The following is a 131,628-nucleotide window of genomic DNA, read 5'->3' as shown; positions in this document are numbered from 1 at the left end:
CTCCCGGGTTTACACCATTCTCCTGCCTCAGCCTCCCGAGTAGCTGGGACTACAGGCGCCCGCCACCTCGCCTGGCTAGTTTTTTTTGTATTTTTAGTAGGGACGGGGTTTCACCGTGTTAGCCAGGATGGTCTCGATCTTCTGACCTCGTGATCCACCCGTCTCGGCCTCCCAAAGTGCTGGGATTACAGGCTTGAGCCACCACGCCCGGCCTAAGACTCTGTCTCTTAAAAGAATTTTTTTTGTTTTGTTTTTTTGAGACAGAGGCTCACTCTTGCCCAGGCTGGAGTACAGTGGCGCGATCTCGGTTAACTGCAGTCTCGGCTCACTGCAACTTCCGTCTCCCAGGTTCAAGCAATTCTGCCTCAGCCTCCCAAGTAACTGGGACTACAGGCACACACCGCCATGCCCAACTAAGTTTTTCGTGTTTTAGTAGAGATGGGGCTTCATCATGTTACCCAGGCTGGTTTCGAACTCCTAGGCTCAGGCAGTCCGCGTGCTTCGGCCTCCCAAAGTGCTAGGAATACACACGTGAGCCACCGTGCCTGACCAAAAAGTTTATTTTAAATAGCTGGGCATGGTGGCGCATGCCTGTAGTCCCAGCTATTTAGGAGGCTGAGGTTGGCAAATCCCAAGCCCAGGAAGTCAAGGCTACATTGAGCTGTGATCACGCCACTGCACTCCAGCCTGGGTGACAGACCCTGTCTCAAAAAGGAAAATATAAGCCATTGTTAATTTCAGGCTCAGAAGTGTTGGTCACCAAGGTTGCAAGCTAGTCCTCAGTACTATTCCGTAAGGAGAGACTGCATGAGAAAATGAGTATATGTATTTTTTCCTCTCAAGGTGTCATAGGTAGACAGCTCCTTCAGCCACACCATTCTTCCCACGTCCCAGCCCGCTCCCCTGGTTAGTGTTACCTGAAGGAGACCTGACTCACCTCACATGTTCATTCCCATCTTACCTGAGGAATTTGGGGCACTCGCAGTGGCCCTTAGGCAGTGCTTTTCCCCTCTGAGCATATTGCCTGGAGGGGCGGGGGGTTGGGGGAATGCAGAAATTAAAAAGACCATGTAGAGGCTGGTTTATGCCTGTAATTCCAGCACTTTGAGAGGCTAAGGGAGGAGGATGGCTGGAAATCCCCTCTCTGCAAAAGTAAAAATTAGCTCAGGTTGGGCACGGCAGTCCATGCATATAATTACAACAGTGGCAGGAGTGCAGCAGGAGGATTGCTGAAAGCCAGGAGTTCGCGACCAGGGCAACAAAGCGAGACCCTGTTCCTAGAAAAGTTTTAAAATTAACTGGGGCTGGTCAGGCACGGTGGCTCACGCCTGTAATCCCAACACTTTGGGAGGCCAAGGCAGATGGATGGCTTGACCTCAGGAGTTCCAGGCGAACCTGGACAACATGGTGAAACCCCATGTAAACTACAAAAAAATTAGCCGGCCATGGTGGCACACACCTGTAATCCCAGCTACTCTAGAGGCTAAGGTGGGAGGATCACTTAAGCCTGGGAGGTAGAGGTTGCAGTGAGCCAAGAGACCCTGTCTTAAAAATAAGTAGCCGGGCATGGTGGCTCATGCCTGTAATCCCAGCACTTTGGGAGGCCGAGGCAGGCAGATCACCTGAGGTCAGGAGTTTGAGACCAGCCTGGCTAACATAGTGAAACTCCGTTTCTACTAAAAATACAAAAAACTAGCCAGACGTGGAGGCGCATGCCTATAATCCCAGTTACTGCGGAGGCTGAGGCGGGAGAATCGCTTGAACCCAGGAGCCGGAGGGTGCAGTGAGCCGAGATCACGCCATTGCACTCCAGCTTGGGCAACAAGAGCAGAACTCCATCTCAAAAAAAAAAAGCAAAAAATAAATAAATAAGTAAAAATTAGCCAGGCACAGTGGTATGTGCCTGTAGTCCCAGCTACCCAGGAGTTTGAGGCTGTAATGAGCTATGATTGCACCACTGCACACCAGCCCAGGGGACAGCAAGACCCTGTCTCCAAAAAAGGAAAAGAAATGCCCCAATAGATGTTCACTGCTTAGAGTAGACTGGCGGCTGCCCCTCGGTGATTCATCCTGGATGCTGGTGTGCAGAAACATTGCTGTGGAGAGGGCAGCTGTGGTACCCAAGCTGCCAGCCGGCCCGACCTCCCTGTCTGCACTCACACCCAGCATTCCTCAGAAGGCCCTGCCTTGGGGAGCCAGTGGGAGCAGACACCCCTTGCCCTGGGGCCCAGACCTCAACAGGTCCCAGTAGCCAGGAAGTGCCCAAATCCTGGGGACTGAACGAAAGGTTGCTTCTGCAGTTCACTGGGATAAAAAGGACTGGGAGGCCTAGCTCAGTGGCTCATGCCTATAATCCCAGCACTTTGGGAGGCTGAGGCAGGCAGATCACCTGAGGTCAGGAGTTTGAGACCAGCCTGACCAACATGGTGAAACCCCGACTCTACTGAAAATACAAAATTAGCTGGGTGTGGTGGCACATGCCTGTAATCCCAGCTACTTGTGGGGGTGAGGCAGGAGAATCGCTTGAACCCGGGAGGCAGAGGTTGCAGTGAGCCAAGATCATGCCACTGCACTCCAGCCTAGGCAACAGTGAGACTCTGTCTCAAAAGTAATAATAATAAATTAAATAAATAAATATAAATAAATAAATAATAGCCAGGCGCAGTGGCTCATGTCTGTAATCCCAGCACTTTGGGAGGCCGAGGCAGGCAGATCACCTGAGGTCAGGAGTTTGAGACCAGCCTGACCAACATGGAGAAACCCCCATCTCTACTAAAAATACAAAATTAGCCAGGCGTGGTGGCGCATGCCTGTAATCCAGCTACTTGGGAGGCTGAGGCAGGAGAATCACTTGAGCCTAGGAGGTGGAGGTTGCGGTGAGCCAAGATCGCACCATTGCACTCCAGCCAGTGCAACAAGGGCGAAACTGTCTTTAAAAACAACAACAACGCCGGGCGCGGTGGCTCAAGCCTGTAATCCCAGCACTTTGGGAGGCCAAGACGGGCGGATCACGAGGTCAGGAGATCGAGACCATCCTGGCTAACACGGTGAAACCCCGTCTCTACTAAAGAATACAAAAAACTAGCCGGGCGACGTGGCGGCGCCTGTAGTCCCAGCTACCCGGGAGGCTGAGACAGGAGAATGGCGTGAACCCGGGAGGCGGAGCTTGCAGTGAGCTGAGATCCGGCCACAGCACTCCAGCCTGGGTGACAGAGCGAGACTCCGTCTCAAAAAAAAAATAAATAAATAAATAAAAAATAAAAACAACAACAACAAAAAATAGCCAGGCGTGGTGGCGTGTGCCTATAATTCCAGCTACTCAAGAGACTTGAGGTGGGAGAATCACTTGAACCCTGAAAGCGGAGGTTGCAGTGACCCAAGATTGTGCCACTGCACTCCAGCCTGAGTGACAGAACAAGACTCCATCTCTAAATAAATAAATAGAAAATAAACTCAAATTGATTCTGTCTTCAAATTCCATCCTGGTGGGTACCTGTCATGCTCATTTGGGGTTCAGGGCTGCTGCTGTAGCTGCTTCCTGAGACATCTCTAGACCCTGCAGTATTTGTTCATGTCCCCACCCTGTGAGGACACACCCTCTCTAATCGCCTTCCCCCAAGTAGTGTTAACAATGGGATACAGCATTTAATACATTCTGACTGAGGTCTCACGGTTCTGAGGAGTGACGGTGCAGAAATGGTAAACCTAAAAACGCCTGTAGGGTCCACTGGCCATACCCCTTCTCTCAGAGCCCCTCCTGTCCCTTGAACATCAATAGACACATCAGCTATTATTACTACACTGCCCATAGATGGCTGCCAGGAAGTAGTCTCAAGGCTGACAATTAAAAGGAGCCTTTAATTTAAACTTCAGTGGCTGGGGCTGTCGCCTCCATCTGGGAGCACTTGGTCTGGACGGTTTCTCAGAGTCCACCAGGAGCTGCCGTGAGGGGCCGATGGCCCATCCCCTGAAGACTTTTTCCCACCAGGCCAGACCAAGCATAAGGGTCCTGAGCTAGTTCTTCAAGTCAGGCTGGAGGAGGCCGCCCTGCCCGGCCTCACTCCAGCCCAGCTCTGGAAACAGTCAACATGCCTGGAAGTCTTTGGTCAGGTCCTGGCATCTCCTAGGAAACTGGGCTGCTGCCTGGGCCTTGTCCTCTTCCTCTGCTGTCACTGGATCCCTTCGTGTGCCTTTGGTAGAGGCAGAGAAGCAGAGAAGGATCCTTTCAGCTCCCATAGCTGGAGAAACCATAAACCATGGTGGGGTTTTTTTTTTCGTTTTTTTGTTTTTTTTTTTTTTTAGCCAGAGTCGCACTCTGTTGCGCAAGCTGGAGTGCAGTGGTGCCATCTTGGATCACTACAACCTCTGCCTCCCAGGTTCAAGCGATTCTCATGCCTCAGCCTCCTGAGTAGCTGGGATTACGCCACCACGCCCAGCTAATGTTTTGTATTTTCAGTAGAGAGGGGGTTTCGCTCTGTTGGCCAGGCTGGTCTCAAACTCTTCAGCTCCTGTGATTCCTCCCACCTCGGCCTCAGAGTTCTGGGATTACAGGCGTGAGCCACCACGCCTGGCAGAGAAACCACGTCTTCTTATTCCCACCTGAGTCAGATCACAGCCCTCCCCTGCTTCAAATCCTACCTTAACTTCCAGTGTATTTAGAATAAAACTCACACTTCTCACCAGGGTTTTAAGCCCATTCATTCATTCACCTAGGATTTATTAAGTGTCTACTCTGTACCAGACACTGCTTCAGAGACTAGGAATACAATGGTGACCAAGAACAGATTGCCCCCCTCATGGGCTATTATTAATGGGGAGACCAAGACACTGCACATAAACAGATCAGACAGTATGTTAAATGGCAATTAGTGCTACCGACAAAAGGTAAGCAAGGAAGGTGGGGGAATTTTTTTTTTTTTGAGACAGAGTCTCCCTCTGTTGCCCAGGGTGGAGTGCAGTGCTGCGATCTCAGCTCACCGCAACCTCTGCCCCCTGAGTTCAAGAGATTCTCCTGCCTCAGCCTCCCGAGTAACTGGGACTACAGGTGCACGCCACCACACCTGACTAATTTTTTGTATTTTTAGTAGAAACAGGGTTTCATCGTGTTAGGATGGTCTCGAGCTCCTGACCTCGTGATCCACCTGCCTCGGCCTCCCAAAGTGTTGGGATTACAGGTGTGAGCCAACGCGCCCAGCAATATTTTATTTTATTTTTGAGACGGGGTCTCACTTTGTCACCCAGGGTAGAGTGCAGTGGTGCGATCTCAACTCACTGCAACCTCTACCTCCTGGGCTCAAGTGATTCTCCTGCCTCAGCCCTCCAGGTAGCTGGGAATGCTGGCATGCACCACCACACTTGGCTAAATTTTTGTATTTTTTGTAGAGACGGGGTTTCACCATGTTGGCTAGGCTGGCCTCGAACATCCGCGCCCAGTGGGATATTTTAAATAAGGTGGTCCGGGAAAGTCTCACTGAGGATGCCGTATTCCCCTGAGACCTACAGGAGATGGGGCTGTGAGCCCCGGGGACTCAGTGTCTGGGGAAAGTGTTTCCGGGGAGTGGTGACTGCCTCACAAGCACAAAGGCCTCATCAGAGGTTGAGTTTGGCGCCTGGTGTGCTTGAGGGACAGCAAGGAGGCCAGCAAGGTAGTACTCTAAGGGGTACTCTAAGCCTAAGCCTTTTTTTTTTTTTTTTTTTTTTTTGAGGCAGTCTCGCTCTGTCACCCAGGCTGGAGTGCAGTGCCATGATCTCAGCTCACTGTAACCTCTACCTCCTGGGTTCAAGCAATTCTCCTGCCTCAACCACCTGAGTAGTTGGGATTATAGGTATGCACCTCCATGCCTGGCTAATTTTTGTATTTTTAGTACAGACGGGATTTCATTATGTTGCCCAGGCTCGTCTCAAACTCCTGGTGTCAGGTGATCTGCCCGCCTCAGCCTCCCAAAGTGCTGGGATTACAGGTGTGAGCCACCATGCCAGCTGACTCTAAACTCTTTCAAAAACTAGGTTGAGGCAGGGCTTGGGTGGTTCACACTTGTAATCCCAGCATATAATCCCAGCATTCCCTGAGGTAGGAGGATCACTTGAGGCCAGGAGTTCGAGGCCAGCCTGAGCAACCTAGCAAGACCCCCGCCCTCCACTCCCCTCGCCCCCACCACTTGTCGCTACAAAAAATTTAGAAAGTAGCCAGGCGTGGGCCGGGCATGGTGGCCACACCTGTAATCCCAACACTTTGAGAGGCCGAGACGGGCGGATCATGAGGTCAGGAGATCAAGACCATCCTGGCTAACGCAGTGAAACCCGTTTCTACTAAAAATACAAAAAATTAGCTGGGAATGGTAGCCGATGCCTGTAGTCCCAGCTACTCGGGAGGCTGAGGCAGGAGAATGGCATGAATTCAGGAAGCAGGGCTTGCGGTGAGCCGAGATTGTGTCACTGCACTCCAGCCTGGGCAACATAGCGCGGGTCATCTCAAAAAAAAAAAAAAAGAAAGAAATTAGCCAGCCGTGGTGGGGTGCACATGCAGTCCCAGCTACTTGGGAGGCTAAAGCAGGAGGATCACTTGGGCCCAGGAATTTGAGGCTGCAGTGAACTGGAACCATGTCACTGTACTCCAGCCTGGGTGACATAGCGAGTTGCTGTGTCAAACACCACCACCACCACTAGCAGCACCAACAACAATACCAACAAAACTTGGCTGAGCTGGATGTGATGGTACGTGTTCACAGTCGCAGCTACTCAGAAGGCTGAGGCAGGAGAATCAAGAGTCTGAGCTCAACTTGGGCAAAATATTGAGACCCCTATCTCCAAAACCAAAAAACTAAAACCCTGGGCTGGCCAGGTAGAGTGGCTCATGCCTGTAATCCCTGCACTTTGGGAGGCCAAGGCAGGCAGATCACCTGAGCTCAGGAGTTCGAGACCAGCCTGGTCAACATGGCAAAACCCCTCTCTACTAAAAATACAAAAATTAGTCAGGCATGGTGGTGTATGCCTGTAATCCCAGCTACTCTGGAGGCTGACACAGGAGAATCGCTCGAACCCAGGAGGCGGAGATTGCAGTGAGCCGAGATCATGCCACTACACTCTGGTCTGGGTAACAGGGCGAGAGTCCATCTCCAAAAAAAAAACCAAACCAAAACAAACAAACAAAAAAAACAGAAAAAAACACTGGGCTGGACTGGGTAGGGCAAGGCAGGGCAGGGCAGACTCCTCTGCAGCCTTTCTTCCTTTCCTTGACTTTGACTGTTAGCCTGAGCGTGGAGCCACAGGAGGGTTTGAACAGAGGAGAGAGGAACGTGATCTGACTCAGTCATTCTTTCACAGACTCCCTCCAGCTTCTCCTGGGAAAGAGAAGGGGGTGGGAGGGGAAGCTAGGAGACAGTTTGGGAACTGCTGCAATGGCTGGAGGGAAGGTGAGGCGAGGGTAGAAAGAACCTGGGTGGTGCAGTGGGGCAGGGGGAAGTGGGTGGGTTCTGTGTATTCTTTCAAGATGGAATGACAGAATTTCCTGAAGAACTGGATGGGGTTGTGAAGAAAAAGAGGCGTTAAGGATGACCGCAGGGACTGTAGCCTCAGCACCTGCAAGGCTGGAGGTGCACGAATTGAAGAGGGATGACTGTGGAATGGGATGACCATGCTTGGGGGGAAGATCAGGAACTCTGTTTTGGATATTTATTATTATTATTATTTGAGATGGAGTTTCACTGTTGTTGCCCAGGCTGGAGTGCAATGGTGCGATCTCAGCTCACCGCAACCTCCACCTCCCAGGTTCAAGCGATTCTCCTGCCTCAGCCTCCCCAGTAGCTGGGATTACAGGCATGTGCCACTAAGCCCGGCTAATTTTGTATTTTTAGTAGAGACAGGGTTGTTGGCCCGGCTGGTCTGGAACTCCTGAGCTCAGGTGATCCTCCCACTTCGCCCTCCCAAAGTGCTAAGATTACAGGTGTGAGCCACCACGCCTGGCCGGATATCTATTTTTTTATTTTAATTTTAATTTTTTTTTAGGCAGAGTCTTGCTCTGTCACCCAGGCTGGAGTACAGTGGTGCGATCTCAGCTCACTGCAGCCTCTGCCTCCCAAGTTCCAGCCATTCCCCTACCTCAGCCTCCTGGGTAGCTGGGATAACAGATGCACATCACCACGCCTGTCTAATTTTTGTATTTTTAGTAGAGATGGGGTTTTGCCATATTGGCCAGGCTGGTCTCTAACTCCTGACCTTGTGATCTGCCTGCCTCGGCCTCCCAAAGTGCTGGGATTACAGGCATGAGCCACTGCGCCCGGCCATTTATTTTTAATGTAAATATTTTTTTTTTTTTTTTTTTTTTTTTTTGAGGCGGAGTCTCGTTCTGTCGCCCGGTCTGGAGTGCAGTGGCCAGATCTCAGCTCACTGCAAGCTCCGCCTCCCGGGTTTACGCCATTCTCCTGCCTCAGCCTCCCGAGTAGCTGGGACTACAGGCGCCCGCCACCTCGCCCGGCTAGTTTTTGTATTTTTAGTAGAGACGGGGTTTCACCATGTTAGCCAGGATGGTCTCGATCTCCTGACCTCGTGATCCGCCCGTCTCGGCCTCCCAAAGTGCTGGGATTACAGGCTTGAGCCACCGCGCCCGGCCAATATTTTTTTGTAGATATGGGATCTGGTTATGTTACCCAGTCTGGCCTCAAACTCCTGGGCTCGAGCACTCTTCCAGCCTTGACTCCCTAAAGTGCTGGGATTACATGAGTAAGCCACCAGTGCCTAGCTGAACATTTAAATTTAAGATGCTACCTGATGCAGTGGCTCGCACCTTTGTTCAAATGTCTGCCCTCTCCATGAAGCCTACCTGAGTACTTTATTTGCATTTCAGCCGATGCTTGATGTTTTCTTCAAATACTCATCACCTTGGAATATACAATACTACCTATTTTTTACTTTTTTTTTTTGAGACGGAGTCTTACTCTGTCGCCCACCTGAGGTCGGGAGTTCAAGACCAGCCTGACCTACATGGAGAAATCCCGTCTCTACTACAAATACAAAATTAGCCGGGTGTGGTGGCACACGCCTGTAATCCCAGCTACTCCGGAGGCTGAGGCAGGAAAATCACTTGAACCTGGGAGGTGGAGGTTGCAGTGAGCCAAGATCGCGCCATTGCACTCCAGCCTGGGCAACAAGAGCAAAACTCCGTCTCAAAAAAAAAAAAAAAAAAAAAAAAAAAAAAAAAATTGTGTGTTGGCTGTGCGCGGTGACTCACGCCTGTAATTCCAGCACTTTGGGAGGCTGAGGCTGGAGGATCGCTTGAGCTCAAGAGTTCAAGACCAACCTGGCCAACATGGTGAAACTGTCTCTACCAAAAAAATACAAAAATTAGCCGGGCGTGGTGGAGCATGCCTGTGTTCCCAGCTACTCGGGAGGTTGAGGCAGGAGAATTGCTTGAACCCGGGAGGCAGAGGTTGCAGTAAGCCGAGATCGCGCCACTGCACTCCAGCCTGGGAGACAGAGCAAGACTCCGTCTCAAAAAATAATAAAAATAAAAATAGATTTGTGTGCATGTGGCTCCCTTCACTAGAAGGTAGTTTTATGAAGGTCGGGATTTTTTTCTGTTTTTAGTGCCTGCGTAAAACATAGTCTGGTACAAGTAGGTGTTCGATAAATATTTGTTGAATTTGTGTCGCTGAATGGGAACCCGGTGCAGTGCATTCCAAGCCTGAGCTAGTTCAGGTCCGATGGCGGGGCCTGCCCTTATGAATCATTCAATACTCTGGCCCCGCCCACACGCGAACGACGCGCGCGTTCTCGCGGGAGAGGGGGCGTGGCTCGCACCCGCGCTGAGTCGGGTGGCGGGGAAGGGGGACTCTGCGCAGGCGCCAAGCTCCCAAGCGCGGCCTTGGTGCCTTTTCAGGTTTGGCAGGCGGGCGCGCGCGGGAGGGCGGCAACCGTGGCGCTGTGCGCAGGCGCGGCGGGCAATGCGCAAGCGCGGGCGGAGGGCGGGCTGAAGCGGCTGAAGCGGCGGCGGCGGCGGCGGCTCGGCCAGAGGGGCGGGAGCTGAGGCGGGAGCAGACCGGCTGGTGGGCGAGCGAGAGGCGGCGGAATGGTGGACTACCACGCGGCGAACCAGTCGTACCAGTACGGCCCCAGCAGCGCGGGCAATGGCGCTGGCGGCGGGGGCAGCATGGGCGACTACATGGCCCAGGAGGACGACTGGGACCGGGACCTGCTGCTGGACCCGGCCTGGGAGAAGCAGCAGCGCAAGGTGCGCGGCCCGCGGGCCGGACTGGCTGGAGGGGCTTTTCCGAGGGGGGCCGGGGAGGGTTAGGAGGTCCTGAAAGGTAACTGGATCGTCTGTGATGGGAACGGGGGAGTCCCGAGAAGAAATAGGCGGGTCCAGGAAGGGAATTGGAGTCCTGAGAAGGAATCGCCGAGCTCGAGGAAGGAATTGGGAATCTGAAAAGAGAATTAAAGAGAATTGGCGTCCGGGTGGGGAATATGGGAGTAAAAAAAGAAAAAAAAAGGAATCAGGAAGCCCGATGAAGGATTTGGAGGGTCTGAGCGTGCCATTAGGGGAAACCGAGGAGATGACTGGGCAGGCTGAAATGGAACTGGGATCCGAGGCGGGCTTGAAGGGTCCGAGCATGGGTTGGAGGTGCTGGGAGGAGAATCGGGAGGCTAGGAAGGGAATTTCTGGGTCTGGGAAGTGTGAGGAGGAGCTCGAGTGTGGAGGGGTTGGTTATTTTGGAGAGCAGAAAGATCTGAAGGAGACTGGAATTGGGGGAGCCTCAGGTTGGGGGAGTTCTAAAGGGGATGAAGAATCAAGTGTGAGGATGGAATGGAGATTGTGGGGTCTGAAGACGGGTGGGAGACTAGGGAGGCTGGGAAGGTGAAAACAGAGGGGCTAAGGGTAGAACTGGGCATGAAAAGACGTGGGCTTAGGGTGTGAGGAAGGTAGAGGTGCCAGGACGGGGTCTGAGGAGGGTGGGGTGCGGAAGGAAGAAGTTAAGGGGCCCGTGACTGAGACGTTTTTGAAGGGGGTGAGATTTATTTGGGGTGCCCTGTTCCAAAGGGAAGAGAAGATTGAGAGATAGGAGGAATAAGAGGAATTGATGAGGGATGGAGAAGCCGAAGTGGGGGGTATACGGAGAGTGTTTGGGGATAATTTGGGGAGGGGTTTCTGAAGAATTGATGGGAAGCTGAAAAGCTAGAGCGTTAGAGAGAGTGAGGAAGTGTAGAGGGAGAAGGTGAGATCGATGGGAGGGAGTGTGAGCTGGAATGGTGGATAATGGGAGGGAGGTTCGTTTAGGAAAATGAAAGTCTCATTAGAAAGGGAATGAGTAATGGATAGACTGAGAAAGGAATGTGGGGAGGGGGCGCTGGCTCCTGGAGGTGCAGTCCCGGGACTGGAGAGCGTGTGTGTGTCGTGCAGGGAGAATAAGGAGTTTGGGGAGGAAGCGGTGAGAGTGTCCAGAAAGAATTGTGTCTTTTTCGGAAGAAAGCGCAGGCAGGTGAAGGGATCCTGAAGCAGAGACTGTTTTCAGGTGGCACTGTTTTTGGGGTGGGGGGAGAGCAACTCGGGAGGGCCCCAGAGCAGTGAAAAGGTGATCAGAAGTGGAGTGGGATCCCCGAGCGAGGTGTCAGTGTCTGTGTGTGTGTGGGGTAGTCCAGTGTGGTTGAGGGGGGAGCTCTGAGTGTGCAGAAAGAGCTAAAGGAAGGAGCGTGGTGAGTGGGTGTGTGGGGGGAAGGGGTTGTTCAGAAGTTTTGTGTGTGAAATGGGTGGGAGGTACTTAAAGCTGGAAGCATTTCGTGGGATCTGGAGATCTGGATTTTCTTTCCAGATTTGTTACTGATTAGCTCTGTGGCCTTGGACAAGACCCTTGAACTCTCCTCCATGCAGTTTTGTTACCTGCAAAATGCGAAGGGATCCGAGGGGTCCCTGCGATGATTCTGTTAATAAAGAGGGATGTGTGTAGAGGTGGGACTTTGGACAGGGCTCTGAAAGTTTGGGAGAGTGGGTTTGGTGGAGATTTTTCAGGAACAGACTACAGGGCTTTGAGTGGTGAGCTGGCAGAGTGGGGAGTGACTGGAAGCTTCTCGAGGGCATGAGTTGGTGGCCAGGAGCTCGGCACAGGCAGCCTAGCCCAGGCTGGAGGGGAAAGGGTGGGAAGGGTGGAAGGAGCAACTGTTCCAAGGCAGCCTGAGGTGGGGCCAGGGATAACCTTGGGTCCATTACCAGCGTTGCTTGAATTTCCTCATCCGTAGTAACTGAGGGGGTGTCAGTGGCTTGGTGGGAGTGGTGTCCTTATCCGTGGCCCCACCTACTGCAGAGTGGATATGTTGTGATAGTTGGCATAAACTCGCTTTTTGAGGGGAAGGCGAGATCTGTTCTGGAGTCTCAACAATAATTTATTGCCCGAGGCAGTGCCAGGTTGGAAAAGGTTAAGAGTTGCCAAGAGACCTGGAAAGTTGGGAGGGAGCAGGGTCTACAGTGGTGGTTTTGAGAACGTCTGGGCTTTGTCTTCTGCAGCTGAAGGTGCTGGAGAAAATGAACCCCTCACCCTTTTTTCTCAGGTGATAGGGGTGGGAGACCTTCCTTTTCTCTCCCTTCCTGTCTTCTGCCACTCCCAAAGTGACTCCTTTTGTGAGCCGCTTCCACTCCCTCCCAAGAGTTAGGGTGTGGGCTTTGTTCGTGGTTATAGTGTCCCTTGCTCACAGGGTGAGGCTGGGGCACCATTCAGGCCCTGGGCGGAAACCAGGACTCCCCGGAACCTCCAAGCCTTGCTGCCATGTGTCATTCTCTTACCTCCCAGCTTCCTTCCTCCGGGGCTGGGCAGGGTTGAGGGAAGAGGGTGGCTCACAGCATCCCCTAATACCATCTGCTTTTGTGTCTCAACCAGGGCCAGATTCTAGTAACTTCTGCTTTACACCTCCTCCAGCAAATATTTACCCTTAGCTGCTCTGTGGGGGAAACTACTGCTTCACCTCTGTGCCCTTTCCCGTTATGGGGTAGGGATCCTTTATGAAATGGGGCAAGGAGTAATGGAAAGGAGTACCCCAATCTGTGTGGCTCTCTACCTTCCTGCTAAGAAACATCCTGCGCTCCCAGGCTGGCGGGGTTTTTTTTTTTTTTTTTTTTTTTTTGAGACGGAGTCTCGGAGTCTCGCTGTGTCACCCAGGCTGGAGTGCTGTGGCCGGATCTCAGCTCACTGCAAGCTCCGCCTCCCGGGTTCACGCCATTCTCCTGCCTCAGCCTCCCGAGTAGCTGGGACTACAGGTGCCGCCACCTCGCCCGGCTAGTTTTTTGTATTTTTTAGTAGAGACGGGGTTTCACTGTGTTAGCCAGGATGGTCTCGATCTCCTGACCTCGTGATCCGCCCGTCTCGGCCTCCCAAAGTGCTGGGATTACAGGCTTGAGCCACTGCGCCCTGCGTTTTTTTTTTTTTTTTTTTTTTTTTTTGGAGATGGAGTTTTGCTCTTGTTGCCCAGGCATGATCTTGGCTCACAGCAACCTCTGCCTCCCGGGTTCAAGCGATTCTCCTGCCTCAGTCTCCTGAGTAGCTGGGATTGCAGGCATGAGCCACTGCACCTGGACTGGCTGGGTTTTTTCTATGTTGCAGCGTTGCTTTAGTGAATGACAGATTGCCCTTCTTGCCTCTCCAAGGCTGAACCACTGGGCACAGGAGGAGTGACAGTCCTGGGAGTTCTGTACATGCATACTCCAAAAAAATATGTATCTGGAACAGCTGTAGGCCCTCAAAGTGGGTAGAATGGAATTCTTCTAGGAATTAAGCAAGAGTTGGCCCAAATCAGAGGGGACGTGTGTCTCACTTCTGCTTGGAAGCCCTTTGCTCTGACTTCTAGGGACCCCGTAACCCATAAGTAGGTCATGCAACAGTTTTTACACGAGAGGGCTGTGAACGTGCTCCTGGCAGGATGGAGAAGTGTTGTTCTGGTCTTTGAGCAAATTCTTAAACAACTACAGTTCTGGGCCACAGTTCCCTCTCCCAGTTTCTAAAAGTGGCCTGGGTAACCTTATCACCCTCTGTTGTCCTGGAAGGGTGAGATCTCTTGAAGGTTATGCCAAATCTCATTACAGCAAGAAGAAATGCCTCACTTGCTGAGTTTCCGTGTTCGTTGAAACATCACTATTTCAGGGGCCTCAGTGTTTCAACCTTGACCTTTGGCTTTTTTTTTTTGGAGACTGAATTTTGCTCTTGTTGTTCAGGGGGCTGTATTAGGTATGAGTTAATTATTTGAAAGGTTTTTCTTTCTTTTTTTTTTTTTTTTGAGACAGAGCCTCACTCTGTTGCTCAGGCTGGAGTACAATGGTGTGTGATCTTGGCTCACTGCAACCTTTGCCTTCCAGGTTCAAGCAATTTTCCTGCCTCAGCCTCCCAAGTAGCTGGGACTACAGGCGTGTGCCACCATGCCTGGCTAATTTTTGTATTTTTAGTAGAGACAGAGTTTCACCATGTTGGCCAGGCTGATCTCGAACTCCTGACCTCAAGTGATCCACCTGCCTCGGCCTCCCAAAGTGCGGGGATTACAGGTGTGAGCCATTGCGCCCTGTCTTGTTTTTCTTTTCTTTTCTTTTTTTTTTTTTTTTTTGAGACGGAGTCTTGCTCTGTCGCCCAGGCTGGAGTGCAGTGGCCGGATCTCAGCTCACTGCAAGCTCCGCCTCCCGGGTTTACACCATTCTCCTGCTTCAGCCTCCCGAGTAGCTGCGACTACAGGCGCCCGCCACCTCGCCTGGCTAGTTTTTTGTATTTTTTACTAGAGACGGGGTTTCACTGTGTTAGCCAGGATGGTCTCGATCTCCTGACCTCGTGATCTGCCGGTCTCGGCCTCCCAAAGTGCTGGGATTACAGTCTTGAGCCACCGCACCCGGCCTTGTTTTTCTTAAAGTAGATTTTTTTTTTTTCTTTTTAAAGGCTGATAATGGAGGCCCCCAAGTAGCCATCTGTTATTTTGTTCCATTACTCTAATTGCTTGCCTCTTAGGATCTGGCTAAGACTAACAGTTTTCAAAATTGAATAACACACTTACCAAAAAAAAAAAAGGAACCAAACTTAAACTCAACTGTTATCTAGAAAAAAGACTGTGTAAATATGTGTGAGAGGCAAGTATACTCTGTTTGTCCTCTTGTAAGAGGGGTAGGGGAAGCCACCAGCTGCTAGCACTCTGTTCTCTCCCCTCATCCTCTCCAGAATGTATTTTAGAACTTGACTCTTCTAATCACTGAAGAAAAGGTGGGGTATGGGAAGATGGCCTGGGACTGCAGGGTCATTCACACTCACCTGGCTAAGAGTTGAGATCTGGCTGGTGCCCTGGAGTGGTGGTGCCTGCCACTCACCTAATCCTAGGCAGTTCAGGGTGTGGGCCCAGGATTGCCCTCTGCCTTTTGAAACACCCTTGCTGGTTCCGGCTTCTGAGACCAACAGGGAGGCTACTTTGGCGGCAGGGAGCTGACTCACCCTCCAGTTGGAACTGGTGCTAAAAGCTTCCATTTAATGGCAGCTGACTGCTTGGCCCCAAGTGGGCTGTCTTGTGGGGGAAGTGTTGGAGGAGGCAGGGTGGTGTGTGAATATCCAGGTAGTGCTGGTGCTATTAAGCTCTGACACAGTCAGGGAGGTCAGTTAAAATGGAATCTTATGGCCGGGCACACGCCTGTAATCCCAGCACTTTGGGAGGCTGAGGTGGGCATGGGCAGATCACCTGAGGTCAGGAATTCAAGACCAGCCTGGCCAACATGGTGAAACCCCGTCTCTACCAGAAATACAAAAATTAACTGGGCAAGGTGGCAGACGCCTGTAATCCCAGCTACTCAGGAGGCTGAGGCAGGAGAATCGCTTGAACCCGGGAGGCAGAGGTTGCAGTGAGCCAAGATCGCGCTACTGCACTCTAGCCTGGGTGACAGAGCAAGCCTCCATCTCAAAAAAAATAAAAAAAAAAAGTGGTCGTGTACTCTCAAAACGTCTTTTTCATCAGATGACAGAGGGGAGCAGGGACAAGTTTAAGTCTAAGCCTCTGGGGTGGGGAGTTCTGCCGTTTCAGCATATGCTTCAGTCATGGCAGACTTTGGCTAGACAGCGCCCTTTTTCAGAGTGAACTGAGTGTGTAGCACAAGTTATCTGCCAGTGCTATTTAGCAGATAGAATAGAGCCAAAAAAGAATTGATTTGGGAAGACCCAAGGAATTTGAAACTGTTGAGATGAACACTTTCAGCTTTTGCTGCACTGATTTATGTTGTGCTGGGAATTGTACAAGCCTTTAACCAGATCTTAGGGTTGTTCTTTTAAAAAAGAATGATTTCCTTGCTGCTGCTTTTACTTTTTTGAAGGGCAGAAGGGAAGGGCAAATATAATTAGTGAACAGCTGTTTGCTCTATTATCACTTGCTCATTCAGGTTTTCTGAATAGCTGAAATATCAACATGTTTATCTCTTCCCTGGCCTTAGTGTATCCTAGAGCAGTATTTCTCCCGGCTCTATCTTTATTCCTTCATTTAGTGAACTTCGTGTTCTCATGATTCACATTTTGTTCCCTTCCCTCTGTTTCCTTCCTTTGCCTTCATTTATGTATTTAGTTTACAGAATAACAAAAGCACTCGTGTTACCTTTAAACAAGGTAAAACTTAAACAGTTTTTTCCTCCTTTTCTTTTTTCATGGAAATAAGAGGCAAGTGATAGCAAGTGGGTAATTCAATGGCAGTGGGAACTGAAGCACTGACCTGTTGCAAGAGAGACGGAAGCTTCTACTTGAGCAGATACAAATACTGTCATCTGTGGAGATCTGAAAGAAGTCTTTCTATCACTGGGTAGTTTGAGAGCTCATTAGTCTTCTTTAGGATGGGTTTAAACTTGGAAACATCAAAGCAAGTTACAAGGAAACTTAGTTTTACAGTGTTGGCAGGGTAGGCGCTAGAATTTGTTATAAAGTATCTGAAAGTGGCACAAGTATCACTTAACTTTTCTTCAAGAAGGTCTATGAGTTACATTTTAGTCAGTATCCCAGGTATCAAGGAGTGTAACTTTCAATGAATCAAAGAGAAATAGAATCATTTTAAATTCCACCCTCTGTTTAAAGAAGGATCTTATGAAGGGGAGAAATTAACCACCTGACCCAGAGAAGGATCCCGCCTCCTCCAGAAAGTGAAATTGGCCGGGCGTGGTGGCTCACACCTGTAATCCCAGTACTTTGAGAGGTCGAGGTGGGTGGATCACATGAGGTCAGGCATTCAAGACCAGCCTGGCCAACATGGTGAAACCCCATCTCTACTAAAATACAAAATTAGCCTGGCATGGTGGTGCACCCCTGTAATCCCAGCTACTCGGAAGGCTGAAGCAGGATAATCACTTAAACCCGGAAGGCGGAGGTTGCAGTGAGCTGAGATCGCGCCACTACACTCCAGCCTGGACGACAGAGTGAGACTCCGTCTCAAAAAAAAAAAAAAAAAAGGAAAAGAGGAGTGAAATCTTTGCATATATTCAACTGGCAAGAGCATCCTTACATCAGTGCTTGGGAAGTTTTATCCAAGTAGCGGTCTCCCTGCGATTATAAAAATCCCGAGACATTTGCCTTGGTGTTGTGCCTTTTTTGGTTGTGTTTTTTCACTTCCCTCCCCTCCCCATTCTCCATAAACAACAGAGGCATTAACTTGGAATGTCCATGGAAAGTCTTTTTTTTTTTTTTTTTTGAGACGGAGTCTTGCTCTGTCACCCAGGCTGGAGTGCAGTGGCCGGATCTCAGCTCACTGCAAGCTCCGCCTCCCGGGTTCACGCCATTCTCCTGCCTCAGCCTCCCGAGTAGCTGGGACTACAGGCACCCGCCACCTTGCCCGGCTAGTTTTTTGTATTTTTTAGTAGAGACGGGGTTTCACCGTGTTAGCCAGGATGGTCTCGATCTCCTGACCTCGTGATCTGCCCGTCTCAGCCTCCCAAAGTGCTGGGATTACAGGCTTGAGCCACCGCGCCCGGCCATGGAAAGTCTTAGAAGCTGATTGGTGTAACTTGCTTGCCTTCCCTTTAGTTTGAACAGCATTTACTCTGGAAGAGGTCAGTGGCCTTTTTCTTGGTTGTGATTTATGCAAGGTTATCTGAAGGCGAGTGGAGTGAGTTTATGTGGGATTTGCTGTTTGCCACCTGTTGTTGTGCTGGCTCCTGCCTTCCTGGGATGAGTTCCATTCTCTCCCCCTCTCCCAGGAGTGAGGGACCGTCCTGTGGCACCCCAGCCAGAGTAGTCCCCCTGTGCTTATCCCCTTCTTTCCTAAACTGCAGCCATTTGTGATTTTCCGTAACCACTTTTATAGACGCATAATAATTTCCTTTGAATCAGTTTGCACTTTAAGTTTGAAAAGGAAGACTGACAAGAGTATGGCAACTGGAAAACCCAGCTTCCCTGGCCATAAATATAATAGAAGGAAACTGCAAAAATAAACACATTGAAAACAAAACAGTGTTGTTTCCAGGTGGTTACTAAAGGCCCCAGGCCTGAGGCCTTCTCCCTTTGTTAGAAAGGGATTGGCAAGTGTTGGTGAGGTGTTAAAGACCCGCCAGCACTAAGCAGAGACTTTCTCTTTGAAGTCATCAGGTTTATAAGAGAATCAAAGGAAATACCTTTCTTAATGTGATTCAAGGTTTAGGGTAAGGTATAGATAATCCTTAAAATTTTCCATGTGTGCATGTCACACTTACAAAAAAAAAAACTTGATCTCCTCTGGTCAAGGAGGGCAGAGCAGCGCCTTGTCCAGGAACACACAGCCCCTGTTGGCTGTGTGTGTCATCCCACCATACTAGACTGGAACATATGGCTCATGATTGGATGATGCTTGATTCATCTTCAGTTTCAAGTGTTAGTGCTTTTGGGGTTTTGTAAGAAACCAGGACACATTGAAAATATAGTCATTTCTCAGTATCTGTGGGGGATTGGTTCCAGGAACCCCCTTATATACCAAAATCCACAGATGCTCAAGTTCCTTATGTAAGATAAAACGATAGTGTTATTTGCATTTTAACTATGCACATCCTCCTGAATACTTTAAATCATCTCTAGATTACTTATAACCTAATGGTAAATGCTACGTAAATGGTTGTTACACTGTACTGTTTAGGGAATAATAACAAGAAAAATACGTACGTGTTCAGTGCAGATGCAACTGTTCGTTTTTTTCTTCCAGTATTTTTGACCCATCGTTGGTTGAATTCATAGATACAGAACCCATGGATACAGAGGGCTAACTATAAGAAATGTGGGTTTATCATTTGTTCCTTACACAACTTTTTTCTTTCTTTTTCTGTCTTTCATTCCTTTTTTTTTGAGACAGGGTGTCACTCTTTTTACCGAGGCTGGAGTGCAGTGGGACAGTCTTGGCTCACTGCAGCTTTGACCTCTGGGTCTCAAGCCATCCTCCCACCTTAGCCTCCCAAGTAGCTGGGATTAGAGGCGCACGCCACCATGCCTGACTAATTTTTGTATTTTTGTAGACATGGGGTTTTGCTATGTTGCCCAGTCTGGTCTCAGCTCCCAAAGTCTTGGGATTACAGGTGTAAGCCACTGCGCCCAGCCAACTTTTTCTTCTTTTTCTTCTTCTTTTTTTTTTTTTTTTTTTGAGACGGAGTCTCGCTCTGTCGCCTGGAGTGCAGTGGCCGGATCTCAGCTCACTGCAAGCTCCGCCTCCCAGGTTCACGCCATTCTCCCGCCTCAGCCTCCCAAGTAGCTGGGACTACAGGCGCCCGCCACCTCGCCTGGCTAGTTTTTTGTATTTTTTAGTAGAGACGGGGTTTCACCATGTTAGCCAGGATGGTCTTGAACTCCTGACCTTGTGATCCGCCTGTCTCAGCCTCCCAAAGTGCTGGGATTACAGGCTTGAGCCACCGCACCCGGCCCAACTTTTTCTTCTTAAGGCTTCAGTTTTCTTCTTAGAGTTGGGCCCCTCCCACGAAGAAAGCACACTGCCACCCCATCGGATTTGAACCCTCCATTCTGAAAGGAAAGCAGTGCTCTCCTGCTGAGTTAACAAGGCTTATTTAAATGTTTTTCTTCCAAATATCAGAGCAGAACAGATTCTTTGTCTTCCAGTGGAACTATCCACATGGGGCAGAAGTAGTTGGAAAAGGCAGTTACTACCCTGCAGAACACAATGAAGTCATCTTGGGAAATATCGTGGATGGTGTTGCAGTGATTGAATGCTGTATAGAACACCAGCAATACAATAGCATTTGTGTCTTCAGCTTCAGGCAGGAATAAAGAAGACTTTGTGGTTTGTTTTATGTTTTTTAAAGTTCCCCCCCAAAAGGTGTGGGGCTGAGTGATGTCTGTCACCAGCTTTCTAGTGGGTTTTTCTTTTCATCTTTTCCCCTCCCTGATGTCTTTTGAGAGTGGGTGGAAGCCACAGTCTAGGTGGATCAGAGGAAGCACAGAAGGCAGGCAGTATACCCCACTTTATGTTCTCCATGTTTAAAGGGAACACATTTGGTTTTTGTTTTGTTTTGATTTTTTAGAGACAAGGTCTCACTGTCACCCAGGCTGGAGTGCAGTGGCCTGATCATAGCTCACTGCAGCCTTGAACTCCTGGGCTCGAGGGATCTTTCAGCCTCAGTCTCCCTAGTAGCTGGGATTACGTGTGCACCACCATGGCTGGCTAATTTTAATTTTTTTTTTTTTTTTTTGAGATGGAGTTTCGCTCAGTCACCCAGGCTGGAGTGCAGTGGCACGATCTCAGCTCACTGCAACCTCTGCCTCCCAGGTTCAAGCGATTCTCCTGCCTCAGCTTCCTGAGTAGCTGGGATTACAGGCACGCACCATGACGCCCAGCTAATTTTTGTATTTTTAGTAGAGACAGGGTTTCACCATGTTGGCCAGGCTGGTCCCGAGCTCCTGACCTTAAGCAATCCACCCACCTTGGCCCCACAAAGTGCTGGGGTTACAGGCATGAGCCACCGCGCCCAAACTAATTTTTAAATTTTTTGTAGAGACTGGGTTTTATTATGTTGCCCACACTTTCAATCTGCAAAAAACCCAAGATAAAGAGTTTTAATATCTTACCTCCTGAGTAGTAATGACTGATTCCAGTTCTAAGAATGTCTTAATTATAGCCATCCAGATTGAGGGGACTGCAGGAAGTGAAACAGATGCATTTCTTTTTTCTTTCTTTTCCTTTTTTAAATACACATTTCATTTTGTGTATTTCACAAAATGAAATTTTTGTGTACTTCACTGGTGGTGAAGGCCAGTTTGAGGTTAGGAGAGGCATTATAGAAGGAAGCTTGCAAAGCTTGCAGGTGATTAGGCATCTGGGCATGCTGGGAAGTTGCCTGAGGGGGACGTCACAATAAGACGACTGTGGGTCTATAGCCTGCCTTAGCAAAATGACAGGCCTTCTTTTACCAAGGCCAAGGGCAGTGCTGGAAGCTGACTTCAGTCAGTGTCATCAAGGCCTCCATTAACAAATTACTATTCTATGATCACTCTCCATCTGGGTGTGAGTAAAAGGTATTTAGTTGCTATCACCATGGAAACTGAGTTGCTTACTTACTGTTTTGGGGAGTGCCCTCATACCAGAGGCAGTGCTAGTGGTGGAGTGTTAGGCCCCTGGGCAGAAAAATAGGTCCTTCCACTTGGTATCACAGGAAAATACCTACATGCACAGCAGCCTTGCCAGGTAGGGGATGAAGGGCATCTGTCCTCAGGGCAGGAGATGGGCCAGTTGATTTTATTGATGAGGAGTGTGCATTTGTGCAGAGAGAGGGACAAGAAAAAGGAGAGCACTCCATGAAAGCCGCTGCTGGCTTTGTAGCCTAGAAGAGTGCTTTTTTCTCTAGGAGTTTAGAGTTGGAATCTCAGCTATGTGACTTCTTAATAGTAGGGGAAAATATGCCTGTATCTTTTGCCTACTTCCACAAACACTGATAAATTAAAAAGAACTCTAAAGTTTCCCACAAATCCCAAGCACAAGTAACTTTTTAAAAAAATCCACATCCTCCCTACTCCAAATCTAACAGCAAATCCTTTTCTCCCTGTCACTCTCTGCTTTTCTTCAAGAAAATACCTTGCCTTAAACTATTTATTGGATGAAAATATTAAACGTTTTCACAAAGTGCTTCTTTGGCTGTTACTGGTATACCTTGCATTTGGAAGGGTCAGAGATTTGAAGACTTCTGTGGTCTTCCAGTTCTGGCCTATGAAATACAGTCAGTTTCAGAATTCAAAATGTCTGGAAGAGCCAACTTGCCAGGCTGGTTCAAGGGCAATCAGATGAATCGACTCTTCTTACAGGCTGTCTGCGAACCAGTCATGATTCAGATTTTCAAGTCCTGGAAGGTATCCAGACGGTAAACATCACCAGGATTGTGAAGCAGTTACTTTTTTGTTGTTGTTGTTGGATCATTTGAGCTACACTGCCAAGACTGTGGTAGGACTTGTCTGTGTAAACAGAAAGGGCTGTCTCTAGATGTCTTTTTCAAGGATGTTTGCTGTAGTCACCCAACACTGTGTCTTGTGGTGGGGTGAGATGAAATACCTAGAGCAGTTAGGGGAGGGCCCTCTTGGGCATTTTTTGAACTAATTTTCCCTTTCCATCTGTACCTTTTTTTTTTTTTTTTCTGAGACAGAGTCTCACTCTGTCACCCAGGCTGGAGTGCAGTGGTGCGATCTTGGCTCATTGCAACCTCCACATCCTGGGTTCAAGTGATTCTCCTGCCTTAGGCTCCCGAGTGGCTGGGACTACAGGCGTGCACCACTACGCCCAGCTAGGTTTTGTATTTTTTAGTAGAGATGGGGTTTCACCATGTCGGCCAGGCTGGTCTCAAACTCTTGACTTCGTGATGCTCACCTAGGCCTCCCAAAGTGCTGGGATTACAGGCATGAGCCACTGCGCCCAGCCCCTTTGTAACTTTCATTAACACTGATGAGGCACAAGCCATGGGATAGAATCGACTCCATTGAGAGCTGTGAGCCAATTGAGGGATGATTGGTTAATAGATTGTGGCTTAAAGCCGTGGAAGGTAAGGGGTGACACTTGACTCCTACCAGCCTTATAGAAACACCTCAGAGATTCACAGGAAACAAACTTTGACCATAGAAACAGAAGACCCACAGCGCACTGAGTTCTCTTAGCAGCTACCTCAGGGTTGAGAAAGTTTTGGGCCTCTTTAATAAACCAGCACAGAGAAGTTCTTGCCAAATACGGCCTGCTCTCGGGCCACAGGGTTAGCTTAGGAGACAGCTTTCTTGCCTAAAAATAAATGCATGTTCCTATCAGACATTCCAAGCATAGTTTAAACATGAGACTTCTGAGCAGCAGCTCAGACTCTGTGGGTTCAATTATGTCAGAGTGTGGGCAGTGAGGGCTTTTGGGGAGCGTGCCCCGCGATTTGGGATTGGTTGTGGCCACCAAGGAAATCAGAAGACCAAATGCAAAACTTCCTCTATCTTATTTCTATAAGATTTTTTTTTTTTTTTTTTTTTTTTTTTTTGAGTTGGAGTCTTGTTCTGTTGTCCAGGCTGGAATGCAGTGGCGCGATCTCGGCTCACTGCAGCCTCTGTCTCCCAGGTTCAAGCTGTTATTTTCCTGCCTCAGCCTTCCAAGTACCTGGTACTACAGGCGTAGCCATCATGTCCAGCTAATTTTTGTATTTTTAATAGAGACGGGGTTTTGCCATGTTGGCCAGGCTGGTCTTGAACTCCTGACCTCAGGTGATCCGTCCACCTCTGCCTCCCAAAGTGCTGGGATTACAGGCCTGGGCCACCGCCCCCAGCCTTATTTCTATATGTTCCTGATTTATCACGGGCTGGCGGGGGAGACAGCATGCATATAAATAATGAACCAGGTAACTTCAGATAGGATTGCGTGCTATAAATTAAATAACAGCTAGCATTTTACCTTGTCATAGACACTATTCTAAGTGCTTCCCATGGACTGACTTGTATAATCTTGTGAGGCAGGTGTTGTTACCCTTACATGCAGAAATGGATCCATGGGCCTTTAAGCCACTTGCCCATGTGACTGTGCCAGGATTTGAATGTAGAATTTGAGGCTTTCAAGTTTATGCTGTTATTTCTACACTACACTGAAGTCTAGTTATTGGGAATGGCTTTGTGAGAGGGTGGTGAGGGGAGGAGTGTGCAGCGCAGGTACTTTAGATGGAGACGAATGTCTCAAAGAGGTGGCATTTCAGCTGTTCCTTAACAGATAAGAAAGAGGGAACCAAGAGAGCACCAGAGGAACACGCTTCCAACAGAGGAAACCAGGCGAGGGGGCGCCTGAGGAGCAGAAAGGCCCGAGTGGTCAGAGCAGGGCCTGTGGAAGAGATGAGCACAGCCAGATTGCTTAGAGCTGTGTTGTCAGAAGTGCTGATGAGTCTACATTCAACTTGCGCCTGCAAACTCAGTCCCTCTTAGATGCCAGTAGGTCAGGAACCTCATGCTTCCAGGACTCTGGCACTCCCACCCTTTCCTCCCAGGCCTCCTGGACAGGCCAAACCAGAACTGACTTCTAAAGTGGAAACTCCAAGATGGCAGAACATGAAGCCAAACAAAAGTTGCAGTTATCTCTGTGATGATTTCAGCAGTCGGCACCTGTATTTGATTAAAGCGTTGGTAATTTTGAATCTGGAGTTTTATGGCACTGTGTGTACTCATAATGGCTTTGTAGTGTGACTGTCTTAGGGAGCTTAACTTTTACAACGCGAACAAGTTCCAGCCCCCGTTGGTCCCATGAAGAGGCCATTTCTACCTGGTGGGTTGCCACTTGCTTTACAAAGCATCTTTTGTAAAATGTTGAGTCTCCTTCTTTGAAGATGGAAGCCAGGAAGCCTGATTTTTTTCCCTACAATAAATATTGTAGAAGATGGCAGCCTGATTTTTAAACTGGCTTTTCTCCTAGGTCCTTTCCTTCTCTATAAATGCCTCTTTCACTTAGTGTTTCCTCCCTGTTTCCTTTGGTCAGGTGGAGTGAGGGTGGTTCTAGTTCAGAGAAAGAGACAGGCATGCAGCTGAGGTGCTCAGCGTTCTGTACCTCACTGGAAACCAGTCCAGGAACACTAGGTTTCACTAGGTTTCATTGCACCCACAACTCCCCATTTGAAGGCAGAGCTTGTCAAACGAGTTATGTGGCTTTTACTCAAGGAGGGAGGAGCAGCAACAGAGAGCTCGGGGCTATTGATAGACACTGCTGCCTCTGTACACAGAGCACCCGGCAAGAAGTTACCTTCATGGGTTGTCTAGAGTGAACGTGGGCTGGGAATTCTCTCCGCCTTACCACTGATGATTCGACAGCAAAAATCACCCCTGTGGGTAGAGTATAAGGGAGTAAATGAGTATGGTGGCCTGTGATGGTGCAGCCAGCCCAGCTGCTTCAGCTGGAAAGAAGATGGTGAGGTTTCCATTCTCCTGGCAGCATACCCAAGTGAACTTGTTAAATCTTTTAAGTAGTTGTATAGGAGGGGAGATAAGTGTGTGTGTATGTTTATTCTTATCCCCTTAAATACAAAAACAAAACTTCCCCTTTATAAAATCAAATCAGGGCGGGAAGAGGTGCATGGCACATGGAAAATGTGTCGGATTAGATTGAGTCCTACCCCACGTTTGGCACACAGCTGTAAGTTTCCATGGTGGGTGGCTTACGCATTTATGCTGAGCTGAACCTGCTCCAAGCTGCTGCAGTATAGGAAAGTCTGTCTTGGAGGGGAAGCTGCCTCTATCACACTGTAAAGACATGGAAGGTCTTTTGAAAGGCTCCAGCAGTCACCACTTGGGTAACAGGATTAGGGGCTGTTGAGCAAAGTGGGTCTGCATTTTTTTTGTTTGTTTTGGAGACAGAGTTTCTCTTTTGTCCAGGAGTGGAGTGCAATGTCACAATCTCGGCTCACTGCAACCTCCGCCTCCTGAATTCAAGCAATTCTCCTGCTTCAGCCTCCCAAGTAGCTGGGATTACAGGTGCCTGCCACCATGCCCAGCTATTTTCTTTTTTTTTTTTTATTTTTTTGAGGCGGAGTCTGGCTCTGTCGCCCAGGCTGGAGTGCAGTGGCCGGATCGCAGCTCACTGCAAGCTCCGCCTCCCAGGTTCACGCCATTCTCCTGCCTCAGCCTCCCGAGTAGCTGGGACTACAGGCGCCCACCACCTCGCCCGGCTAGTTTTTTGTATTTTTTACTAGAGACGGGGTTTCACCGTGTTAGCCAGGATGGTCTCGATCTCCTGACCTCGTGATCCGCCCGTCTCGGCCTCCCAAAGTGCTGGGATTACAGGCTTGAGCCACCACGCCCAGCCTATTTTCTTGTATTTTTAGTAGAGGCAGGATTTCATCATGTTGGCCAGGCTTATCGCGAACTCCTGACCTCAGGTGATCCACCTGTCTCGGCCTCCCAAAGTGCTGGGATTACAGGCGTGAGCCACCGCGCCTGCCGGCCACATTTTATAGCCAACCAGCTTCTTGTGTAACTTGAGTTGGGGCTTCTTGGGCCCCAGAGTCCAGCACTCAGGTAGAAATATGACCGCCAGGGCCAGACAGCAGCCCTCGCTGGGCCCCTCTGCAGAGCAGAGCTCTGTGCCGAGCCTTTAGGGGTATGAGAGAAACCGGAGACCCGGCCTGTGCTCTCAAGGAGCTCACGGTGTAGCTGGGGAGAGAGCAAGGCCACATGAGACCTCAGAAGGACACTAAACGGCACACCGACAAGCCCACAGCACTCTAGCCGTGTCCTGGGAGAGGAAAGGGGTGAATCAGGGCAGGTGGGGTCAGTCATGGAAACTTTCATAAAGGAGGTGAGTGTGCAGGAGGGGCGGGCCTTTGCCCCCGCTACGGGCAGGTTGCCGGGGGCAAGTGTATTAGGGGGTCCCGTGTGCAATCGAACATTTCTTAGCTGCCTCTTTCGAGTAGCCCTACCAGTTCCTGTCCCCATAAGCATCATCTTCGGGGAGCTGCTGGTTTGAAGGATGAGGTACCACGCTCATCTTGGCCATGTCTTAGAACCTGGGGTTCTGGGTCCATATCCATTCATGCGTCCTGTCACTGTCACAGATATCGTGGGTGGGCCGGACTTTTCCCCCCAGGTGGGAGGGGTTGCCTTCTGAGGCATATGTTTTCAGCCAGCTGATGGCCTCTTCAGAATTAGCACCGGTTTCGACAAAAAGAATGGAGAGAGATTCCCTTCTCATGTCCAAGGGTCTGCCCAAGCTCTGTGTCTCAGCCCCTCAGTGCGTGTGTTGCTGCACGCCGCCGCCCAGATGACCTCGCACAGCTGGAATGGCAGCCCCTGTATTGAGAAGTGGGATCGGCTGCCAGTCGGCTGGCGGGGCTGGGTTGCCACAGCTCCTCTGTTGCTCTGCAACGCGGGTGGCCTAGGAGTGTGCTGCCTTCAGTTTATTCCTGCCTGCCAAGCTATGCTTCCAGGTGCTATTCTTTTCTTTAAATAACTGCCTTAGTGCTGGCTTGTGGAACTTAGCGTTCCCATCCCAGGAAATACTCCAGTGTTGTTTTTTTTTTTTATTTTAAACTCATTCAGATGCTCATAGCCAAATGTTTGACTTAAATACCACAGTGCCCTTGATATTGCCTTCCCCACACCGACAAACCGAGTTGCATTCTGGTCCCACTGTGGGCTAAGGTTAGGGTAGTGGCACTTGCCTCTTTGTGTGGTTTTGGATGTGTTTCTCCCCACTTCAGATAACGCTTGACAGTTGTAATATAGCTCAGCTCGTGCAAGTCAAGTAGGGGCAGAAATCAACCAGGAGAACTCAGCCTCCGTCCTGAAGGATTAGACTGTCTGGGATCAGTAGGTTTGCCATAGAAGGATTCAGTGAAGATGGCGAGGGTGGCGGCTGTTGCTGGATTGAGCTCCTCCCTGCAGGCTGGGCACGGGAGCACTGCAGTGCCATGAAGTGGGGGATGTTAGCACAGCTGGTTCCTATTTCTTTTTCCACCTGGTTAGGACTTCCGGGGAGGCCCTGCCCAGCAGTACTTGTGAGATGCTGCCTTCCTCTTTTTTGAAAGGCATAGGTAATAAGGAGGTGAACGTGTTTTGAGAAGAGAACCTGGAGCTCATTACTTGTAGTTGGGGCATATATTGCTTCACTCCCACTTTGGGAGAGTTTTTTTCTGGGGAAGTTCAGGATCAGAGAGTTTCCTGCATGGTTCCAGGGGCTGGGAGGAGCTGCCTGCTCAGCTGGTGGTTAGCTGATAGCACCCAGCCTACCCACCTAGATAAGAGGCGGTTCAGATGTCACTGGGATTCGCAGTGCCACAGGTTGTCTCTGGGCCCAAGCAGCTAGCTAGCTGCAGCCCGGGAGGGGGTGTTGAGAGCACTGAAGCTCCTGTGGGAGAGTGCCTTTGACATCCCCAACTCCCCAGAACGAGGAGGTAGTGAAAGGTGTCAGTGGGAAGAAGGCTGGGCCAGAGCATAGAGGGAGGCCGACCTGGGCTCCACACCAACTCCTCCACCACGGGCTGGCAGTGCGACCCTGGGCAGGTGGCAGGGGTTAAGCCTCAGTGTCCTCCTTTGAAAAGGGGCATCATCCTACCCTCAGGATTCTGAGGATTAGACATGATAGTGCGTAGGAAGCACTCCGGTGCCTGGTACACTGCAAGTGCTCAATAAATGCAGCTTCTCAAAATGATTTCAATGGCACATGGTCCTGCATCCAGGTGGGGTCTGCTACTTGAGTCTCCTCCTCAAAGGGGCCTGCTGAAATAGGAAACTCAGTGGGAAACCAAAACACACCCCCTTCCTCCAGTGCTCCCCAGGAAGCGCCAACTCCTGAGCCCAGCCAGCAGCTTCAAAGAAGCACCATCCAACAAGTGGCAGTGGGCACTTGAGCAAGTGACTTAACGCAGCCCTCTCCCCAGCCCCGCATCCATCTGGGCCTCACTGTCTGGGAGGTGGCTTCTTGTTTCAGAGTTACAGGCCCTGAACAATTTTGTGTTGGGATGTGCCATAGGCAGTGCCAGGAAGGTTCTTTCATGAGTAATTTAACTTGTTACCAAGTTTGCTATCAGCCGGGGGGCTCTTTCCCTGGGTCCCCTTCTTTCCCTGGGTCCCCTTCCCCCCAAAGCAAACTCTAACTCAAGTTAGAAACATCCCACAGCCTGGAGTCAGGCCGCCCTCTCTTCAGTTGGTGTGTGATGTAGAAGCAGGAAGGGCTTCCCACTGATAACCCTAAAAATAACTGCCCAGAAATACTGTCAGATGGGGCCAAGAGGTGCGCAGGAGCCTGTGCCCAGCTGCCGACCTGGAACGTGGGACTTTCTAAAGGGTTTGAAGGAGCCCTGCCCCTTCCAGGCCTCTTCCCCACAGTGCTTCTCACGGCTGCCGCTCCATCCCCTTTCCTCCTTCCTCCCGCGCCCCCCCCTTTCCTGGGGTCACTTCCTGATGCCATTCTTCAACTTCGCCCCTGTTCCCCCCCAAAAGCAATCAAATCCACAACCTAATAAGGCAAAAGAATGAGGAGAATGTCCGCCTCCCAGCCTCTCCCCTACCAGGGTGCAGGCCCGAAGCAAATTTGGAAAATGTTACAACGGAGTGACAAGCGACGGGGTCTGGGGGTGGGGCGGTGCTGCCCATTGTTGGCCTGGGGCAGGATCCTGAGGGAGGGCCACCCGGTTTGCGCTTTCCAGATCAGGCTGTTGACACCCTTCTAGCACAAAAAAATGTATGGAAAGTAACTGCCTGAGTCAGCTGCGTCTCCAGTTGTGGGATCCACGTGCCAGGAGAACACGAAGTACAAACACACAGGTCCGCGGTGGGAGCCTGCTCGGAGACACCTCCCCACCGTCAAGGCTGGGCCTGTGCAAATTCAAACACTTCTTGCCTCTGAGATGAGCAGTTTTCTTCCCCTTGACTGTGCCAGGGTTAAATTAGCCTGGGCATTAATTAAAACTTGTCAACACTTAGAGTGGGGCTCCCAGAAATTTGTCACCCCTCCTAGATCATTATCCCAGGCTAATCAACCCTCTCTAAAGCAGTTTCCATTCTTGACCTAGTGGGAGGGAGGAACAAGCCCCTCAGTGCTGGGGAGCCCTGGGGGAGGTAGGGACTGACTGGGCCCAACCCACTTTGTTTTGGAAGGTCAAGCTTAGTAATTAACCTGAATGCCCGGAGGAGGGGGTGAAGAAGAAAGAACTGGGTCTAGGGATGTGCCAGGTCTTTCAAATTGCTAATTATCAGCGAGCATGAGGTCATCCGTAAATATATCTAATTCTTTAGCTTGTAATTAAGGTGCTCATTAAAAGTGCAGGGAAGTCTTGTTTTCCTAAAAGGGGAAAAAAAACAACAACACAAAAAGCCTTTGTTTTGACCTGACAGGATGGCTCAGAACAGGGGGAGGACTCAAGGCACAGGACTAGTTTCCTGCCTTAAAGAGCCTTTACAGGAAATTCACTGCAAACGGTGTTGGTGACCCTGCCAAGGAGGCAAACCTAGGGTGATGTCATTGTTCGAAGCTGTCACCACCAAGCCTCTGACCTTGGGGCGAGGAGAGTTGGTGGGATTAAAAAATGAGTGTGAGTGTGTGTGTGAGTGTGTGTGTGTGTGTGTGTGTTTAGCAGTCTCCAAAGAGGCAAGTCAACAGAAAAGCCTAGAGGGAGAAAAATCGCAAGGCGGGGGGTCTCAGAAATATTCTTAGCTGGGTTCAACTTTCCTCGTTTTTCTAAGTTTAAAAAAATCCTCTCTTACTATTTTTGCTCCTCAAAATGCTGCTGCTTTTTCAGAGACAGCCTTTTTTGAGCCATTCCCTATTTAGTGTTTTGGGTAATTGGCTGTTACAGTATGGAATTTGTGGCCCAAAGGCAGCGTGGTTAGACACTAGGTGCACGGTGCCCCATCGTTATGAAGTGTGGAAACTGAGATGCTGGGCTAGTCTGATGTATCTGTTTCTTCCACCAAAAAAAAAAAAAATTGGAGAACTACCCAATGCCAGTGACTTGGCATCTCTAAGTCGCTAATCTTCCATGTGCCTCCAGGAACCGTCTGGAGCGTCCCTGAAAAAAGGACAAGCTTTGTATCTTGTCATTTTTCCTCTGGCTGGAAGTCTGAGAGGCATAAACACAGTCTTAAAATGAAAGCAACAAAAATAAACTCAAAGCAGCCCTGCGTGAAGACATTAATGCAAAATATGCAAGCTGGCTTCCTATTTAATACGGCAGAAGGCAGTCAGAAGAGCCAGGCCTGGTTAAGGAAGGAGTTATGTCTCTGGAGGTGCCTGTTCCTCAGAATTACAAATAAACCCTGGGCGATTACTCAGATGAGGTTGTAATGTGGTGTCTCATTTCATGCTTTGCACAGTCCAGTTTCTTGATGGAACCAACGGCCTCTGAAATGCTAATGCAGGATCAGGATACAGTTAGAGTGCCCCCCTTCCTGTGCCCCTCCTAACATCCTAACAGCTTTAGAAGGAAGTTTGAAGATTAAACAGGAGAGCCATGTAAGTTTCCTGTGATCCTGGATCCTGTGATTGGTTAATATTCTTTCTTTTCAATCCACTTGACATTTACCCAGATACCATGTTAGGCTTGGAAATACAAGAAAGAAAACCAACCCAGCCCTGTCCTCATAGAAAAGATAGACAATGAAGGGCCGGGCGTGGTGGCTCACGCCTATAATCTCAGCACTTTGGGAGGCTGAGGCGCGCAGATCACGAGGTCAGGAGTTTGAGACCATCCTGACCAACATGGTGAAACCCCGTCTCTACTAAAATACAAAACATTAGCTGGACGTGGTGGTGCGCGCCTATAGTCCCAGCTACTCGGGAGGCTGAGGCAGGGGTATTGCTTGAACCTGAGAGGCGGAGGTTGCAGTGAGCCGAGATTGTGCCACTGCACTCCAGCCTGGCAACAGAGTGAGACTGTCCCAAAAAAAAAAAAAAAATTGGCTGGGTGCGATGGCTCACACCTGTAATCCCAGCACTTTGGCAGGCCGAGGTGGGCAGGTCACGAGGTCAGGAAATCGAGACCATCCTGGCTAACATGGTGAAACCCTGTCTCTACTAAAAATGCAAAAAATTAGCCGGGCATTTTGGCGGGCCCCTGTAGTCCCAGCTACTCGGGAGGCTGAGGTGGGAGAATGGCGTGAACCCGGGAGGCGGAGTTTGCAGTGAGCCGAGATCGCACCACTGCACTCCAGCCTGGGCGACAGAGCAAGACCTCGCCCCCGCTACCAAAAAAAAAAGAGAACTAAGATGGAAATGAATTGCATGATGGAAGTGAGCAGACTGTTAGGGCGATAATGCAGATGTGAATGTGATCTTGTTTTACTGCTCACTGACTCACTGAAGTAGACCCATTGACTTCGCCTTTGTGGATTTGGAAAGGGTCTTTCCAATGTGCTCTGTGTGTCTGGGAGCTCAAGTGTTCAGAGCTGCCTCCCTTATAAATCGACCTCCAGGTGAGTCGTGTGTTTGGTTCTTGGCGTGTGGTATAGGCTCCCCAGGGCTGAGGAGTCACCTTGGGATCTAGCTTTTTCTTTTTCTTTTCTTTTTTTGAGACAGTCTCTCCCTGTCACCCAGGCTGAAGTACCATGGTACGCACTTGGCTCACTGCAACCTCCATCTCCTGGATTCAAGCGATTCTCCTGCCTCAGCCTCCCAAGTAGCTGGGATTACAAGCGTTGTATTTTTAGTAGAGACGGGGTTTCACTATGTTGGCCAGATTGGTCTCGAATTCCTGACCTCAGGCAGTCCACTGCCTTGGCCTCCCAAAGTGCTGGCATTACAGGCCTGAGTCACCACGCCCAGCCAAAATCCAGCTTTTTCTTAGTTCCTGGCTTGGGACATGTTGCTGGAAAGGAATGAGCAAGAAGACAAGAAGGATGCATCTCCTGGACAAGGAAACTAGAGTTTGGAGGTGTCACCTGTCAGTGGCATCTCTAGAATTTCTACATGGGAAAGGCATAGGTGACCCAGTCTGGTTTGGAGTAGATGGGACTGGATAGGGGACTAGTCTTGAAGCTGCAAGCACGCTCTTTTTACTTAGAGCACAGGCAGCTGGGGAGGAGATCACTGTGGTGTGGGTGGCAGAAGCCATCCCTAGGCATCCCCTAGGAAGACGGTGGCCCTTGGCCTGCCTGAGCTGCTGCTTGTTTTACTAGCTGCATTCGGTGCCACATTTTTGTGGTAACTGCCAGGAAGTGGAGCCCAGCGTGGCCTCCGGAAGTTGGTAAGGTTTGCACCACATTTTAACAGGCTGGTAACAGTGCCGGAGCTGATACCCTCATGATTGCAGCCCTGGGATTTTGTTCTTTGGGGACACTTTGGAATGTGTCACTCAGAAGTCTGGCTCACTAGCTCCACAAGCGAAAGACTCCTTGGGTAGCTGGAAGCAAGCGTTGGGGGAAGGAGGGAGAGGCAATTGCAGCCTAGCCAAGAATCTCAAGGCTCAGTCTTCAATGTATGGAAACTTCAGTCCTTTTCTGATCTTTAGTGGAAATAGCTGTTCACTCTTAGCGCCACTTGGAAAGTGTTGGCAGCTGAAGGGGGTCGTTCCTCAGGGGCCCCCAGAGCCAGTGTATCTGGTGTTTCTAACATTTTCCTAGCCACCCCTTTCTCCTCCATTTGCCCCATCCCAGCCCCCAGACTCCCAGCCCCACCATTCAGATAGGGTGGCTGGAAAGAGCATCTCCTAGGTCCTCTAGGAAACTCGGTGTTTCCACTCAAGGGAGTTGAGGATCACACAACACCCTCCTCTTCCACCTGGGATTTCAGGCCGTCTGTGGGAGCACAGGAGCATAGTGGGGTAGAGATCAAAGGAGGCTGGAAGCCAAGCCAGGGCAGCTCCACCTGGAGCCCCCTTTCAGGAACAGCAAGGACAGGCTGGTGTGTATCTTGTTGCTCAGAGCAGGTGATCCGGTCATTTGGACCATCGTGAGGAGAGTGGATGTGAGTGTGCACCTGGTTCTCTTCTGGGGCTGAGGGACTGTGGTCTTGGATTATTACATGGTAGGTGAGGTGACAAAATGGAAGGAAGTAGTCTGGGTGGGGACTGGGGCGGCCACTGCAGAGCTCCAGCTGATGGTGGGCCAGGTGGGAATGGGGGCCTGGGACTTCACGAAGCTGGAAATGGAGAGTTTTATGGGGCACTTCATTCAACTTAAAACAAAAACCTGCTGCGGTGTGGTGGCTCATGCCTGTAATCCCAGCTCCTCGGGAGGCTGAAGCAGGAGAATCCCTTGAACCAGGGCATCGGAGGTTGCAGTGAGCTGAGATGGCGCCATTGCACTCCAGCCTGGCAACAGAGCGAGACTCGATCTAAAAACAAAAACAAAAACAAAAAACCTGCAGGCCATACAAAATAGGGCCTATTGGGTGTCAAGAGCTACCCATTTGTGACCCCTGACCTTGACCCTATCTCTGCCTCTCCTCTAGTCTCCCCTTTCCTCTTGTCTGAATTGCTACTGCTTAATCCTCTCCCTAGGAGCAAGAAAACTATATTTTGCCCCTTAGTGACAGCTCTGATAAAAGGTGGTTGAAGTGGATGGTAGTAAAAAGGGTTTGCCTTAGCTGTGGTTTTCCAGCCTCCGGACTCTTCCCCCTTTCCCATCACCATAGATAATTAAGAGTTGACTCCTCAAAATTCCTCCCACCATATTGCATATTTTTAGGCTTCAGGTTTCTGTGAACCAAAATAGTGGAAAGTTTTTTTGTTTGTTTTGGGTAAACAAAGCGACACTTTTCTACAGAGGCAGCCATTCTGCACACACAATAACCTGGTGAACAATACCAGCTTTCTGTTAATAAATGAACTGCCAGTTCAGAATTTGTACCCAAGTGGCAGATGGACAGAAATAGTTTCTTTAGGATTGATCCCTTAAATTTGACTTCTGGAAGATATTGGCCGTCCAGGTTTTGTGACAGAGATCCAGCCCGAGATCTTTGTAAACAGAAAAGCCTGAATACAGCATTTCCTATTGCTAGGAGAGTTGATGGATTTCAGGAAAATGGAATATAGTAGATGTGCAATGAATTTGTTGACTTGAAAACAAATTTGGATACTTATCCCTGAAAAATTCAGTCAATTTTTTCCTAAACTGTAATTGAGTCCCTGTTGATTGCATTACTAGCCCCGCAGTCCTTATCAAACTTCGCATTTGGAGCAGGCAGGCTGTCTGGGAAAAGCCAGGAAGCTCGCCGTGAAGCCATCGCCCTCTGCTTTTAACTTTTTTAGGCTCTGTTGCCTCTGCGCTGGTTTGAGTATTTCCTGGCTCAATTGTTTTCTCAGGCTGGCCGTGAGTCCTTAGATGTTATTTGTGTGCCTAGAAATAGCTGGAAGAAAAATGGTTGTAATGCTTTGCATTACTCACTGCTCTCCATGGATGGAAATTCTGTGAGGGAAAGAGAACTTTCCATCCAGAAAAAGAGCTGGGCAGCGTAGACTTCATTGTCCTGCTGGCCTGTCATGTTATTCTACTATACTACAGCAATTAGGATGAGAGAGTTTCTCGCCCTCCCTGGGTGTGCTACCTAAGGTACTCTAGGGTAGGGACCAAAGTGGCGGGAGTTCTCATAGTGGGCTTTCCTGCCCACTATGAGACGTATGGGCCACAAAGCAGTATTTCTTACATGTGGTTGTTTTCTTTTTTTGAGACAGTCTTGCTCTATTACCCAGGCTGGAGTGCAGTAGCATGATACCAGCTCACTGCAACCCCCACCTCCCAGGTTCAAGCGATTCTCCTGCCTCAGCCTCCCGAGTAGCTGGGACCACAGATGCACACCACCACACCTGGCTAATTTTTGTATTTTTAGTAGAGACGGGGTTTCTCCATGTTGGCCAGGCTGGTCTCGAACTCCTGACCTCAAGTAATCCACTCGCCTCGGCCTCCCAAAGTGTTGGGATTACAGGCGTGAGCTACCACGCCTGCCAAGGTTCTATGATTTGATCTATGTTCTTTGTTTGTTTGTTTGTTTTTTCAGACATAGTTTCGCTCTTGCTGTCCAGGTTGGAGTGCAATGGCGCAATCTCGGCTCACCGCAACCTCTGCTTCCCGGGTTCAAGCAATTCTCCTGCCTCAGCCTCCCGAGTAGCCAGGATAACAGGCATGCGCCACCATGCCCTGCTAATTTTGTATTTTTAGTAGAGATGGGGTTTCTCCATGTTGGTCAGGCTGGTTTCAAACTCCTGACCTCAAGTGATCCACCTGCCTCGGCTTCCCAAAGTGTTGGAATCACAGGTGTGAGCCACCGCGCCCAGCCCCTGTAACCATTTTTAAGTGATTGATCTCAGCGTGATTGATGGAGATGATGGGGTTAGCCATTCACTCTTTTTTTTTTTTTTTTTTTTTTGAGACAATTTTACTCTGTCGCCAAGGCTGAAGTGCAGTGGCACAATCTTGGCCCACTGCAACCTCTGCCTCCTGGGTTCAAGCGATTCTCCTGCCTCAGCTTCCCAAATAGCTGAGATTACATGCATGTGCCACCATGCCTGGCCAGTGTTTGTATTTTTAGTAGAGATGGGGTTTTGTCAATGTTGGCCAGTCTGGTCTCAAGCCCCTGACCTCAGGTGATCCCTGTGCCTCAGCCTCCCAAAGTGCTAGGATTACAGGCATGAGCGACCGCGCCCGGCCTATTTATCATTTATTAAGCATTTATTTATACCCACTATGTGCCGTAAACAAGGTGCTGGGTAATGACATATGAACAGAATAGTCCTTCTTCTCATCCTTATGGAGCTTACAGGCTAGTCGGGGACAACAGGCATTAAAAAATAACAACAGTGAAAACCCAAGACATACATAGAGTGTTCCAAATTGTGATTTTTTTTTTTTTTTTTTTTTGAGACAGAGTCTTGCTCTGTCGCCCAGGCTGGAGTGCAGTGCCCGGATCTCAGCTCACTGCAAGCTCCGCCTCCCGGGTTTAAGCCATTCTCCTGCCTCAGCCTCCCGAGTAGCTGGGACTACAGGCGCCTGCCACCTCGCCCAGCTAGTTTTTTGTATTTTTTAGTAGAGACGAGGTTTCACTGTGTTAGCCGGGAGGGTCTCGATCTCCTGACCTCGTGATCCGCCCGTCTCGGCCTCCCAAAGTGCTGGGATTATAGGCTTGAGCCACCGCGCCCGGCCAATGTGATTTTATTTTTTATACACACACACACACGCTCATATATATATATATATATATATATATATTTTTTTTTTTTTTTTTTTTTTTTGAGGTGGCGTCTCTGTCGCCCAGGCTGGAGTGTAGTAACATGATGTCAGCTCACTGCAACCTCCGCGTCCCAGGTTCAAGCAGTTCTCTGCCTCAGCCTCCTGAGTGGCTGGGATTACAGGTGCCTGCCACCATGCCCGGCTAATTTTTGTATTTTTAGTAGAGACGGGATTTCACCATCTTGGCCAGGGTGGTCTTGAACTCCTGACCTTGTGATCTACCCGCTTCGGCCTGGCCAAAGTGTTGGGATTACAGGCGTGAACCACCGTGCCCGGTGTGATTATTTTTATGAAGGAAAAGACCAGAGTCCTTTAAGAGGGGAGAGTGGGGGACTTGTAATTGATTGGGTGGGAGCTGTCAGGGGAGACTTTCTGAGATGGTGACAGTGAAGTGAGACCTGGAGGGAGAGTTGGAGCCAACCTCCGAGAAGGGAACACTGTTCTAGGCAGGAAGACCCAGGGTTGTGGGAAGAGAGAAATAAAATGAGACCAAGACAGTGGGGAGAGCAGTGTGAGTTGAGGTCAGAGGGTTGACAGCAGCCAGAATGTGCCGGTAGCAAGGATCTTGGATTTTATTCTGGTTGCAATGAGAGCTTTGGTTCTATAAATATTTATTGCATGCTAGTCACTGTTTTAGGTACTGGGTGTACAACAGTGAAAAAATAACTTCCCTGCCCTCAGGGGGCTCCCAGCCAAGTGGAATGCTGTGGAGCATATCTGTTTTGATGCTGGGACAGATGCCTAACACAACCCATTAAAGCAGATAGCACCATTCCATCTCTTTCTTCAGCTTCACTTTACATCAGTCCCAGCATTTTTATCCCTACCTTACAGATGAGGGAACTAAAGTTCAGAGAGATGACGTGACTTGCCCCAGGCCCCTCTGTCAGTAAAGGACAGAACCAAGAATCCAACCAGACTCTTCCCTTTTTAGGTTATTTCTCTCACCTTAGGGCTGAGTATCGATTCTTTTTCCCTCTGACTTCGTGTCCCTGGTATTAAGACTCAGGGCTCACAGTGCCTCTTGGAATTCAGGCATATGGTGACATCAGGACGCCTACCATTCAGGTCTTGGAGGATAGGGTATGGCGAAAGGAGAGAACTCGTGATATCGCTGATTCAGTAGCCCAGAGTTGTATGAGTCCTTGGGTGTTTCACCTTCACCCAGGCATCTGAGATTGGAGACAAGCATGTGGCTGAATGACGTATCTGAGGGAAGCTGTCTAAACAGCTGTGTGGGGTTGGAGAGTTGAATTAGCTCTGTGGCCAAACCTCTGGGTTCAGTCTGCCTGTATATGGCTTGATCTCAAAGAACAGGTGATAGCAGTAGGAGTTGTTTTCTGTGTTGCTGGTGGGAGGTGCCCAGGCACATTCCTTTGTAGACAAGCACAAACTAGATATTTTTGAAATCGAAGGTCTGAAACCGCCAAAGAATTAATCCTGGCCTGGAAAGCATATGGGAGAGTACAGCCGACATGGCTTGGGTGTTGCCTTCTTGGTTTTATTGCATTTTTGAGGCAGTGTCTTGCTCTGTCACCCAAGTGGGATCGCAGTGGTGCAGTTATGGCTCATTGCAGCCTTGACCTCCTGGGCTCAAGTGATCCTCCTGCCTTATTTTTTGATTTTTTTGCAGAGATGAGGTCTCACCATGTTGCCCAGACTGGGCTCAAGTGATCCTCCTGCCTTGGTCTCCCAAAGTGTTAGGATTACAGGCATGAGTCACTGCCCATGGTGACTTTGTTGCTTTTTATTTTTTATTTTTTATTTTTATTTTTATTTTTTTTTGAGACGGAGTCTTGCTTTGTCGCCGGGGCTGGAGTGCAGTGGCCAGATCTCAGCTCACTGCAAGCTCCGCCTCCCGGGTTTACGCCATTCTCCTGCCTCAGCCTCCCGAGTAGCTAGGACTACAGGCGCCCGCCACCTCGCCCGGCTAGTTTTTTGTATTTTTAGTAGAGACGGAGTTTCACCGTGTTAGCCAGGATGGTCTCAATCTCCTGACCTCGTGATCCGCCCGTCTCGGCCTCCCAAAGTGCTGGGATTACAGGTTTGAGCCACTGCGCCCGGCCGACTGTTGCTTTTTAATAAGCCCAGAAATTTCTTTCAAGAGGGAAGATCTTTGTGAACATCTTGAGCCATGTTCTTGATCGCTGGCCGCAGAGGCCTCCACCTGTCAGGCTCAAGTCCACGTTGCTATCTTGTGCACTTTGGCTGGTGAGGTGCTGAGCAGAGATTTCAGCCTGTACCACAAGGTTTCCTGATGAAAGGTCAGCTGGGTGGGCCCAGCTTCTCCTTACCCAACCAAGAGGCCTCATAGAGCACAAGGCCTGGGTACGGGGATCCTGGGACTCCTGCCATACACAGTCAGGCCAAGCAGAGGGCCCCAGTGTGTTGTTGGGTGCTGAGAGGCTGCCCACAGCTCTCGCCTGTGTTGGAAGGCTGTAGACTTGGCTTCTCCCGAACACAGGCTGTGAAGCCGCAGACTCAGATTCTCAGCCTGGCCCTGCTACTTACTGTAGGACCTTGGGTGAGGAAGTCTCCATTTTCTGTTCTACAAAATGGGGCCAATAATGTGACTACCACAGGGCTGTCAAGATGCAGCGGGGTGGAGCCTTTGTAGGGTCTTGTTCTGTGGGATCTGGAGTCCCATATAGGAGTTATTACTTGAGGGACAAGGCATCTGGGAATCTTTATTCAACTAGGAAACTTCAGCCAAAGAACTAAGACAATAGAGATGTCTTATGGTGTCTGTATTTGAAGCCAGCTGTTCTTTGAAGATTTATCCTGAGTTCCAGAAAGCCAACTGCTAGATAAGTAAGCACTGAGCATTTAAGGGGTCCTGGAAGTAAGATTCCTGGAAAGAAGCAGCGATCTCTTACTCATCCCCGATTATCTCAGACACAGAGTGGTGGATGGAGCCTTTGTGGTTTAGGGGCTGACTCTTGGTATTGCTGGACAAGGAACATGAGCCAGTAGAGACGAGTGTGTTGTATAGCAGTGTCCTGCCAGTGGACTGGAGACATGGCTGAGGGAGGCCAGGGGGCCCCGCGGTGCATGGGAGGAGGCTCACGGAGGTCTTTTGCATCCTGCAGAACGCCACATGTGTCCTTCCCTCTGGGAAACCTTCCACCCGGGCAGGGCCTCTGGGGCCGGATGTGGAAGGTAAACAGGCTGCCTTTCTGCTCTCTACCACAGACCGGCCCGGAAAGGCCTGAGTAAGAGCTTTTCATCTCAGGAAGCCCTGAGGTCCCACCGCTTCTCCTGAAGCAGCCTCATTGTCTCCCTTTGCAAGAGCGTGACCAGGTGCTCTAGCTCCTGGGGCACCAGTGGAGAACTAGAGTGGCCCAGGTGCTGATACCAAGTTGGAGCAACAGCTCCTGGTGGGTTTCCCTGCATCCCCCCACCCACTCCAGTCTATTCTCCACATAGGGGCCAAACCGCATCCTGCTTGACATCTTGATCCGTATCCCTTGCCCTCAGGATCAAACCCGCAAGTCCCCGAGGCCCTGCAGGATCTGTTTTCTCCTCTCTGTGCTCCCAGCACATGCCAGCTGCCTCTCTGCTCCATGCTCATTCCTGCCTCCTGAGGGCCTTCACACGGGGCCCTTACCTCTGCCCCTTTCCCTTAAGCTCCCCACCTACCTCCTCCTCATTCTTCAGATGGCAGTTTATGCTTCGCTATTTGTAGGGCCGTCGCACCTGACGCCTCCAGCCTAGGTTAGAAGCATGTCCATCACCTCTACTTCTCCTTTTAACTCCAACCATCCTTGGCTCTCCCTGTCGAGGGTCACAAGAGCAGAGAGAGGATCTATTTTGTTCACCGCTGTGTCCCTACCATGTGGGACATTGTCAAGGCAAATGTAAGTGTGCACTAAAGAAATATGTATTGAATGAATAGATAGCCAAGCAGACAGAATGGATCTGCCACAACACAAACAGGATGCTTTTCAAGTGGGCAGAAGAGGGAGACATCACTTGTGGAGACAAACAAGTGACTAGATGGAAGAGTGGCAGATCCGTTCTGTCTTTCTGCTTGGCTTTAGGAGTAGAGGGATCATCCAGGGTCTGTCCTCTGAGGACGAGGGTGTCATGACCATCCAGGCTCGACTCACCCCTACCAGGCTCTTTGCATCCCATCTAAAAGCTGGTCCTACACTAAGCTGTGTGCTCTGGAAGGTCATAAGAAGTCCTCACCTGGGACACTTCTAGGCCCAGTGTTCAGCCAGCTGTCCTGAGTTCTGCATTAGTCCCTGCGAGATATGAAACACAAACAGGATGCGATGCTTTTCTTTTCTTTTTTTTCTTTTTCTTTTTTGTTTTTGAGATGGAATCTCGCTCTGTCGCCCAGGCTGGAGTGCAGTGGGTGCAACCCCTACTTTCCAAGTTGAAGTGATTCTCCTGCCTCAGCCTCCCAAGTAGCTGGGATTACAGGTGCACACCACCACATCTGGCTAATTTTTATATTTTTGGTAGAGACAAGGTTTCACCATGTTGGCCAGGCTGGTGTCAAACTCCTGGCCTCAAGTCATCTGCCTGCCTCAGCCTCCCGAAGTGCTGGGAGGATGCTTTTCAGGTGGGCAGAAGAGAAAGACATCACTGTCCCCTGGAGAGGTGGGAAAATCATCGTTAGTACAGGATAGTTCATCCTATTTTGTGCTCATGTTTACTGAGCTAGGATTGACTTGTGTCCGGGCAGCAGGGACACAGAGGTGAGCAAGACAAAGAGAAGGCCCCTGCCCTTAAAAATTATGTGTGTGGCTAAAACGCTGTAGACCTTTTGTTTTTTTCCTTTTTGAGACTTCCTTTTTATACAGAAATTGCTACCTGCAGGTAAAATTAACTTACATTGTGAAAGCGACAGTAAAGTGTTTTGTTTCTAGGGATAGCTAAACACCTAAGAACACACCCCTGTGGTTTGGCTGGCTGGCCACCTTCCTGCAGCTGGGCTTACTATGGTGCCGTGTTCTGGGACAGTCCACTAATCTCCATTTATTGCGCTGAGCCTCAAGACCTGCAATACCGGAGAAGGAAGGGTAGTCCGGGCTGTCTTTGGTGGCCATTGTTATTTATGGGGCATTGGCAGAGAAGTCAGTATCATGGAAAATCTAGAGAAAGACAGAGGATATGTGGTGTGGTTGAGCAGAATCTGATAGCTCCCTGGCTCACTCTGGGCCATGGGACCCAGGGCGACACAGCCGCCCTTTTTCTCTCTGCTGTCTGGCTTGGGCTTGGGCTTTGTCTCCTGTGTCCCTCCACACCTTCTTCGCTGTCAGTGGTGACCAATCCCGTGGAATCAGCCACTCTGTGTTCCCCCAAGTCCTTGCCCCTGGGACCTTTGCTCTGTTCGGAGACAAAACCCTGGACTGTTTTTCCTTTTAAATGCAACCTTGTTCCGCAGGAGAGGAGAAAAGCCAGAAAGAGGTGGACTGTTTATCTGATGGTAGTGGGGTGTGCCCTGATATGCCTTTGAAAAGGGCCCAGCTTTGCTTTGCCCAGCGGCCTTTGCAGGATAATGAGAGAAGGAAAACACGGGGAACTTGGAATTTGAAACTGGAGTCTGGGAATGAGAAAGTTCAGCTTTTACCTTGGAGCAATCAAGTCTCTCTCCTGTAGGAAAATGGAATGGTGCTGTATGTCCCCCAAGCTGGGTTATATCCTGGGAAGAAGACACGTGCTTGGCTATTGGCCTGGGCGCAGGTTATGTGTAAGCCTTCCCTTGCGGATTCCATTTTCTCATTTCCTGAATACTTTTCAGCCCACAAGTCCACTGAGTCTTCTCTGTCTCCAGAGACTGCCTGGTTTCCATCCCCGAGGGCATCTGCGCAGCATCACTTACCGTAGTGTACCATGCACCTCGGGTCAGGAGCTGGGGATACAGGTGCTGGTCCCCACTTCACTCCTCTCAGCCTCTGCAGTACATGATACTTAACCCACACACACAGACTGTATGCAACAGTGGTGGGACTCTTGTGCCTGTCACCTACATCAGTGATAATCAGCATTTTGCCAGACTTGTTTCATCAGTGTCTCCCAGCACACTCCCCTAGACATCACCCAGATATGCTCAAATAGATGTGTGTGTGTGTCTCTCTCTCTCTGTGTGTGTGTGTGTGTGTGTGTGTGTGTGTGTGTGTGTGTGTGTCGCCTAGGCTGGAGTACCATGGCGAGATCATAGCTCACTGCAGCCTCCGAATTCCCGGACTCAAGTGATGCCCCCACCTCAGCCTTCCGAGTAGCTGGGACCATAGGCTCATGCGTCCACACCCGGATAATTTTCTTAAAATTTTTTTGTAGAGACAGGGTCTTGCTTTGTTGCCCAGGCTGGTCTCAAAACTCCTGGCCTCAAGCGATTCTGCCACCTTGGCCTCCGAAAATGCTGGGATTACAAGCGTGAACCACGGCACCCGGCCAGTGTATGTATTTTTAAACATAACCACATACTGTTATATTTAATACTTCTGACCATGTCTTAAGAAAAAAACAGGCCGGGCGCGGTGGCTCAAGCCTGTAATCCCAGCACTTTGGGAGGCCGAGGCGGGCGGATCACAAGGTCAGGAGATTGAGACCATCCTGGCTAACATGGTGAAACCCCGTCTCTACTAAAAAATATAAAAAACTAGCCGGGCGAGGTGGCGGGCGCCTGTAGTCCTAGCTACTCGGGAGGCTGAGGCAGGAGAATGGCGTGAACCCGGGAGGCGGAGCTTGCAGTGAGCTGAGATCCGGCCACTGCACTCCAGCCTGGGCGACAGAGCGAGACTCCGTCTCAAAAAAAAAAAAAAAAAGAAAAAAACAAAAACTCCTCCCTTTGGCTTCCTTGACATATCACAGTCTGTTTCTCTGACTCTTCCTCCTCATCTCCTATGGCTAAATTCTGTCCCTCTGTCCACTGCTTACACATGAGCATTTCACAATGCCCTTTTTCCCTAAAGGAACTTACCTTCTCCCCTCGGCCCTAAGTGCCCCATCTGTGGGGATGATGCCCATGCCTGTAGTCCTGGCTCACTCACCACACTCTATCGCAGTTATTTACTGATGCATCTCTCTCCCCTATCAGACGTTGAGGTCTTTGATGGAGCAACCTTGTCTCATTTGTCCCTGTATCCCCAGCACCATGCCTGTCCATAATTGGAGCTCAGGAAGTTTTGTTTTGTTTTGTTTTTGTTTTTTAAAGACAGAGTCTCACTCAGTCGCCCAGGCTAGAGTGCAGTGGCACAATCTTGGCTCACTGCAACCTCCGCCTCCTGGGTTCAAGCAAGTCTGGGTAATTTTTGTGTTTTTAGTAGAGATGGGATTTCACCATGTTGGCCAGGCTGGTCTCAAAGTCCTGACTGCAAGTGATCTGACTGCCTCGGGCTCCCAAAGTGGTGGGATTACAGACAGGTGTGAGCCACTGCGCCCGGCCTTAGGAAGTATTTGAATGAGTGACTGAATGAATGCCCACATGAACAAATGATCTCTTTGCTGAACTTTAGACTGACATTGCCTGATGCCCACCGGTTGTGCAGTATGTACTTCAGTCTCGGCATGTCTGAGACCAAACTCATTCTCTAGTCCCACTTCCTGGGCTTGGCATTGCCTATTCATAAGCCATCCGTGTCAGAAACCTTGGAGTCAGCTTTTGACTTCTCATCCTGTAACAGGCACCAAGTTTGATTTCTTTCTCTTGAATATCTCTTAGAACCCTTACCTTCCTGCTTCTCTTTATTCCTACCATTGTCCTTCCTCAGGACTACATCGTGAGGGTTTAAAAGTGCAGAGTCTTGGCCGGCAAGGTGGCTCACGCCTGTAATCCCAGCACTTTGGGAGGCAAGGCGGGTGGATCATTTGAGGTCAGGAGTTTGAGACCAGCCTGGCCAACACGGTGAAACCCTGTCTCTACTAAAATTACAAAACTTAGCTGGATGTGGTGGTACGTGCCTGTAATCAATCCCAGCTACTCAGGAGGCTGAGGCAGGAGAATCATTTGAACCCAGGAGGCGTAGGTTGCAGTGAGCTGAGATTGCGCCACTGCCCTCCAGCCTGGGCAACAGAGTGAGACTCCGTCTCTTTAAAAAAAAAAAAAAAAAAAAAGCAGATTCTGAACTCGCAGAGCTGCTGCTGGCTGCCTGAACTGTGTGACTTTGGACAGATAACCACTCTGTGAAGATGGTATCTGATGCACAGGAAATGCTCCAATGTTGGCTCTCGTCATCATCTATGCTTGTGTCTCCCTCAGCAGCCTCCTTACTGGCCTTCTCCAGTCTCCTGGTTTGGATTGTGGCTCCCTAGACCCCATCTTTCTGAGACTGGTATCTAGTCAGGTCACTCTGGGAGATCTCTACCCCTCACTGCCCAGAGAGCAGGTTCTGAGCTCTTCAGTCTTTCCACCTTCTGTCCCCAGCTTACACCATCCCTGCCACTTCTCCTGGGGTCCCCAAACGTCTGTGGTACTTTTGTCTTTCCTGCCCTTGGTGTTCCCACTCTGCGGAACGACCTTCTCTCCAGGTCACCACTGATCGCAATCTTGCTCTCCTTTCAAGGCCCAGATCAGGTGTCACCTGACCTCTGCTGTCCTCAGATCACATCTCCCTCCTCCTACTGGCTCCCCATTGTCCCTCTCTGACCGAGCTGTGCATTCCTCCAGGGCAGCACTGTCAGGGTCTCCCCCAGACCCTTGGTTGTGGTTCTCTCTCCTTGTCCTGAATCTCAATTCTTCTGATAGATGGGATGCTACCTGAAGGCAGGTTTCAACTTTCAATCTTTTTTTTTTTTTTTTTTTTTGATGAGATGGAGTCTTGCTCTGTTGTTCAGGCTGGAGTGCAGTAGCGCCATCTCGGCTTACTGCAGCCTTCACCTCCCAGGTTCAAGGGATTCTTGTGCTTCAGCCTCCTGAGTACCTGGGACCACAGGGGCCCACCACCACACCTGGCTAATTTTTGTATTTTTAGTAGAGACAGGGTTTCGCCATGTTGACCAGGCTGGTATCGAACTCCTGGCCTCAAGTGATCCGCCCACCTCAGCCTCCCAAAGTGTTGGGATTACAGGCGTGAGCCACTGCTCCTGGCCTGGAGGATTTAAGATTTAAAGCAAAGAGGATATTTTCCAACAAAGCAACTGCTTTTCTTTTTTCTTTTTAAATTTTATTATTTTTAATAAAGATGGGATCTTGCATGTTGGCCAGGCTGGTCTCAAACTTCTGGCCTCGTGATCCGCCTGCCTTAGCCTCCCAAAGTGCTGGGATTACAGGCCTAAGCTACCATGTCCTGTCTCTCTTTTTTGTTTGTTTTTTCCCAAATTGAAACAGGGTCTCACTATGTTGTCCAGGCTGGATTGAACTCTTGGCCTCAAGCAGTCCTCTCGCCTTGACCTCCCAAAGTGTTGAGATTACAGGTGTGAGCCACTGTGCCTGACCCTGTAGAGGGGAGGCATTGATGAAGGTCAAGAAGTCCTGTTAGCTCTGCCTTCAGAATCTACCCCAGGTCCTTCAAGTTCTCTCCAGCCTCACTGCTGGAACCCTTGTCCAAGCCACCACCTTGCAGTCCACACGGCCACCAGTGTCCCCACAAAATCTGGCTATGCTCCTCCCCCATGAGGCCCTCCAAAGGCTTCCTGTTCTTGGGATGAAACCCACACTGCCAGCTGAAGCTCCTCAGGCTCCCACCCTCTATAGGCTCCTTCTGCTCCAGCCACACCCACCAGGCCTGAGTTCCCACCTAGCGCCTTCCCTGGGAATGATCTCCCCCTGGTTGGCTCTTTCTACTTATTCAGGCTCAAATGTCACCTCCACTGAGAGGCCTTCCCTGACCTGAGCTTGATTCCCTCCCCTCACTGCTTACTCCCCTCCCCAGTCACAGTACTCCATATTATGGTACCCATCCCTGTCTCCCTAGCTTGTTTTTGTCTGTATTGGCTCTTCCACTAGACTGTAAGTTGCATGAGGGCAGGGATGTCTGTTTAATCCCAGTGCTCAGGATAGTGTATGGCTCCTGATAGACGCCGAATACATTTTAAAATGAGAATGAATGAAGTTTGGGAGAGGCTCAGAGCAGTGAGTTTCCCCCTTGTGGGGGGACTGGGGAGTGCCTGGGAGGGGCTGTCTGGTGCCAGCAGTTTGGAGTGGCTGTGATGACTCTGGAATCCTGTGAGGCCCAGTCCGTTTCTTTGATTCTCATGCAGTGCAGTTCCCTCGGACCTAATAATTTTGTTCCGTGCTGGCTTGAAAGCTTCTGCCTCCCTCCCGGTGCAGTCCCTGCCTCTCCTCTTTCTCACCACCCTCCCCCAGTAACCCGCCCCGGGAAGAAAGCAGGTGGTGACGGCTCTCTAACCCAGACAGGACTTGCTGTTCAGCCCCAGCTTGAAATTGATTTCCTCCAGCCCTCCTTGATTCAGGCCCGGTGAACAGAGGGAGAGGTCTAGCCAGGCCTCCTAGGCCACTGGTGGGAGGGAGAATGAGACAGCCGTTTGGCCCACAGGCCACCAACTTCCCCCCCCCCTTCTCTAAAAGATACACAATGGCAGTTGGGCTACACCTTTGTGAGTCACCAGTGATAGCCCTTCATAAATTGTTATTTCCTATACTTCCAGAGCAGCTTTATCGGGCGTTGTCTGTGCAGTCCGGGAACCGATTTGATACAGGGTCAGTTAACTCGCTGTCTTGTTGAAATCTGTCATCATGCCCATATAAGGCAAACTCTTTGGGTTACTTTTTACCTTGGCAGAATCACAGGAATGTCAAGGTAACCAGGCTACCTCAGCAGAGCTCTGATTCTCACCCGGTCACCTGACTCGCCTACCCTCCCCCATGACTCACCCAGTGGCTCAGCGTGGGGCCTGCAGCACTGTGGCTGCTGGACTCTGCCAAGGGCCTCCTGGGACTGCCCTTGGTTTTGTGTCTTCCTTAGAGTAGATCAAATGAGAGGAACCATGTGAAGTAACTCACACAGGGCCTAACAGCAAACAGAAGAAGTGGAAAGCAGCCTTGGTGAGGCTTGAGGTTAGTTTGGGGGTCGCGGGGTCCCAGCTCTTCTGCTTAACAGCCATGTGGCTGTGGGTATATCCCCCAGCATTCAGATCCTTATCTGTAAAATTAGAGCATGCGCAACAAACCCTGGTACACACTAAGTGCTCAGTAAATGTGAGTCATTTGTGTAATTATAGTAGGGTAGGCCTTATGCCCTACCCAATCATAAAAATCCCTCTTGCTGTCATTGGTTCAGGCTCAGCCCCTTAGTAGCTTTCATGGGGCAGGTTGACATGGTACGCAGAGTTCTCCTCGGTCCTCTTCCCACAGTGTAGTGAGAGCACTCAGGACCAGCTGGGCCTTTCCTGGAAAACTGAACCCACACCTTCCTGGTGCTGCCCCACCCTGGTCCCCCACCCCCTGCAGGACAAACCACTCCTCCCTTGTTCTGGGGCCAAGAATCAGATCTACCCATGAGAGCAGCAGGGGCCCCTTTGTCCTTTGACGTCACACCCGCTCCTGGAGACAGCCACCCCTTCATGCCAGCCCCAGGAAGGCTTGTAGGTGGGGCGAGCCAGGGTGAGAGTGTAGCCCTGTTCCTCGGCCAGGGCAGATGTTTCACCATTTTTAATGGAGCAATTATGAGTCAGAGGTTTCAGTCTCTACTGGTTCCTCCCAATCCTATAATTACTCTTTGGCTATAGAATCCTATTTTGGTCTTTCTTTCTTTTCTGTAGACCTTCTCTGTGGTCATGGTCAGGTTTTTCTTTCTTTAAATCCTCCCAAGACACTGTTAGTGTTGTCTGTCTCATGCATCCCAGGAATCTGAGATGGACTGAATATTGTCAAGGAAAAAAAAAAAAAAGACCCCAAATCCAGAGTGATTTCTTAACCCACCCAAATTGATTTTTTTTTTTTTTTTTTAAACAGAGTCTCATTCTGTAGCCAGGGTGGAGGGCAGTGGCATGATCTCGGCTCACTGCAACCTTTGCCTTCTGGGTTCAAGCAATTCTCCTGCCTCAGACTCCCAAGTAGCTGGGATTACAGGTGCGTGCCACTGTGCCCAGCTAATTTTTGCATTTTTAGTAGAGACAGGGTTTCACCATGTTGGCCAGGATGGTCTCGAACTCCTGACCTTGTGATCCACCCGCCTCGGCCTCCCAAAGTGCTAGGATTACAGGCATGAGCCACCATGCCCAGCCAACCCACCAGAATTGTGTATCCCACACCATGCTAGTGCCTGGGAGCCAACACCAACTCACAGGAGGCTAAGGGCAAGTTTAGATAACTCTTAATACCAGCACTTGCCTTCTGGCAAACTCCAAACTCCAAGCCTGGAATTTCTGGCTGGAGTCATCTCCCAGATGGACTCAGGGGTTCATTCACCCCCTCATCCAGTGCTCACAGAGCCTCTGTGAGGTGCAGGCCTGGAGAGGTGCCCTGTGGCCTCAGCAAAGGGCAGGCAGGCTGGTGAGCACCCAACGCCTCCGTGGGTTGGGCTCCTGCCAGTGCCATTCCACTCAGGAGCGAGGGGACTCAATTATGCAGATAAAGACCCCGAATCCTCTCAGTGCTCCAAACTCACACTGCTTCTGAAAGGGAACTTCTTACCCTGGGGACCGAGTATGCATGAAACAAGCCCAAGTCTGTGGGGCTGTACTTGGTCAAGATCACAGATTTCCAGACCAAGCAGGCTCCACCCTAGCCGGGATGCCCACCCCAAGACACCCCTCTCTGCTTTCGCTGGAATAGGAGAATGGCCCTGACTTGGCCGGGTGGACTGTTGAATCAGAGGCTCTCAAAACAGGAAAAGGAAAAGGATCACCAAGTAGGAGTTTCAGTTGTCAAAGACAAAACCCTTACCACGGGTCCTGGCATATTCACCCTTCCACCAGCAGGGCCCAGTTTGAATACCAGCAAAAAAACAAGCCACCTGCTGGAGAGATGAACAGAGGGAGAAACAGGAGTGTTTGCCCTGCTTCCAGACACCCCTTTCCTTTCCTGTGGCACTTCCTGCACCTGGCAAGATCTACTGGGGAATTCTTGGGGTCCCACTAGCTCAGGATGGGTGTGTAGCACTTGCCTAAATAACAATCCCATCAGTGCCCTGTCTGACCTTTTCTCCCCAAATGCCAAAGGCCTCCTGTCTGGATGAACAAATCCCTGGGCGGATTTGTCCAGACTAAAGCATTAATTCTAAAGATTGGGCCCCTCAGGCACTCGCCAGGATTCCAGGCCTCACCCTCTCAAGGCCAAGGCCAAACTGGCTCACTTAGCTATCTTTTTGAAAGATCAAAGTTTAACCAGACGATCTTTAGTCCCCCACCCCCACCCTGAAACCTGAGCTCAGCTGTAAGCATTGAAAGTAAATGGGGTGTTTGTAGCTTACACTCCCTGTTCTCCAGGTGAAGGGCCCCATGTGCCTGATCATTTCATAGCAAAATGCCAGATGGGGCCAGAGGAGGCGGAGGGCAAGTCCCTAGCCTCTGCTGCTGCCCTAATTTTGAAACTGTCTTTTGGGAGTGGAAGTTTCCTCTGTTAAAGGTAGTTATTTCAAGGTAGGCCTCACCATCTCCTCCTCCTGGTGAGAAGGTCTGCCTGGAGGGCTGAGCACTGCCTCCCCCTCTGCTCTGTGGGCCCCACCTGCCTTGGGTTTAGACCTATCTCTTCCTGTGCAAGTGGACTCTGCGTGGGGAGCTCAGGCTCTTCCCCTTGGGGAGAACCCAGTTCTTTGACGTATAATCTAAGTGGTTTGGGTTGGTTGGTTGGTTTCCCGTGTGTGGGATGGCTCCGGAAGTCTGAGAACAGAGGCAGGCTCAGACGGGGCAGTTCCTACTCTGGGCTGCCTATCCCCCTTTCCCCTGGGGTTTCTTTTAGCTCCAAGGGTCCATTCCAGTCTAGCAAATCTAGGGGCAGAGTCTCTTTTTTTTTTTTTTTTTTTTTTTTTTGAGACGGAGTCTCACTCTGTTGCCCAGGCTGGAGTACAGTGGCACAATCTTGGCTCACTGCAGCCTCCGCCTCCCAGGCTCAAGCGATTCTCTTGCCTCAGCTTCCTCAGTAGCTGGGATTACAGGCGTGCGCTACCATGTCTGGCTAATTTTTTTGTGTTATTAGTAGAGACGGGGTTTCGCCATGTTGGCCAGGCTGGTCTTGAGCTCCTGACCTCAAATGATCCACCTGCCTTCGCCCCCCAAAGTGCCGGGATTGCAGGGGTGAGTCCCTACACCCAGCCCCGCTGGTTCTACTGAGACCTCAGATCTTTCGTATATGGAACAAAGGGGTTGGATTAGATTGGTGGCTCTCAGCCCTCACTTCATGTTAGACTCACTAGGTGGACTTTTTCAAATGTCATTGCCCAGGGGCCACCTTGAGGGAATCTGTCTCATTTTGCCTGTGGTGAAATTCAGGTATTTTTAAAAAGCTCCCAGGTCCCATACATCTATTGTCAATGGATTTGCAACAAGGGTACAAGACAATTCAGTGGGGGAAAGAATAGTGTTTTCAACAAATAGTGCAAGAACAACTATTGGCCGGGCGTGGTGGTTCAAGCCTGTAATCCCAGCACTTTGGGAGGCCGAGACGGGCGGATCACGAGGTCAGGAGATCGAGACCATCCTGGCTAACACGGTGAAACCCCGTCTCTACTAAAAATACAAAAAATTAGCTGGGCGAAGTGGCGGGCGCCTGTGGTCCCAGCTACTCAGGAGGCTGAGGCGGGAGAATGGCGAGAACCCGGGAGGCGGAGGTTGCAGTGAGCTGAGATCCGGCTACTGCACTCCAGCCTGGGCGAGAGAGCAAGACTCCGTCTCAAAAAAAAAAAAAAAAAAAAAAAAAAAAAAAAAAAAAAAAAAACAACTATTAATAGATACCCATCTGCAAAGAATGAAGTTGGACCTTTACCTCACACCGTATACAAAAATTAACTCCAAATGGATCAGATACTTAAATATGAGAGCTAAAACTGTAAAACTCTTAGAAGAAAACACAAGTGTAAATCTCATGACCTTGGGTTAGGCAATGGTTATTAGATATGACAGCAGAAATATAACTGAAGAAAAATAGATAAATTAGACTGTTTCAAAACTGGCAACGTTTTGCTTCAAAGGACACTATTAAAGTAAAAGGACAATCCACAGAATATTTACAAATTGTATATCTGATAAAGGTCTACTGTCTAGAATGTATAAAGGACTCTTAAACTCAACAGTAAAAAGACAAGCCAGTTAAAAATGGACAAAGGATTCAAGTAGACACTTCTCCAAGGAAGATCTACAAATGGTCAATAAGCACATGAAAAGGTGTTCAATGTCATTACTAATTAGGGCAAATCAAAACCATCAACGTGGTTGGGCCTGGTGGCTCACGCCCGTTAATTCCAGCATTTTTGGAGGTAGAAGTGGAAGGATGGCTTGAGGCCAGGAATTGGAGACCAGCCTAGGCAACATAGTGAGACCCTGTCTCTACAGATAAAATAAAAAATTAGGCCCAGCAGGCAACATAGTGAGACCCTGTCTCTACAGATAAAATAAAAAATTAGGCCCAGCACGGTGGCTCATGCCTGTAATCCCAGTACTTTGGGAGGCTGAGGTGAGTGGATCACCTGAGGTCAGGAGTTTGAGACCAGCCTGGCAAACATGGTGAAACCCTGTCTCTACCAAAGAAAAAAAAACAAAAAACAAAAAAAACACCACAAAAATTAGCCGGACATGGTGGCAGGTGCCTGTTGTCCTAGCTAGTGGGGAGGCTGAGGTGGGAGAATCGCTTGAACCTGGGAGGAAGAGGTTACAGTGAGCCGAGATCATGCCATTACACTCCAGCCTGGGCAACGGAGTGAGACCCTGTCTCAAAATAATAATAATAAAAATAAGAAATTGGCCATGTGTAGTAGCATACTCCTGGGAAGCTGAGGTGGGCGGATTGCTTGAGCCCAGGAGTTCAAGGCTGCAGTGAGCTATGATGACACCACTGTACTCCAGCCTGGGCAACAGAGTGAGACCCCAACCCTAAAACAAAAAACCAAAAAACCACAATGAGATACCACTGCACGCCCACCATGATGGCTATAATCAGAAAGTCAGATAATAAGTATTGACTAGGATGGGAGAAATCAGAACCCTCACATTGTGGGTCGAAGTATAACGTGGTGCAGCTTCTTGGGAAAACAGTCTGGCAGTGCCTCAAATTTTAAACAGCTGTTTTGTATTTTTAGTAGAGACGGGGTTTCACCATGTCACCCAAGCTGGTTTTGTCTAAGCCTCCCGAGTGTTGGGATTACAGGCATGAGCCACCAGGCCCAGCCAAGTTCCTCAAATTTTTAAATATAAGAGGTATCATATGACTCAGCAATTTTACTCATAGGTATATGCCCAAGGCAATTGAAAACATGTCCACATAAAACTTACACATGTGAATATTCATGGTGGCGCTAATATCCAAAAGATAGAAGCAACCCAGAGGCCCATCAGCCAATGAATGGATAAATAAACTGTGGTATATCCATAAAATGGAATGTTATTTAGGCAGGAATGAAGTACTGATACGTGCTACAACATGGCTGAACCTTGAAAACATGCTAAGGAGAAGCCAAACTCAAAGATCATATACCATATGGTTCCACTTGTATGAAATGCCCAAAATAGGCAAATTGCAAGAGAAAGAAAGTAGGTTAGTGGTTGTCAGGGGCTGGGGGCTGGGTAGGACGGAAGTGGGGTTGGGGAGTGACTGTACCAGTTTTGCGGTGGTAGACATGTTCCTTGTGTTATTGGTTTTTTGTTTTGAGGTAAGGTCTCACTGTTGCCCAGGCTAGAGTGCAAGTGGCACTGTCATAGCTCACTGTGGCCTCGAATTCCCAGGCCTAAGTGTTCCTCACACCTCAGCCTTCTGAGTAACTGGGACTACAGGCAAGAGTCACCATACCCAGTTAATTTTTACTTTTATTTTTTTTCTTTTTCTTTGAGACGGAGTCTCGCTCTGTTGCCCAGGCTGGAGTGCAGTGGTGCAATCTCGGCTCATTGCAACCTTTGCCTCCTGAGTTCAAGTGATTCTCCTGCCTCAGTCTCCCGAGTAGCTGGAACTACAGGTGTACGCCACCACGCCCAGCTACTTTTTGTATTATTAGTTAGAGACGAGGTTTCACCATGTTGGCCATGAGAGACAGGACTAGCTGGATTTCCCAGGCCGACAAAGAATTCCTAAGCCTCGCTGGGGAAGGTGACCTCACCCACCTGTAAACACGGGGCTTGTAACTCAGCTCACACCTGACCAATCAAGTAGTAAAAGGGCTCACTAAAATACCAATTAGGCTAAAAGCAGGAGGTAAAGAAATAGTCAAATCATCTATCATCTGAGAGCACAGGAAGAGGGACAATGATTGGGATATAAACCCCAGGCATTTAAGCCGGGAGTGGGCAACCCCCTTTGGGTCCCCTCCCGCTGTATGGGAGCTCTGTTTTCACTCTATTAAATCTTGCAACCACACACTCTTCTGGTCCACATTTGTTCCAGCTCAAGCTGAGCTTTCGCTCACCGTCCTCCACTGCTGTTCGCTGCCATGACAGACCCACCATTGACTTCCACCCCTCCGGATCTGGCAGGATCCAGCGAGGCACCCATTGCCGCTCCCATTCAGGCTAGAGGCTTGCCATTGTTCCTGCGCGACTAAGTGCCCGGGTTCGTCCTAATTGAGCTAAACACTAGTCGCTGGGTTCCATGGTTCTGTTCCGTGTCCCATGGCTTCTAATAGAGCTATAACACTCACCACATGGCTCAAGGTTCAATTCCTTGGAATCGTGAGGACAAGAGCATCAGGTCAGAGAATAAAAGGCTTGCTGCCATCTTGGGAGCAGCCACCACCGTCTTGGGAGCTCTAAGAACAAAGACCCACCGGTAACGGCCAGGCTGGTGTTGAACTCCTGACCTCCTGATCTGCCCACCTTGGCTTCCCAAACTGCTGGGATTACAGGCGTGAGCCACCATGCCTAGCCTTGTTCTGGAATTAGATAGTGGTGATTGTTGCACAGTCTCGTGAATATACTAAAACTCCCTGAATTTTACGTAAAAGGGTGAATTTTTTGGTATATTGTGTGAATTACATTTCAATTTTTAAAAATTGATTCTCCAAACTGTGTACATATTTAAAAAGTACATGAAAGAGAGGGAAAGAAAGAAAAGCTGGATGTGAGATGCCGCAACCTGATTCTACTCACTCCTAGATTTATAGAGTACCTACTATGTGAAAGGCACCACTCCAGGCAGTGGGTTCCCACAGCAAACAGAACCCTCCTCTGGGGAGCTTATGCTGCACTTGAGGGGGAGAGTGGCTATGAACAAAGAACATAGTTTCCGATGGTAGTAGGTGCAGTGAGTAAAACAATGCAGTGTGAGGCCGGGTGCGGTGGCTCACACCTGTAATCCCAGCACTTTGGGAGGCCGAGGCGGGCGGATCACCTGAGGCTGGGAGTCCGAGACCAGCCTGACCAACGTGGAGAAACTCCGTCTCTACTAAAAATACAAAATTAGTCAGGCCTGTAATCCCAGCTACTTGGGAGACTGAGGCCGGAGAATAGCGTGAACTCGGGAGGCAGAGGTTGCATTGAGCCGAGATCATGCCATTGCACTCCGGCCTGGGCAACAAGAATGAAACTCTGTCTCGAAAACAAAAACAAAAAAACACGAAAAACCAAAACAACAACAACGCAGAGTGGAGTGATAGCCTAGAGGAGACGGCAGAGTGTGGAAAGGCCTCCTGGGATGCTGACATTTGAGGCAAGTTCTGAGTGATGAGACAAAACCAACCCTATAAAGAGCTAGAGGAAAGTCTTAGACCGGTATTTCCCATGAGGAGACAGCACTCCAAGATCCATCCTTTGGCCTGGAGCAGTGGCTCATGCCTGTAATCCCAGCACTTTGGGAGGCCTAGGTGGATGGACCACCTGAGATCAGGAGTTCGAGACCAGCCTGGCCAACATGGCGGAAACCCGTCTCTACTGAAAATATACAAATTAGCCGGGTGTGATGGTGGGTGCCTGTAATCCCAGCTACTCGGGAGACTGAGGCAGGAGAATCCCTTGAATCCAGGAGGTGGAGGCTGCAGTGAGCCGAGATCATGCCACTGCACTCTAACCTGGCGACAGAGCGAGACTCTGTCTCAAAAAAACAAAAACAAAATCTGTCCTTTGCAGCAGCAACACACACGCTTTCTGGCACCTCAGAGGGGATTGGTCAAGACTGGAACACTGGCTGCAGGGAGGGGGCCGGGTGTAAAGAGCTGGTTTCTGGGTGGACACGCAGGACCTTTGGAATGCTTGCTACCCCAGTCAGCGGTATTTATACCTCTCCTCCAACTGCGAAGTCAGAGCTTTTTCATGTAGACTGAGAAAACTCCGAATAAGGCAACTTCAGGCCAGGACATAAGATGCATTCCATATTTCACTGTAATTGCTTTCAAATTAGGTTATGTCGTCATGTAACAGGCACACACAGTGCACTTGCTTTGCCCCCGGCTGGGGTTGGGTCCTGGACGGGCAGCCCCGTGTGTTGCTGAACTGTGGCAGCACCAACCCTGATCGCCTGGCCAGGTGGGGCTGTCTGCGTCCCATGCATTAGTTGCTGCACCCATCTAATTTGTGGCCATGTTATCGTGACCTGCTCGTTTTCTGTTCTTTCAACCTGCTCCCTGGCTTTTATCTCCTTCAGAATCTGGTGGCAGTGGGTCTTCAAAAAGTGCTCAGGTGTGCACTCTCATAGACAGGTCAGAGGCTCCACAGGCCCCCTTGCCAGGGTGAGCACCTCTGCCTGTGCAGCTCGTAACCCAGATTCCAGAAGGCTTAGCCGTCTGGCCCTGAAAGCGCCTTTATAGTTGGTGATGAAGCCCGTGGGCCAGGGAGCCGTTTCTGCTTTCAGGAACTGAAAAGATGCCCCAGTGGGGCTAGGCCTTGCCTGAAGTCTGGCAATAGCCTGCCAGATGGGTGATAAGAAGGCTGGGTGCCTACCCAGGAATAAATAGCTGTCCCTCCCCTGTGTCCAAGCCCCGGACACCCTTCCCGAGGACCCGTGGAAGCAGGAACCATGGGCAGCGTCAGAGGCCACAGCAGGCAAGGTGGGAGTTCAGGAGGTGGGACGGCGCCCTCCCCCTCAAAGCAACTGATGCCCCAGCGGAGCGACAAACCCTACACGGTATTTCAGAGCCAAGGTTTGAAAACTCCCAGGGTGCTAGGGAGCTCCGTCTGGCCTCCAGGTACCTGGGGGTGGGGCTGGCTGTGGCCAGTTGCCGTCAACCCCGAGCCTAGGGAAAATGCATGCAGGTTGGTCCTCGTAGGTCAGCCTGTTGGCCTGTGATACCCTGCTAGGCGGGTGGGCGGTGTACACGGCAGAATAGTGTTGTGGTGTGAGGCAGCAAATGGTTTTTTCTAAAATCTTGTCAACTGCAGGGTCCGTGGGATCCACATGTGAGCATCAACCTGGTGGGTGGGGAGAGTGAAGCCTGCGATCCGGTCTGGATCCTGTGCTACACAGTGCAGAGCCGGCATGCTCGCCCCTCCCGAGGGATCTCTCGAGCCTGTTTCTAGGCTCAGAGCGACTTTGCAAGAGACTCTTTTTATTCTGGGCTTAGTGGAATTCCAGCTTCCAACAGCCATTTCCCTCCACCCCCTTCAGCTCTGAGAACATGTTTTGTAACAGGAAGGCAGGAAGAATAGAGAAGGCGAGTTTGTTCAGCTGGGTCGGCCTCATCCCACCAGGGCCCTTTCTTCCCTCCAGTTCACCATCGCTCTGCCTACTGGAACCACTCGGTTGCCCTGTGTCTGCCGAATGTTTGTTTCTTAATCAGTGCCCCAGAGTAGAGAGGGCTTTGCCTCTTTGGGTTGAGGGAGGGATTCATTGATGAATGGCTCATTAAAGCCCACTGCTGCCACATTCCTGGGTGCTTAGGTCACCTCCTGAACAATATCCATCATTCATTCACCTACCGCCCCACATCCTGGCGACTGGGAGGGGTCCCTATGACGCAGGAAGGACTTTATGACCAGAGATGCTGGGTCTCCATCTCCCTCCTGCAGCCCACAGTGACAAAGCAGAAACTGCTCTTGGGGCTCCCTGAAGCCCGCCTTAGCTGGGTCACCATGGGCCTTGGCACACGGAGGGGTGACCGTGGAGCCCAACTCAACTGACAAGCTTGCCTTTCTCTGTTCTTCCACCCCCCTTTCCCCCAGTCACACCCTGTGCTATTTTAGCAACCAGAGAAGCCTCTTTAATAGGGTGCCCACATGCAGGGGCAAGCTCTGAAGCCTCCTCTCTGTGGTTTGGTTCACATGTGTTCTCAAAGACAGATGAGTCCACATCCTTCCTTCCTCCCTAGATAGGTCAAGGGCTGGATGCAGACTCCCTTTACAGGAGGGCCAGGGACAGACTGGGAGCAGCGGGGCCACCTTTTGAGAAGCAGGCGAGCTGCTCGGGTGTCGCTCTGCCTGCCTGCCTGCCTGCCTCCCTGCCTCCCTGCCTCCCTGCCTGCCTTGCTCTCTGAGTTCACCTCTAGCTCTGGGACCAAGGCTGGGCTGGGTGGGGACTTTTTTTTTGTTTTGAAACGGAGTCTTACTCTGTCTCTCAGGCTGGAGTGCAGTGGCGCGATCTCTGCTCACTGCAACCTCCACCTCCCAGGTTCAAGCGATTCTCCTGTCTCAGCTTCCGGAGTAGCTGGGATTACAGGAGCCCGCCACCACGTCTGGCTAATTTTTGTATTTTTAGTAGGATGAGGTTTCACCATGTTGGCCAGGTTGGTCTTGAATTCCAGATCTCAGGTTATCTGCCCGCCTCGGCCTCCCAAAGTGTTGGGATTACAGGTGCGAGCCACCACGCCTGGCCCTGGCTGGGGGCTTCTTGACCTGACTCTGCTGTCTCTCCCTCACTGGCCAGCACCTCCCATTCTACGCAGACATCGTGGAATGAATGCCCGCCCTGTGTTTGTATGTATCATCTGTGTCTGTGTGACATTAAGCAAGTCACTGAACTTCTCCCTGCCTCCGTTTCCTCATCAAATGGAGATAATATCTCCTGTGATCATGGGGTTGGAGGTTTTAAAGAGTTGCTAATGTGTAAATAGTAAGAACTAGCAATTAGCTGTTATAGCATAATTACCTTTAATATGTCATGTCCCCCCGCATCCCAATGCTGAATATAATTTTGGTGGGAGGTGGGTTGAGACAGGGTCTGGCTCTGTCACCCAGGCTGGAGTGCACTGATATGATCTCAGCTCACTGCAACCTCTGCCTCCCAGGCTCAAGCCGTCTTCCCACCTCAGCCTCTCGAGTAGCTGGGACTACAGTTGCGCAGCACCATGCCTGGCTAATTTTTGTAGTTTTGTAGTGATGGGGTTTTGCCATGTTGCCTAGGCTGGTCTCGAACTCCTGGGCTAAAGCAGTCCCCCTGTCTCGGCCTCCTGAAGTGCTGGGATTATAGGTGTGCGCCACCACACTTGGCTGGCCACAATATAAATGATAACTGTTTTGCTTCCTCGCGTGTCCAGTACATGATAGGGCTCCAAGTCAGTATTTGTGAGGCAGGTGCATGCCTCTTAGGTGCGGTCCTGAGGGCATAGCCACTGCCACATTCTGGACGGTCAGAATCGCTGCTGCCCCTGGAGGATGACTGCGATGATGAAGCCCAGGAGAGCTCAGTGCTTTTTGCCTTTCCCCTCCTCCCACAAAGGGCTGGGTTCCTCCCAAATGAAATAGAAACCTTGAGTTTGCATTTCTCCCTCGGCATGCCGGCAGGGCACCTCTGCCTTCCTCTTCCTGCCAGGGGAGGGAATTTCTCTCAGGGGCTCTTCACCCTGCTTTATTCCTGGCCATCACACGTTGACCCTTGTCCCCTTCAGCTCTTTCCCCACATGGCAGGGACAACATGACCGTTTAATGGCCTTGTGAGGCCAGTGTGCCAGCCTCACTCCTTTACTCCCTCCCTTCTCGGAGCGGGCTCTGTCCCTTCTGCAGGAGGGCTTTGGCACGTGCTCTTCACAGTATCTGGAAGGTCTCCCTCATTTTTGTCTTATTAACTCCTCATCCTTCAGCTCAGAGTTTGAGAATGACCTCTTCAGGGACACCTTTCTGTGTCTGCCTCGCCACTTGCTTGATGCACCCCCCCCCCCCCGCCCCCCGCCACCATGCTGACCACACTCTTCAGCTCCCATCACAGGGGAGGGGACACAAACTTGGCAGAACACCCCATGGCCCCAGGAGCCCAGCACCTGGCTTTAAACCCAGCTCTGTAACTTTCTAGTGCGTGGCTGATGGGAGCAAGCCACTTCACCTCTGAGGCCCTCCTTTTCCTCATCTGTAAAATGGAGGTTGTACTAGCACCTCTCTCCAGAGATGATTACGAGGGTGAGAGAATTAGCAAGTGACCAAGTGCCTGGAGCAGTGCCTGCCCCTGGTAGACTCTATGGAATTGTCTGCTGCGGTTACTGCTGTTATTATTACCACTTTTCCTAAGAGCGTTATTTCTGGAGTGAACTGATTGCTTGATTAATGAGATCAGACCTGGAGCCTCATGAGAGTGTTCACTTTTGTTCACTGTTACGGATTCGGCACAGGGCCTGGCCCTCTGCTGACCCCCAGCACCTGCTTGTCCAGGGAATGAATATGTGCGGACCCATGGTGGCCTGGGGCATCATGAAGTCGGCTGCCCACATTCTGAGAATTCTGCATGGTGGAGGGCGGCATGGTGGGCGCATAGGGCCTCCATCTATAGAAACCACCTCTCCACACCATCCACCCCACGCAGCATAGTCTAAACCGGGTAGGGAGAGGAAGGATGGAAGCAGAGTGTTATTTTTGTAACCAAGTAGAAAAAGCGATGAATTTTTAATGTCCCGTTCGAACTCCAGCTCCTACTCACCAGTCTCTCCGCATGGAGAAGTGGTCGTCGTGGTCGACCTGTTCCTAGGGGTGGCCTTGTGAGTGCAGGCTCTCTCCTCACCAGAGCTAAGGGCTTTGTGAACCTCTGACATCAATAGATGCCCCTCATCTTCCAGGAGGACAAAACAGGGCAAAGCAAGACATGGGGTGAGGATAGGAGCACATCAGTGGGGTTCACCAAGCCTGTGTCAGTTCCGGATCTGAGCAGGAGTTCTGTTCTGTATCATCCAGGCCAGGCGAGTGGGCGTCCTCCCTGAGCACCTGTGCTTGGGGCTTTGCCTGCGTCAATCAGGAAGACAGAACACACGGAAGAGTTACCATTGATTTCAGAGAGGACCTTCCTTTGACACTTGTTTAACACATCACTGAGTGATTGACATGCGTCCTTGTGTTTAATCCCTATCTTAACCTCTCGGTTGGTTATGGTCCTGTTTATCAGTGAGGAAACTGAGGCTTATCGCTTGCCTGAGCCCTCAGTGGCAGAGGCAAGATGTGAATCCACACCTGTGTGACACCCAAGCCAGAGATCTTGTTTGCTACCCAGAGAAGATGAGCACAGGTGGAGTGTATGCATGGAGGGCGGGTAGTGCAGCAGCCCCTCTGAGGACAGGTGGCCAGAACCCAAGCGGCGAGGTTTGTTCACAGCCTCCACAGGGTGGGGTGGGGCCATCCGCAGAGGGTCTCCTGCCATCCCATTTTCCCTACATACCAGTGGGTGGTCAGAGGGCCTTTGCAGAGAAGAGACTGGATCTCAGCGCATGCTTGTGCGTGTGTGTACATGTACACACATGCGTGTGATTCATCTGGCTCTTAATTTATGCCAAGGAGCCTGTCAGATGCTTTAAATGTATTTTCCCCGTTTAATTCTTAGAGCACACTGCAGGAGGTAGATTCTGATAAATCCATCTTACAGGGAAGGAAAGAGACTTAAGTAGGTAAAGTCACTTGATTGGAAACATGGAATGAGTAAGCCAAGGGGCTGGCATTCAAACCCAAACCCAGGTCTGTGCCCCTACAGAGCCTGCAGGAGCAGCCTACACAGGCTGAGGCTGTGAGGGGTGCTGTTTGCACACGTGCCCGGCCCTCCCTGCAGCCCAGGTGCCTAGGTCTGGGCCTGGCAACACCAGAGCACAGGGCCTTGGCCTTGGGGAATAGCCCTCTTGTGTCCTCAGGCTGTGGGATGTGTCTTGGCTACTTTGCTGCCCAGCAGTGCCTGCTCTCAGGCACATGTGAGAGTAGAGGCCTACCATCCATGGCCACTTCCTTCCCAGCCCATTTGCTGCTGCCCTCTGCTTCACAGGGCTGCTGGGCTCCACACCTGCTTGCTGCCCGCCATCAAGGCTGGCAGTGCTCTGGGGCTGTAAAGGCGCAGGTGCCATACTTCCCACCCCCTGGAGCTCACACATGGTAGGAAAGAGAGCTCATGTGCATGGAGCATCCAGTAAGACTAAAAATGACTGGGGGATGCTATGGGAGAGATGCCAAGGGCTGCGTGGTGCTGAGGGCGGGCAGGGGACAGAGCAGGCATGCTGTGGAAGGGGTGGGCAGGACTCCTGAGACCAGGGCAGGGAGGGAGGAGACCCTGGGAGGCACAGGGCCATCCAGAGAGCTGCCACTTCCTGAGCACTGCCATGCACGCTACAGGCATGGCCACCTTGAGTCCTCACACTGCCTGTGGCCTAGGTGGGATCTTCATCCCCACGTTGCAGAGGAGGAAATGGAAGTTAGGAAGGTTGGGTGGCATGTCCGCATGAGTGGTGTAAGCAGGGTTCCCGCCCTGGGCTCTCTGAATTCAGCATTGTATGGGGGAGGCTGGGAAGGTGAGTTAGTGCGCTCCGTAATGAGAACCTACTATGGGGCTTCTCCCCTTGAGGAGCTCATAGCCATGGGAGGGTGGGAGACAAGAACTGTTAGAGACCAGAGAGCAAGGGCGTGATGCGATCTGTAGGGAGGCAGCCGTCCGAGGCAGACCCGGGTCAGAGAGGCCATGGTGCAGGTACTGTCCAGGCACAGCATTTGGCCTGACTTTTGAGGGATGCCCGGGGCTGGCTACATGGCGGAGCAGAGGTATCTTTAGTGGAGGAACAGCGTCGTGCCACCAGGAGGGGTCTCTGTCTCCCAGGTAGAGGAATTCTCCATGGCGAGAGGTGGGGCAGGAGTGGTCTAGCTGTCCACGCTTGCCCCCGTTCGGATTTGGAAGGAAGCCCCATGCTGGGTCCACACTGTGGTATGGCATGTTAATTAGGCAGCTGCTTTGTCTGCGAGGGGCTTTATGTCGGGTCTCCCTGAATGAGCAGGGCTGGCAACAGTTGTCAAAACACATGGTGCTTGGCCAGAGCCTCCGTGGAAGCCCCTTGTGTTCTGCATGGCCTCCGCCTGCACCCGGGGCGTGGAATGTGCTCTTGTGTGTCCCTGGCTGTCTGCCCACTTCTACACTGGCCCCTGCAGACGGAGAGGGTGGGGTACAGGGGTTCCTATAAGAAGCAGACACTTGGGGTTTTTCCCAGGCCCTGTTGCGGGAGGGTACGTAGGCTGGTTTCCCTGAAGGCGCCTGGGCGTGTTGGCGTTAACTGATCTGAGATCTTCTGTGGCCCTAATGTCTATGAGCATGCCCCAGCTTGCAGGGGGCTGAGTAGCTGGGCACCACCAGGAGGCTGCATGCCCCGTGCTTGGGTGTACCTATGCCCTGTCAGCATCGTTGGTCTGTTAGGACCAGGGACTTAGACTTCTTGTTTAGTACCCTCCTTCCCTTCCAGTTGGTCCTCCGAAACATTTTCCTTAGATGCGGCTGCCTAACCCTGGTGAGGGGGGCCTGCCTCCCACTTGCCTTCCAGCCTCCTCTAAGCTGCACTGAGTCTTAAAAATAGGAACCGGGTGCAGTGGTTCATGCCTGTAATCCCAGCACTTTGGGAGGCTGAGGCGGGTGGATCACTTGAGGCCAGGAGTTCAAGACCAGCCTGGCCAACATGGTAAAACCCCATCTCTACTAAAAATACAAAAATTAACTGGGCGTGTTGGCATACGCTTGTATTCCCAGCTACTCAGGAGGCTGAGGCATGAGAATCGCTTGAACCCAGGAGGTGGAGGTTGTGGTGAGCCAAGATTGCGCCACTGCACTTCAGCCTGGGTGACAGAGTGAGACTCCATCTCCACAACAACAGAAGAATAGGAAGGATGGGGCATGGCATGTTCTCCAGGAGAGAGAGGGGCGGGGGCATCTTGCTCACAGGAAGCCAGACGACACAGGCATGTAGGCATGTGCCCAGGGCTCAGAGGGTCTATGTTCCTGGCCTTTCCTGGGAGGGCTTGCTTCTGGGCTGCCCAAGCTCGAAGAGAGACTTGAGGAAATCCTGCGTTTATGGGAGCTTTTCTTTTCCTGCCACTTTCCTGTTCTGGGTTGTATCTGTGCACATGATTGGAATGTGGCAGCCTGAGCTCCTGCCTGAGAAGAGCAGCCGCCAGTCACGGAAGCCAGGGTCCAGCTGGGGCATGTGGGTCTGGCTGGCAGATGAAGGGCTGGCCTTCATCAAGAAAACAAGCCCCGTGAGGGCAGGAGCCCGACCTGTTGATTCCACACTACTGAGCCTGATGCTCAGTCGTGTTTATGTGACCAAGTGAGCCAGCGGTGGGCTGAGGCACTTGTGTCTGATGTTTGTACTGGCCTCCCTTGAGGCAGCTCGGGGGTGTGGAAAAAGCACATGTTGCCAAAATTGACATACTTGGGTTCAAATCCAGGCTCTGCCACTTACCATCTGGATGGTCTCGTGGTGGGTCATTAATCACCTGAAGCCTCAGTTTCCTCACATCTGCCTCCCACGGTCACTGTGAGGATCAGAAACAATGTGTGTATCGGGCATGTGCGGTGTGTGTGGGTGAGTGCTCCGTGGCAGCTGCGGTTCTCCTGAGGTCAGGGCTGTAGCCTGGCAGGTGTGTGGAAAGAGCCCGACAGCCAGGCTGACTCTGCCCTCTACTCTTTGTTCTGCCTCCTCAGACCTTCACGGCGTGGTGCAACTCCCACCTGCGGAAGGCAGGCACACAGATCGAGAACATCGATGAGGACTTCCGAGACGGGCTCAAGCTCATGTTGCTCCTGGAGGTCATATCAGGTGAGGCTCCCAGCCACACAGTGCAGCCCAGCCTTGGCACAGGTGCTCGGCCACAGCAGTCCCCAGAGACGCTGCCCACCCAGCTGTCTCGTTGCTCCTGAGGAGGACAGAGCACCCCTTAGCAGCTGCACGGCGGCCGGGTGGGTGGGGCCGGAGTGGCCTGGTGGTTCAGCAGGGGAACCTGGTTTTGGTGAACAGAGGAGACTCTAAAGCTTCTCTCCCTATCTCCCTTTCTCTCTCTCTCTGTCTCACCCCCTCTTCTTTTCTCTTTGTGCATTTCTCAGGGGAGCGGTTACCTAAGCCGGAGCGGGGGAAAATGAGAGTGCACAAAATCAACAACGTGAACAAAGCACTGGACTTTATTGCCAGCAAAGGCGTCAAGCTGGTCTCCATCGGGGCAGAAGGTGAGCTGGAGATGGAGCAGTGAGGGTCCTGTTTCTGACCTTCAGGCTCTGAGGCACAACATCTGCATTCTGAAGAGAAATTTTGTTGGTGGTAGGGTGCTTGGGGCACTCAGAGCCCCACTACATACTCAGCAGTGATCCCAACAACTGCTCTTGATAGGATGCTGAGCCCACAAGCTCCCCCAACCCCTTGGAAAAAATCTGGTGGACACAGTCCAAATCTAGGGAGTGCAACCCACCCAACCATGGGGGCGGCGGCTTCTTCTGTAGGGGGAGGAATGGTTTTGACTTGCACTCAGGTCGCCCTCACTGGTTCTCCTTGTGCCAGGCTCAGCAGACAGTAGCAAACACGTGCCACAGCCTCTCTCTGTACCAGGAACACTTTTCTCATTATGCCCTGCCCAATATCAGAGAAGGGGACTGGAGGCCCCGTGTCAGGTATCGGGATAGGGAGTGCATGGCCAAAGGTCAGTGCCCAGACTTTGCCCTGTGTGCACAGGCTTGGAGAGTTTCACCTCTGACCACCCCAGGATCCTCCTGGGCCCCATGTAGATAACCAGGACTGTAGCCTCACTAGAGCAGCAGGCTCTTGGCAGGGGCCCCTGGGTTGAGCTCCCAGGCACTTTTAGAGACAGGCGAGGTCTGATGGAGCTCAGAAGCTCCCCAGCAGCGTGGGCTCACAGTTCCGCTCATTAGTCAGAGTAAGGATTCTTCACCCTGACATCCATGTTGTCCCAGCTTCTAGAAAAACAAAGTAAACTAATTGCCGTTAATGACAGGGCTCTGAGAGTTTGGCCAAGACTCCGGGCCAGAATGTGTGTACTGAGTTCCAAGGCTCTGCCCTGGCCCAGGACCTCTGCGAGGAGGAGTGCCAAGCCTTGCATGCCACAGTCGAGGTGGTTGGTGTTTGTTTAAAAAAATCACAACCCAAAAATTCAGTCAGGCCCTGTTTTTGTCCTTGCATGGATCTTTCCTCTGGGCTCTGTTCCAGCCTTCTGCTTCTCACAGCTGCATTTATTTTGCTCAATGCTAGTCTGTAAATACAGGAGGGGTTAGAGGAGAGACCCATGGCAGTCATCAGTTTTCATTTGGAGAAAAACTTGGTCTAAAAATGTTCTCTGTTCATGCCCAAATTGGTTCACTCCTCGTCCCTGCGACCGTGGGGCCTCGGAACAAAGCCTAATGGAGGCGTTCCTGGGGCTCAAGGCACCTGAGAACCCCACCCCACCCTGTCCCCCTGTCCTTCTACATGATCGGGCATTCGCGGGATTATTGGCTTCCCGTAGGGGTGATGAGAGGGACCAGAGGCACAGCTGCAGGTCAGAGAAGCAGCTGGTGGATGTGTCATGAGAAACGCCATCCTCCTCTCCTCACCAGAACTCCATAAGCCCTCCGTGACCAGCTGCACCGGTGCCTGCTGGGGTGGGGCGCTGCGGCCTTGCCCAGCTCTGCAGGCCCAGCCCTCGGGAGGTGCACAGCATAGATTTCCTGAGGCTCGAGCTGCCTCGCTGCACTAAGGGGCAGGTGGTGCTGCTCAGTTTCTGGGTCTGGGGCTCTGAACCCTAGGACAGGGTGGACACTGGGTCCCTCCCCTGTCTCTGGGCAGCAGAATGAGCATATTTCCTCCTCTGAAAAGTGAAAGCTGTGGCTCATGGACACCCCCTTCCTCTGGGTGTATCCCCGGGGGAAGGTGGGCCCCATCTTCTTTGTGACCTCTCCACCTGCTTCGGTGTATCCCCGGAGGAAGGTGGGCCCCATCTTCTCTGTGACCTCTCCACCTGCTTCCAAGCAAGCCTGCCCTGGAGTGTTCTGCTCAGAGGTCAGTGAGCAGGGTCTCCTGTGGTGTCCTGTGCCTCCAGCTCTGCAGTTAGCTTTGGAACTCACCCCTGTGCCCAGCCCTTCCCAAGAGTGGTTGCAGCAGTGGAGCCCCTGTGTCTTCTTTGGAAGCCACTTCACGGTGCTCCTCGCATCTGGCGTGTTGACAAGTGGGGAGGACTGCCCTAGGCACGCCTGACTGGTGGACTCCGGGATGAGGCGCTGCCTTCTCTCATCCAGCCTCAGACACACAGCTGCCCTGGGCCTTGCAGAGAAGGTTTTTCTCTTTAGTTGCTGAGGCTGAAGAAGGTGTGGTCCAAGCCCTTCTTTTGAGAAGTTTCAGCAAGTTTTTTTTTTTTTTTTTTTTGAGATGGAGTCTCACTCTTGTCGCCTAGGCTGGAGTGCAATGGTGGAATCTTGGCTCACTGCAACCTCCTGGGCTCAAGCAATTCTCCTGCCTCAGCCTCCCAAGTAGTTGGAATTACAGGCACCTGCCACCACGCCAGGCTAATTTTTGTATTTTTGGCAGAGACAGGGTTTCACCATCTTGGTCAGGCTGGTCTCGAACTCCTAACCTCAGGTGATCCACACCCGCTTCAGCCTCCCAAATTGCTGGGGTTACAGGTGTGAGCCACCGCACCTGGCTGCAAATGTTTGTTTTTAGGTTAGTTCAGAAAGCGTACAGCCTGGCCACCTGGCCTTGGGCCTGTGCTCTACCCTTCCTGACAACACAGCAGTCATGCTTGTTCCTCACCGGCCTTCCAGGCACTGGATCCAGTGGCGGTCAGAGCAGCCTCGCCCTCATGAGGGCTGGCAGATGGTGAACAAGTAAACAGCCCATCCAACACATGATTTCACATAGTGATGGCTTAGGGGCAGCACAGGGGCCAGGGAGGGAGGAACTGGGTGGCGGGTGGGGGAGCTCCTTGGGACGGGCAGTCAGGGAAGCCACAGTGAGAGGTGGCACAAGCAGAAGCTTGCACGATGAGAAGGACCAGCCAGTTGAGGGTTGCAGGCTAGGGGCATGCTTTGTGGGTGGACAGAAGGTGTGAGCATCTCAAAGCAAGAAAGAGCCTGGCTTGCCCAGAGGATGCAGCTAGAGAAATCTGGGAGGATGGCGGGGCCTGGACTTTCAGGGCGAGCCCTTTCCCTGTGGGCCAGGCATGGAGGCTTACACCTGCAGTCCCAGCACTTTGGGAAGCCAAGGCGGGAAGATCACTTGAGCAGGAGTTTGAGACCAGCTTGGGTAACAGCAAGACCCAGCCTCTACAAAAAGTTTAAAAACTAACCAGGTGTTGTGGCATGTGTCTGTGGTCCCAGCTACTTGGGAGACTGAGGCAAGAGGATTGCTTGAGCCCAGGCAGTCAAGGCTGCAGTGAGCTGTGACTACACCATTGCACTCCATCCAGCCAGCCAGCCCCTGTCTCAAAAGAAGGAAACTGACCATGCTGGCTGCTGTGTCGATGTGGACTATAGGCCGGAAGGGTACATAGGATGTAGCCTCATTGAACTCTGGAGATGAGAGTGGCTTGGACGAGAGTGTTGGCAGTGGGATTGGAAGGAAGTGGACAGATTTGTAATAAACAATAATGTAGTGTACATTTGCTGACCGAGAGATGAAAAAGGCTACCTTTGCCCTGAGAGCGTGGGCCTGCGGTGCTCCCCTGTAGTCAGGAGGTATGCAGATGAAGGCAGAAATGTACAGAGCACTGAGAGTTGAGAGAGGTGTGAACAGAGGCCACACACCTGAGACTGGCCTCTTGGAGGAGTGGTTTTTTGAATTGGGTCAGGAGAAGGAGCTGGCTGCAGGGCCAGAGACCCTTGTGGCCAGAAGCCTGCAGGCGCTCAGTAGCAGGAGGCTCTGAAACAGCGCTGCCCAGAGACTGTTCCATGCATTTTCTCCTGAGAGGGAGGAGGACGGGCCTGGGAGATGCAGCCAGGGGGTGATTTGGAGCCTTTCTCTAGATAGGGCTGGAAGGCCACCTTCAGATTGGGCGGAGGAGCCTCACTTTGGTTTTAACGACCGTCTGTCCTCTGCCCCCTTCCCTGTGTGCAGAGATTGTGGACGGCAACGCAAAGATGACCCTGGGAATGATCTGGACTATCATCCTTAGGTTCGCCATCCAGGACATCTCCGTGGAAGGTGAGAGCCACCTGTACTGCGCCCGCTTCCCACCTGGGTCAGGGCGGGTTAGAGGAGAGCTGAATTGTGGTCTTCGTGCTTCAAGCCTCTTCCTGCTTCGTTGGGGTCGCTCACAGGGCCTGACCCTCGCAGGAGTAGTCAGTGGGTGGCAGGTGAAGGGAGGCTCCTCCCAGCTGCCCGCCTCTTGGCTCCAGTGCCCTCCGAGTGCCTTTGCTCTCGCAGCCTCATCTCAGTGGACCCTCATGCCACCCTCATGAGATGGGCAAGGATAGCTGGGCCCGTTTTACAGTCCAGGAACCCAGGTCCCAGAACAGACTAGTGAGAGAGTTGGGCCTGGGCCTGGTTCTGTGTTTGCTCGACATCCCCATCCTTGAAACTTGGCCCCCATGGACCCGTTATGAGCTCATGCCGTCCAGGAATGGACGATTTTGCTTCCCTGCAAGCAGCTGTGTGCACACAGGATGGGCAGAGCCACCTGGGCCAGCGTACAGGGGCTCCCAGGTGCCGGGTCGCAGTGATGACCGGGAGAGATGTGCTTCCTGCCCTTGAAGGGCTCCCAGTCTGTGAGGACAGCTGAGCTATCCACGGGGAACAGAAGGGCCCCCTAGGCTTCTCCACAGCTGACTTTTCACCTTGTTCAAAAGAGGCCAAGGCCGGTGTCAAGGGCTTGTCTGCAGTGTGTTCTGGTGGTGAAAGGCACGGGCTTGGTGGCCAGGCACACGGCACAGATTCAGGCCCTGACACCACCACCTCCTGGGGCAGCCCTGGTCAAGCGACTCCCCTTGGGGCCATGAGGATTAAGCAAGGCTGTGTGTCCTGGCAGTTGGGCCTGGCAGCATCCGTCTGCATCCGAAATGGGAGTGGCCGTCCCACTGCTATCACTGCTGCTGTTGTTAGGACTGAGGTCCTCTCCCCTTGGGTTTTGTTTGACCCCTAGGCCTGAGGCCGAAAGTCCCATCCAACTTGGGCTGAGTTCTGAGGGTTTATTTTTGAGCCAGTGCTCACTGTCTTTGTGTGTTTTGCAGAGACCTCGGCCAAGGAAGGGCTTCTTCTCTGGTGCCAGAGAAAAACAGCCCCGTATAAGAACGTCAATGTGCAGAACTTCCACATCAGGTGAGCACCAGTCCTGCTCATCGTCTCCCTTCCTCTAGGAACCTGAGATCCTTCCTCCCACCTGCTCTGTTTCCTGTGTTTTTGTCGTGGTCTGTGAGATGCCAGCCCTCAGTCAGCCCCTCCCTGGCCATGGGCCCTACAAGCCCATGGGAAGGTCACCTGGTTCTCTCTGAGGAAGAGGAGGCAGTTTCCCAGCCATCCTGGCTGAAGGTCGTAAGGTCAGCCCTCTCGCTGGCCTAATAGAACCTTCTTCGTCCCCAGGCAAGGCGACTCTCAGAAGCAACAATAAAGCCCTTATTTTTTTTTGTTTTTGTTGAGACGGAATCTCGCTCTGTCGCCCGGGCTGGAGTGCAGTGGCCGGATCTCAGCTCACTGCAAGCTCCGCCTCCCGGGTTTACGCCATTCTCCTGCCTCAGCCTCCTGAGTAGCTAGGACTACAGGCGCCCGCCACCTCGCCCTGCTAGTTTTTTGTATTTTTTAGTAGAGACGGGTTTTCACCGTGTTAGCCAGGATGGTCTCGATCTCCTGACCTCGTGATCCGCCCGTCTCGGCCTCCCAAAGTGCTGGGATTACAGGCTTGAGCCACCGCGCCCGGCCAAAGCTCTTCATTTTTGAGACAGGATCTGTGCTGTCACCCAGGCTGGAGTGCAGTGGTGCGGTCGCTCGTCCCTGCTGCCTTGTCCTGGGCTCAAGTGGTCTTCCTGTCTCAGCCTCCCAAGTAGGTGGGACTGTAGGTGCACGCAGCCACACTTGGCTGATTTTTTATTTTTATTTTTAGTAGGAATGGGGTCTCCCTGTGTTGCCCAGGCTGGACTTGAACTCCTGAGCTCAAGCAGTCCTCCTACCCTGGCCTCCCAAAGTTCTGGGATTACAGATGTGAGCCACTGCTTGCCCCTGGCCTCTTCCTTTATTTTGACAGCTCAAGAGTGAATTGTTTTTAGAGTTGCTATTGAATTTTGTGTTGGGGAAAAATGTACTCTGTGGCTGCTAAGATGAACAAGCCTCAGCTCCGCCATGAACCTGCTTCCCTCAAAGTGAGTGGGAGATGAGACATGTCCACCATCGCCGTAGCTGAGGCGAGCATGGGCAGTGCCGCATGCGGTCCAGGGGGTGGCAAGAGGCAGACCTGCCCAGTGTTTGGGAACACTGGCTCTGGGGCGGCCCTGAGGTCAAATCTGGTTTGCCCTGTGGCTCCACCCTCTGAGTCTCCTGGATGGCCCGCACAGGAATGAAGAGCAGGGCCTCGTGGGATATGCAGCGGCTTCAGGCTCTCAGGGACCCTCACTGGGTGCAGAGGGCTTTTCCCATCGTGCTCACCCTGATAGCATGTGGTCCCTCCCTTGGTCACTCTTCTCTGTGTGTCTCCTTTTTTTCCCTGCCACTAACTGACTGAATCTTCCTATAGCTTCCATTCATTTTCTTCAACTAGTAAGTATCTAGCATGCCTGCTGCATGCCACTAGTGGAGATACAGTGGCACCCAAACAAAGTCCCCATTTGTGGGAAGTTTACGCCACAGCGTGGGACCAGCTGTGAACACAGTGGCCAGTAATCCCACAGCATAACTTCAGTGAGAAGTGCTGCACAAGGACAGGGAAGTCAGATGAAGAAAGTTCCCTGGGTGGCCTTTCTGAGGAGGTGACATCGAGCTTGACCTCAGAGGGAGCCAACCCTTAGAGGGTCTCAGGGAGGAGAATGTGACCCATCTAGCTTGTAACTGACCAACCTGTGGCCTTGGGGAGATCCCTTTCCTCCAGAGACCCGCGTGCCAAGTGAAATCCTGGCATTTAGCCAGCCCACGGACTGGCCTTCCTGTAAGTCAGGTCCACCAGGGTGTGGAGGCCACACAGCACAGGCACCAGCCTCCTGCAGTGGCCACCTCCCCCGAAGCCGTCTGTCCGGTTCAGGGCGGCCTCCCATGGAAGGTGCTAGCAGTTATAAAGCAGTTGTCATGAGTCAGGCACTGATCCAAGCATTTACTCATTTAGTCCGCACAGCAGCCCTATGTAGCAGGTATGTCACTCTCCCCATCGTACAGATGTGGAAACCAAGATAGCCTGGCTTACCCGAGATCACGCTGTCAGTAGGCAGAAGAGTCAGGATTTGATCTCAGACTGCCTGGCCCCGGAGGTCATGCTCACAGCCTCTCTGCCACACCGTCTCCATGCAGTGCCTGGCACAGGCCAGACCTCAGTGAATGAGAATTAGTCACTGCTGTGGGTGCGCAGGGCCATACAGCACTCTCGTGACAGTGAGCGGGCCTTCCTATAACCTTTGCCCTTCCTTCCTCAGCTGGAAGGACGGTCTTGCCTTCAATGCCCTGATCCACCGGCACAGACCGGAGCTGATTGAGTATGACAAGCTGAGGAAGGTGGGTGTCTCGAGCTCCCCTTGATGGCCCACAGACGCGCCCTGTCTGACTCCCTAACTCTGGGTCACCATCCCCATGTCCATCCATCGCCAGCCTCCAGATCCGGTTCTGCACGCAGATGGGTGGCCTGGGAGAGCCTTGTGCAGGCTTCTCGCACCCCCTGGCTTGGTGGCTGACTCTCACCTCCCTTATTCCCCTCGGGGACTGTCCACTCTCCCTCTATGACACCGCAACCAACCCGGGGTTATTTAAGGGCCTGGCCAGCCATGCTTTATAACTCCCCTTCCTCAACCTTCTGGATTCTAGAACCTTTGGGCAGAGGACAAGGAATTCCAAACCATCACCAGCCCATGTTGCCCATACAGGGTCCTGCTCTCATTTGCCTGTACAAAGCCTGTATGAACCCAGGCCTTGCCCACCAGAAGCTGCCAGCCTCATGGGGGAAGGCAGGACAAAAATAGTGTCCAAAGCAAAGCACCACACCAGGCCATGCACATGTGCTCAGGCTGAATGGGGTGGCAGGGCATGAGGTCAGAGCAGTGCTGCAGGGTAGGCTAGTGCACCCCGAGCCAGCAGGAGCCAGGAAGCGCCCCAGAAGAGGCAGCTTAGAGCCAGAGGAGGGCTTCCTGGGGGAGGCACCAGACGGCACCCAGCCCATTCCAGCCACAGCGAGCAAGAGAGCGAGGTCCCAGCCAGGGAGAGACTTGGGGTGCAGTGGGCTTTAGTCCTGTAAGCAGTGGGGAGCCCTTGAGGGGGCTGGGGGACACTTCAGGGTGGTTGGGACCTGGGAGCTCTCGGTTTGCTCTCTTTACCCAGTCCCCAGGGCTCTCTCGGGTCTGGCTCACATCTTCCAGTCAACATGAAAACCAGGGTTTAGGGCAGGGGGCTTAATCTAGGGTCTGTGGGTGGCTGGAAATTGTATGAAAAGGGTACACCTGCATTTTTCTGGAGAAAAAGCCCATGGTTTGTCCCCCAAAGATTTCACAAAGCACTCCTGTGAGTAGGAATTGAATTTATCCAGTCGGTGCCCTCCCGCTCACACACCACACGTGGCTGAGAACTGCCTAAAGAAACCCCAGCCCTAGCCTTCCCGGGTCTCTCCCTCTGGGCCAGCGCTGCCTGCCTCCTGCTCCTGCACCCTGCCCTGATGGGGTTCTTCTCGCTGTCTCCACTTGCCTCCTTCCAGGACGACCCTGTCACCAACCTGAACAATGCCTTCGAAGTGGCCGAGAAATACCTCGACATCCCCAAGATGCTGGATGCAGAGGGTAAGTCATCTCTTCTGTTCAGCTAGCGCTGTGCTTCCTGATGGCCGTATCTGTCCAGGGCTGGCCTTGGGCAAGGGCCTGTGGGCACATCAGAGCTTTGGGTCACCTCGGGGAGCTGGCAGAGCCAGTGAGAAGGGCTGAATGATTCCGGGTGAACTCGGGACAGCCGTGTCGCCCTGGGAGACAAAGCGAGGGCATCCTGGGCTGGCCAGATTCCTTCAGGGATGGAGAAGCGTATGGGGAGGGGGAGCTGAAGGATCAGCTCTCCTGAGACTGCATCTCCACAGGGCCGGGGAAGGGCAAGGTGGCTGAGGAGGGGTGCTCCAGGCTTCCTGCAAGCAAGCCTGGCCTCTCCCTCCCTACCTGCAGCAGGCATGGAGTATGGAGCCCGCCACAGTGGAGTGTTTTGTTTTTTCCTTTCCGGCTTTGCTCCGTTTCCCAGCCATGCACTGCCCCAGCAGGGACCTGTGTCTCTGGCCTCTGGTGGCCCTTGGAGTTGACTGTCCTGCTACTCTTTGAGGCCATTCTCAGAGAACAAAAGTGGCCTCATTTTAATCCACTTCCCACAGGCTTGTCCTTTCCAGAACCATGGGAGAGGGCGGGGCTGAGGGTGTGGCTGAGCCCACCCAAGTCACAGTCACTCTGCGGGTCCCTCTACCCCAAGGCCGTGGCTCCCAGTGAGTGAGGCCTCCACCCCGCCCGCCTGCCTCGGGCAGTTTAACCCTTGTCGTTCACTTGCAGACATCGTGAACACGGCCCGCCCTGACGAGAAGGCCATAATGACCTATGTGTCCAGCTTCTACCATGCCTTTTCGGGAGCGCAGAAGGTACCGGGCAGGGCCAGGCAGGCCCTCCTCGCCACCACCGCGCAATGCCGCCGCTGCCTCTCGCCTCCCATGCTCACCTCATTTCTCTTGCAGACAGCAGTGGCCTCTCTCTGACTGGAAGCCACCCCCTGCTCCCTGGTGTTGCTGCCCCTCAGCCCTAGCTCACACACCTATCGGGTACCTCGTCTGTGCCAGGCTTTTCCAGGCATTGAGGATACCTGGTGACTGGGTCAGGCAAGGTCCCTGCTCTCAGGGTACTTCATGCTAGTGGGAGAGACACACCTGGCCTGTCACAGGAGTGGAATAGAGAACATGGGGCCAGATGGGGGGACAGAGATGACTGGGGTGACCTTCAGCTGGCACTGTCAACATGGAGGGGTGACATGAGCAGGTACTTGCAGCAGGAGCTGCTAGATGCAGCCTGGGGCATGGGTGTTCCAGGCAGAGGGTGAAGCATGGCAAAGGCACTGAGACAGGAAGAAGCTTGGCCTATTCAAGGACCAGCTAGAGAGGAGTGAGTGACAAGCAGTGATGGGCCAGGCCCCACAAGACCCTTGTGGTGTGGGATAAGGAATTCTTGTTTCACTCAGAGGGCCACGGGAGCCCCTAAGGGTCTTACTCCGTGGTGGTAGGTGCTCACTCACATTTTCAGACAGATCATTTAGCAACTGACTCCTTCAGCCCAAAACAAAGCTGCCTTTATAGGACTCGCGGCTGGTCTGTCTCCAGCCCAGGCCTGGTTAGAAAAGGAATGCACCCCATTCGGACTCCACAAAACCCCACAAGGCATGTCCACGCAGGCCTGGGGCTGGCTTCCAGTCCAGAGCAAGCGCTCTTCCTCCCGCATGAGCCTCGGGCCGGCCCGGCCGCCCTCCCTGCGTCTTTCACTCTCTCCTGCCTCTCTCTCTCTTTCTCTCTCTCTCTCTGTGCAGATATTGTGGGTACTCTGAGGCCAGATGAGAAGGCCATCATGACTTACGTGTCCTGCTTCTACCACGCTTTCTCGGGGGCTCAGAAGGTGAGCTGGGCCGGGCACACCTCGCTGCTGGGGCTGCAGACCTTGCCTTCACCACCGCCCTTGCGTCACCGCCGGCCATCTGTGGTTGGAGCCCTGGCCAGGCTGCGGGCCACCACACCACACAGACTGACCCTGCTGGGCTCTGACTCGGAAGGGTCCCTTGGGGCAGGTTTCCCGCCTGGCCGGTGCTGCGCCTGTGCTGAGGAGCCACAGACCTTCTCTGAACACAGCCCACCCTGGGAGGTGGGAAGTGGCATTCCAGGCTCTCAGGCGGGGAAACTGAAGCCCTGTGTCACAGTCAATGGCAGAGCTGAGATTTGACCGCCTGGCGTTCCCACTTGCCCTGTCCATCATCTGCACCACCTGCCTGACCCTGCCGGGCCCTTTCGTGGGGAGCACTGGGCTTTACCCCAGTTCTGCAGCTGCTTCTTGCCAGGAAAGGCTCAGCGTGTGCAGCCCAACCTGCACTCATGGTCCCAGCCTTCCAGAGGCCAGACGGAGCCCGCAGAGCGTGTGTGCCAGCAGCCGTCCTCCTGGGCCCGGCTGACCTTATGCTGCCCCACGGCTCCTGCTGGGCACTCATTGTTCACACAGAGGCCCAAGCACTGCTTCCCCCGCTTGCCTCGTGGTCTCTGAAGTACCTCAGGCAACACTTCCGATGCCTGCTTTGGTGTCAGTAGTTGGCACAGGTGCAAAGGAGGAGGTGGAATCGCTTCTTGTTTACTGAGCATGTACTACATACTAGGCGCTCTCCAAGCCGTTCACATGCACAGGCTTCCAGAGGGCCCCTGTGCACACCCCTAGGAGGGCTAGGCACGGTTAGCCCCATTTGAGAGAAGAGGAGTTAAGTTTTAGGGAAACAGAGAGCTGTTCCTAAAGCTAGAAGGCAGGGGCTGTACCTTCTGTGGACCCCCTGCTTCGAGCCCCTAATCTAGCAAGTCCATTACCCACCGTCAGTCTGGCTTGGCCCCACTCTGCCACCTCTTGGTACTGTGACCTTGGGTAGGTCACTTGACCTCAGCTACCCTATCTGTAAAATGGGCATCGCTGTAGTTCAGTCTCACAGGATTGCTCTGGGCGTGAAACAAGCTCCTGCGGGCAAAGGGCTTAACACAGTGTCTGGCACGGCAGGTACCTTGTAAGCAGCTGGGGGAGTCACAGTGGTGGGGAGTGTGGTTCTTCCCAACCTCAGGCCAGAAAGGCCTCTTCACCTCCTCAGCATGCGATTGGAGCTTGTGTGTGGAGTGTTCTGCTAGAGGGCACGGGCCAAGAGGGTGGAGGGAGGACCCCTGACCCACACCGCCGCAGGAAGATGGGCAGGGACCAGCAGCAGTGGACGATTCATCACCATGGATCCCAACTAACAGCATGTTTGCCGTTGGACTCACCCCTACGGGCCCTGAGCCAGCCCCTTGCCCACCACATGGCCTCATCAGATTGCTTTTCCTTCTGCCCACACTGCTCCCCTGTGCTTAAGGCTGAACTCCAGTCTGGAGGCACTGAGAGATTTCGGGGAGCAGGGACTGGCACGCGAGCCCAGGACAGCATGAGAGGGTGCCGAGGTGCTGGGCCTGGAGGCTTGTCACTGGCCCCTCTCCTGAGGGGGTGGCGGAGGCTCAGCTGCCGGGTGCTGGCCGTTCAGGACGGAAAGTGCCGGGGCCCTGCGTGCTCCTCAGGACGGCCACGTGGTGCTGCTCCTGCAGCCGTCGTTTCCCCAGACCCAGTCCGAGCTCTTGCAAGAGTGCTCTCTAGGGTTCGTGTTTCATAAATGCAGAGCGAACCCCAGGCCTAGCGCTGGTGTGCCCATTCTGTCCTGATCGTTTATTTCCAGTCACTGAAGCGTTCTCACCTCGTCCTTTATTCACTCACTCATTCAGCAACCCTGAGCGCCACCAGCGCACCGAGCCCTAAGCTGGATGCGGGAACTCAGCAGTGAAACATGATTCCCCTGCCCTGGGGCAGCCCCGTGCTCACAGAGTGGACTTGAGTTTCGGGTGCCAGTTTTCTCTGCCAAGTTAGGAGTCAGGGACTGACCTCTGTGACCCCCACAAGCTGCAGCCCTGGCTCTGTTTTCCACACTGGTCTGGGGCCCATGTTCGTTGGCCGAGGAACCTCCTGGACCTCATCTCTGAGGAGCACCGCCTGGGGCTCTGGGTGTGTGTCCCGCAGCATGGCGCGGGGTGTGCATGTGCGTGTGTGCACTCACACGAGCCCCAGCTGCCGCCTCCCCGCCTGTCTCCAGGTGCCGTGCGTGGAGGGGAGAGGCTGGGCATCGCTGCCTGCAGCGCTGGCTCTGAGCCATTGGCCAAGCCTCTCCATTTTCCTTCCCCATCACTCTGTAGACCCTCCTCATTCTTTCTGTTCCTGTTCTGTTGCCGTTTCAACTCCTCCTCTTGGACCCTTTCTGTGCTTCCTGAAAGGTACCTGGTCTTTCCTCTCCCTGTGTGCACCCCCCGCCTCCTCTACACTGTTCACTGCCCCACAGCAGGACAGGGCAGGATGCTCTCCTGTAGTTCAGGCCCAGGGACTATGTCCACCACTCTCACCCTCCAAAGTCCCAGTGCTTTTCTGCCCCATGGATGGTGACTTTTGCCCCCTGGAGCTCCTGTTAACCCTGCCTCCAAGGCAGGAGAGAGGACAGGCCTGAGTGTGCTCCTGTGCATGGACCACCAGGCTCCTCCGGGGCCCGGGCGCCCCTGCTCTGCTGCCCCCAGCTCTCCAGCTCTTGGCTTCCCATCCATTCACCTTCCCACCGGGAGAGACTCCTCCACGGTCTTAGGTCCAACACAGTCAACCCATCCAGCCTCACTCTCCTCTGTGCAGGGCACTAGAGGGTTTGCGAGCAGCAGTGGGAGGGCTCCCACTGCTTCCTCAGTGCCTCCCAGGTCTGGGCTCTCTGGACCTAGGGGCATTTTGCAGTTAGCAGTGAGGATGCCAACAAGGCCTGTTGGGACAGGGCACCATCTCACTGGAACTGTGCTTCCTCTCCTTCCCCTCTGTGAGGAGTTCTGTGGGCCTTGGACCAGCTGCTTTCAAGGGACATGCCCGTCAGGAGGGAGGGTGGCCAGCCCCCAGGCAGCCCTGACTGTGCGCTCCCCTCCAGGCTGAAACTGCCGCCAATCGGATCTGCAAGGTGCTGGCTGTCAACCAAGAGAACGAGCACCTGATGGAGGACTACGAGAAGCTGGCCAGTGACGTGAGTGTCCCCTCGGTGAAAGTCAGGGCCACCTCGTTACCCTCAGCCAGAGGTCACTGTGACTCTTACAGTGGGAAAGCAGGTGTGGCAGCGAGATGACCTAGAAAAGTCTGCGCGGTCACAGACCATGGCATTTAGCCAGCCAGTGTGTGGCCTCTCCATTTGCTTCCACAAGGCTAAGGTCAGACTGGCAGCCACCTTGCCATTCAGTCCCTGGGCTCCCGAGCTTGGGTTCCTACAGAGATGCTCAGGGAGAGTGTTTCCTGGGGACCTCAGTGCTTTACAATCACCCGGGGAGCTTTGTGAAAGCCCCTCTTCCCGTGCCCTGGCCCTGGAGAGAGTGATTCAGAAGGATGGAGAGGGGCCTGGGAACCAGCAGGATAGCAGGCCCTGTGCAGGCACTTCACAAGCAGCCCAGCAAGACAGGAACTCAGATTATCCTCCTTTCCAAGTGAGGAAACTGAGGCCCAGGGAGGGTCAGGCACGTGCCTGCTGTTGCATGACTGGTGGGACAGAGAGCTGGGCTTCAAGCCCAGGCAGCCCTTCTCTAGAGCCCAAACTCAATGCTTCAGTTGGAAATAAGGGTGGTTAGTATATCTTTTCTGGAGGCTCTTCATTTTTGAAATCTCCATATTTAAAAAATAAAAGGCTGGGCGCAGTGGCTCACGCCTGTAATCCCAGCACTTTGGGGAAGCCAAGGCAAGCGGATCACTTGAGGTCAGGAGTTCAAAACCAGCCTGGCCAACATGGTGAAACCCCGTCTCTACTGAAAATACAAAAACTAGCCGGGTGTTGTGTCACACACTTGTAGTCCCAGCTACTCGGGAGGCTGAGGCAGAAGGATTTGCTTGAGCCTGGGAGGCAGAGGTTGCAGTGAGCTGAGATTGCGCCACTGCACTCCAGCCTGACGACAGAGCAAGACTCCATCAAAATAAAAATAAAATAAAATAAAATTTCCCAAAGAGCAGTGGTTTGACTGCTCATCTAGAACCAGTGGTTCCTAGATTTTCCTATCTCATAGACCAGAAAAATTTGAAAAACTATTTGATGTCCAACCTAAGATGGCCAGCTTTTTATTTTGCCAAGTTACGGATGTTTTAAAAAGAAACATTACCATCTGTTACCACCAGCACTTCTAACACCAAGATAAGGTAAAAAGGTTATTCTTAGAACCCCAGCCGTTGCCAAGAAAGGGCAGCTGGCAGCACGCCTCACAATGTATCCACACGGGTATTTCTGTCCTTGAATTTCTCACTTTGCCAGAAGTTGGCATTTGGGAACCACTTCTCCAGCTTGTCCGTGCTGGCAGATAACTGATTTTATTCTTCTAGAATTGTTTTATTATTTTTTTGAGATGGACTTTCACTCTTGTTGCCCAGGCTGGAGTGCAATGGCATGATCTTGGCCCACTGCAAACTCCACCTCCCAGGTTCAAGCAATTCTCCTGCCTCAGCCTCCCAAGTAGCTGGGATTACAGGCGCGTGCCACCATGCCCAACTAATTTTTGTATTTTTTTAGTAGAGATGGGGTTTCACCATGTTGGTCAGGCTGATCTCGAACTCCTGACCTCAGGTGATCCACTCGCCTCAGCCTCCCAAAGTGCTGGGATTACAGGTGTGAACCAGCGTGCCCGGCCTAGAATTGTTTTAGAGTGTCCAATTTTTTGTTACCCTTCCTCACTCCATCAAAAATCTGAGTAGCTCCTAAAAGTATCTATTTGTTTCATTTTCAATTTTATTTTCTAATTTATGTCCCAGGCCCAGTACACGCACTGGCATAGCCAGACTGAGCCAGGTGGGCTTGTCGGCCTTGCCCTTGGGGCACGTAGTGAGCCCGGAAGCAGTGAGGCTCTCAGCATGGAGCTCAGTGAAGACAGCGGCAGTGGGGCATGTGACAGCATGGAAGGGGACCTTTTTGGCGGGGTCATGGGAGTGGAGGTCTCCCCTCTTAGACCTGAGGGAAAAGACTGAGAGCAAAGGCATGGGCCAGGCATGGTGGCTCACCCCTGTCATCCCACCACTTTGGGAGGCTAAAGTGGGATTGCTTGAAGTTACGAGTTCAAAACCAGCCTTGGCAGTATACTGAGACCCCCCCCCTTCTCTATAAAAACTTAAAAATCCGCCAGGCTCGGAGGTAGGCACCTGTAGTCCCAACTACTTGGGAGACTGAGGTGGAAGGATGGCTTGAGCCCAGGAGGTTGAAGCTGCAGTGAGCTATGATCGTGCCACTTCACTCCAGCCTGGATGACAAAGCACGAACCTGCCTTTAAAAAGAAAAGCACAGGCAGGAACAGGAAGTAACAAGAGAATAGTACAGTGATGCAGGGATAGGGAGGGGGCCACACTCCCAGAGTTCTGGGTCGGGGGTTCCAGCAGGAATCGTGTAGAAATTGGGCTGGGGAGCAGGGGCAAGCCCCTAAGGTGGGGCCCTCAAAGATCCAGATCCCATGTGCCCGTAAGCTGGGGGACAGCCCGTCAGCACTCTGAGGGCCCCCGACAAAGGCCACTCTGGCTTCTGTGGGCCCACAGCTCCTGGAGTGGATCCGGCGCACCATCCCCTGGCTGGAGGACCGTGTGCCCCAAAAGACTATCCAGGAGATGCAGCAGAAGCTGGAGGACTTCCGCGACTACCGGCGCGTGCACAAGCCACCCAAGGTGCAGGAGAAGTGCCAGCTGGAGATCAACTTCAACACGCTGCAGACCAAGCTGCGCCTCAGCAACCGGCCCGCCTTCATGCCCTCTGAGGGCAAGATGGTCTCGGTGAGCACCAGGATTCACAGGGGAGCAGCTGTGAGGGGCAGAGGCAGCCCTAGACCTGCCTGTGGGCTCACCGTTTGGCCAGTGTAGTCTTTCCTAAGTTGTTGATGTCCTGTGGGACATGGCACGGCCTTTCGGATGCTGGGTTCGGGGAGGGGTACATTTCACTTGGCACTGTGCTCCCCTTTGGCCCTCACTGGGTATTTTACACCCAGGGTTTTATACCCACCCCAAATCCATGCCACGGGTTGTGTGGGTGTGGAGTGGTATGAATTTGGAGTCCCGGTCTGCTATGATGGCAAGACCGCCATGCGCTTGAGGCCCTTCATCAACAAAGGGGCAGTGCGCCCTGGACGGTTACCACCTCCCCATCTATGATATCCATTCATTCATGCACTCACCCGTTCACACATTCATTTTGTTAATCCAGAATTGATTGTACCTGCCGAGTGCTGGGAGGCCCTGTGTAGGCATCCAGATATAACAGCAAAGTGTGGCACAGACATGACCCCAGCCAAGCTCTGCCAACTTCCCATCAGCATCCCTTGGAGACATCCCCCGGGTGCCCCTGCTTCCTTTTGATAGCCCTGCCTGCTCCTGCCCCGCCCCAGGACATCAACAACGGCTGGCAGCACTTGGAGCAGGCTGAGAAGGGCTACGAGGAGTGGTTGCTGAATGAGATCCGCAGGCTGGAGCGACTTGACCACCTGGCAGAGAAGTTCCGGCAGAAGGCCTCCATCCACGAGGCCTGGACTGACGGTATGGCCCAGCCCTGCCCCACCCTGCCCAGCCCCACTCCTGCGCTCCCCTCCTGTCTCTCAGGCACTCATGAGGGTGCACACACAGCCCCCTGCCGCATTGGGTCTGTTTCTCAGGTCCCCTTTCTTGCTGCTTGGGAGCATGTGTGTGTGTCAGAAATGCTGCTTTAGAGCCAGGTGCAGTGGCTCACACCTGTAATCCCAGCACTTTGTTAGGCCAAGGCAGGAAGATCACTTGAGCCCAGGAGTTTGAGACCAGCCTGGGCAACATAGCAAGACCCTGCCTATACAAAAAGAAAAATTTAAATAATAAAATTAGCCAGGCATAGTGGTGCACACCTGTGGTCCCAGCTACTTAGGAGGCTGAGGTGGGAGGATCGATTGAGCCAGGGAGGTCAAGGCTACAGTGAGCCTTGATCGTACCACTGCACTCCAGCCTGGGTGACAGAGCAAGACCTTGTCTCAAAAAAAAAAAAAAAAAAAGGAAAGAAATGCTGCTTTGGGTTCCTCCAGCCCCAGGAAGCAGGGACCATTCAGGGGCCAGGTCCTCTTTGTTGCCCAGTCTGCCCTTGCCTCAGAGATTACTTACAGGTGGGCCCCGGTCAAGTCATCCAAGAACACAGCCAAGCTCCCTCCAGCGCTTCAGGGAAGTGGCCTTATACCCGTCCCTTTGTCACCTCTGCCCCTTTGTCACCTCTGCGTGTCTTCCCCATCCAGGGCGAGCGTGTGGGGCAGGCCTCTTCCATCCACCGCACCCTGTGTTCAGAGTTGGCTCCCCTCTCCCACACCTCTGTGAGCATGGACGGCAGGCTGGGGAGCCTGTGTTCACTGGCATGTCCCTTGGGCTAGGCAAAGGCCTGGCTTCTGGGCCTACTGCGGGACCTGGATGGACGGCAGACAGTGCTCACCCACTGCCTTCGGCCCACCCTTCAGCATGGCCCACCTGTTCGCTCCTCCCACCTCCCATCCCTTCCCAGAGCCTCCTTCCCAGGCCTGGCTCCCCCTGCAGGAACGCAGCTGCACCTTCTGTTCTCAGCAGCCCTGCAGCTCCCTGGCCCTTGGCTCCGGATGTGGGATTCCATCACGTCCCTGGCCTTCCTTTGGGTCACGCCAAGGTTGAGATTCCAGATCCCAGGGGTCTGGAAGCCTTCAGAAAGCTGCCAGTGCCTGGGAGAGCCACAAGAGCCATCCATAGGACTCCTCTCCCGTTCTGGCCACCTCCTTCCCAGTGCTGTCTCCCTGGCCCTCCAGCCGCCACTCCGCCCAGCTGAGCCCTTCCTTGCGTTCCTCAGTGCAGTTTCTCACCCCTCCCCACCCTGGCCACATACGAGTATGCAGCTCCGCATGGCCCGCAGCCCTGGTCACGGCCCAGCTCGTGTCCTCCTCACAGGAGCTCAGCTCGCCATGCCGGCAACAGCTGCCAGCCCCAGAGCAGCCCAGCCCCTTTGCTGCCAGAAAAGAGTGCAGATGACAGTGGATGGTGAGGAGGAAGGAAGGGCCTGGCCAGGCCAAATGCCGCACTTCCCTTTTGCCTGGCAGAAAGGCACCAGTGTGAGGAGAGCATGTTGGCACTGATGCCATCTTGTGTGGGTTGGTGGCCTCCATCCATTCCCGGATTCACTCGTTCGTTCAACAGACAGCTCAGGTGGCTCCAGCCGTCCTTATCCATGGAGGCCTGGGCACTGCCCTGTGGCTGAACCTTCTGGGGGTCTTTCTGCCCACCCTTCAGCTCTTCCGTCCCTCTACAGGGCTCCGTGAGGCCCTGCAGATGGTTTCCTGCGGCCGGGGGGCTGGGTGTGGTGGCCCCACTGGCGTTCCTCCCCTGGGAGAAGGGCTCTGGGGCAGCCTTCACCTGAGGTGTTTAGAAGCCAGTCAGTCTCCAACCAGGGCCCAACTGGTTCAGTGGCCTCCACACATCCCTGCCCTACCTCTGCCTGGCTGGGCATCCACCCGGGTCTGCCCATGGCGTCCGCCAGAACCCCCAGACAGGCTGGACTACTAATTCCCAAGACTCAGAGCCTCCGTCCTCTCAAGCAGCAGTTATGTGAAACGGGATGGGCAGGCCCTCCACACCCCAGGGTCTGGTCATAGCGACCTCCTCTGCCCTGCGGTGGGTGGGCGACCTTCGCTCCGCGCCCTTCACCATCCCCCACAGCCCGCAGCGGAAGGGTCATCGTGGATGCTTCTCCAAGGGACTTGATTTCCTGGGAATACGACCCGCCCCTAGCGACCCCTTGTCCCCACTCCGGCTGTCCCTTGGCCTGGATCCCAGGTAGCCGTGGCCATGGCCCGCTGCCCACATTCTCTCGGTGCACCCTTCCGGGACTCTGCTGAGGCAGAGGGAGATGTCACCTGCTGTTTCCGGTTCCCGCCCCTGGGAGAAAGCAATTGGAGAAGGGAATTGCAAGGCTGCCTTGTGGCTGAGCCTCCTGCCCCAGGGCTGCGCAGCAGGGCCGATGGAGCCAGAATCTCTCAGGCCGCCCACCTCTTGCCCATCAGCGCCAGAGCCGATCCCGGGGGGAGGCTGGTAGGTGCCTGACAGATGAGACCGGGAGAGGCTGAGGTGATGCTGGTACTGGCTTCATGCCTGCTGTGCTCGAACACCACCTCACTGAAATTTGAGAATAGTTCCATGCCACATAGGTGCTGGGGCTGGCCCTATTTTACAGATGAAGGCACAGGCCCAGAGAGGCCCTGGTGGCTGCACTGGGCGGGCAACTTTCAGGTGCGCTGGGATAGAGCTGAGGGGATCTCTGCCACCACTCTGGGGAAGCCCAAATTGGTGTCCCTGAGGCAGGGCCCCTGTAGGAGCTGGGGTGCAGCCACCTTCCCAGACTGGCATTTTCCCTGCGGTTCCCTAAAGACCTTCACTTCCTTGCAGGGCTTCTTGAGCTTTGGTTCTAGGATGTGTAATTAGCCAGGATCCGGGACTAATAACAGTGTTCCTCCTTTCCTTCAAAGGGCCTGACGGTAGGCCCACCCCACTGCACACAGGACACTTTAGGACAGCGTGGGGCACTTACACGTGGGAGAGAACCGCCACCTGTGCGGTTGCAGGCTCAGGCTCCTAGAAGAAGCTGGCTCCAATGCTTCCCCTTCCCCAAGCCTACTGGGACATGGGCTTTGACCCCCGGTGCTTCTCTGGATCAAAGCCCTCCAGAAACAGGTGCTACCTTTTCAGCCCGATTTGTATGGTTTCCTACTAATAAAAGATGCTGAGTTGGCCGGGCGCGGTGGCTCAAGCCTGTAATCCCAGCACTTTGGGAGGCCGAGACGGGCGGATCACGAGGTCAGGAGATCGAGACCATCCTGGCTAACACGGTGAAACCCCGTCTCTACTAAAAAAAAAATACAAAAAACTAGCCGGGAGAGGGTCGCGGGAGCCTGTAGTCCCAGCTACTCGGGAGGCTGAGGCAGGAGAATGGCATGAACCCGGGAGGCAGAGCTTGCAGTGAGCTGAGGTCCGGCCACTGCACTCCAGCCTGGGCGACAGAGCAAGACTCCGTCTCAAAAAAAAAAACAAAAAAAAAGATGTTAAGTTTAGGACACACGGGTTGAGATGGAATCTCTCTCTCAGGCTTTCCAACCCTGAAGTGTCCATCCAGGTCTATCCAGGTTACAGTTGGGCTTAAAGATCCCTAGAGGGTGCGGAAAAAGGTTCTGGAAGTTTCCATGCCACCGTCAATGGCGTGGAAGGATGTGGGGTCCACAGTCTCTCTTTCCCTCCCTCTGCTTGGACAGCCACTCCAGACTCCTGCCCCAGAGCCGCCTTGCTGTGGTCTTAAGTGCCTCTCTGCCCCCACCAGGGAAGGAAGCCATGCTGAAGCACCGGGACTACGAGACAGCCACGCTGTCAGACATCAAAGCCCTCATTCGCAAGCACGAGGCCTTCGAGAGCGACCTGGCCGCGCACCAGGACCGCGTGGAGCAGATCGCCGCCATTGCCCAGGAGCTCAAGTACGTGCGGGCTCAGGACACTCCCATCACCTGGCTACCACCACAGCCTGCCCAGACTGGTGGTAGCAGCACGCCGAGGCCCAGCCTGCCTCAAGGCCTGGAATAGGGTCCCCAATGCCCCAACTTCACCTCCTTCCAGAAGCCAGGGAAGGGCCTCATAGGATGAGGCCTTTTGCGCATCCTGTCTCAGCCCCAGATGGGACACCTGAAGGATCTGGATTCTCTAGCAGGAGGGAGGTGTCTGGCCCCTTGTCTTGATTTTTCAGGCTTTAGGGGTCCCTGGGGGTGCCACCTCTCCTGGCCACCCCAGGTAGGCCCTGGCCCCCTGATGGGATGGGCCCTGGCCTCCGTTGCTCCCAGCCGCAGCTCCCTGAGGGAGCCGGGCTGCACAGTGAGCCTATTGTTCTGCCCGGCCCCTTCCCTTTCTTGCTCAGAATACACTTATTGTAAGAGCTTCCAGGCAGCCGGGCTCCTTCTCCTCCCCACCCAGTCAGATAAACTTGTGTACACAATTAGTACGCTGAGGCTCGCGCTGGTGAATGGGGCCTTATTCCACCAGTGGGCGGCCAGCAGCAGGGCGGGCCCAGGCAGCGCAGGCCCAGGCCATTACTTCATGGAAAATCCACAGCCCCTCGAGGGGTAGCAGGGCTCCCAAAATAGCTGTCTGCTCAAAAATAGGATCCTTGGCTATAACTGCTCTTTCCACTGACACCCCCACCCCACCACAGTCACCCCCAAATGTTTGCTTATTCCTATGAGTCCAAGGCCCGGCCCTGATGCCCAGTGGAGCCCTATGCCGGGCAGAGCTGGTTTCCTCCCTGACTCACTACCCCCCACTGCCCGGGTGCTTTGAGGGTTCCCCATTGGCTCAGCCAGAGGCAGGAGTCCCATGGGGCCATCACAGCACTGTAAACCACAGCTGCTTCTTTGGCACAGTTGGGGCACCCCGGAGGTTCTGCCACCACCACATCCAGGCCAAGGAGAGCAAGGCCACAGATGCAGCACCCTCAGGGGTATGGGGGTGGGACACAGGCAGCTTCCTCAGTGATGGGGGAGCCCCTAGAACCTCGTAGGAAACAGACTTGAAAGAAACCCTAGGCCTGCCCCCTTCTCAGGCCCTGGGCAACGCCATGTGAAACCCATTACTCTGCTCAGGAATAGGCGGTCCCTGAAGCAGCTTTCTGGACGGTAGCCCTGGAGGAACAGAAGGGAGGGCTGTCCAGGTCCTGTCTGTTCTGCTGCTGGGGAAGTACAGAGGCCTGTGGACTGTCCAGGATGAGCTGGGTGGGCAGCCCTGCTGAGCGCTTATTAATGGCGACAGCAAAAACTCACTGAGCTCTCAGGACTTTATGTGTACCAGCTCATTTAATCCCCACAGCAACTCTGTCCCTGAGGGAACCAAGGCACGGAGAGGCCAACAGGTCTGCCCAGGATCACACAGCAATGGAGTGGTTGAGATGGGAATGGCGCCCAGGCCCCCAGCCCTACTGTGGAGCACGGCCTCAGCCCCTGTCCACTGTCTGTGGCTGGCTCACCTGGTCCCCGTGTCCTCTTCCTCCCCAGAGTCGTTCCCTGCCCCCTACCCCTCCTCAGGCCCCAAGGCCTGGTTGAAGGGCCACACTCTTAGCTGATAGTGGCAGAATGAGTCAGGGATGGGTGAGCAGGAAGAAGCCCCTTCCCCGCTCACGCCTGGTAATCACCTGTTAACCAGCCCTGTTATCACCCCTTCCCTTCTACCCTGGGGGTCCCACGGGCCAGAACCAAGCGGTGATTGATTAGTGATTGGTTGTTGATATCCTGGAATGTTGACTGCCCTGACACCCCGGCCTCGGAATCCTGGGAGTAGGTGGGTCCAAGCCACCACCACTTGTCCCTGCCGGGCCTCATTGCTCTCTGCCCGGCCCGCAGCGAGCTGGATTACTACGACTCCCACAATGTCAACACCCGGTGCCAGAAGATCTGCGACCAGTGGGACGCCCTCGGCTCTCTGACCCACAGTCGCAGGGAAGCCCTGGAGGTGAGGAGGGGGTGACATCACCCATGGAGCTCTATGCCCCTGCTGCCCTGGGGCTTGTGGTGTAGATAGTGTCCAGACCCATGAGCTCCCCACAACTCCCATAGAGAGGATGTTCTCTGACTCCTCAGGGCCCTCCAGGCCCCTCCCTGCCCCTCCTGCTCACATATTGACTTGCTTTCCCTCTGTCCCTGCCCTCTTCCCTCCCATACACCAGAAAACAGAGAAACAGCTGGAGGCCATCGACCAGCTGCACCTGGAGTACGCCAAGCGCGCGGCCCCCTTCAACAACTGGATGGAGAGCGCCATGGAGGACCTCCAGGACATGTTCATCGTCCACACCATCGAGGAGATTGAGGTCCGCGCCCCCCAGCCCCCCATCTTCCCAAGAGCCTCTGTGGGGCTGGGCCGCCCCCTCACTCCAGCTCCTCCCCCAGGGCCTGATCTCAGCCCATGACCAGTTCAAGTCCACCTTGCCGGATGCCGACAGGGAGCGTGAGGCCATCCTGGCCATCCACAAGGAGGCCCAGAGGATCGCTGAGAGCAACCACATCAAGCTGTCGGGCAGCAACCCCTACACCACTGTCACCCCGCAGATCATCAACTCCAAGTGGGAGAAGGTGGGCCGGGGCCGTCGGGAGGGGCTGGGGGCAGGACAGCGGGACTGGGGGCCACCTTCCTGACCTTTCCTGCGCCCCGTCCCCTCTGCCAGGTGCAGCAGCTGGTGCCAAAACGGGACCACGCCCTCCTGGAGGAGCAGAGCAAGCAGCAGTCCAACGAGCACCTGCGCCGCCAGTTTGCCAGCCAGGCCAATGTCGTGGGGCCCTGGATCCAGACCAAGATGGAGGTGAGGCGCAGCTGAGTCCAGCAGAGCTGAGAAGGTTCCAAGGGAGCTCCTGCAGTGAGGGGATCCCCGGCCAGCCCAGGGCCTGCAGACTGAGGCACCTCGCAGAGCAGGTCCCAACTCTCACCACCCAGGGGCCATGATCACTCTACGGGGTTAGGAGAGTCCACAGAGCTTGAGCCTGGAATCCTAGCACCTGGGGAGGCTGAGGTGGGTGGATTGCTTGAGTCCAGGCATTCGAGACCAGCCTGGGCAACATAGTGAGACCCCCAACTCTACAAAAAATACAAAAATTAGCTGGGCGTGGTGGTGCGCAGCCCAAGAAGGTCAAGGCTGCTGTGAGCTATGATCATGCCACCGCACTTCAGCCTGACAGCGAGACCCTGTCTCAAAAACAAAAGAAAGTGGCAGTGCTCTCCAGAGAGGAACTTGGCTAAGGAGTCGACTAGAGGTGGGTTTGATCCCCGAATGCCCTGGTCTGATGATTGTGAGACTCAGGCACTATTGAACATCTGATCCTGTCCTCCCAGCTCTAAAATGGGGATGAAAACAGTTACTTTATTCTTTCAACAAATGCTTTTTGCACCAACTAACCAGCCACATGAGTGCTGTCATTCTGATAGCAGCTCTGGCCACCACTCACTGAGCACTCACTGCGTGCTAGGCAACCAGGCTGGCAGCAGGTGACCTCGTTTAAACCCAGCAAGTCTGAGAGGGGGTCTGGGTGCCAGGCAGGCCAGCCCTGAGGTTCATGCCATCCACGCAGCATGTGGACTTGTGGGTGCCGAGAAGTAGAGTGCCCGAGGTCAGGAGCCATGGCCAGGCCAGGGTTCAGATCCCAACTCTGCCTCTAACTGCACTGAGCTGTCCTCCGTGAGCCTCGGTTTCTACCTCTGCAGTCAGGGCTTGCCACAGCCCTGGCCTCACAAAGAGGTCAAGGGTAAAATGAAGTTGGGCACGGGGAGTGCTTGGCAGAGAAAGCTTCCCTGTCATAGTCATAGCTGCTTTAACACGAGAGGGCAGGATTGGAGGGGACAGTCATGAGCAGTGGGCCTTCCCTCCCAGGGACCCACGGGCCAAAGCCCCAGGCCAGAGGGGCCCCGGGGGAGATGCAGCCCAACAGCGCGAGTGGGCTTCTCCAGGTAGTCAGTGGTGGCAGGCCCACCAGCCTCACCCCACCGCCTGCACCCACCCCCATAGGAGATCGGGCGCATCTCCATTGAGATGAACGGGACCCTGGAGGACCAGTTGAGCCACCTGAAGCAGTATGAACGCAGCATCGTAGACTACAAGCCCAACCTGGACCTGCTGGAGCAGCAGCACCAGCTCATCCAGGAGGCCCTAATCTTCGACAACAAGCACACCAACTACACCATGGAGGTGCGCGGCCGCCCCGCCTGCTGGCCCTTCCACCAGCACGGCCGGCTTCCTCACTGGAAATGGCTCAGGCCAATGAGAAGATAGCTGTCTGCTGTCTGTTGTTTTTCACTCTGTTTAAAAATTATTGAAGAGACCAGCACTTTGGGAGGCCAAGGTGGGAGGATGGCTTAAGCCCAGGAGTTCAAGACCAGCCTGGGCAACATAGCAAGACCCTGTCTCTACAAAAAATGAAACTATTAGATGGTGGTGCATGCTTATAGTCCCAGCTCCCCAGGAGGTTGAGGTGGGCAGATTGCTTGAGCCAGGGAGGCAGAGGTTGAGGTGAGCCGAGGTCGTGCCACCACACTTCAGTCTGGGTGACAAAGCCAGACTCTGTCTCAAAAAATGAAAAAAGATTCAAAAGACTAAATCAAAATGTTTAGACATTTTTTAAAAATTACACTTTGCCTAGCACTGCTCTCATCACCATGACAATGCCCCTCACAGGACAAGCTGGTCCACGGAGGGCACCGTTTGGCCCTGTGGCCTCAGCAGTATCAGCCTTGCTCAGGGTCAGAGCCTGCCACTGGCTAACACGCCAGGAACGTTGCAAGCTGGTCACTGTCATATTGGTAGCTTGAGAAGCCAAAAGATTGGACACTCTTGATTCACCCCATACGGGTCCACAGATGCCTCAAACCAGAGTTGGCTTGTTTTTTTCCCCTGAGAGCCAATGGTGAGACATTGACCAGACTGTCCAAACGGTCTCCCCAGGGATCCCGGCACAAGAGTCATGGGTCCTTGCCCTTCTGCTGCCCCTGTAGCTGGGAAACACACTTACTGTGGAGACTTAAGCCTCGTGGTTGGCAGAGGCAGCAGGGAGGCACCACGGCCCATGTCCTCCGTGAGGTGTACAGGAGAGCAAGGGCTTTCCCCAGGGCAGGGCAGGCTCCCAAGGACATCCCCACCACAGTGAGGACAGTTCACAGCGCCCAGCCCACAGTCACGCCCCCGTCTTCCCGCAGCACATTCGCGTGGGCTGGGAGCAGCTGCTCACCACCATTGCCCGCACCATCAACGAGGTGGAGAACCAGATCCTCACCCGCGACGCCAAGGGCATCAGCCAGGAGCAGATGCAGGAGTTCCGGGCGTCCTTCAACCACTTCGACAAGGTGAGCAGCCTGCCACCTCTTCAGCCTCTCCCCTCCCGCCGTTGCCGTCCCAGCCCGCCCCCTCGTCTCTGCATCTGTCCGTCCTTTCCCATCACAGTTGCTGAGCGTCGCTCGCCACTCTCAGGGCCAGCAGGGCCCTGCCACTGTCAGGGTGTGGCCGTGTGGCACCGAGACCCCAGCCCGGGCCACTTCACACACACAGGCAGGGGGCCAGATGTCCCAAGTCCTGCCCTCTGGGTTGACATCCTCACCACCCCTGGGGCAGATGAAGTCTCAGCACACCCAGGCTTTGCAACCCGGTCTGTGAACCTGGACACAGACACCCTGCACTGTGCTTTTAGAATTCAGATTTGGTCTGGCAGCCTCATCAGAGGGGCCCTGAGTGCCAGTTTGCTGCCATCCCCAGCCCACCCTGCCAGGCTGACGGACTGAGGAGTGTGCAGCCTCAGCTCTGCACCTGGTGTCCCCAGGACAGGGTGCAGTTCCTTCTGTCCCACTCCAAATCCCAAAGGCAAGGAGGGCCCCCCTACCTCCTATCCTCCTGGGGGACAGCCCCTCCAGTCCTGGGACTTGTCCTCAATTCTGTAGCATCCAGCTGCCACCCCTGCTGTGGGCAGAGAGGTATAAGAGGCCTCTGCCTGCCTTTGAGCTTCCAAGGTTGGGGGCAGGATGAAAGGGGCCCGCGCCGCCCCCCACCCCATTCGTCCCTGGCCATCTCCTTGTCCACGTCACCTCTAACTCTGTGTTTCCCTCCCCTACGTGTCCCTTTCCCCTGCCCTCTGCATGTGACCCCGATCCCTCATCCTGGTCTCCACGCCCGCCACCCCTCCCGCACACCTGCCTTCGGATGGCCCCGGCAGGACCATGGCGGGGCGCTGGGGCCGGAGGAGTTCAAGGCCTGCCTCATCAGCCTGGGCTACGACGTGGAGAACGACCGGCAGGTACCGCACCCTGGGCCCCAGCGGACCGTGGCATTAACTGCTCTCTCTCTCTCTCTCTCTCCTTCTCTCTTTCTCCCCTCGCCATCCCACCCCTGCCATCCTGTGTGCCATCTCACGGCTCTCTTGCCTCCCTGCCCGCATCTCCCTGGACACCTTCCCTCTTACCTGGTCTCTTGGGGCCGCTGTCTCCCTGCTCCCCGCCACTGTCCTGTCTGCCTGCTGTGCACATGGGGCGGTCCCTCTTGCCTACTCTGGGCCCGGCCTCCTCTGCTATGCCTGCGTCCTCGGAGCAGAAGCAGACAGGCAGCATGGACTCCGATGACTTCAGGGCTCTGCTTATCTCCACAGGATACAGCCTGGTATGCAGCTCTGTCTCCCCAGCCGCCTGCTCCTCCTCCTCCTCCCCTACCTCTCCCCCTCACCGCCTCCAGAGCTTCCTCGTCCTCGGGGACACTCCTCCGCCCGAGCAGCGCAGCCGTGCCTGCCTCTTCCTCTGCTGCACCTGCCGGGGTGGGGTCCCTCCGATGACTTCCCAGCCCCCCTTCTTCCCTAGAAGTCTCCAGAGAGAGGGGGCAGCTCTCCCACTCTCTCTCCCCCTTTTCTTTCTCTTTCTCTCTTTCTTCCCCACCCTCCAGAGCTAACTCGTGAGCCTGGGCTGAGGGCAGTAGACCCCAGTTCCCTGCTGTCGGAAACCACGGGAGGGGAGGGTGCAGAGAGGCCCTGCTCCCCAGCCTGGGGCACTGGGGGCTTGGGGCTCTGGGGCAGCCGGAGCAGTGGCAGGCTCTGCCCGGGGCCAAAGCCAGTGGAGCAGGTGAGGAACAGGGCGGTCGCACACACGGGTTGGGCCCTGCTCTCAGCTGTTTCCCAGGAGACCCCACCAGTGTGGGCCTGGCTGCCCCTGCCCCACTCAATGTCGCATGTCCCCCACCCCACCCCCTCCTTGCAGGGTGAGGCCGAGTTCAACCGCATCATGAGCCTCGTTGACCCCAACCACAGCGGCCTTGTGACCTTCCAAGCCTTCATCGACTTCATGTCTCGGGAGACCACCGACACCGACACAGCCGACCAGGTCATCGCCTCCTTCAAGGTCCTGGCAGGGGACAAGGTGAGCGAGACCCCTACGAGGCTCATGGGGGCTGACAAGAGGGGACCTTGCAGTGGGAGGGGCTGAGGGGGCCAGCGTGTGGGTGGGGATGGCTCAGAGTCCCACCCTGCTGGCCCCAGAACTTCATCACAGCTGAGGAGCTGCGGAGAGAGCTGCCCCCCGACCAGGCTGAGTACTGCATTGCCCGCATGGCACCGTACCAGGGCCCCGACGCTGTGCCCGGTGCCCTCGACTACAAGTCCTTCTCCACGGCCCTGTATGGCGAGAGCGACCTGTGAGGCCCTGGAGACACCCGGACCCAACACCCGCCACGGCCTCCGGGAGGGGCCGGGGGAGCCTCACAGTCCCTTCCTCTACTCTGTATCTATGCAAAGCTCTCCACAGTCCTCCGGGTGGGTGGGCGGGCAGGGAGGGGCTGGGGCAGGCTCTCTCCTCTCTCTCTGTGGGTTGGCCAGGAGGTTCCCCCTGACCAGGTTGGGACTGGGGAGACTTGGGGCCAGTGCTTCTGGTCTGGTAAATATGTATGATGTGTTGTGTTTTTTTAACCATCGTGGAGGGGCCAGTGGATTCCCACAGCAAAACCAGTCCTTTCCATGCCCTGGGGATGCCCCACCACACCCAGGTCTCTTCCTTTTGCCCTGAGGTCCCTTCAAGGCCTCCCCCATCCAGGCCAAAGCCCCATGTGCCTTGTCCAGGAACCTCCTGGGCCCTGCGAGGGGCCAGCAGAGGGCGCCACCGCCACCCGACGGCTGGGGACCCACCCAGCCCCTCTCCCCTCCCTGCTCCAGACTCACTTGCCATTGCCAGGAGATGGGGGCCCCAACCAGCACCCCACTTTCACAGCAGAGAAGCTGAGTTGGCAGACCGGGCCGCCCTGACCCCCACCCCATCCCACCAGCTCCGGCCTTGCTTTGGCCTCACATGTCTCAGATTTTCTAAGGACCAAAAAAAAAGAAAAAAAAACACAAAACAACAAAAACCAAAAAAAAAAAAAAAAAAAAAAAAAAAATCACAAAAAACACAAAAAAACTATAAAAAAGAATTAAAAACTTTCAGAAGATTACTATTTACTTTATTAACTTACGGATTTATTATATAAATATATATTCACCTAGCAACATATCTCTGCCGTCTCTCCTGCTCTCACAATGAAGACATAGCCGATTCTCTTCCGGGCCCCTTGCTGATGCTCCTCCGGGTCTGCGTCGGGCGAGGGTCTCTGGGGACCCTCCAGAGGTGGAGGTGGGCTGCTGGCCTGGCTGCCTGGTGGTTGATGGTTTTGCTCCCCCTACCCTTTTTTTTTTTTTTTTTTTTTTTTTTGAGTTTATTCTGATTGATTTTTTTCTCGGTTTCTGGATAAACCACCCTCTGGGGACAGGATAATAAAACAGGTAATATTTTTAAGAAGGATTTCTGCAGTGTCATCTTTTTTCTCTCTCGTGTCTGTCCTCCACTCCTAGGAGAGCCAGGGCAGAGCTAGCACTGTCCTAAGCTGTCAACGTGGACTAGCTCGTGTCATCTACTCAAGAGGGGCTGTCACTGTCCTTGTTTCTGAGTGAGGAGCACACGGGCCAGAGTGGTCACCCGGCTGTGAGTGGTGGGGGCCAGAGACCAGCTCCAGGTGGGTGGATGCCAGAGAGAGCAGCACCCATGCCAGGCAGGGGCTAGGGAGGTGGTCTTGCACAGCAACCTGCCCCAAGCAGCAGGTGCGCCCGTCCTGAGATCCTAGGAGAAGGTGGCCGCCTCCATCCACTAAGCAAGAGAAGGAAGACAGTGGGCTTGAGGCAGGGAGCTCCCAGGAGGGAGCCTGAGCCGCCCTGTCCCTCCCACCCGGCTCACCTGTCTGTGGGTTAGGCAGATGACCCCCTCACCCCCATCCAGGTGCTGGCTGCAGTGGCCTGTGCAGAGAGGAGCAGGGTGAGTGCCCACTAGTCACCGTACCCCTTCCCCCATGCCCCACCATGCCAGGGGTGGTACTCACAGAAGATGCAGGTGAGCTGGGCCACACAGGACACGAACCGCTCAAAATCCACACGCAGACGGCTATCCCGGTAGCGGCTTGTGAGAGCCTGGGTCAGCTGGTTGTTCAGGTGGAAGCCTAGAGAGAGGCTGCTTCTGAGCCCAGCGGCCCACAGGGAACCCACCTCAGCATTGCATCCCCACCCCACCTTCTCAGGGAGGATGCGGATGCCACAGGGTGTCACACCCCAACTCTGCCCCATCCCAGCAGGGTAAGCACGGTCTGATCCCTTCGATTATCTGGGCCTGTTTCCTCATCCACCAAATGGGGACTAAGACAGCCCCGACCCCATAGGGTGTGTGAAGACAAGAGTGCTCAGGACAGCGTCTAGTATGTGACTCGATGTGTGGGTAGTTACTCCTTAAATCCTGTGGGGCTTTCTCCTTGCCAGTGGGCACTGGAGGATATTTCTGTGCAGCAAAAAATATCGTCAATCCCATATGGAGTCAGTTTCTTTACGGAGAAACCGTGTCTGCTGTGGAGTCTCATTGGAAGCTTTCAAAAACCCAAAACAATGGGTTCTTGACCCCTTCTGAGATGCAAGGTCGTGCCTCATGACCTTCTCCTTTGTCTCCCACGTGGCCAAACCCAGTTCCAAGGACCATTTCGTGGGCTTCTGCTGCTTCCAAAGCCCATCTTCACCCCCATTCTGTGTGTTCATTCTCTTCACAAATATCTACCAAGTAAGCACCATTCCATGCTGTGCCCAGTGCCAGGTGCTGTTTAGCAGGAGGTCAGGTGACCTGCCCCAGGTCACTCTCCCTCTGGCGTTCATCTGCCCTCGGGCATAGGGGTGGAGGCTGCTGTGCCCAGGGCTATGGGAAAACCCAGCCAGATGGGGTGGAAGGACCCGAGAAGGGACTGGAGCCCCTCCGCTGCCTGCAGGAGTTCCCGTTTGAGAACTTCTCAAGGTACTTTATCACTTTCCTTCTTCCTGGAATAACTCCGGGCATGTAACAGGCACTCAGTGGTGCCAGATGCGTGAGCACAAGCCTGCCACCTGCCACCTGCCGTGAGTCCTTGCTCCCTCACCTCCGTTCCTGTCTATCTCGGGCCCAGCCTCTCCCTCTCTGCCCGACATCTCCCAATCCTTGGCTGTCTCTGACCCCATCTCTCCCCCTTTTGACTTGGGCTTTTTTTTTTTTTTTTTAATGGAGTCTTGTTCTGTTGCCCAGGCGGAGTACAATGGCATGATCTCGGCTTACGGCAACCTCCGCCTCCCAGGTTCAACTGATTCTCCTGTCTCAGCCTCCCAAGTAGCTGGGATTACAGGCACGCACCACCACACCCGGCTAATTTTGTATTTTTAGTAGAGACTGGGGTTTCGCCATGTTAGCCAGGCTGATCTCGAACTCCTGACACCTCAGGTGATCCGCCCGCCTCGGCCTCCCGAAGTGCTGGGATTACAGGCATGAGCCACCATGCCCAGCCTCTTTTTTTTTTTTTTTTTTAAATAGCGATGAGGTCTCACTATGTTGCTCAGGCTGGTCTTAGACTCCTGGGCTCAAGCAGATGACCCTCTTGCCCCCATCCAGGTGCTGGCTGCAGTGGCCTGTGCAGAGGGGCAGGGTGAGTACGATCCTCCCAAGCAGCTGGGGCTACAGGTGAGCGCCACCACACTTGGCTTTGTGTTTTATTTTTTGTAGAGATGGGGTCTCGCCGTGTTACCCAAGCTGGTCTTGAACTCCTAGGCTCAAGCAATCTGCCTGCCTCAGCCTCCCAAAGCGCTGGCATTACAGGCATGAGCCACCACGCCTGGCTGGCTCTTTACTTACACATCCTTGAACACTTGACCACCTTCCCTGGGTCTCACCCAGCCACACCCAAACCCTCTCCCTCTGGCTCTCCGACTCCATCACAGTCACCCCAGCCCCCATCTCCCTGTGGCTCCCTCTGCTGCGTAGTGGCAGACAGGCCCCGGAGTGGGGTTGAGGATCTGGGAACTCCAAGTTCTGACCCCAGCCCACCCTCCAAATCCCCTCCACATGAGGGTGACAGTCCTGCACTGTCTCATCTGCCTTGGAGCCCACGGAAAGCCTTTCTCTCTGACTTCATTTCTTGGTTAGGATGTTGTGCTGGGCTTGTTCCAGCTCATCAGGAGGAACTCAGCCTCATAGCAGAGGCCATTGCCTGGCTCTCTTTGGGGTGCTCTGGCTTTTGGTAATGAAAGCTGCGTTCTCTGATCATTAAGTACTATGCCCCGCAGTCCATGGATGACTGTTCACCACCCTGGGTACTGGCTTTTTTTTTTTTTTTTTTTTTGAGACGGAGTCTTGCTCTGTCGCCCGGGCTGGAGTGCAGTGGCCGGATCTCAGCTCACTGCAAGCTCCGCCTCCCGGGTTCACGCCATTCTCCTGCCTCAGCCTCCTGAGTAGCTGGGACTACAGGCGCCCGCCACCTCGCCCGGCTAATTTTTTGTATTTTTAGTAGAGACGGGGTTTCACCATGTTAGCCAGGATGGTCTCAATCTCCTGACCTCGTGATCCGCCCGCCTCGGCCTCCCAAAGTGCTGGGATTACAGGCTTGAGCCACCGCGCCCGGCCTTTTTTTTTTTTGGAGAGTCAGGGTCTTGCTCTGTCGCCCAGGCACAATCAGGGCTCACGGCAGCCTCAGCCTCCCGGGCTCAAGCCATCCTCAAGCCTCAGCCTCCTGAGTAGCTGGGACCATAGGTGTGAGCCACCACACCAGGCCCTGGCCATTTTAGAGAGGAAAACAGAGGCTCGAAGAGATGGAGTCAAGTGCCCAGAGCCTCTCCTGGAGTTGGTAGAGTGAGGATTCCAGCCTCGTGGCACCAGAATCCAGAACATTCTACCATGCTGCCCTGGGGGCCAGAGCCTCTCAGACACCAGCTCCTAATCTTCCCCTTCCTGGAGGAGCCTCTCTCTCCCCCAGCACCCTACCAGGCACATCCCCCTTTCATGTCCTCCCCACCCCACAAACACCCCTTGCCCTCCTTCCTTATTTGGCCTCTTTCAGGGCCACCCAACCCCTGGCAGGGACTGGCGACAAGCTAAGGTGTGGGCTTGTGGGTGGCCACGGTGCAGACGGCCACAGCTGAGTGGGGGGACCTGGAGACGATGGGATGGGAGAGAACAGGTCCTGTCCCCACGACCACCCCAGGACCCTGTCCACACCTGCTGCATTCAGCGCCAGCCTCAGCTCGTAGGAGTTCATGGTTCCAGAGGCGTCCTCATCGAACTTGTGGAATATGGCCTGGGCAGGAGGGATGAGTCAGGGCTACCCCCCAGGCCTTGAAGAAGGCTGCAAATGGGGCCCTCGAGGCCAGACAGCCTGGTGCCCATCCCAACTCCCTTTCTTCTGGTGTGGACCCCCAGAAAGCAGCCTAACCACTTTGGACTTGTTTCCCAATCTGTAAAATGGGAATAAGAGCAATGTCCCCAGAGGACAAACTGAGGCTGGGTGGGGGCAGGGATATCCCAGCCAGATCCCTCCAAGTCAGCATAGTCCAGCCCCCCTTGTTCCCTGGGGCTCTGATAGCCCACAGGGTGCCTATGTCTCTGTTAGTAAAGGTTTCTCTCTTTCTGGGAAGAGGCCCAGTCTCCCACCTCACCTGCCACTCCAGGAGGTGGCCCCAGAGCTGCTGGAAGTGGTGTAAGGCCAGGCTTTGCCCATGCTGTGTTGGGGGTGGGGGCATCTGGTTAAGGTCCATCTCTCCAGAAGGGGAGGAGAGACCCCAGTGTCCCCTTCCCCACTCCCTCACTCAGGCACTTTCCCCCATGTACCCCGAAACACTGCAGCAGCTGCTCACAGGTCCTGAGCCCAATCTCTCTGGGGGTGCGGGTGTGGACCCTGGCTACAGGAAAAGCAAAATCAAACCACAGCAATTTCCTGCATTCTGGCCGCCACTCTGAGGGCCATGTGGACACGACTCCCTCAAGCAGGCGATGTTGTCAGTCCCATGTTATAGAAGCCGAGGCACAGGGAGCCACTGACTGCTGTGACTAACGGAGCTGGGATTCAAATCCAGGCAGGGGTGCCCAGTCTGTGCTCAAGGCAGCCTTGCCTCTCAGAAGGGAAGCTTGTGAGCGGCTGTGGCCCAGGTCACTGGCCCACACAGGATCCCTTGCAGGGAGATGCTGCCAGGCTGAGCCCTGGCTTCCTGAGCCCAACTCCCAGCAGCACCGTGGGTTCACAGACACTGGTGGCGCCGGCTCTGGTTGCAGGACCCCTAGCTAAGACCCCTCCTCCTGCCCCCATCCCAGCCAACTCACCAGGCTCCAGGGCAATGCTTAGTAAGGCCTGGAGCTGACAGGCATTGAGTTCTTCCTCCTAGTCCAGGAAAGAGGGCTTGTGAGGCCATTGACTCACCCAGCTGCTCTGGGCCAGGCCCTGTGCTTGGCTGGGCTAGGGACACGGCAGGGGCTGACAGAGCCTCAGAGCTAGCTCCAGGAGTCGGGGGAGACAGGCCTGTCCCCACAGGGCCATGGCTGTGATGGGGGAAGCACTGGGCTGTGGGAGCTGGTGGGGGGCAGCAGACCCGCCTGGGGGAGGGTCAGGGAGAGCTTCCATGGCTGGGAGCCTTAGATGAGGCCTGAGCCTGGCGAGAGGTGTCAGGAGGGAGAGGGTGGTCCTGGGAGAGGGTGGTCAGTATGGACTGAGCCCAAGGCCCTGAGGCAGGGAGGAGCTGTGAGCATTTAAGAAAAGTTCATGAGATTTAAGCCCGGAGGGAGGAAAAAGTAAGCTAAATGAGACACCTGAGATGCTAGGTGGGGGGAAGGAGGATTCCCAAAGGGAGGCTGCAGCGGGATGCTCCCTCAGCCCAATCCACCTCCTCACCTCTCCAGCCAACTCCTTAAACAGCTGCTCCAACCCCAGCTCCAGGGGCAGGTAAGGGCCCTGCGGCACGGGGAAGTTTAGTTCAGGCCAAGATCCCCGCCCCATCGTGCCCCTCCCGGAACAGCCCCCACCTGGAGAGCCTGCAGGTCTGCGCTGATCACGTCGTCGATCTCCCTGCAAATTACAGATGGGAAGTGGGGAGGGCGCTGTTTGCCCCAGCTGGGGCTGTGTCTCAGCTGAGGAATCGCGTGGGGTCTATCTAGGTGGGGACCGTGGGGCTCTGGGGTCATCCTCGCGGGGTGGGGGGTCCTGGGGGCGGGTCAGGTCTCGGGGGTCTGGGGGCTTGTCTAGGCAGGGATGGGGTCGGATTTGGGTGCCCGGGACTCACACGGCCGTGTGGCGGCGCTCGGAGAAGACACGCAGAGTGAAGTCGGCCTCGTCGCCGGCGTGGGCGGTGCTCGGCACCACCAGGTAGTGGCCCGGGCGCAGGCGGCAGCGGCGGCTCACGTCGCGGCGGGCGCTGAGGGGCGAGCGGTCGGCGCGCAGCAGCCGGGGCAGGAGCGCGCGGCTGCGCGGGGAGTCCCAGAGGCCCAGCAGCTGGGAACGGGCCGGCGTGACCACGGACCACCCTCACCCCCGACCCTTCAGCCCCGCACCCTCCAGCCCGCCCCGTCCACCCTGCCCAACCCCCGTCCAAGCCTTCCCTGCCCCCGGACCCCGGCTCTGCCCCCCACCCCCAGCGCAGGTTGACCAAGCCCCAGGGCCGGTTGACCCCATCCCACTCACCTCCTCTGGAATCTGAAAGAAGCAAGAGCAAGGGGCGTCGGGGCAGGGGAGGGGTGGCCGCCGCTCAGGGTCCCCTCCCTGCCCTTCCTCACCTCTCTGCCCTCTCCCTCCTTCTTCGTCCTATTAGACCCCTATTGAACCTTTGCCCCGCAGTCCCCGACCCAGGCCCTCGCCGACCCCTCCTCAACCCTTCCTTCCCCATCTGCGCTCTCAGCGCCTCTCTGTCGCCTTTGTCCCCTCTGGCCCTTCTAACCTCCAGTCTCTCTCTGTCCCTAACCTCGCCTGTCTGTCCCTGAGCCCCTCTCTCTCATTCCCTTAGCTCCCTCTCCCCCTCTGAGACCTGGCCCCCAGCCCTACTCGCCCCCTACTCCCCTCCCGCGCCGTCCCCTCTTGGCCCCGCTCCTCCACTCCTCCCCATCCCCCTCAGCCCCACCCCTCCCCATCCCCCTCAGCCCCACCCCTCCCCATCCCCCTCAGCCCCACCCCTCCCCATCCCCCTCAGCCCCACCCCTCCCCATCCCCCTCAGCCCCACCCCTCCCCATCCCCCTCAGCCCCACCCCTCTACCACTCCCCTCCTCCCCCTTGGCCCCGCCCTCCACACCTCCCCTCTTCCCCTTGGCCCCGCCCTTCCATGCCTTCCCTGCTCCTTGGCCCCGCCCCTCTATCCTCCGGGTTCCCTGGAGCCTCAGCTCTACCCAGGACCTCACCTGGAACACGTGGAAGCCCACGGTGAGGTAAGTGAGGCCCTTGGCTCTCAGGCGCCGTCGGTTGCGCTGGGTGAGGGACAGAAGGACGGTGCACTTGGGCGTGCGGCCCCCCCGCGCTGGGCCCCACGCCCCTGAAGCCCCCCAACCCCCCCAGGGCCCTTCCTCATCCTCGTCCTCCTCCTCCTCGTCGGGTTCCAGCAGCGTTAAACGGAACTGAGGATTGGTCCAGAAGGTTTCTAAGGGAGGAGGAAGAAAGGGGGTTTCCCAGCCGGCCACAGCGCCCCCTACCCCGGCAAGCCTCTCAGGGCCCCTCAGGCCTCACCAGCATTAGGCTGGCTCCCTCCGGAGTTGAAGCCGCGCACCCAGCGGCCTTGGAAGGTGTGGACGTGCCAGCCGCCCCCCTCCGGGCTGGGGCCCAGCACCTCCGGGCTCAGCGAGCAGATCTGCACCGTGTCGAAGTGGAGGAGGAAGTCCCGCAGCTCCATCCTGCACGGTGGCCCAGTCAGACCTTGCCCGGCCCCACCTCGAGGGGGTCCCAAGATCCCGGAAATCACTCCCAGATCCCAAAGCCTCCCACATTTCTTAAATATTGCCAAATACCCTTCAGGTTCCAGAAATAACCCCCAAATTCCTCCAAGTCCTCAGACACACCCCACAAATCGCCAAGATTCACAAGCTGCCCCCAAATATTGTTAAATTGCCACCAATCCCCAAATAGCAAGACCCTTAGACTCTGAATTACCAACAAGTATCCTTCAGTCCCTCAACATTGCCAAATCTCAAGAAATGCCCCAAATAGCACCAAGCCTTCCTCCATTGCCCTAAATACTATCTATACCCTCCACAGGTAACTATGCCTTCAAATTCCCCTAACATTACTACTTTTTTTAACCCACTCCAATCAGTGGCACTCTAACATTACTACCAATTCTTCCTTGACTTCCCAAAATGGAACCTGGCCCCAAAATTGCCACCGATGTACACAGTTTCTCCTTATTAGGACCCACCCTTCCATCGAGGCTCGCCCCTCCCTGAGCCCCTTGGCACGGAGACCCTCCCAGAGGCAGAGCTGGGACCCTGATGAACTGACCAGAACTCGCCATCCTCCTTTTTCACTAGCAGGGCATCGCGGCACTCGGTGGGGAGTGTGTCCCAGCGTGGGCAGCTGGAGAGACTGCGGTGTGAGGGGCGGGCAGGTGGGGTCCAGCCCCACACCCACCCCAGACCCATCCCACCTGTCGCTCCAGGCCCCGGTCCACTCCACGCGGCCCCATGGGTTCCGCAGCCGCAGCAGCCGCACCTTGGTGAAGCCCAGGAACACCTGGGGCAGCATCGTCAGTGGGGATGATGCCCGGACACGGCCTGCCACCCCACCCATGGGGGACACTCACCTTGTGTGTGCCCGTGACAGAATACGCGTGTCCCTTCACCAGGCCTTCTTCTGTGCGGTACTCGCCCCGATCACTCTGGGCAGGGGATGGGATGGTGAGGCCGAGGTGGGGGACAGGAGGGCAGCTGCTCCTCCCTGCCCCCAACCTCCTGCCACCAAGGCAGGAGCCAACCAGAGCACTGAACTGAATGGCACACAGCTCAGAGACCATGTCAGGATTAGTGACTGAAGGCAACAGAGAAAAGGAGAGGAAGGGAGATGGAAATGAGACAAAAGGAGAGGTACAGGCTCACGCCTGTAATCCCAGCACTTAAGGAGGTCGGGGTGGAAGGACTGCTTGAGGCCAGGAGTCCAAGACCAGCCTGGACAACATAGCAAGACCCCAAGTCTACAAAAAATTTAAAAATTCGACAGGCATGGTGGTGCTCATCAATGGTCCCAGCTATTCCGGAGGCTGAGGCAGGAGGATCCCTTGAGCCCACAGGTCAAGGCTACAGTGAGCTATGATGACACTACTGCACTCCAACGTGGGTGACAGAGTGAGATGAGACCCTGTCTCCAAAAACAAAAACAAAATAGATGGAAAGAGGGCCTGGAGTGGTGGCTCACACCTGTAATCCCAGCACTTTGGGAGGCCGAGGCGGGTAGATCACGAGGTCAGGAGATTGAGACCATCCCGGCTAACACGATGAAACCCCATCTCTACTAAAACTACAAAAAATTAGCCGGGCATGGTAGCGCGCGCCTGTAGTCCCAGCTACTTGGGAGGCAGAAGCAGGAAAATTGCTTGAACTCAGGAGGCGGAGGTTGCAGTGAGCCAAGATTGTGCCACTGCACTCCAGCCTGGGTGACACAGAAAGATTCCATCTCAAAACAAAAAAAAAATAGATGGAAAGAGGAGACAGACAGAGACATAGAGACAAAGAAAGATACAGAAAAGAGAGACAGACACAAAAGAAAAAGAGAAGCAGTAACTCAGTAGAGGATTTAAGTAAATTAATGAGTGAAGGAGTTAGACTAACTCAATGAATGAATGAGTGGGTCATGGGGTCACAGATGAACACATGACCCAAGCTAAGCCCACGAGAATCAATCCTGGGACTTTTACTGAAATTCTCAGAAAGAAGTACTCTTTTTTTTTTTTTTTTTTTTTTTTTTTTTTTAAATAACCCCTGGGGTGGTAGGAGATACCTGCAACTATGGGGGACCCTTTTATGCCCATGAGGGGAGAGCCTGGCTGAGAGTGACCCTAACACAGAACGGGAAATAAGCAAACATAGTTGCAACACCCTCACATCTGGATCCAGCTGTGCCTGAAGCCCCTGATTCATGAGAGCAAATGAATTTATTTTTGACTAGTTAGATTTATGAGCGAGCCTAAGCCAGTAACAGAAGCAGAGAAGAGAAGAACAGAGGAAGCATTCCGCCCACCCCACCACACCCCTGACTGTGCTCTGGTCCTGGTGGGGGTTCCGCATGGAAGTCCAGGTCTCTTACCAGGGCAGTGGCGCCCACGAGGGACTCCTTGGCCAGGGCATGGCGCAGGGCAGAGAAGAGCCCCATGCTGTTTTGTCTCAGATAGAGCACCTCACCCACGCCGCCTGTGAAGTCCACAAAAGCCTCATTCATGTGACCGCCACGCATCACCTCGTAAGAGCCATGGAGCCTGTGGGAGCAGATCTGGGGTGAGGGTTGAGGCAAGTACGAGCATCTCAGGCACCCCTGCCCTGGGATCTGCAGGGGCCTCTATCTCAGGGTCTAGAATCCCCAGGGGAAATTCCTGAAGTTTTGAGACTTTTTTCAGGGTCTCACCCTGTGGCCCAGGCCGGAGTGCAGTGGCGTGATCTCATCTCACTGTAGCCTCAGACTCCTGGGTTCAAGTGATCCTCCTCCCACCTCAGCCTCCCGAGGAGGTGGGCCCTCAGGTGCACACCGCCACACCCAGCTAAAACAATTTCAAACTCTTGGCCGGGCATGGTGGCTCACGCCTGTAATCCCAGCACTTTGGGAAGCTGAGACAAGTGGATCACCTGAGGTCAGGAGTTCGAGACCAGCCTGGCCAACACGGTGAAACCCCGTCTCTACTAAAAATACAAAAATTAGCCAGGTGTGGTGGTGGGCACCTGTAATCCCAGCTACTCGGGAGGCTGAGGCAGGAGAATTGCTTGAACCCGGGAGGCTAAGGTTGCAGTGAGCCAAGATCGCACCACAGCACTCCAGCCTGGGTGACAGAGTGAGACTCCGTCTCAAAAAAAAGAAAAAAAAAGATGTGAAGTTGCTCAGGTGATGTTGTGATTTGAGGGTTCTGGGGGTTGTCACTTGGTTTGGGATTCTTGGTGGGGTGCCTGGAGGACTGCAGAGCTTGGGGGCTCTGGGTGCCCCCTGTGGCTTGGTGCCTGCTGTGGGGACTTGGGGCTGCAGCTGGTTGGAATTGGGGTCCTCACTTGGCATAGGCCTTCTCCAGGAGTGGGGCCCAGAACTCGTTCCGCTGTTCCGAGCGCACGAACATCAGCTTCCCCTCGCGCACAGGCAGCCTGTCATCCACCACGACGTCCACCCAGCGGCCAAACTGCCAGAGCTGGCGGGAGAAGATGCAGGGCCGGACTCGGCTTCCAACCTCCAACCCTGCCTGGACCCTGCCTCTGGGCACTGACTCTGCTGTGCCAGTCCCAGAGTCAGGAATTACAGCCCCAAGTCAATGTTAACTATGAAATCCATATCGCCGGCGGGATGTGGTGGCTCACACCTGTAATCCCAGCACTTTGGGAGGCCAAGGTGGGTGGATCACGAGGTCAGGAATTTGAGACCAGCCTGGCCAAGATGGTGAAACCCGTCTCTACTAAAAATACAAAAAAGGCCGGGCGCGGTGGCTCACACCTGTAATCCCAGCACTTTGGGAGGCCGAGACAGGCAGATCACGAGGTCAGGAGATCGAGACCATCCTGGCTAACACGGTGAAACTCCGTCTCTACTAAAAATACAAAAAATTAGCCGGGCGAGGTGGTGGGTGCCTGTAGTCCCAGCTACTCAGGAGGCTGAGGCAGGAGAATGGCGTGAACCCGGGAGGTGAAGCTTGCAGTGAGCTGAGATTGTGCTACTGCACTCCAGTCTGGGCCACAGAGTGAGACTCCGTCTCAAAAAAAACAAAAACAAAAACAAAAACAAAAAAAATTATCTGGGCATGGTGGTGGGTGCCTGTAATCCCAGCTACTCAGGAGGCTGAGGCAGAGAATTGCTTGAACCCAGGGGTGGGGGCGAAGGTTGCAGTGAGCGGAGATTGCGCCACTGTGCTCCAACCTGGGTGACAGAGCGAGACTCCATCTCAGAAAAAAAAAGAAAGAAAGAAAGAAAAAGAAATCCATATCACCAAGTCACCACGGGGAAAACTGAGGCATGGGCAGAGGAACTGAGCTATACCTGGAAGTGGAAGACACCTGCGTAGCCATGCTGGAAATCCTGTCCAGGAGGGACCACCCGGCGCAGGAGCCGGGGATACAGAGTAAGGGAGGCGGCGGCCGCAAGGAACCAGCAGTTACCTGGAAGGAGAGGCCAGGATTAGGTGAGGAGGGAAGGAGGGAGGCCGGGCGCGGTGGCTCACACCTGTAATCCTAGCACTTTGCGAGGCCGAGGCAGGAAGATCACTTGAGCCTAGGAGTTGAAGACCAGCCTGGCCAACATGGCAAGACTCCAGTACAAGAAAATTTAAAAATTAGCTGGGCATGATGGCATGCACCTGTAGTCCCAACTACTTGGGAGGCTAGGGCAGGAAGACTGCTTGAGTCCAGGAGGTGAAGGCTGCAGTGAGCTATGATGGTGCCACTGTATTCCAGAATGGGTGACAGAGTGAGACCCCATTGAAAGAAGAAAAAAAGAAGGAAGGAAAGAAAGACAGAAAGAGGCCGGGCGCGGTGGCTCAAGCCTGTAATCCCAGCACTTTGGGAGGCCGAGACGGGCGGATCACGAGGTCAGGAGATCGAGACCATCCTGGCGAACATGGTGAAACCCCGTCTCTACTAAAAACTACAAAAAACTAGCCGGGCAAGGTGGCGGCGCCTGTAGTCCCAGCTACTCGGGAGGCTGAGGCAGGAGAATGGCGTGAACCCGGGAGGCGAAGCTTGCAGTGAGCTGAGATCCGGCCATGGCACTCCAGCCTGGGTGACAGAGCAAGACTCCGCCCCCCCCCCAAAAAAAAAAAAGAGAAAGAAGGAAGGAAGGGAGGGAGGGAGGGAAGGAAGGAAGGAGAAAGAAAGGAAAGAAAGAGAAAAAGAAAAGAAAGAAAGAAAAAAAGAAAAAAGGAAGGAAGGAGGGAAGGAAGGAGGGAGGGAGGGAGGGAAGGAAGGAAGGAAGGCAGGCAGGCTGGCTGGCTGGCTTAGGGAGAGAAGAGACTGAGGAGGGATCCAGGGCCCGGGAGTGGGGAGACCAAGGGATGGAGCTGTCAGGATCCCAGCTGAAAGTGGCTGGATCTGAGGACTCAAGGTGGGTTCAGGGTCTCACCCAGGCTCCCCTGACACACATCTGTGCGGCTCATGTCTTCACAGATGAACTTCGGCTCAGCACAGAACTCCTGTGGGTGGTGGGGGATTCCAGGCCTCAGCCCCAGAAAGGAAGGGAAGGTCACATGCCGGGGCCCTGCCGCCTCTGCTGCTCCAGAGCAGTGAGGGCCTCCAAGCCCATGAAAGGCCTGGAAGCCTGTGGGCAGGAGCATGGCTTCCCTGGGTCTCCAGAAGCTGTGCTAAGCCAGTCCCATGGTAGCCCCCTCCTCCCTCAGACCCGGGAGTCCAGATCCTCAGCATGCTCCTTCCTCAGACCCATTAGTCCAGGCCCAGCCCCTCCTCCCTCAGACCCAGGAGTCCAGGCCCAGCCCCTCCTCCCTCAGACCCAGGAGTCCAGGCCCCCAGCCCCCTCCTCCCTCAGACCCAGGTGTCCAGGCCTTGGCCCCTCCTCCCTCAGATCCAGGAGTCCAAGTCCAAGCCCCCTCCTCCCTCAGACCCAGGAGTCCAGGCCCCCAGCCCTCCTCCCTCAGACCCAGGAGTCCAGGCCTCAGTCCTTCCTCCCTCAGACCCAGGAGTCCAGGCCTCAGTCCTTCCTCCCTCAGACCCAGGAGTCCAGGCCTCAGTCCCTCCTCCCTCAGACCCTGGAGTCCAAGTCCAAGCCCCCTCCTCCCTCAGACCCAGGAGTCCAGGTCCCCAGCCCTCCTCCCTCAGACCCAGGAGTCCAGGCCTCCAGCCCTCCTCCCTCAGACCCCGGAACCCAGACCCCCAGCCCCTCCTCCCTCAGACCCAGGAGTCCAGGCCTCAGTCCTTCCTCCCTCAGACCCTGAAGCCCAGACCCCAGCCACACTTTACATGGGGCCTCATCCATTTCACGTCTTTAGCCTTCTCCGAGTCAGGCCCCAGCTGGTCATAGCCAAGGGCATCAGGGCCAGCAGGGAAGTAAGGGTCACGGAACAGGATCCCCGAATCCAGACAGGCTGCCCGGATTGCCTCATAGCTCTGGCCCCGAAAGAGCTGCAGGCCCCCAGCTCCGACCCCAGCCTCCTCGTCCACGAGCTGGATGGTGACCCTCCCACTGCTGCACGCCATCTGGACACTGGTCTCAGAAGCTGGCACCAGGCCCTTTAACCTCCTGAGTCACGGGGGCGGGGCATCTCCTTCACGGAGCCCCAGTGGGGGTCTTTAGGCAGCGAGGAGCCTTCGCTCGTTAATATTAATGGATGGTTTGGGGTGCTGGGGAGCAGGGACGCCTCTTCAGTGGTTTTCTCCCCAGGGCGTGGGGCCTTCAGTTGTGGCCAAGGTAGCAACTTAATGGGCTTGGCCAGCAGCAGGAGAGAAGGCGGGCAGAGCTGAGGGAGGACCGACTGCCACTGTGAGAGCACCAAGAAGGAGGTCAGTGTGGGGGTGAGCTTCTGCCTACTTATGCCTGTGGGGCTGGGGAAGGAGGCGGGTTTACCTCAGTGTCTATCTCTCAGACTGCCTCTCTCCCCGACTTCATGTTTCTTCTCCATCACTGTCTGGAGTGCGCGATCTCAGCTCACTGCAACCTCCGTCTTCTAGGTTCAAGTGATTCTCCTGCCTCAGCCTCCCAAGTAGCTGGGATTACAGGCTCATGCCATCATGCCAGGCTACTTTTTGTATTTTTTGGTAGAGAAGGGATTTCACCATGTTGGCCAGGCTGGTCTTTAACTTCTGGCCTCAAGCAATCCGCCCACCTCGGCCTCCCAAAGTGCTGGGATGACAGGTGTGAGCCACCGTGCCCGGTCAGGTTTTGTTAATTAAAAAAAATTTTTTAAGTAGAGATGGAGGGTGGCGGGGACGGTCCCATATGTTCCCCAGGCTGGTCTTGAACTCCTGGCCTCAAGTGATCCTCCTGCTTCAGCCTCCCAGAGAGCTGGGATTAAGGTGTGAGCTACTGCATCCAGCCCTTTCTTGTTTTTTGTTTCTGGCAATATCTGTATCTCTGTATTTCCCTGTCTCCACCCCTCTCCCCTTCTCTGTCTTTTTTTTTTTTTTTTGGTAGAGATGGGGTGGGGATCTCACTTTGTTGCCCAGACTGGTCTCGAACTCCTGGACTCAAGTGATCCTCCCCCTTTGGTCTCCCAAAGTGTTGGGATTACTGTTGTGAGCCACCACACCCAGCCTCTCTATCTTTGTGTCTCTTTCAGCATGTGTCTGTTCCTCTCTGTACCTGTCAGACCCAGGAGTCCAGATCCCCAGCCCCTCCTCCCTCAGACTCAGGAGTCCAGGTCCCCAGCCCCTCCTCCCTCAGACCCAGGAGTCCAGGCCCTGAGCCCCTCCTCCATCAGACCCGAGAGTCCAGGTCTCCAACCCCTCCTCCCTCAGACCAGGGAGTCCAGGCCCCCAGCCCCTCCTCCCACAGACCCAGGAGTCCAAGCACCAGCCCCTCCTCCCTCAGACCCAGGAGTCCAGGTCCCCAGCCCCTCCTCCCTCAGACCAGGGAGTCCAGGCCCCCAGCCCCTCCTCCCACAGACCCGGGAGTCCAGGCCCCCAGCCCCTCCTCCCTCAGACCCAGGAGTCCAGGTCCCCAGCCCCTCCTCCCTCAGACCAGGGAGTCCAGGCCCCCAGCCCCTCCTCCCACAGACCCGGGAGTCCAGGCCCCCAGCCCCTCCTCCCTCAGACCCAGGAATTCAAGACCCCAGCCCCTCCTCCCTCAGACCAGGGAGTCCAGGCCCCCAGCCCCTCCTCCCTCAGACCAGGGAGTCTAGGCCCCCAGCCCTTCCTCCCTCAGACCCGAAAGTCCAGGCCCCCAGCCCCTCCTCCCTCATACCCAGGAGTCCAGGCCCCCAGCCCCTCCTCCCTCAGAACCTGTCAGTGTGTCTTGTGTCTGCCTCCCTGTCTCTCTTCCTCTCCATCTTTCTCTCTGTCCCTGTAACCTACATGTGGCTCCTCCATCATCCACCAAGGAACCCTGAGCTCCCCTCCGCTCATGCCCCCTAAGCCCTTAGGATGCGCCTCCTCCCTCCCTGACAAGGTACACTCAGCCTGCTTGCCCAGGGAGGCTGACCCTGGAGGGCTCTGCACCTCTCCTGTGCTGGGAGCCAGCTGGTGACCATGGTGCCCTGGCCCACGCCACTCAGGGTCTGGGTGGAGTAGTATTTCCCCCAGAGGACTCTGGAGCCATCGGAGGAAATGGAAGAAACAGGTTTGGAAATGCCAGAACCTCAGCAGTGCTGGTCCCAGCAGACCTTCCACCCTCCTTGAGGGTGTCTGCTGCCCTCCCAGAGCCTTGTCACCTCCATGCCACTCAGATGTCCCTCAGGCCTTCTGGCCTCCTTCCCTCCAAGTGGACCCACAGATATTGCCCAAGCCACCCACATACATGGCTACCAAAAGTGGGTTACAAAACAGGCTTTCTGGCTGGGCGTGGTGGCTCACGCCTATAATCCCCACACTTTGGGAGGCCACGGTCATGTGTCTCCTTGGATGTGGGCTGCTGTTTCTTTCATTTGCTTGTTGGTTGGTTTATTTTTTGAGACAGCCTCCCTTTGTCACCCAGGCTGGAGTGCAGTGGCAAGATCTTGGCTCACTACAACCTCTGCCTCCCAGGTTCAAGCGATTCTCCTGCCTCAGCCTCCCGAGTAGCTGGAATTACAGGCGCATACCCCCAAACTGGCTAATTTTTGTATTTTTAGTAGAGATAGGGTTTCACCATGTTGGTCAGGCTGGTCTCAAACTCCTGACCTCAGGTGATCCACCTGCCTCAGCCTCTCAAAGTGCTGGGATTATAGGCGTGAGCCACCGCGCCCTGTCTTGCTGTTTCTTTTTTTGTATTGTTTTGTTTTGTTTCTGAGACAGGGTCTGACTCTGTTGCCCAGGCTGGAGTGCGGTGGCACAATCTTGGCTCACTGCAGGCTTGACCTCCCGGGCTCAAGCAATCCTCCTGCCTCAGCTTCCTGAGTAGCTGGGACCACAGGCTTGTGCCACCATACCTGGCTAATTTTTAGATTTTTTGGTAAAATGGAGTCTCACTTTGTTGCCAAGACTGGTCTTGAATCCCTGAGCTCAAGCAATCTTCCCATTTCGGCCTCCCAAAGTGCTGGGATTATAGGCCTGAGCCACTGCACCTGGCCGGATGTACAACTTTCAAACCACTGAAGTAGCTTAAAATGAAAAGAAAAGAAAATGTGATCTATTTGGCAGTGGTCAAAAAGCAAAGGAAAATGCAGCGAATCATAGAAAATAAAAGCAGAAAGTATCACACAATGACCTAAATAAAACCAAGCCTATTGGTTATAACAACATTTTGCAAACGTGTGAAATGTACTTGGGTAAGTCAAACAAAATTCAACTCTGTTTAGCTTTCAAAACACTTTCCAGAGATAACAACACAAAATCTTAAAATAAAAGGATGAGAAATAGGTATCAGTCAAAAGCAGATACACAAAAATCAGGGCAAATTTGATACTAGAGAAAACTGGGCCGGGCGCGGTGGCTCAAGCCTGCAATCCCAGCACTTTGGGATTCCCAGCACTGTGAAACCCCGTTTATACTAAAAAATACAAAAAACTAGCCGGGCGAGGTGGCGGGCGCCTGTAGTCCCAGCTACTCGGGAGGCTGAGGCAGGAGAATGGCGTAAACCCGGGAGGCGGAGCTTGCAGTGAGCTGAGATCCGGCCACTGCACTCCAGCCCCGGCGACAGAGCGAGACTCCGTCTCAAAAAAAAATTAAAAAAATAAAAAAATAAAAAAGAAAACTGGATTTAAAGCATATAGCATTAATTTGGACAAAAGGAGTTATTTTCTATTGATAAAGTGTATGATCCAGAATGAAAAGTGACTGGACGGGTGCAGTGGCTCATGCCTGCAATCCCAGCACTTTGGGAGGCTGAGGCAGGTGGATCACTTGAGGTCAGCAGTTCGAGACCAGCCTGGCCAACATGGTGAAAACCTGTCTCTATTAAAAATACAAAAATTAGCCAGGCATAGTGGTGCATGCCTGTAATCTCAGCTACTTGGGAGGCTGAGGCTCAAGAATCACTTGAATCCGGGAGGTGGAGGTTGCAGTGAGCCCAGATTGCGCCTCTGCACTCCAGCCTGGTGACAGGACGAGATTCTGTCTCAAAATAAATAAATAAATAAATAAATAAATAAATAAATAAATAAAAGACAGGGAGCAATGGCTCATGCCTGTAATCAAAGCTGTTTGGGAGGCCCAGGCAGATGGATTACTCGAGGTCAGGAGTTCAAAACTAGCCTGGCCAACATAGTGAAACCTAGCTCCACTAAAAATACGAAAACAATGAGCCAGGCATGGTGGCATGTGTGTAATCCCTGCTACTAAGGAGGCTGAGGCAGGAGAATCACTTGAACCTGGGAGGCAGAGGTTGCAGTGAGCCACTGCCCTCCAGCCTGGGTGACAGAGTGAGACTCTATCTCAAAAAAAAAAAAAAGTGATCATTTATTACACTGTTAGAAACAAAAGGAAAAATACACAGAAACACAGTAGTGGTCATGGGTAATTTAAAACTGCCATTATTCTTCAGATATCAAGTGTTTTAAAATTTGATATTTTGAATAATAGAATTAATAAGGTGAATTTAATATATATGCATACTCATTACATCTATATACACTCATGATTTTCAAGCATATATCAAACATTTGCAAAGACTCAATTTAAAAAATAAAAGGCCAAGCACGGTGGCTCACGCCTGTAATCCCAGCTCTTTGGGAGGCCAAAGCGGGCAGATCACCTGAGGTCAGGAGTTCAAGACCAGCCTGGCTAACATGGTGAAACCCCATTTCTACTAAAAATATAAAAATTAGCCAGGTGTGGTGGCGTACACCTGTAGTCCCAGCTACTCGAGAGGCTGATGTAGGAGAAGTGCTTGAACTCGGGAGGCAGAGGTTGCAGTGAGCTGAGATCACGCCACTGCACTCCAGCCTGGGCAACAGAGCGAGACTCTGTCTCAAAAAGAAAAAGAAAAAAGAAAAAAGAAAAGAGCCTCTGGGACCAGCTGAATAACATCAAGCAAAGAAACATGTATAATAGGACTCTGGGGAAAGGAGAGGAAGGAGTAGAAAAATTTTTGAAGCATTAATGGCTAGAAACTTATCAAACTTGGTGTAAATGTTAATTTATGGATTCAAGAAGCTCAACAAACTCCAAGAAATATAAATGCAAAGAGAGCCATACCTAGATTCATCACAGTCAAACTGCTGAAAACAATTCAAAAAGGGCATTTTTTTTTTTTTTTTTTTTTTTTTTTTTGAGACAAGGTCTCACTCTGTCACCCAGGCTGGAGTGCAGTGGCATGATCACGGCTCACTGCAGCCTCCAGCCTCAGCCCCCTGAGTGAGTGGGCACACAGGCACGCACCACCACGCCCGGCTAATTTTTTTTTCTTTTTTTTTTTGAGACGGATGTGGCCCAGGCTGGAGTGCAGTGATGCAATTTTGGCTTACTGCAAGCTCCGCCTCCCGGGTTCACGACATTCTCCTGCCTCAGCGTCCTGAGTAGCTGGGACTACAGGCTGCCACCTCGCCTGGCTAATTTTTTGTATTTTTAGTAGAGACGAGGTTTCACTGTGTTGGCCAGGACGGTCTTGATCTCCTGACCTCGTGATCCACCCGCCTTGGCCTCCCAAAGTGCTGGGATTACAGGCGTGAGCCACTGTGCCAGGCTTGCCTGGCTGATTTTTGTATATTTAGTACAAACGGGGTTTCACCATGTTGGCCAGGCTTGTCTTGAACTCCTGAACTCAGGTGATCCACCCACCTCTGCCTCCTAAAGTATCAGGATTATAGGCGTGAGTCACTGCGCCAGGAAACTGAAAAATTTTAAAGGAGCAAGTGAAAAACAGCTCATTATGTACCAGGGAACAATAGAACTAATGGCTAGATTCTCCTAGGAACAGTGGAGGCCAGAAGGCAGATGAATGATTTACTCAAAACACTGAAAGAAAAATAAACTGTCAACCAATAATTCTATATTCAACAAAACTATACTTCAAAACAAAGGGCAAAAGAAAATCATTCCCAGATAAACAAAAAGAAAGAGAATTCCTGGCTAGCATATACCTAAACGCAGGGAATACTCAAGGAAACCCCTCACACTGAAAATGGCAGCAGACAGAAACCCAAATCCACAGGAAGAAATGAAGAGCCCCAGAAATGCATTTTTCTTTTCTTCTTTTAATTTCTTTTAAAATATAAGGCTTGGGGGCCGGGCGCGGTGGCTCACGCCTGTAATCACAGCCCTTTGGGAGGCCGAGGCGGGCAAACTACAAGGTCAGGAGATCAAGACCATCCTGGCTAACACGGTGAAACCCCATCTCTACTAAAAATACAAAAAATCAGCCAGGCGTGGTGGCGGCCGCCTGTAGTCCCAGCTACTCGGGAGACTGAGGCAGGAGAATGGCGTGAACCCGGGAGGCGGAGCTTGCAGTGAGCCGAGATCGCGTCACTGCACTCCATCTAGCCTGGGCGACAGAGTGAGACTCCATCTCAAAAAAAAAAAAAAAAAAAAAAAAAAAAAAAAAAAAAAAAAAAAAAAAATTAGGCCGGGTATGGTGGCTGAAACCTGTAATCCCAGCAATTTGACAGGCCAAGGTAGGTGGATTGCTTGAGCTCAGGAATTCAATACCAGTCTGGGCAACATGGTGAAACCCCCAAAATTAGCCAGGCATGGTGGTGCACACCTATAGTCCAGTCCCAGCTGTTTAGGAGGCTGAGGTGGGAGGATTGCTGGAACCTGGGAGGTCGGAGCTATAGCGAGCTGTGATTGTGCCACTGCACTCTGGCCTGTGTGACAGAACAAGACTGTCTTAAAAGAAATAAACAGACAAATAAATAAAATTGCAAACACACACACACACACACACACACATATATATATATAATTGTTTAAAGGTTATAAAGCTGGGCATGGTGGCTCATGCCTGTAACCCAGCACTTTGGGAGGCCGAGCCGGGAGGATCACTTGAGGTCAGGAATTTGAGACCAGCATGGTCAACATGGTGAAACCCCATCTCTACAAAAATACAAAACTTAACCAGGCATGATGGCAGGTGCCTGTAGTCCTAGGTACTCAGGAGGCTGAGGCAGGAGAATGGCTTGAACCCAGGTGGTGAAGGTTGCAGTGAGCCGAGATCACGCCACTGCACTCCAACCTGGGCGACAGAGAAAGACTCCATCTCAAAAAATAAATAAATAAATAAATAAATAAATAAATAAATAAAATACAAAAAAATTAGCTGGGTGTGATGGTGTGTGTCTTTAGTCCCAGCTGCTCAGGAGGCTGAGACAGGAGAATGGCTTGAACCTGAAAGGTGGAGGTTGCAGTGAGCTGAGATCATGCTATTGAGCTCCAGAGCGAGACTGTCTCAAAACAAAACAAAACAAAACAAAAAAAAACGCCATGTGCAGTGGCTCACGCCTGTAATCCCACCACCTTAGGAGGCTGGGGTCAGGGGGATCACCTGAGGTCAGTTCAAGACCAGCCTGGCCAACATGGAAACCCCATCTCTACTAAAAATACAAAAATTAGCCAGACATGGTGGCAGGTACCTATAATCCCAGCTACTTGGAAGGCTGAGGCAGGAGAATCACTTGAACCCAGGAAGTGGAGGTTGCAGTGAACCGAGATCGTGCCACTGCATTCCAGCCTGAGTGGCAGAGTAAGACTCCATCTAAAAAAAAAAAAAAAAAAAAAAAAAAAGTTATATAGCACTGTATTTTTTTAGAGACATGATCTTGCTCTGTCAACTCAGGTTGGAGTGCAGTGGCATGATCATAACCCATTGTAACCTCAGACTCCCAGTCTCAAGAAATCCCCCTGCCTCACCCTCCTCAATAGCTGGGACTACAAGTATGCACGACCACACCTGGATAATTTTCAATTTTGTTTTTTTTTTTTTTGTAGAGACAAGGTCTCACTATATTGCCCAGGCTGGTCTCAAACTCCTGGCCTCTAGCGGTCATCCCACCTCGGCCTCCCAAAATGCTAGGATTCCAGGCGTGAGCCACCACACCTGGCCTGTATCCCTGACTACGTAACATACACAGTCAGGTGCTGCGTAACGACGTTTCAATCAGTGATGGACCACACATGCGACAATGCTCCATAAAATTACAATGAAGCTGAACAACTCCTATCACCTAGTGATGCTGCAGTCATCATAATGTTGTAGCACAATTACTTTTTTTAATTTAGGGTAGCCTAAGAGTACAGTGCTTATAAAGTCTATGGAAGTATACAGTACTGTCCTAGCCTTCACATTCACTCGCCACTCACTCACTGACACCTGGAGCAACTTCCAGTCCTGCAAGCTCCATTCATGGTAAGTGTCCCATACAGGTGTACAACTTGTCATCTTTTATTTATTTATTTATTTTTCTGAGACGGAGTCTCACTCCGTCACCCAGGCTGGACTACAGTGGCATGATCTCCGCTCACGGCAACCTCCACCTCCCAGGTTCAAGCGATCCTCCTGCCTCAGCCTCCCAAGTAGCTGGGATTACAGGCACACGACACCATGCCTGGCTAAATTTTGTGTTTTTAGTAGAGACGGGGTTTCACCATGCTGGCCAGGCTGGTCTCGAATTCCTGACCTCGTGATCCGCCCTCATCAGCCTCCCAAGGTGCTGGGATTAACACCGCCCCCGCCCCCCAAAAAAAAACACAAAAAATGCCAGGCACAGTGGCTCACGCCTGTAATCCCAGCACCTTGGGAGGCTGAGGTGAGGGGGATCACCTGAGGTCAGTTCAAGACCAGCCTGGCCAACATGGAAACCCCGTCTCTACTAAAAATACAAAAATTAGCCAGGCGTGGTGGCGCCATCATGCCTGTAAGCCACCATGTGTGAGCCACTGTGCCTGGCCCAGACTTCTTTGTATTTTTAGCAGAGACGCGATTTCACCATGTTGGCCAGGCTGGTTTCGAACTCCTGACCTCAAGTGATCCGCCCACCTCAGCCTCCCAAAGTGCTAGGATTACAGGCATGAATTAGGGCGCCTGGCCCATCTGTCATCTTTTATATCGTAGTTTTACTGTACCTTTTAAATGTTCAGATATGTTTATATACATGAATACTTACCATTGTGTTACAGTTGCCCACTGTGTTCAGTACAGTTAAATGCTGTGCATGCTTGTAGCTTATGAGCTATAGGCTACTTCATACAGCCTAGGGCTGGGGTGGGCTGTACCACTTAGTTTTGCATAAGTCACTCTATGATGCTCACACCCTGACGAAATTGCCTAGCCATGCATTTCTTAGAACTTAAGACCGTATGGATGACCATATAGAAAACCAGAGACTGGGCCAGGTGTGGTGGCTCACGCCTGTAATCCTAGCACTTTGGGAGGCCGAGGTGGGTGGATCACCTGAGGTCCAGAGCTGGAGACCAGCCTGGCCAACATGGTGAAACCCTGTCTCTACTAAAAATACACAAAATTAGCCGGGACTGGTGGTGGGCACCTATAATCCCAGATACTCAGGAGGCTGAGGCAGAATTACTTGAATCCAGGAGGCAGAGGTTGCAGAGATTGCACCATTGCACTCCAGCCTGGACAACAAGAGTGAAACTCTATCTCAAAAAAAAAAAAAAAAAAAAAAAAAGGAACCAGAGAAGGTCATGAAAGGAGGGTGAGGCCGGGCGCGGTGGCTCAAGCCTGTAATCCCAGCACTTTGGGAGGCCGAGATGGGCGGATCACAAGGTCAGGAGATCCAGACCATCCTGGCTAACACGGTGAAACCCCGTCTCTACTAAAAGATACAAAAAACTAGCCGGGCGAGGTGGCGGGCGCCTGTAGTCCTAGCTACTCTGGAGGCTGAGGCAGGAGAATGGCGTAAACCCGGGAGGCGGAACTTGCAGTGAGCTGAGATCCGGCCACTGCACTCCATCCTGGGCGACAGAGCGAGACTCCGTCTCAAAAAAAAAAAAAAAAAAAAAAAGGAAAGGAGGGTGCTCATGCACAAATGCCTGATAGGAATGATTGCGAAAGACTCTCCAAAAACCACAACCTCGCACAAAGTCCGCTGCAACGTTACACAGAAAGTACTTTTATACAGTAACTGCCTGTCCAACCTTGAACTGATGCCACCTTTGTTATCAAGTCTTGTAGACAAGGATAATTGATTCAAAACAATGTATGTAATCCTCCTCATTTTGCCTTTAGAACTTCCCCTTGACTGGGCATGGTGGCTCACACCTGTAATGCCAGCACTTTGGGAGGCCGACCCAGGCAGACGCCTAGAGTGCAGGAGTTTGAGATCAGCCTGGGCAATGTGGTGAAACTCTGTCTCTAGAAAAAATACAAAAATTAGCTGGGCATGGTGGTATGTGACTGTGGTTCCAGCCACTCGGGAGGCTGAGGTGGGAGGATGGCTTGAGGACGGGAAGCGGGGGTTGCAGTGAGCCGAGACTGCACCACTGCACTCCAGCCTAGGCAACGGAGCGAGACCTTGTCTCGAAATAATAATAATAATAATAATAATAATTACTGTTATTATTATTTAAAAATTTAAAACTTTGCTTTGCCTCAGTCTCCTCTGTTTTTTTTGTTGTTGTTGTTGTTGTTTTGTTTTTAAGAGATAGGGAGAGGCCGGGCGCAGTGGCTCACGCCTGTAGTCCCAACACTTTGGGAGGCTGAGACGGGCAGATCACAAGGTCAGGAGTTCAAGACCAGCCTGGCCAATATGGTGAAACCCCATCTCTACTAAAAATACAAATTAGCCAGGCATGGTGGCAGGCACCTGTATTCCCAGCTACTCGGGAGGCTGAGGCAGGAGAATCACTTGAACCCGGGAGGCGGAGGTTGCAGTGAGCCGAGATCATGCTACTGCACTCCAGCCTGGGCAACAGAGCAAGACTCCATCTCAAAAAAAAAAAAAGAAAAAGAGAGAGAGAGAGATAGGATTGGGCTGGGCACGGTGGCTCACACCTGTAATCCCAGCATATTAGGAGGCTGAGGCAGGTAGACCACCTAAGGTCTGGAGTTTGAGACCAGCCCCGCCAACGTGGCAAAACCCCATCTCTACTGAAAATACAAAAATTAGCCAGGTGTGGTGGCACCTGCCTGTAGTCCCAGCTACTCAGGAGGCTGAGGCAGAAGAGTCACTTGAACCCGGGAGGCGGAGGTTGCAGTGAGTCGAGATCGAGCTACTGCACTCCAGCCTGGGTGACAGAATGAGACTCTTGTCTCAAAAAAAGAAAAGAAAAGATCCACAAAAGTGGGCCGGGTGCAGTGGCTCACACCTGTAATCCCAGCACTTTGGGAGGTCAAGGCGGGTGGATCACCTGAGGTCAGGAGTTTGAGACCAGTCTGGCCAACATGGTGAAACCCGGTCTCTATTAAAAATATAAAAATTAGCTGGGCATGGTGGTGCATGCCTGTAGTCCCAGCTACTCAGGAGGCTGAGGCAGGAGAATCTCTTGAACCCGGAGGTGGAGGTTGCTGTGAGCCAAGATCGTGCCACTGCACTTCAGCCTTTGGCGACAGAGTGAGACTCTGTCTCAAAAAAAAAAAAAAAAAAAAAAAAAAAAAAAAAAAAAAAAAAAAAAAAAAGGGCCGGGCACGGTGGCTCACGCCTGTAATCCCAGCACTTCGAGAGGCCGAGATGGGCGGATCCCGAGGTCACGAGATTGGGACCACCCTGGCAAACACAGTGAAACTCCGTCTCTGCTAAAAATATAAAAATTAGCTGGGCATGGTGGCAGATGCCTGTAGTTCCAGCTACTCGGGAGGCTGAGGTAGGAGAATCGCTTGAACCCGGGAGGCGGAGCTTGCAGTGAGCCCAGATCAGGCCACTGCACTCCAGCCTGGGGGCCTGGGGGACAGAGCAACACTCTGTCTCAAAAAAAGAAAAAGATCAACAAAACTAGCACACTGGTTTTCGATGAAATCAGTTAGCTCATTGAAAAGTTCAACAAAAGAGTAAGAAAAATAAAAAAGACAGAAGCTGTCAATTACTAAAATCAAGAATGCAGGAGGGAAAAACACTAGCATGTACACAAATTCTAACAAATCATAGGGGAATATTATGAACAGATTTAAGTCAACTAATTAGGCAATTTAGATGAAATGAACAAATCCTTAGAGAGACACAAATTATCAAAACTGACTTAAAAACAAAATAGAAACACAGATAAAATTTTTGTACAATTATCCACTGAAATGTATTGAAAAATGAAAATGACATGGAATAAACAAAACAATTTTGAGAAAGGAGAACAAAGTTGCAAGGCATATAATGTGACTTTAAGACTCACTATTCACTTTGGGAGGCCAAGGTGGGTGGATGGCTTGAACCCAGGAATTCCAGACCAGCCTGGGCAATGTGGTGAGACCGTGTCTCTCCAAAAAGTACAGACATTAGCTGGGCGTGGTGGCATGTGCCTGTAGTCCCAGCTACTTAGGAGGGTGAGCCCAGGAGCCTGAGAACGCAGTGAGCTGTGATTGCACCACTGCACTCCAGCTTGGGAAACAGAGTGAGAACCTGTCTCAAAAAAAGAAAAAAGAGGCTGGACGCAGTGGCTCTTGCCTATAATGCCAGCACTTTGGGAGGCTGAGGTGGGCAGATTACCTGAGGTCAGGAGTTCAAGACCAGCCTGACCAATATGGTGAAATCCCATCTCTACTAAAAATACAAAAAGTAGCAGGGCATGGTGGTGGGCACCTGTAATCCCAGCTACTCGGGAGGCTGAGGCAGGAGAATTGCTTGAACTCAGGAGGCAGAGGTTGCAGTGAGCCGTGATTGTGCCATTGCACTCCAGCCTGTGTGACAGAGAGAGACTCCGTCTTAAAAAAAAAAAAAAGAGAGAGAGAGAGAAAGACTCACTATAAAGCTATAGTGATCAGGAATATGCTATCAGGATAAGGATAGATAACATAAATCAAGGAATCAGAAGAATGATTAAGTCCAGATTTAAAACAACAAAAATGGTCAATTAATTTTTAACAAAACTGCCAGTATAAATCAATGAGGAGAAAAGACAGTCACTTCAACAAATGGGATGAAATAACTGGACATCTATAGAGTGAGAAAAGAACCTTGATCCTTAACTTGTACCACACACAAAAATTAACTAAAAATAACTAAAAATTAACTAGTAACAATGTATTAACTAATGAGACAAAAATTAACTAAAGTTAGGCCGGGTGCCGTGACTCACTCCTGTAATCCCAGCACTTTGGGAGGCCGAGGTGGGTGGATCACCTGAGGTCAGGAGTTCAAGAACAGCCTGGCCTTGGCCGGGCGCGGTGGCTCAAGCCTGTAATCCCAGCAGTTTGGGAGGCCGAGACGGGCGGATCACGAGGTCAGGAGATCGAGACCATCCTGGCTAACACGGTGAAACCCCGTCTCTACTAAAAATACAAAAACTAGCCGGGCGAAGTGGCGGGCGCCTGTAGTCCCAGCTACTCGGGAGGCTGAGGCAGGAGAATGGCGTAAACTCGGGAGGCGGAGCTTGCAGTGAGCTGAGATCCGGCCACTGCACTCCAGTCCGGGCGACAGAGCGAGACTCCGCCTCAAAAAAAAAAAAAAAAAAAAAAAAAAAAAGAACAGCCTGGCCAACACGGTGAAACCCCATCTCTACTAAAAATACAAAATTTAGCCGGGTGTGGTGGCGGGCGCCTGTAGTCCGAGATACTCAGGGGACTGAGGCAGGAGAATCGCTTTAACCCGGGAGGTGGAGGTTGCAGTGAGCCGAGATCGTGCCACTGCACTCCAGCGTAGGTGACAAGAGTGAAATTCCATCTCAAAATAAATAAATAAATAAAGTTAAAAAACTAAACTTAAATGCTACAACTATAAACTTTCCACAATAAAACATAAAAAGAAATCTTTGTGACAAATGTTTCTCATGAAGATTTCTTAAGCAAAGATTTAAGTAGGTCACAAAAGCACACAACATAACAGAAGAAATAACTGATAAAATGAATGTCATCCCAATTAGACTTTTTTCTTTTTCTTTTTTTTTTTGAGACGCAGTCTTGCTCAGTCACCGAGACTGGAGTGTGGTGGCCTGATCTCGGCTCACTGCAAGCTCCGCCCCCAGGGTTCATGCCATTCTCCTTTCTCAGCCTCCAGAGTAGCTGGGACTACAAGCGCCCGCCACTGTGCCCGGCTAATTTTTTTGTATTTTTAGTAGAGACGGGGTTTCACCATGTTAGCCAGAATGGTCTCGATCTCCTGACCTTGTGATCCACCCACCTCAGCCTCCCAAACTGCTGGGATTACAGGCATGAGCCACCGCGCCCAGCCTGAAATTTCTTATAAAGGTAAGCATATTGGGCGGGGCAAAGTGACTCATGCCTGTAATCACACCATCTTGAGAGGCTGAGGTAGGAGGACTGCTTGAGCCCAGGAGTTTGAGACCAGCCTAGAGAATACAGTGAGACCCTGCCTCTAAAAAAAAACAATTAAAAATTAGGCTGGGCGTGGTAGCTCATGCCTGTAATCCCAGCACTTTGGGAGGCTGAGGCAGGTGGATAACCTGAGGTCAGAAATTCAAGACCAGCCTGGGCAATATGGTGAAACCCTGCCTCTACTAAAAGTACAAAAAATTAGCCAGGCATAGGCCGGGCGCTGTGGCTCTCGCCTATAATCCCAGCACTTTGGGAGGCCGAGGCGGGCGGATCACGAGGTCAGGAGATCAAGACCATCCTGGCTAACACGGTGAAACCCCGTCTCTACTAAAAAATACAAAAAACTAGCCGGGCGACGTGGCGGGCGCCTGTAGTCAGTCGCAGCTACTCGGGAGGCTGAGGCAGGAGAATGGCGTAAGCCTGGGAGTCAGAGCTCGCAGTGAGCTGAGATCCGGCCACTGCACTCCAGCCTGGGCCACAGAGCAAGACTCTGTCTCAAAAAAAAAAAAAAAAAAAAAAAAAGAAGCTTGAGAGCGGATGCGTGGTCACTACCCAGGCGCCAGGGGTGTGGCTGGGAGGGGTGATGGAAATCTCACAATTAGACTGTACCTTGATCATGGTGGCCACACAATGGGATGTCTTTGTCTAAATTCACAGAAATGTACACTTTTTAAAAATTTTTGTATTTACTTATTTTTTTGAGATGGAGTCTCGTTCTGTTGCCCAGGCTGGAGTGCAGTGGCACCATCTCGGGTCACTGCAACCTCTGCCTCCCAGGTTCAAGCGATCCTCCTGCCTCAGTCCCATAGTAGCTGGGATTACAGGTGTGCGCCACCATGCCCAGCTAATTTTTGCATTTTTAGTAGACACAGGGTTTCACCATGTTGGCCAGGCTGGTCCGAACTCCTGACCTCAGGTGATCCACTTGCCTTGGCCTTCCAAAGTGCTGGGATTACAGGCGTGAGCCACCCTTTTAAAACTGTACAGTTTAAAAGGAAGAATTATTTTACTGTGTGTAAATGACATCTTAATGAAGTTGATATTAAAAACACCAAGGCTGGCGGGCGCCTGTAGTCCCAGCTACTTGGGAGGCTGAGGCAGGAGAATGGCGTGAACCCAGGAGGCGGAGCTTGCAGTGAGCCGAGACTGTGTCACTGAACTCCAACCTGGGCAGCAGAGTGAGACTCTGTCTCAATAAAACAACAAAAACAAAAAACAAAAACACAAAAAAAACCACCAAGGCTAGGTGAGGTGGCTCACGCCTGTGTTCCTAGCACTTTGGGAGGCTGCAGCAAGAGGACTGCTTGAGTCTAGGAGTTCCTACTGTGTGTAGCCACTGTGCCAACCCTTCCTTGAGTTCCCAATTGGGAAACTTCCCAGTGAGGAATTTTATGTCCACAAAGGTTAAGTGACCCTGTCCCTACAAAAAATTTTAAAAAATTAGCCAGGAGGGCCGGGCGCGGTGGCTCAAGACTATAATCCCAGCACTTTGGGAGGCCGAGATGGGCGGATCACGAGGTCAGGAGATCAAGACCATCCTGGCTAACACGGTGAAACCCCGTCTCTACTAAAAAATACAAAAACCTAGCCGGGCAAAGGGGCGAGCGCCTGTAGTCCCAGCTACTTGGGAGGCTGAGGCAGGAGAATGGCGTAAACCCGGGAGGCAGAGCTTGCAGTGAGCTGAGATCTGGCCACTGCACTCCAGCCTGGGCGACAGAGTGAGACTCTGTCTCAAAAAAAAAAAAAAAAAAATAGCCAGGAATGGTGGTGCGTGCCTGCAGTCCCAGCTCCTTTGGAGGCTGAGTCAGGAGGAGTCATGATTGCTTGAGCCTTGGAAGTCGAGGCTTCAGTGAGCTGGGATCATGCCACTGCACTTCAGCCTGGGTGTGATAGAGCAAGATGTTGTCTTTGAAAAATATATAAAAAGTGGCCGGCTGCAGTGGCTCACAACTGTAATCCCTGCACTTTGGGAGGCTGAGGTGGGTGGATCACCTGAGGTCAGGAGTTCAAGACCAGCCTGACCAATATGGTGAAACCCTGTTCCTACTAAAAATACAAAAATTAGCCAGGCGTGGTGCACACAAATGTAATCCCAACTACTCGGGAGGATGAGACAGGAGAATCACTTGAACCCGGGAAGTGGAGGTTGCAGTGAGCCAAGATTGCACCCCTGCATTCTAGCCTGGGTGATACAGCGAGACTCTCTCAAAAAAAAAAAAAAAAAAAAAAAAAGGCCAGTGCAGTGGCTCACGTCTGTAATCCCAGCACTTTGGGAGGCCAAGGCGGGCGGATCACGGGGTCAGGAGATGGAGACCATCCTGGCTAACATGGTGAAATCCCATCTCTACTAAAAATACAAAAAATTAGCCAGGTGTGGTGGTGCGTGCCTATATTCCCAGCTACTGGGGAGGCTGAGGCAGGAGAATGGTGTGAACCCGGGAGGCGGAGCTTGCAGTGAGCGGAGATTGCGTCACTGCACTCCAGCCTGGGCGACAGAGCAAGACTCCATCTCAAAAAAAAAAAAAAAAGAGAGATACACACACACACACACACACACACACATGTATAAAGTAATAAATGAAAGCAAACCAAATGTAATTTCCAGAGGCTAAGATCCCAAGGAGAGGAATCACATTCACTTGGGTCCACCATCTACTTGATGTGCGTGCGACCTTGAACCAAGTCACTCAACCTTCGTTGCCATCAAATTCCTCATTGGGAAATCATGCAGAGAGGATCTCCTTCAGAAGGTTGTCTCGGGGATTGAAGGAATGGTTAGCGCAGTGGCTCCACACAGAAGGAACTCAGGGAATGTTGCTGGGACTCAGGTTCCTAAGCCATAACTACCCGTGCATATGTGCAGAGGTCCACAGGGGATTTTCTGAAAGATACACATGAAATGAAGACCAGGGAAACATCAGTATTTTGCCAGTAAAGAGGATAGATGTATGTGTACATATATGTGCATATACATATATACACATTTATAAATGACAAACATACAAAAAAATACAGTATAAATCTCCGTTTGTTATATATTTAAATTTTCTGTAAGTGATCAGGCTGTTGCTATATTATCAAGGCTGGTCTCATACACGTGGCCTCAAGCGATGCTCTTGACATCAGCCTTCCAAAGTGCTGGGATTACAGGCCTGAGGCATCGCGCCCAGCTCCAAATCTCCATTTTCAGCAAACCATTTGAGAGTAAGTCGCAAACACGAGGCACCTCCAAATATCTAACTATGTTTTCCACAAACAGGGACAGGTTCCTACATGTACAGTCAGCCACGTTGAAAATCGGTACATTGGCCGGGTGCGGTGGCTCAAGCCTGTAATCCCAGCACTTTGGGAGGCCGAGACGGGCGGATCACGAGGTCAGGAGATCGAGACCATCCTGGCTAACACGGTGAAACCCCGTTTCTACTAAAAAAATACAAAAAACGCCTGTAGTCCCAGCCACTCGGGAGGCTGAGGCAGGAGAATGGCGTAAACCCGGGAGGCGGAGCTTGCAGTGAGCTGAGATCCGGCCACTGCACTCCAGCCCGGGCGACAGAGCGAGACTCCGTCTCAAAAAAAAAAGAAAATCGGTACATTAACACGGCTGGATGGCTACCATCTAATCCGAAGACCCAACCACATTCACCACTTGTGCCAATAATATGTTCATTTCACTGTATGTTTTGAAATGTGTACCACACGCATATGTTATCTTTACGAAAAAAAAAATTGTATTTTGAAACCACTCGACACAGCCAAATGAAATAAGAGCGAACTCATTCATGCAGGAGCCCCGGAGGACTAGGAGAATCCGGCCTCTCCCAGGCCTCCTCACCTGAGCGGGACTCTCTCCTGACCGCCGCCCACCCACTCCAGGGCCGGTCACGGGAAGGGACCGCCCAGCCCGAGGGTCGCAGGGGCAGAAAACCCCGGGTCCTGAACGCGCCTGGGCCCTGCAGCGAACCTGACGTCCCCACTCGACTCCAGGATCAGATTCAGGCCAGGCCAGGAACCACCCCAGCTTCCTGCGTCCGCCTCGGTCCAGGTTGCAATGCCGCGGCGGCCGCCAAGTAGTCGGAGGCTCAAGGGCGGGGATCAAGGCCCAAGTCCCGGCGCGCTCATCAAGGCGTGGCTCCGGATGAAGGTTCCGGAACAGCCGGCCTCGAGCACCCACGTGCAGCTTCCGATTGCAGCCCTGGGCTGGCTTCACTGTCCGCACCTGAGACCCGCGGCCGCCGCAGGGTGCTTCGCCGAGGGTGCGGGCTGGGGGCGCACAGTGCGCCCAGCCTCTCCCCCTCCTCGCCATTAAGGGGAGCCCCAGCGACGCCCTGAACCCTGAAAGCCAAACCGGGCCCAGGGCTGCACTTGGCATCTGCTTCCCCGCCTGTCACAGTAACCAGGGCTAGGGCCGGGGTCGGGACCGTGGGGGATAGTGGAGGGCGCGTGGGAATGGGGCTCGCTGCGCCACGGAAACCCCGCGCTGCCCTTCGAGACCTCCCCGCTGCTCCGCAGAGCCGGGGCCGCTGCCATCGCGTCTGCCCCGAGGGTGCGCAGGCGGGTACTTGTCCCGACTGGGGAACAGCGGGAGCCGTGAGACGCTGGTCGGGCTTCCCAGACCCACCCAGGACGTCTCTGGGGGCGGGAGGCCAGGAGAGAAGAGGGTGAGAGAGATGAGCTGCAGGGGGATACGGGACCCAGGGACATTATAACACGCTTTCCACGCGTAGGATTGGGGCTCACGAATGACCAGAAAGGTGGGACTCATTCGCCCCCTTTGCAGATGCACCCATGTTGGCGCCCCTTAGATCTGCAGTGGGGGCACCAGGACCTGTGGTGAGCGCCTCCGAGTACCGAACGCCAGCAGATCCGCCCGATCACATTTCGGCCTGGCTTGCTTTGCACAAATGCTGCGTCAGCACACGCCCCAGACCCACTCTTTCCCAGATCGCGACCCATGCCTTCGCAGAAAGTGTCCTAAGCACAGTCAGGTTCAAAGCCCGCCCCCGGCTCGGATTCGCTGTGTAACTCCGAGTCACTGTTCACACTTCTCTGGGCCTCAGTTTGCTCATCTCAGCAAATGGGACACAGACACAGTCACGCTGCGGACTAACGCTTTATTTGCCACCGGCCCCGGGCCCTCCTGGGCTCCTGCTCAGAAGATCTTCACGGAGTCCAGCTGCACGTCCCCGCCCACCTCCACCAGGCGCACGCGCGCCAGCGGCAGGCGGTGGCGGAAGTGGTGGTACTGGGCGTCCCCAACCACGGCCTGCAGGGGAGGGTCGGTGGTGAGGATTCCGAAGGCCCATGCTGGGTGGCCCTGGGAAAATCACTCATACGCTCTGGGCCTCAGTTTCCCCACTGGGAAAATAGGCCTATTGTTCATTCTTTTTTTTTTTTTTTTTTTTTTTTTTTGAGACGGAGTCTCGCTCTGTCGCCCGGGCTGGAGTGCAGTGGCTAGTTCTCAGCTCACTGCAAGCTCCGCCTCCCGGGTTTACGCCATTCTCCTGCCTCAGCCTCCGAGTAGCTGGGACTACAGGCGCCCGCCACCTCGCCCGGCTAGTTTTTTGTAGTTTTTAGTAGAGACGGGGTTTCACAGTGTTAGCCAGGATGGTCTCGATCTCCTGACCTCGTGATCCGCCCGTCTCGGCCTCCCAAAGTGCTGGGATTACAGGCTTGAGTCACCGCGCCCGGCCTGTTCATTCTAACTCTTGCGTGAGGATCAAACGAGTTTACTGGGTGGCGCAGTAAAAAACGGCTTTTTTAGTCTTGGTAATGGATATTCTTATTTCCGAGAGCATTACCCGCTATTAAAGCGCAGAGAAGGGAGGTGAATTTGCATAAGGTCTGGGTGGCGGAGGATCTGCCGTCACCTCCACCACCCAAACCTTGCTAGGACGAGTTCCTGGGCGCTGTCTCCAGCCCATCCCTCCCCATGCCTCAAACCCCGGACGGGCCTCAGGAAGGAATGAACTGGGAATAGGGTCTGGGAAGGCGAGTCATGGCCACGCCTTCCCGCTAGGACGCCCACCACTTGGACACTGTGCTGGTGCTCCCCGCCTCCTGACCCTGCTGTCTCTCTGACCCAAGTGGGGGTTGTTTAGGCGAGAGAGAGGGTCGAAGGACACCCTTCTCTGCCTTGGCCACGCCTTCCCTACACCCCTCACCCCGCCCCAACCTCCCTGCCTTCCATCAATAGCCTGGCTTTGCCCAACCCTCTGCTCCAGGGACCTAGGTCTTGGCGTCCGCGCCCCTGTCTCAGAGACGCACCTTGAAGCCGTCGTCGGACGCGATGATGAGCACCTCGAAGGGCTGCCCGCGCTGGAAAGGAACGCCAGGCCCGCGCTCCTCGCGGCCCCAGGAGCCTTGCTCCTTGCTGTTGAAGACCACCTCCGACGTGTCCAGCCGGGGGTTGAAATGCAGGGCGGCATCGGAGCCCTGCTCCTCCCCACACAGCAGGTTTACATGGAACCTGGAAGTGGGGGATGGTGGCCGTCAGGGCTCAGAAACCACCCAGACCAAGAACTGTTGAGGGTGAGGAATACTGATGTCTACAATTCACTTTGAATGAATAAGTAAATGAAATGTTGGCTGGGTACAGTGGCTTGCCCTGTAATCCCAGCACTCTGGGAGGTGGAGAAGGGAGGATCGCTTGGGCCCAGAAGTTAAAGACCAGCCTGGGCAACACGGCAAGATCCCATCTTACAAAAAAATGAACGAACAAACAAAAAATAAACCACCCAGACCAAAGTCCTTCGAAGGGCTTATGGGCTGGGACTCCCCATTCCCAGAGCACCCCCAAGTTAACAGGGACTCGAAGACAGGCACACACAGCAGAAAGAGAGGTGGCTAATGACCAGGGAGCTTAGATTCCCAAGGCAGCCAAAATGTCATGAGGCCTTGGCAGAAACCTGCCCAGACCAAACTCACTATGCCTAGGGCAGGGTGCCTGCATTTCCAAAGAGCCTGGGAGCTGCCCAGGAGGTCTGGGTGATGGCCAGGGCGCTCCTGATGCCCAGGGAACCCTCAGGTTCTACAGGACAAAGAAGAATACCAGGAAGCCCAGTATTTCCAGGGTACCCCAAAATCCAGAAGGCCCAAAGTTCCTTAACCAGGAAGTCAAAGGATGGCTTGGCAAGGACTCCCAGGGTCCAGGGTGTCTCCAGGACTTGGAGTATTTCCAGAGTTCCCTGGGACTCAGACATGGAAGTCATAGGACTATATCTAGGAACCCTGAGATTACCCAGGAACCTCAAATTCTTAGGGAAACTTAGGGACTCCAGCCACAAAGGCATGGGGCAAATAAGTAAATACATCAGATTTGAGGTCAGAAATGGCCTCGGACTCCTAGCCTGGTGGATACAGATGGCCTAGGGCCTCTAGTTCTGGACTGCAGAAATTGGGGGTCAGCTGATCCTGGAGACCTGTACCGTTTACCCCTAGGGCCTGGGGTCTCACCTGCTGGCGTCAGGAGGAACCAAGCCACGAATTCTCAGCACCGTGCCAGGGCGGATGCCCTCGGGCAGCGAGGACTTGTGAGGGATGTTCTGCAAGAATGGAGTGCGGGGGCCACTGTGAGCCGGTGAGACCGAGGAGGGAGGCAGAAGGTGGGTCACCCCTCAGAGGAGCCGACCAGGACTGAGACTGGCAGAAATCAGTGGAAGAGAAAAGGGTGGCAGAGAGGCAGGAAAGAGACCAGAAACAGACAGAGAAACAGACAGAGAAACAGATGGGGAGAGCGACAAAGAAAAACAGAAAAATCCTCAAAGAGGGACCCAGAGGAAGCCACAAAGAGGTAGAGGGGACAGTCGGGAAGGGCGGTCACCCAGAGGCCACAACCCAGGCCCATCCATGGCGTACCCATTGCCCACTTGCTCCTTTGAAAGAGGAGCCCCCAGCCCCCTCCCTACTCGGCCCCGCCCTGGGCCCCTGGAGCACTCACGGCCATGGCTGGGACAGGGTCAGGCAGCCGTGGTGCTGGGGACTGCTGGGGACCTTAAATAAAAGCAGGGCGGGG

General features: G+C 53.1%; 3 protein-coding genes across 4 annotated transcripts in view; 1 reads left to right on the top strand and 2 right to left on the bottom strand.

Moving 5' to 3' along the window:
* The first annotated feature begins 9,938 nt into the window (after positions 1-9,938).
* Positions 9,939-95,499, top strand: ACTN4 (actinin alpha 4). Its single transcript, XM_010385729.2, has 21 exons — positions 9,939-10,225; positions 64,915-65,029; positions 65,314-65,433; positions 69,305-69,391; positions 70,417-70,504; positions 72,796-72,874; positions 74,061-74,142; positions 74,884-74,969; positions 79,091-79,183; positions 81,712-81,942; positions 82,551-82,698; positions 86,504-86,654; positions 88,563-88,671; positions 88,886-89,026; positions 89,106-89,288; positions 89,381-89,515; positions 90,713-90,892; positions 91,897-92,043; positions 92,904-92,984; positions 93,931-94,089; positions 94,209-95,499. Exons 1-21 carry the CDS (start codon positions 10,064-10,066, stop codon positions 94,365-94,367), a joined length of 2,736 nt encoding a protein of 911 aa, XP_010384031.1. The 5' UTR covers positions 9,939-10,063; the 3' UTR covers positions 94,368-95,499.
* Positions 95,161-109,894, bottom strand: CAPN12 (calpain 12). Of its 2 annotated transcripts, none has more exons than XM_030912754.1 (21): positions 109,136-109,681; positions 108,285-108,354; positions 107,208-107,326; positions 106,235-106,368; positions 105,288-105,456; positions 103,792-103,866; positions 103,636-103,721; positions 103,491-103,565; positions 102,723-102,886; positions 102,401-102,636; positions 101,693-101,704; positions 101,295-101,503; positions 101,038-101,080; positions 100,907-100,966; positions 100,342-100,399; positions 99,853-99,923; positions 99,681-99,743; positions 99,244-99,322; positions 96,071-96,187; positions 95,929-95,987; positions 95,161-95,841 (listed from the first exon to the last, which is right to left on the bottom strand). In XM_030912754.1, exons 1-21 carry the CDS (start codon positions 109,370-109,372, stop codon positions 95,815-95,817), a joined length of 2,163 nt encoding a protein of 720 aa, XP_030768614.1. In that variant the 5' UTR covers positions 109,373-109,681; the 3' UTR covers positions 95,161-95,814. The 2 variants fall into 2 exon arrangements, with proteins under 2 accessions (XP_030768614.1, XP_030768615.1); XM_030912755.1 differs by lacking the exon at positions 109,136-109,681 and adding an exon at positions 109,740-109,894 and having other exon boundaries at positions 95,384-95,841.
* Positions 109,895-128,711: 18,817 nt separating this feature from the next.
* LOC104679966 (galectin-7) overlaps positions 128,712-131,628 on the bottom strand; it is a 3,290-nt gene continuing 373 nt past the window's right edge. Inside the window, exons 2-5 of the mRNA XM_030913046.1 lie at positions 131,554-131,606; positions 131,070-131,158; positions 129,882-130,083; positions 128,712-128,880 (exon numbers count right to left, since the gene is read on the bottom strand). Of these exons, the coding sequence (XP_030768906.1) occupies positions 128,767-128,880; positions 129,882-130,083; positions 131,070-131,158; positions 131,554-131,559 (411 nt within the window). The 5' untranslated portion in view covers positions 131,560-131,606 and the 3' untranslated portion in view covers positions 128,712-128,766. The remainder of the gene's footprint in view (positions 128,881-129,881; positions 130,084-131,069; positions 131,159-131,553; positions 131,607-131,628) is intronic.

Source organism: Rhinopithecus roxellana, chromosome 12 (assembly GCF_007565055.1).
Source record: "Rhinopithecus roxellana isolate Shanxi Qingling chromosome 12, ASM756505v1, whole genome shotgun sequence".
Classification (NCBI taxonomy): domain Eukaryota; kingdom Metazoa; phylum Chordata; class Mammalia; order Primates; family Cercopithecidae; genus Rhinopithecus; species Rhinopithecus roxellana.
This window is presented reverse-complemented; position numbering and strand designations above follow the sequence as displayed.

Coding starts and splice junctions, on each gene's coding strand:
- ACTN4 (XM_010385729.2), top strand. CDS start 10,064: ATGGTGGACTACCACGCGGCGAACCAGTCGTACCAGTACGGCCCCAGC. Junction 70,505..72,795: donor GTGCAGAACTTCCACATCAG/GTGAGCACCAGT, acceptor TTCCTTCCTCAG/CTGGAAGGACGGTCTTGCCT. Junction 90,893..91,896: donor ACACCAACTACACCATGGAG/GTGCGCGGCCGC, acceptor GTCTTCCCGCAG/CACATTCGCGTGGGCTGGGA.
- CAPN12 (XM_030912754.1), bottom strand. CDS start 109,372: ATGGCGTGCAGCAGTGGGAGGGTCACCATCCAGCTCGTGGACGAGGAG. Junction 106,369..107,207: donor CAGGTGTCTTCCACTTCCAG/GTATAGCTCAGT, acceptor TTCTCCCGCCAG/CTCTGGCAGTTTGGCCGCTG. Junction 103,867..105,287: donor TCGTGGGCGCCACTGCCCTG/GTAAGAGACCTG, acceptor TCCCCTGCCCAG/AGTGATCGGGGCGAGTACCG.